General features: G+C 42.4%; 8 protein-coding genes and 1 long non-coding RNA gene across 12 annotated transcripts; 4 read left to right on the top strand and 5 right to left on the bottom strand.

Annotated features, from left to right (window-relative positions):
- The first annotated feature begins 20,081 nt into the window (after window positions 1-20,081).
- On the top strand, window positions 20,082-24,698 carry spp1 (secreted phosphoprotein 1). Of its 2 annotated transcripts, XM_062528252.1 has the most exons (8): window positions 20,082-20,170; window positions 21,610-21,674; window positions 21,777-21,818; window positions 22,116-22,181; window positions 22,399-22,449; window positions 22,794-22,883; window positions 23,434-23,745; window positions 23,857-24,698. In XM_062528252.1, the coding sequence occupies exons 2-8, from the start codon at window positions 21,621-21,623 to the stop codon at window positions 24,352-24,354; spliced, it is 1,113 nt and encodes a 370-aa protein (XP_062384236.1). In that variant the 5' UTR covers window positions 20,082-20,170; window positions 21,610-21,620; the 3' UTR covers window positions 24,355-24,698. The 2 variants fall into 2 exon arrangements, with proteins under 2 accessions (XP_062384236.1, XP_062384235.1); XM_062528251.1 differs by having other exon boundaries at window positions 23,434-24,698.
- Window positions 24,699-27,131: 2,433 nt separating this feature from the next.
- Window positions 27,132-28,503, bottom strand: LOC134071507 (uncharacterized). Its single transcript, XR_009937079.1, has 3 exons — window positions 28,433-28,503; window positions 28,178-28,262; window positions 27,132-27,992 (listed from the first exon to the last, which is right to left on the bottom strand). It is a non-coding gene; the product is annotated as an uncharacterized LOC134071507 (long non-coding RNA).
- Window positions 28,504-40,296: 11,793 nt separating this feature from the next.
- On the top strand, window positions 40,297-42,082 carry LOC134071512 (shematrin-like protein 1). Its single transcript, XM_062528258.1, has 4 exons — window positions 40,297-40,340; window positions 40,709-40,776; window positions 41,216-41,257; window positions 41,545-42,082. The coding sequence occupies exons 2-4, from the start codon at window positions 40,720-40,722 to the stop codon at window positions 41,941-41,943; spliced, it is 498 nt and encodes a 165-aa protein (XP_062384242.1). The 5' UTR covers window positions 40,297-40,340; window positions 40,709-40,719; the 3' UTR covers window positions 41,944-42,082.
- Window positions 42,083-43,740: 1,658 nt separating this feature from the next.
- cldn23.1 (claudin 23.1) lies at window positions 43,741-45,317 on the top strand. The gene has a single exon (XM_062528336.1). It carries the CDS (start codon window positions 43,846-43,848, stop codon window positions 44,641-44,643), a length of 798 nt encoding a protein of 265 aa, XP_062384320.1. The 5' UTR covers window positions 43,741-43,845; the 3' UTR covers window positions 44,644-45,317.
- A 7,307-nt stretch (window positions 45,318-52,624) lies between these two features.
- On the bottom strand, window positions 52,625-93,368 carry LOC134071307 (low-density lipoprotein receptor-related protein 2-like). 2 transcript variants are annotated; one of them, XM_062527984.1, is made up of 52 exons: window positions 93,281-93,368; window positions 92,152-92,271; window positions 91,708-91,938; window positions 91,278-91,391; window positions 90,828-90,947; window positions 90,415-90,537; window positions 90,088-90,291; window positions 88,628-88,796; window positions 88,153-88,321; window positions 87,504-87,726; window positions 87,124-87,246; window positions 86,749-86,967; window positions 86,001-86,327; window positions 85,596-85,814; window positions 85,178-85,342; window positions 84,512-84,775; window positions 83,744-83,959; window positions 83,092-83,244; window positions 82,533-82,799; window positions 81,831-82,046; window positions 81,275-81,436; window positions 80,862-81,128; window positions 80,010-80,222; window positions 79,116-79,286; window positions 78,703-78,969; window positions 78,291-78,503; window positions 77,137-77,307; window positions 76,766-77,032; window positions 76,338-76,574; window positions 75,646-75,816; window positions 75,202-75,468; window positions 74,379-74,594; window positions 72,592-72,753; window positions 72,096-72,311; window positions 71,358-71,525; window positions 70,786-71,001; window positions 70,148-70,377; window positions 68,225-68,354; window positions 67,492-67,682; window positions 67,032-67,218; window positions 63,230-63,442; window positions 62,937-63,120; window positions 62,010-62,211; window positions 61,345-61,509; window positions 60,804-61,010; window positions 59,964-60,522; window positions 59,627-59,752; window positions 58,721-58,828; window positions 57,616-57,849; window positions 56,329-56,641; window positions 55,507-55,612; window positions 52,625-52,717 (listed from the first exon to the last, which is right to left on the bottom strand). In XM_062527984.1, the coding sequence occupies exons 1-52, from the start codon at window positions 93,336-93,338 to the stop codon at window positions 52,682-52,684; spliced, it is 10,275 nt and encodes a 3,424-aa protein (XP_062383968.1). In that variant the 5' UTR covers window positions 93,339-93,368; the 3' UTR covers window positions 52,625-52,681. The 2 variants fall into 2 exon arrangements, with proteins under 2 accessions (XP_062383968.1, XP_062383967.1); XM_062527983.1 differs by having other exon boundaries at window positions 79,116-79,289.
- Window positions 93,369-96,364: 2,996 nt separating this feature from the next.
- prodha (proline dehydrogenase (oxidase) 1a) lies at window positions 96,365-108,800 on the bottom strand. 2 transcript variants are annotated; one of them, XM_062527615.1, is made up of 15 exons: window positions 108,345-108,800; window positions 107,899-108,107; window positions 104,036-104,070; window positions 103,858-103,899; window positions 103,006-103,155; window positions 102,635-102,699; window positions 102,038-102,154; window positions 101,568-101,647; window positions 101,313-101,394; window positions 101,073-101,165; window positions 99,617-99,763; window positions 98,813-98,988; window positions 98,416-98,514; window positions 98,156-98,244; window positions 96,365-97,624 (listed from the first exon to the last, which is right to left on the bottom strand). In XM_062527615.1, exons 1-15 carry the CDS (start codon window positions 108,687-108,689, stop codon window positions 97,428-97,430), a joined length of 1,926 nt encoding a protein of 641 aa, XP_062383599.1. In that variant the 5' UTR covers window positions 108,690-108,800; the 3' UTR covers window positions 96,365-97,427. The 2 variants fall into 2 exon arrangements, with proteins under 2 accessions (XP_062383599.1, XP_062383600.1); XM_062527616.1 differs by lacking the exon at window positions 103,858-103,899.
- Window positions 108,801-113,457: 4,657 nt separating this feature from the next.
- On the bottom strand, window positions 113,458-114,224 carry LOC134071082 (cytochrome b-c1 complex subunit 9). Its single transcript, XM_062527663.1, has 2 exons — window positions 114,075-114,224; window positions 113,458-113,823 (listed from the first exon to the last, which is right to left on the bottom strand). The coding sequence occupies exons 1-2, from the start codon at window positions 114,213-114,215 to the stop codon at window positions 113,773-113,775; spliced, it is 192 nt and encodes a 63-aa protein (XP_062383647.1). The 5' UTR covers window positions 114,216-114,224; the 3' UTR covers window positions 113,458-113,772.
- Window positions 114,225-114,497: 273 nt separating this feature from the next.
- Window positions 114,498-119,405, top strand: zmat5 (zinc finger, matrin-type 5). The gene is made up of 5 exons (XM_062528337.1): window positions 114,498-114,833; window positions 115,010-115,072; window positions 116,567-116,647; window positions 116,970-117,087; window positions 118,623-119,405. Exons 1-5 carry the CDS (start codon window positions 114,707-114,709, stop codon window positions 118,762-118,764), a joined length of 531 nt encoding a protein of 176 aa, XP_062384321.1. The 5' UTR covers window positions 114,498-114,706; the 3' UTR covers window positions 118,765-119,405.
- Window positions 119,406-126,241: 6,836 nt separating this feature from the next.
- On the bottom strand, window positions 126,242-133,710 carry cabp7b (calcium binding protein 7b). Its single transcript, XM_062528332.1, has 5 exons — window positions 133,602-133,710; window positions 128,421-128,564; window positions 127,931-128,043; window positions 126,803-126,950; window positions 126,242-126,369 (listed from the first exon to the last, which is right to left on the bottom strand). The coding sequence occupies exons 1-5, from the start codon at window positions 133,708-133,710 to the stop codon at window positions 126,242-126,244; spliced, it is 642 nt and encodes a 213-aa protein (XP_062384316.1).
- Window positions 133,711-144,179: the final 10,469 nt, after the last annotated feature.

Below are 144,179 nucleotides of genomic sequence, written 5' to 3' on the forward strand. Positions count from 1 at the left end.
AAACAAATTTTCTAGTGTCTCACTTCTGGAACATAACTCTGACAGCAGTGGGGGACGGGAAGCCTAATTAATGTGGTAGAACTTCCCCCTTCTCACCAGTTTATGTCATGTAAGCATTTTCCTGCATTAGAGGTTTGCAACACATAAAGTTGTGCAGTTGCCTTATTTTAAGCCACAGACGCCAAATTATAGTCAATTTGTCACAAACCTGCAAGAATTTGAGACTACAAACCCAAATGGTCTTTGTGAACTTTCAGCTTCTTTGACGTTGGCTACAGTAGCACATCATTAAACAGCACGTTGTGCCCGGGCAACTGTTGACAGCAGGCTTCAGCACGTTGCCGTCTTGGCTTAAGCAACGCCCAGCAGAATGGACACCCTAAATGTGTGTCGCTACGATTGAGAGCATTGGCAAACACTGCTCTCTACTGGTTTAGCCTATTTATGATGTGCCTATATAAAGACTCAATGAGCAATGACCATTTCATAATTTGGAACGCGTTTTTAGAATTGATATGGAAGCATTTTTGTGGGTGAAACCCTATCTATTTGTAAGACATAATTTTGTAGACATAATGTTTGGTTATGTCACTGACTGAATATCTCTCAGAAACATTGATTTGGCCAAAGAGAGATTGTAGAATGAGACTGTTGTCTCCCAGGGAGAGGGATAAAATCACATCAAGAGATATTTTACTACACTGTGTCAGGCGATTCCATTATACTTTGATTCCATTTTGGGGTAAGTTTGTATGGATGAGAAAATGGGAATAGACCACTTTCCAGTGCCTGAAATTCGTTTAACTTTTACTGGAATCGTTCTGGACAGAAGCCATTTTCCTGTTTGAGTGTGGGGGTTGTTTAATCAGAACACATCAAACAAAGACTCTGAAGAACTCTGAGAAAATGGCAGTGGTTTAATTGGACCTCAGAACTGAAGAGGCACATACTCAGTACATATCCATTAAATCAATTAGCTATGAAGGTCCCAACAAATGTCTCACGTACTTAATGTAATTGAAAAAAGGATCGTAAATGACGTGAAACAAATAAACCAACTGAGATGCCTCAGCTTTGTTCATCACATTTACCGTCTTCTCCTCCCATGCTTGCTCTTGTAAAGTCTCTGAAGCAGTTTATGAGACTCAACTTTGCCTACAAATAGAGGGCATTTACATCCAGTAGTTTGCCACTCAAAATAGGTTCTACAGTAGATACGACAACTGTTGCACCATATAAAAAAAATATATGTTCTGTAAAATCCTGTTGTAAGGACTTAATTTGTCTGATGTATCATAGAAGTAAAGCCAGATATATACAGTCACAAACAGATTTATGGACTCCAAACAAATAAAAATGTTGCCCAACAGGATAGTGTAACATGTTGCCAATATTAGACATGTCTGTAACTCATTCAAATGTTATACATGTAGGCCTACTGTAGGTGGAGAGGAAACTGGCCTGTTTCTAACGTCTAGCTTATCTCAAATCTATCATCAAAGAGAGATAGGCATAGCCATCTGAAATCTACCATTAGAGAGAGATATTGCATCATCCAGCACTACATGGGTCCATGAAATCAATAATAACCAAACAAAACATTTTCTTCTCAAGCTGGACAACAAGACATATATGAAAAGAAAACACGTGTCTTAAGAACAGGTCACACTTACACACGGCCTGCAGGCTTGTGGTGAACTGTAGAGTTGTATGCAGTGTGAGCAGTGTGGGTTTCCTGCTTCTATAGGTGTGTAGCTCACAGCGTCTGTTCCATCACTGCTATTAAATTCATCACCTGTACAAGCAGTCTGACTTGCCACCAAAAGCACTGAGAGCTTTTGCTGCAAGAACACTGTTCATTGTTTCCGTAATGTGTGTGGTTAACACACCACCTCCCTATGACGGCCTTACCTGAGATTCTGGTGTGGCGCACACACATACCGTTATTTCACAGGACAGATGAGAATACTTCCAATTACTGACCAGCAGATGGCGACCTTTTCCCCAGTCCAGGCCTTAGGCACTTGATGCTCCTCAACATCAGCTCATTTTGCACAGGCATCTCTGCAGACTCATCCCTATTCTACATACACCAGTTTTGGGCCCTTCAACATTTGTTATCTGCATAAGTCAGTAGAAAGTATTGAGAAGTACAGAGGCCTGAAATGTTGTCAAATAGTGTCACAATGTGGATTTATTTTGATACATATCCTCATTATAATCTGTATATGAGGTTAGAGATCTTCCACAGATGATGTATCATAAACCTATTAGTACCACAAACATCACCATTACATCTTTCGATGCTATCTTATCCATGGAAGTGACAATGAACATCATTTATAACACAATCCATGTCTGCAGTGAATAATTGAACTCCCAGAGGGAGCTTATTTTTCTCATTATGTTGAATTCGTGTGACCTAAGTCTGGGCGTGGCCTAGGCGACGTGTGCTAGAGGACGTTTGTCATGGAGGTATTTACTCCAAAGTGGCAGAAACTCAAAACATGCACTCGAGGGAGGAAAGGAAAGGAACATGGTGAAGCTCTGTGAGTTGATTATTGTTTTCGTAGAGCACACTTGCTTTTCCAGGTTCTAGAATAGAATTTGGATGAAATTCTCTGGTCTGCTCTGGACAGGTCAGGACCAACACACAAGACATGTGTGCCTCTGTGCCGCCTGCCCATATAAGGTTCTTCCTGCCTGTTCTGTCCTGTCTTACCCAGAAGAGGAGCCTGTAATTATCCAAGAGGAGGCCCAGTCACAGAGCGTTGGCGGCAACAAAACCAATGCCACATGGAGCTCCCAGGCACTTCCTTTAGCATTTCTACCCTTGTGTCCTTAAACATTATGCTGTAGGAAGTGTATGACCCACCTTTTAAGGTCACAGTGGGAATGCTTGTGAATGGAGACATTGTCCTTCAGGACCTCTCATTGGGTAACGCTGCTATTGCGATCAAATCAAATGTTCTTCATGACAATACTTGCAGATACAATAGCTGTGCAGTGATATGATGAGATGGACAAGGTCTATATCCATAAAAAGACAGTAGTGTAGCCTACCATGCATGTCCTGTATATCATAGCAATTGTGTAGGCCTACATATTTCACAATTGAGTCTACGGTTGTTTATTACAAACTTCATACATAAATAACGTGTGTTTGAAGCCGTAACCAGCTAGTACGTACTGTATGCAGTATATATACTGTATATTACAATGGTAAACTTCACTCCAGACGCCTTAAAGTGTAACTGCGCCCTAAAATATGCTTTTAGAGTTGTTGATTGATTGAAATTACTCATAAGTGGTGAACTACACTATTACCAGGGTTAATATTGACAAAAATTGTGTTTCCCGAGAAAATTTCATATGATTTTGTATTTTGCCCTCTACAGGTTGAAACATGCCATGGCATTTTGGTCCAAAATGCTATTCGAATGCTGACGTAGTCCTGCACTTCTCTGGTGAGTCTACGTCACCGGGTCGTTACAAATTAGGAATGAAACGCACCAACACCTGCTGCCCTGATTAGTCTACCTGTGATAAGCCACTTCTGCAGCACTCGTTCCCAGATTGACACGAAATCACCATGGTTGATTGGCTGCAGCAGTGCTGCACGCCCTTCCAAATTTCAGAACGTCTCGCCCATTTTGAAAGCCTTTTTCAGAAATGTGAAGTGGGTGGAGTTATGGGGTGAAGTTACACTTTAAGAGACGTGCTAATAAATAATGCTCGTACCCTGGGGTTTTAGCTCAATTGCTAGCACGCTCGACTCCCAACGCAAGGTGCCGTAGGTTGCTGGTTCGAGTCCGGGCGAATGCAGTTCTCAGCAGTGCGGTCAACATAGTGCAGATTCCAGACTCCTGTCCACTTAAACATCCTCTTTACACTTACCAAAGTCACGATTAAACATTTCCACATCCCGTCCATTTAAACGTCCACTTTCTGTCCACACATATTTACTTTGTTGTTCAGTGGAGTCCGTTTCTCATCGACTGTGGACGACGTCGGATTGCTCAATCAGAGCTGCTGTAAAAATAGGTGCATTTTAGGTTTAAGGGTTCATTTCAAAGTAAACAGTGATTTTTCATTGTCTGTTTGTTTTTAAGGAAATCTTATTTCAGAATCGCAGAAGTTCCCCGCCCGGCTCACTTTGCATGTTTATGTTCAGCATCCTACAACAAACCCTCATCAGACTCCACATCGAAAACAGAGATCGGGGAAAACCAAAACAGAGACGCCCAATAGTCTTTGACAAAACAAGTCTCTGCGTACCTCTAGGGTTTTCTCTACAGAAACAAGCGGAAGACCCCATATTTCTGAGAGCTGTCTGGCAGGAGAGACTAAGCAAAACCTCTGTTTTCTGATACAAAATCAACATGTTTTGACACTCTACTAGATGTAACTGGACTGGCTGCGACCATGTCACACATTTTAAATTGTAGAGAGTGCAGTGCTTCAGCAGAGTCAGTGCGTGCACACACACACACACACACACACACACACACAGACACACACACACACACACATCACAGGTGTTTATTTTCAAAACTTCCTCCTGTAGCGACACCTCAAGTGTCTCGGTTGAATTTCAACCGGAAGCAGAGCAGACAGTTTTGAGCAACAGCGTGCATGAACGAAAACTTGAGGCCTGGCCTGTGGCGTAACAACAGATCGATTTGGACACATGGGTGTGGACTTAATTGACGAAGTCGAGTGATTACATGTTGGTCAAGTCCTCTGCCAACCCTGATGTGGTCAAGTCCTTTCACAACGTACACAGACGCGTTCCGTTAGTTTACTTTACTCACAGGGGGCATTATAGGCTGTGTGTCTGTCTGGGTTTGAAATTGGGCATGAACCATGTTGCGTGTAACTCCCGAAGGTAAAGCTGTAACATGCGTAGTGAATATACACTTCAGACTAAACCGCAAATATTCTTTTGAGGAGTTGTAATCTTCTATAATCTCTGTTTCACTGCAGGCATTTACACAGGCTCACACCCACACAGAGACATACACACACACACACATAGACACAGACACAGACATACACACACACACACACACACACACACATACAATACAAAAGTTGTCACAAACAGTGAGCATGTCCTCACACATACACGGTTACAAACACCAACCCACGTGACAATACAAGTAAACCAAGACTATGTCTGCTCTTACCATATATCTTATACACACTGAAATAAGCACAGAATAAATGTGAGTGTTTGGATACAGTTATAAACATGCTTTCCATAATTTGCACTCTCTCTCTCACACAGACACACACATACACAAATACACAAGGCTGAGCATGTCACACACGTGCACACACAAACACACACACACATACAAAGCCCCCCCACCCCCCCCCCCCCCCCCTCCACCACCACCACCATAAAAATGCCTGGAGCCTTAGGGTGCGAGGAGCTGCTGGTGTTGTCTGTGTAGAGTGGGCTTCCAGCAGCATGGTGTGGTTAGGTTTTACTGCAGCCCGCGACAGACTTCCCCTGCCCTGCCACCCGCCTCCCACACACTGAGCCCTGGCTACACAGTCTAACAACTGCCCACGGCCTCCACCGCAAACTATTTTTGACGACAGACACCCTAATAACTCTCACACATACACACACACACACACACACACACACACACACAGTGTTTTCAACACACACACACACACACACACACACACACACACACACACTGAAACACACACGGAAACATGTCAATGGGTGCATGTTGAGACGAAAGGGCACATATGCACTGTCACATACATTATGTGGAAATATGCACGAGACATGCTCCAAACACATATTGCACACACACACACACACACACATGTACTGTATGATGTGTGTGCAATATACAGTATACAGCCGCTTATGTTCGATGACGTTATGGTATCGTATAATACAAACCGACATATTCAACCTCATACTCACAGGCTCCTTTTCACACACTCACACACACAGACACAGACACAGACACACACACACACACACACACACACACACACACACACAAAAATACACACACACACACACACACACACACACACACACACACACACACACAGAAAGACGCACGCATACACACACACACACACACACAGACTCAGTCAAAACAGCAGTAAGGGTGGGATACAACTCCTTGTTTTAGCAGCAGCAGAGGTCAGACGGACAACTCTGCTTTGTTTTTGTAGCTGATCACCCGTCTGCCAGTACAGTATTTAGCAATACAGGCGAGCAGGTCCCCACACCCTCACCTGGGGTTGATCACAGGCTCCCCAACCACACGGGTCATTTGATGACAAGTCTGGCCCACACACAAAGCCGTACGCAGTACGTTTCTCTCAGACGGGAGAGTGGCATTGCTTCAAATGCTGGGCTTTTCCATCCAATGTTATAGCTGTGATGTAAGAATAGACTCAAAATAGAAAACATCCAGCTATATGGCAGACATATAGGCAGGGCACAAACTAGGCGATGAGTCATAGTGTGCTCAGGATAAACCGCTGAAAATGCGTGTGTTAAAAATCAGCGGCTGTGTCTATTGTGTCGCTTGTTTTGATGGGGCAGGAATGCTACCTAATGCAGACTTAAGTCTTGGTCCACGTCCAACAATTCATTGGATCAGGAGCGTAACAGGAGCCTGCTAAGACGGTTGTGCAATTTTCAAATCCTTGGCCACGGCATTCTGACCTGTAACAGGTGGCAGTTCAGTTTTCATTCACTGAACTACGTTTGCAGGAACGTCATGTTTATCAGACTTAGATTAGAGCAGTTGTAAGGCTCTGGTGTTTGTTGTGGTGCACCTTGTTTAGTCCCCCTAGAGCACTCAAAGGCTAACGCGGCCGTCTCCACTCGCTTGTTTTCATGCCTGCTGCTCCCACGCCTTGCGTGTTTTCTAAGTGGAATGATCTCTGTCCTGTCCTCTCTGTTATGGCCTACATGCAACATGCACGACATCTGTGCATGGCTAAAACAGGCATGAGGTTCACCCTGGGACATGGCTATACTCGTGATTGTAGCCATAAAATACATGCGGTGAGAGCACTGAGGAGCTTGTTGACATCTGTTCCTGGATGCCTGAAAAAGATGATTGTCCCTGTCTGTTTTATCCTTTTTTTTCCCCCTCATGTGTTTCGCATCAGACTGCAAGCCAATAACAGAAATAATATTTTTAAGAGACGAAAATGGATAAAAACAATATTTACAGCGAAGAAGATCATACAAAGCATATCGCTACGAATGACACTGTATCATACAGTGAAAGTGTGTTCCTTTTGTCACACAGACGGATTCTCTTCATGTGCTGCAGGGGGGGGGGGGGCACAGGAAACGCTTGTGGTTTGGCTGTTAAAAATGTTTTAATGTGCAACATGGAAAGAATAAGTGAGCTGACTGGTCAGACATCACATGGGTGACCTTTTGGGAGACATGGCATGGCATGCAAACCCACTTGCGCACTCCAGTAACAGAAGCAGGGCTTCTTTGAAGCCATCTTTGAAGCGCTTCTGACAAAACATCTCATCTATTTTAAGCAATGGCAGGAAACTAAAGACTGAAGAGGGCACCAGTGCAATGACGGAAACACAGAACTCAGAATGACAGAACAATATTTAGTGACAAACAATGTTTAGATAATTGTTCAAAGGTGTTTCTGATTAATTACTTATCTGACATGTAATGAAAAAAGACTCAAATCACCCATGCCCTGTGTGACTAAAAGGCGTCTAGCTAAAGGCCTTTTCACTCGTGGAGACGCTACAGCAGGCTAATAATAGCAGAGTGAGACTCATTTTAATGACACACCGAGAAGTGTAGGTGGAGGAGAAGTTGGGAAAACATGAAGAGTGAAGCTGATGAAATGATTAGACCTTTAGACGTGCCTGATTTATAGACCTTATTCACCTCAAAGGGCCCTTAAAAAGAAGCCCGTAAAATTTATCGCAAGTGGAGACAGTACCCTTGCAAGAAGAAGAAGAAAAAATAATAGGAATTTATCGATGAGTTGAGTTGTTTGGTGTGAAGGGATGGCGTACTACCATGTTGTGACTCGAGATGCTGTTCCCTGACAGGGAGGCTACACCAGGAGCAACTGAAACGTTTTATTCTCCATTCTCCATAGTGTCTGCTGCAACAATTAGCTTTCACTCACTGTAATCAATGGAACTGGCTACACCAGACATGACAAAAAAAAAAAAAAAATGAGACCAGTCTTCTAATACTATATTTAAGATATACAGACGGAGCGCTATAGTTGTGGACCCGGTGTAGTCAGGGCCTAAAGGTACCACTACTGTATGTGTGCCTCATACCGATCATGAAGCCTATCCTCAGATACGGCGAAAAAGAGGAATGGCAAAGGCATTGTGCTTCTGATACTTCCCCTGTTTTCATTTCAGATGAAGTTATGACGGCTTGGGTCACTGAGTCTGTCACCATATTGTTCAGCTGCTTTCATATTTGTGTATGCTGTGTCTGCTGTATGTCTGGCCCTTGAGCCTCCAGAGAGAATGTGGTCTGTGTCTGTGCCTTACATGGACACTGATATAAATGGCACTCATCTGTAGGCTTACAGTTTGTGAAGGCCTTAAGGGCCGTACACGGCAAGAATGATAACTATAACGATAACTATAAACAAATATCGCTCTCATTAATATGAATGACAACGTTCACACATAAACTACTGTATAATGATAAAGACATGAAGAATGATATCGTTGGGGATCACTTTCAGAGTGATTTTGAGAACGATAAAAAGTTAACAGTCTATCCGAATCCACTTTAGCCATCACATTTATTAACACAAGGAGAGACTTTTTTTTGTCATTGGTCAGTGTGAACGCTTTTATCGTCATGGTTATAGTTATCGTTATAGTTATTGTTCTTGGTGTGAACGGCCCTTTAGAGGAAGGGTTTTCTTTAGCTGATCCTTTTTCAACAAGTTAAAAAAAAACATTTTAATAAAATGCTTAATATCATAATGTAGTTTCCATCTACAATATTATTTGTATTGGACTCATGCCGCCAAGACACACTGTAACGTTGTGGATTTATCATTCCTTCCACTGGCACAGAAACATATGTAGCCTAACCCTTGTCCAGTAATGGGGAATTCTGTGTTGGTTTCTGTCCTCATCCGGTGGGCATCACATTATTCTGGGTTTCCATCCACCATCCTGTTCTACTTTTTACAATCGCCCTAATTAAGATTTGTATGCCTTTTGCAGCCCTGATATGAGCCACATTCATCATAATGACTTTTGTTCACTCATTTTATGAAGGGGACCCTTGTCGAATTTAAATATGTATAACACATATTGTGGTAATCTTTATTTCGTGAACACAAATTTTAATTGGCGTGTTAAAATGACAACATGGATTTTCCTCTTTTTACATTTTTATGTTCCAATGCATGGGCCTGCTGTGGTCTTATTATAAATGAATCCCTCCACTGCTACAGTAGGGCATGTTAACACAAACTGCCAAAGAGGCAGAAAACTCGGTCAGCATTCGCACATCATTCCTGGTATACACCCCCTGATGCTTTTCCTTGCCATTCCCAGAATCGGCAAGAAGCTGATAGCACCACAAGGATGGAATTTCCCTGGAGTGGTAACCAAAGCCTCACATCCGGCAGATTTTTACAGCAGTAGTTGGTAGGTTATTGGTAGAAAACACACATTAAAAAGTGCATGATTAAGTAAAGACCATGTTAAAAACTCTGGATACTTCCAACAACATCTTGAATTGAAACTAGTGACTTGGCCTTGGCTCTTTATGGGGTATACAAGAGTTTGTAGTGTGGTCAGTGTGCATCTTGAATTTCCCCTTGGGGATCAATAAAGTATCTATCTATCTATCTATCTACTGTATCTATCTATCTATCTACTGTATCTATCTATCTATTGGAACAAGTTACTCTCCTATAGCATTACTCGTGCCCATTTACACTGAGATGATCAGTCTATTTACCATGTTCCCTCATGCATAACAACCACAACATTACAGTATTTAACTAAGCTGGAAAGTGTTAGTGTTTAATCTTTTCTTGCACCATACAAATATCTGCATATGATTTGTGTACAACAGCACAACCTTGTCTTGTCTTGTCTTGTCTTGTCCGCAGCTTCTCTCTCTTTCTCTCTCTCTCTCTTTCTCTGTCTCTCCCTCTCTCTCTCCTCCTTTTCTGCCTCTCAGCCTTGATCTCCTTTGAGTCTGTCTGTTGGTCTGTCCTTTTTGTCTTTCTCTGTGCCCGTCTAACTGCTCAGGCAGTCTTATGGGTGAACTGCGTTGGGTTTGGGAGGCTCGTTTGTAATCATAACACATTTTACAGTTTATTGTCTGGATGGAAAGAAGCAAATGGAGCGACACACACACACATACAGCAGCTCCGATGTCTAGACTTCATAAAGTAAACATCACGTGATCAGGGTTTACGCACCCGACATGCAGAAGAAGGCACAGCTGAACGTTAGGTTCATGTTATAATCAGCAGGCTAGCTCACGTCTTCGCCGTGGTTGTGCTCCACAAACCGAGGTGGGTTTGTATGGGCATAAATCTCAAACGTGTCCTAGGGATTTTTGTGTCTACACTGTCTCATTTCAATTCATAAATTGTCGTTCTATCAAAGCAATGATCTGTTGTTATTTTATGTCTACACGTACAATTTATTTCCTTCTTACTCATGGAAATGGAAAGTCTAGATTAATAGCCCTAAATGATGGGTCTTCACTTTGCACTTAAGGGCTATTTGATCTGAAGTGTGAAGTCAATGAGTTGTTGTCATATTTGACTCTGTGGGTTTTGATGATCTAGCCACATCAATAAAAATCTAATCGCACACCTGTGTTGAACGGTGTTGAACCCATGCAGCAATCAATATTGTGTTTTTATTCTTTTCTTTCAGTGTATTGGGGTCAAAATATTAGCTCCTGCATACACAACACTGCAAAAAAACAGCATTACATAAGAACCCCAATGTATTTGTCCCACTGTCAAACCCTGTATTTTTTTTAGTGCAACCATAAACTTGGTGAGTCTCTTCCCTGCTTAAAAATGGTCAAAGTTAGTTTATAGGCGCATTTAACAGCAAGCTTGTTAAAATAATATTGAAATGCCCTTGGATATATCACACCCATTTACTCCGTAGCCAGAGCAGAGCGAGTTTCCCCACTTTAGGACGGAAAACAAGGAGCCCTGATGGGAAATTTCCAAGGGTCTCGTTTTGGACTTTAGCGAGGCTTTATTATGGACCTAAGCGCCCATACACTGAGCTGTCCTACAGAAGAATGAGTGCTTTGTGTCTGACACTAATGCATTTTCATATACAGTAACCTCTGGTGCATCAGATGACCCAAATACGGTGCGGTCAGATGACTTGATCTCGCTCTAGTGGCTCCTCACTCTTGTTATTCTTCATTTTTTTTGTGTGGCGGCCCAGTTAATTAGTTTGTTTTTAATGATAGTTGTTGACTTAATGTTGGCATTCGTTCTGCCCACATGCATTGGCACAACACTTGAAGACTGGCCAGATTTGAGTCTACCCCCTAATTTTAACACTCTAGACTATATAGCACCCTGTCGAGAGATTTTGTTAGCACTTTATAACTGACACCGTTTCAAATGAAATCATCTGTGAGACTGCGAATGCAATACCAATGTCTCATCACTTGAAGAAAGTCAAACTGTCTGGACTATGGTGCATTAATGTCATGGTGTGGTGCATGTGTCATTGACAAATATGGAGCATGGGAACATCATACACCTATAGTCTCTGTCAGAGTCTATAGTCTCTGTCAGAGTCTATAGACTTTATGATGTGAGGAAGACCGGTCGTATTTCAGCTAACCTTTCTAGCAGTGTGTCAGGAGAGTGACGCAGATCCACCAATGTCTTGCTTGGGAGGTTGAGCAGGCATATCCTAGGCCCACCACTAATCACACGGTTGGCCACATCACTAGAGCACAGATGGCAGAGATGGCTTGCTCAGTGGTGTATCTCTCGCAGGAGGTCCCCAGTACAGAAACTTTATATATGATCATGTTATATTTTTATTTACTGTAATGACACTACAATTATAAGAAGCAACAGTTTGAGGCCTTGAATAAACAGAGTTCACGTTTAACACACAGCTGGTTGTTTCTAGGCCAGAAGCCTGACACGTATTGAGTGTAATACGGCTGCCGCTGATCGCAACACCAGTTAAAAGAAAAAGGGCATCTCCAAGAAGCTTCTGCTTTGAACAATTCACAATCCCAAATAACCTCATTTATAACTATACCCGTAATTTCCTGACTATTAGTCGCGGCTTATACAGTACATTGATTTTGTAAAATGTCTTCAGCTATGAGGTGGTTAATACACGGGGCAGTTAATATGGTATTAATCATAGACTGTAAAAAATAGGTATTAATACGGTTTTGTTTAATTTAAGTTGCATAAAACATGGTCCTGTGGCTTATACACAATGCGGCTAATGCACAGGAAATTACTGTATATCAATTTTAAGACAAATACTTCTGTTTCATTTATTTATTGAAACTCTAACCCAACGTTCTCAGAACCATCAACAATTCCTTAGTGCTCACCTTAATTTCTCAAAAGGTTTCAAAAAGCTTCAAAGTATTCAATCTTCGCTCCCAGATAGGGCTTGCATGGCGCCAATGTTCCTGTTTGACCCTTGGTGTCATGGCCACCTCTGTATACTTATGGCAGGAGAAGATGGCTGGTTAACCTCTTTATCTTTCCAGCTCTGAGTCTGTAATCATTTTGGGTGCCATTCATTCAATGTGAACTGTGCTGCCGCTGTACGGTTTGTGTTGTGGTGTGTTGTGGTGGTGAGAATGTGCCTTTGGGTTGCGTTTTTTTGTTTGTCAGGTTACAGTAAGACGGATGATTGCGCATGAGTAGGCGGGAGGGGAAGAAATGCTGGCTCATCACCACATGGGTCTGATTGGGACATTTCATACAGTACATCCATACTGCCTGCCTTCTGAGATACAGTGAGTCTTGGACTCGGAGCTCCACTTCCTCTTTTGTGTGTTGCTTATTGTTACCAACAAACAAACAAACAAACAAACAAACAAACATTATTGTGACCTGTGATTAATGAAAATAGCCGTATCTTTTTTCAGACTGAATCATGATTCATAGATGCCCATAATTAGTCCCTAATTAGTGGATCTGTCCTCTCCCTTATGTGTAATGATGTGTTTTGGTGTGTGTTTGTGTGTGTGTGTGTGTGTGTGTGTGTGTGTGTGTGTGTGTGTGTCTGTGTGTCTGTGTGTCTGTGTGTGTGCGTGCGCGTGCGCGTGCGCGTGCGCGTGCGCGTGTCTGTCTGTCTCTCTGTCTGTCTTGCATGATGAATAAAAGATGTGGTGTTTGTCCATTTACTGAAGAGTTCGTGTTTATTAGTGTATTTGTGTTTCTCTCACCCGTGTCCTGAACTCATTATATGGGCTTTTCTGTTGCATTGCTTTATAGAGGCTCTATTTACAGAGCTAATTACTGTCCCTTTAACTGTTAAATGACCCTCATTACTTAAGTTCCAGTAAATCCTAACCCATTTCGACCTGGCCCAGGCCACTGACTCAGAGGAGAGGAGACCTGAACGGCAGGAGTGGACGGTGGAGGTCTAGTCTGAGGGACAGGAAGCCTGTCGTGCCAGTCATGGTGGAAACTGTGGAGGTGGGAACCAAGAATACATACAGCACAGACATGACCACTCACTCACTCCCTCACCCACCCCCCCCCCCCCACTAACCGTTACAATCCCTACTACCCCCCCCCCCCCCCGCCTCACCACAATGCACAGCGTAATGCATGAGACCAGAGAAAAACAGAAGTTGTTGGAGACGTTTTGTCATACAATGTCTCAACGCCGTGTAGTCCTCCAACACGCTTAGGTCATTAAGTGGGGACTAAAAAGACGGGTAGGTTAAAATGTGAAAAATGGAAAGCCGCATGAAATGACCTAAACTCATTGGAGGACTGGCATGTAATGAAGATTACAAAGACTGGTAGTTTAACATTTAAAAAAATGGAAAACCGCATGAAGTCATAAGCCATATTTGACTTTACTTTACCACTCTATTATCCCAGTGAATGCAGAATTTGACAAGAATATGACATGTTCGCCTCACCGTACATTATTTGTACATGGCCCATGAACTCAAATTATGACTTATGAATATATATATAATATATAATCACTGTACAGGCATGGGCCCAAGAGTACATAGCCATGCCCATGTCTAGCCAGTGAGGACTCAGATGACTGTAGCCATCAAAATACGCATTATAACTTAAGAATGTTGGGGCTCACTGTGATACGACTGGCAACAAAACCCGTACCACGTTCTGGTCCAAATGCCCATGGGGACCCAAGTTCGAGTCTGGCACAGGTCATTTCCCAACCCACCCCATCTCTCTCTCCCACCCCCTTCCTGTCAGTCTCTTTACTGTCCTATTACAATGAAGGCAATAACAAAAAACAAACAAGCAAAAACAATTAATAATGGAAGCCACTCTTTCTGGCAGGGATGCAGCTATTGAGTTGTAAATTGTATTGATGGCTGTTGATCCGGGCTTGTAAGTGGCTTATTGTTGATTCAGTACTAGAGGGATATTGCATTTCCTCACTAAATGAGGGACAGATTTGGAACAGTTTTGCACAGGGTTCCACAATTTTTGTTTTTATACACTGCCATTCTGTTTTATGTCTGGTGACACATTCATTTGGCATTTTATATGCATCGGCAGCATTCATATTTACACTCATCAAAACTGTTGTTGCAGATGGTGTTTTGAAATAACAAATAATAATAGGGAAATCCATGGTTTCCAGTCCTCTTGAAACCAGTTGTTTCTGAACAGTGGGCCAATCCCTTGGTTTTAAGAGGTGTCAAAAAGATTAGTTTTATAATTTGTATCGGGCCACTATTTGTATTCGAACAATAAAATTGTTGTTGTAAAATTGTACAATTGTTCCCCGCTCTGTATCTGAAGCAGGAACCCAGTAAAATTCAACAAAATATTTTTCCACTTTTGCTTAAAAACACAATAGTCTTACATTGCTTTAATTAGGTTCAAAACATTCCCAAGGCACAGACAGACTTGCAATTCCAGTTTGATGCATTCTGTAATGTGAAATCCAATAACCATTCTAGGGGACGACATTACAAGAGACTCTTCTCAGAGTTTACTTCAGGTCACATTAAACCCGACATGAAGTTTGATTAGCGTTGCTGAGAGTCAGGGACATGGAACAACCTCCTGTCAAATCTTGTCTTCTGGAGTTTGCTGATAAAATTACATCCTGGCATGGATCCAGCCCTGATTATGGTTTCAGTGGATAGGGAATTCAGCTCACGGGTAGCTTTGATCACTAATGATTAGTATATGCCATTTAAATTCAAATGTATTGATTTGTTTAAATTGTTTATTTATTTATTATTTCTTTACACTAAGTGACAGTAATATCAGGTTCAATTAATATCAATTCAATTAATATCAGTTCAATTGCATTTATATACACCATGATGGTATTCCTTTATGTTACAGCCAAATAGGCCGGCACATGATATACTGTAGATATTGTGTGTGACACTAGTGGGAAAGGGCAGCTGCAAGCAAAGTGCTTCTGCATGCAAGTGGATCAGATGGGAAAAATGCTCCCCTGATTTCTCAGTTCAGCAAGACCAGATGCATGATTGTACGATGACTGCCATTTCCCAACAAACTGTTTGCCAGAGACATATAAGAAACCACAGTCACTGCTGTCTGCAAGACTTAATGGAATGTTTACCAGCCTGATGTCTTAGGCCCAATTCACACCTAAGATCCGCGACGAGACGAAACCGTTGCAGTGGTGTGAATTAAATGTTGCACTACGTTGCCAGCTGTTGCAAGCCGTCGCAAAGCATTCACCACGTCTAGTCACAGTTGCAAGGTTTCAGAACTTTGCAGCTCATCTTGTCGCGAAACTTTAGTTTGAACTCCCCACCTCCCCTTTAATCACCTGAAAGGTGTAGAATGAGTATATCTGCTGCAGAAGTTGATGTGTGAATCACCTGTCATTTTGACATATGTATTACTGTTTTGTACGATGCATGTACTTAGTGGTTGAGCTGTGATAACCATCTTTTGGGTTTTCCCCTGTGGTTCCTCTCTACACCCCCCCCCCCCCCCCTCCTCCCCTCCTCATTCAGCCTCTTCAGTTTCTTTCTCTAATTTCAAAACAAAAGAGTAAAAACCCAAAGGGGAAAATACCCTTAACTGTGTTTTTTATAGCACATATAGGCTTGTGCTGAGCGTTTGTATTAGCTGAACGCAATGGAAATGCCTCTGTTAAGGACCCACTCCCTAACTTGCGCTGTAAAAAATTGGCATAATCTTCAAAATACAATTTGTTTTACTATAACCTTCAAAAAGCTTTAACAGCTGGTAACTTCTCTCCTCCCTTTCCTTGGAATTCAGGGTCCATTAACATTGCTGAAACCTTTAATGTATGTTAGCAAAAATATCAATGGACAATGTAGAAAAAATGTGGAAACTACAGTCAAAGTGGTAATTGGCAAAATGCTGACAATGGATTCTCAGCATCAAGAACACTGGACAATAGTAAAGGGATTCTATACTGTCCTTGCAGTGCTTTGAGGGTTGTTAGCTGGGATTGTATAATAGTTAGTGTTACACCACACTTTATGACTCCTGGGTCTTAAACAACTCATTCACCCATCATAAAGTGTCCCAATAAATGCCACATCAGATCATTCCCATTGTGCTCCAGTGTTCGGTTCATATACATCTTCTATTGGATAAAAGCTCATGGCTCAGCTCAGCATTCCAAGGCGGAATTATGGATATGAATAGCAAATCCACGTACTGTAATGTGGAATTTATGGGTAATTTCCAAACAAAGATGGACCACAACGATGGCCTGGGCTCAGCTTAACCACAGTGGAGCTGTATTGTCCACGGGTTAAGCGTCTCAGGCAATGACATCAGCATCATAAACTAATGCTGTGTGGATCCCTCTCAATTGATGCCACATGTATTTTCTAGATCTTGCACACAGCCAAACCGCAGTACCAAACTGACCCGACGGTGATTAAGATATTTAACTCACTCTGTGGAAAAGGGCCATCCAGTGTTATCATTCAGATTGCCAGACAAGCAATTTGTCAGATAGTAAATAATGTCTATAAATAATATCATTAAGTAGGCTAGTGTGTATCTTTTGGTATTTCTAAATACTTTATTTAGGGCTTGCCTCTATGTCAAACTAACACAATAGTTTGTAGACCATCTTTTGCAGGCGTAAATCAAACTTCACTCAGGCCTCTCATCTGCATTTGTTGGCCAGAATTAGTATGACTAAAGATAACTTATTTTACACCAAATCTCATCCTTAAGGCGACCATTTGGGATACAATTCATCATTCTAATAATCTTAGAATATATCCCATAGGCTAATATGATTCAGATACTGTATCTCATCTTCCTGGTCATCATGGAACAATCCAACTGCTGACTAAAGCTGTTTCTTTTACAGTATCAATTAAATCAATCAGACCAGTTTTGACACATTGTAGACCCCAAAGGAAATGTTGTCTGTTCATAGAATTATACATTGGAAAATAGTAGGCTATCACTGCATTTAACGGTATTTTCAGACTATCAATATATCTGCTCATGTGATTAAGAACAAATAAAGAGACAGATGAATGTGAAGAGACACTTTGATCCGCAGACTTTGGTGGAGTTTATTTGGTGGCTTATTTCAGAGTGGTGTGGGGAAAATAGCAGTCATCCCGTGGCGGTCGCAGTGGTGGTGTCTTTTGTGTCGATCTTGCCCGCGGACCGCAGCCACGGCGCAAGACAGCGGAAAGCGAGACGCTCATTTGGACGTTCTTGAAAAACTTCCAGACATAGGCCGCTGAGGAAACACACAGTCGCGGTGACAGACACCCAAGATGGATCACTGTGGGGTAAAACACAACTTTTCTCCTCACAAACCTCTTTCTCTATAGTGACAAGTCTGACAACAAGTCCTGGCGCATTCAATGCAAACTTTTCAGACACGTCTGGAATTCATGCGCATTCTGAAACTTAATGTGGTGCTTCCCTCCCCTCGTGTCTACAACACTGTAAAGAGAGAAAAAAAACGGCTTCTATAGTCTCGAGTGGTGGTGACCGAGCATATACTGTAGGTATGGAGCTGAAGTGAGTAAAAGGGGGCAGGACGAGTACCTGTCAAATAAGTTCCTCTGATCCAGACTCGCTAATTGCAAGCCCGAGGTAGAGTCTGTAGCGAAGAAGCAAATCATCAGGGCGTTTGACGCTATAACTACCACTTAGGGTGGATTGTTGACTTTAAAGTGCGCCCAACTTTATAGCAAATAATCATATCGTAGCATTCAGGGAATGCACAGTTGTCTGGGTGTATCAGGGGGAATGGGATCATAAAACAGACAGTCTTTACACCCACACAGGAGTGATGGCCTGGCCCTCCCCTGGACTATGGGCCAAATCTGTATGCCTAAGCCTACTTCTAAAAGAAGATCACAACTTACCTTGGTGAAGAAAGGCTAATCCTTTACTTTATATAACTTCATTATGCAAGTCATTGCACCCCATCTGTCTCTGATGCCTTGGGTCTGTTCTTTGCTCTCCAAGGACCAATGCTGATTGGCAGATAGTCAGCATGCTTCCTTGCAAATGTGTGGTACTGTATGTACTGTAGGAGTGCATCCAAATACTTTTTTTTTTTGGAATAATAGCAGTATGGTACTTAGCATAGGATTGTATTGTGTAGTTTTTGCATCTTGTGTTGATCTGCACTGAGTTAATAGTTGAGAAATGAGAGCCTTAACAGAGAGAGGGTTTTAAGGTGTAAAGTTAGTTGCCTTGTTTCCATCCATACAAAAGGGTGGTCTCTCGGAGCTATCTTTATTCGAGGTCATGACCTTAGAGCTAGATAGTCTGCCTCAGTTCCATTGTGTTCGTGGTACCCCACAAGGAGAACTGGAATGCACTGGGAGGGTGAGACGACTCGACTCAATCACTCAATCACTCACTCAGTCACTCATTCATTTACATGTACATTTACACGTTTGTCCAAAGCGACTTAAGCAACAGAATGACATCTAAGCTGCAGAGCCACCGTTACAGCAATATAATCATATGTAAGCTGCATTCACTCAACTCACTCAGTCCTCTCTGGAGGGATCTCTATTGTTGCCCATGCAGCCATCATCTTCTCCATCACTTGGAACTTTGCAACAGCTGCCTGCCAGCTGAGTCTGCTCACACAAATGTAAGAGAGTTTATACACAGAGGTCACCACAATGTACATAAACAAAACCATAAACAAACATAAACAAAACCAAATAGTAATAGCAGATAAAAGCATAGAGCGGCAACAGTCAAACAATAGTTATATAAAAAAGTAAAGATCATGATAACAATGATTTTGGCATATGTTTAATCCAACTACTTTGTGAGATCATGATAGTTTATTCTACAACCTTATTTCTTATCATTAATCATTAATATTTGTAAATCAGTTATGTTCACATGAATCAAGAAAACACGTGGCAAATGCAAAACCTAAAAATTAAGCTGTTCATTTAGCTGATGCTTTGCTTGGTTGGATTGCCCGCAGAATATTTGAATGCATTCTCCATTCTTGGACACTGGGCGCTTGAGACTATTGGGTGCTTAAGAGATATGAAATAAAAGATAATGCCCTCACAATTTGTGTATAGAAATGTTCAAATCTGCCGTGGTCATGCAACGAGTCCACCTCCATGGTGTTTTTTGACTTTGGTAGGATTATTCACAAGAATAATACAAGATATGCGAGTTTTTGTTGTGCCCATTGGTGTATGTTTGCATTGGCCGACCGCAGGAACCACAGGAAGAGTGGGAGATGGGAGGTGGGACAGCCGTGGTAAACCTCATGACATCACAGGCTGCGCTGCCATTGGCTGACACTGGAGGCTGAAGGGTTTATAAGCCAACTAGCAGCATCCTCCAAAGCAGCATCAAAATCCTCAGTCACTTCACTGGCAACCAGGAGCATACTGAGCAACACTCTGAATCTAACCTGAAGTGAATCTTTCCATTTCCCGAAGAGACAACCACAGGTAAAAACAGCTTTCAATGTATTCTTGATATATTCAGTCTGTTTCATGTAAGACTTGCAACCATGTTAAAGATAGCCTCACATGTTGTATGAATGCAAAAGGCTGAAAACAACTTGTAGACTTGCAACTTTGCAAGTTTCTTGTCATTGTAGAAGAGTGCTGTGGTGTGATTATAGTCAGCCAAACCTCATGCACTTCAAGTTTTTAGAGCTTTTCTGTTTGAAATTGAAGACCTTTATTTACACTTCAGGCACTCAGTGCTCTACTGCTGTATGGATTAGAGACAGTGTGGTAACCGCTGATCAGGATGTGTTTCTCTCACTTCATGATGCACTTGAATTGAAACGACTGAGTGCAACAACTCTTTGATCCAGGCACTCCAAAACAAAGAGCTGTGTAAATTGAGAAATGCACACAGTCAGAAAGAGTAATTTTTAAAAAAAGATGAAATGAAACCACAATCCGCTTGTTGGGATCCGGAGCAATTAACACAAACATGACCAAGGGAAAGGGACGGAAGCTGTGGGCAGTCTGTATTCACCCCATCCTGGGTTTGTCACTGACTCACATGTTCCAGCGACAAAGCCACAATATCAAAGCCTCATTAGACAAACAGTAATAATAACAGGCACTGCAATTAAAGCGGATACGCAGACTTGTCTCAGCCCCTGGGCTGGGGCCTCAGCACCCCCCCCCCCCCCCCCCTTCCTATAGCGACCATGTTTCACGTGGCGTTAGCGTTATGTGCTCTGCACTTTTCCACCAGTGCCACAAATTTCAGGGCTCGCCTCGTTGTGATAGACGAGCTAATGAGAAACTGGCTCCAGCTTCCAAAATAAATCTTGAGGCGTTTCTCAGCACCCAACCTACCCCCCCCTCCACCCCCATCACCACCACCACCTCCCCTCCATCTTGTGGCTGTGGCTTTCACAGAGCCTCCGCATTTAACTCAGAGAATTATACACTTGTCGAGATCATTATAGGTGGAGTCAACGAGAGGGAGGTTTTTCAACGTATACTTTGCGCAAGGTTGCTGAAATGGAAAACATGGAGGATGTTTTGGGCCGGAAGTTAGTTGGCGGTACTAAGCAGCGAGGGCCTGGTTATCCGACAGGCTGTGGGCACGCGTTCTCCCTGCGGAACTCTCTCTCTCCTCCAGCCTTTGTTAAGCTGTGAGGTCTCACTTCAGATGGACCTGACAATAAAAGTGGCAGTCATTTCCCTTTAATTGTAGTGCACTTAGCCCTGGGACATGGTGAAGAACAATTCATAAAGCTTTCACTGGGATTTGGAGGCCTAAAAATGGAGTGCAGTGTATTTTAAGGCTCACTGTGCCAAAATTTGGCACACAATGATGAAAAGTGTTTAAAGTTTTACTGTGATGGAAAAGTTGGATGTAATGAATCACTGAAATGAGTTTTCTTTCTGTTCCTCTCCAGACATCAAGACCATGAAGGCCGTCATTGTTTTTGTTCTTCTTTTTGCTAGCGTCTTCTGCCACCCAGTAAGTCACATGCAAAACAGAAAACTGCCATGAATAAGTTCATTTCCGACTGAACTGTACCATAACGGACCATGTAACATAACTGAATTCTGCTTCTTATAGGTGAAACGCTCTGCAAGCAGTTCAGAGAGTTCAGAAGAAGTGGTAAGTTTCATTTTAAAAACACCCACAGGCTTTTTATCTGAACAACATTAATATTCTCAGAGAGGACTTTGAGTCATCTGCCTGTCCAAACATGTAGGCCTTCAAAACAGACCAAAACATTTAATGTGAATTTCAGATGTGTCATCAAGTACTAAAGCAGTTTATAGGGTCAAAATAATTTCACCTGTTAGAAGTCTCAATTTATAAGTATGTTTATTACAAGCTTCTTGTTTTTTTATTAGTCTCTCTGTGTGAAAAATGACCCGTTAATGGACCATGGAAATGTCATGTTCTTAGGTGAGGCCAGCTCCAGTGCTTCGGAAAGCTGCCGTAAGACTGACCATGAAGGCTGCAGAACCTACAGTAAGAACCGACTGTTCTGTTGAAAACTGTTATGTCTATGTGTTTAGATTAAACCCTGTCACACCAATGTTTAATACACACATATGCATACAAATGCACACACACATGCACACACAGACACAGACACACAGACACACACACACATGTAGGCATGGAGTAATTGCTACTTGCTTGACTAGTGGGAGTGTTTTCTCACCCTGGGCTGTTGTTGTTCCAGGCTGCTGCTGCTGATTCGGATGAGAGCACGGAGACATCAGAGGAAACTGAGGTATGTAGAGCGATCTGTTTGTAAACAAACCCTCGAGCATACCACATCTGCTACATTTTTAGATTTTCTCAGTGACTGCACACACACACACACACACACACACACACACACACACACACATACACACACACGCACACACACACACACACACACACACACACACACACACACATAAAGGGGACTTGTCCTCACACTTTCGGGAAAGTTAGTGGAAAGTTATCCATTAACATCAAATATACAGACACAGACTTGACTAATGCGATTTTGAGTCACTTCCATGAAAGTGGACTGGAATAACTAAGCGGCTGACTGACCGATGATGACCGATGTTCTTCTGCCCTCAGGAATCCAACACGGCGTCCGACGACAGCACAGACAGCGCCGACAGCGCAGACAGTGCGGACAGTGCCGACAGCGTGAACACAGAGGAGAGCGTGAGTCACTCCTTTTTCTGTCATCTCCAGACAAGACACGTCTGCTCGGCACTCTTTCACACATGCAGTGTGAATCATCAGGGCTATATGCAGTGATATGAGCATGCGGCCTTGCAGCAGGGAGGGGTGGGAAATACAACACAGTGCCAGAGAAGTCACCCATGTCACACCTCTTTTTGCTCTGGTTTTGCACGCAAACCAAAAATATGTGTGTTCTTGTGCCCCATTCAAATATGCAAAGACATTTAGGCCTACATGTAAATGAAACAGGACCTGCCAGTGTTGCTGTCTCTTGACTCCTCTATACTCCAGAATTGTCATTTTTTCAATGAATGTGTCTGACTCGGAAAGGGCCACTAGATGGTAGAGGTTTGCACCATGCACAGGAGTATGGTGAAAACAAGCACGAGCGAGTTTACTTTTAGAGCTAAGATATACATAGCCTAGCTATGGCTTATACTGTAGTCGAGGGTGCAGGGATTTATGGAGTATATGGGTATGGTAATGACAGAGGACCTCCAGACTAAAGGCGGTTGTATATGTTTTGCAGGAAACGGAGGAGAGCGTTAGCGAAAGCACGGAGTCTGGAGAGACACCCACTGCTGCCACGACTGCTTTCCCCATATCTGTGGTGGTGCCCACATTCCCTCCGTTCACTGACAGTGGCCGGGGAGACAGCATGGGCTACAGCGACTATAAGAAATCCATGTACATGGAGAGCAACGTAGTCGAGAAGGAGCCCTCGCCTTACAAGTCGTACGGCGACGACAAGATGGGACTGAACCTGGTGAGCAAGAAGTCCGGCGCGACCTTCGACGACAACGGCGCAAACAACGTCGAGAAGACCTTGAAGGTTTACAAGGTATACACCGTCCTGCGGCCTGTACACAACGCCCGCGTGCCCGCCTCGTCTGCACTGCCCGTAAGTAAGCACAGTCCAGCTAGTAAACCCACTGCTCTGTCTCGGCCCAAGGCCCTCCAGGTGCACGAGGAGATACTGGAGGAGGACACCAGCACCCCCGACGTGGAGAGCCAGAGCCTGGACTCCTCCAGCAGCACCCAGGACGAGGTCGTCATCCCCAAGCAGGCCGAGGCCGGCCTGGACAGCAGCGCGCCTGCCTCCGACGCTGCCGCCGAGGGTCCGGCGTCCTCCCAGAGCGAGAGCGACAGCCAGAGCCAGAGCCAGAGCGAGGAGGAGGCAGCGGCGGCCGCAGGGGCCGAGGGGGCCGAGGGCGCGAGTGCCAGCGCCGACAGCGACGGCACCAGCGAGAGCGAGAGCGCCAGCGCCAGCCAGGAGGAGGAGGAGTCCGAAAGCAGCCAGAGCAGCGAGGAGGGCGCCGCCACCGCCACGCCCGGCGCCGCCGACAGCGACGAGAGTGACGAGAGCGACGAGACCCAGTCCGATTCCTCGGAAGAGCTGAGGCCAGATCCCACCAGCGAAGTCCCCATCATCGTCATCACCGCCAAGTAAAACCAACCACTGGTTCAGTGTCCCCATGCACGGCTGGCTGCAGTGATGAGTTTGTGAGGAAACGTCTGTGGTGTGCACAGCTATGCACCGCGAGGCCTGAGAGAACTGATAAACTCAGCTAGAGGGCGTAGTAGGGAACATTCAGAGACATTGTGGCCCTTTGAAGGTCTGTACTTGCAGCATTTGTAAAGAGCAATAAAATGTCCACGGGTGTCTCCGAGAAGCACAGGCATTTTTGTTCATTGCACATTTACCATATATGTTTATGTTAATATATATTTTTACTACTATGTATAATGGTATAATGTATCTAAATGTATTAATAAAAATGCTCTTTTTCAGTACCTTTTAGCTTGTTGTCTTTCTTTGGGCTAATCATATGACCATCATAAAAAAAAAAACACCAAAAAAAACAAAGCATTGTAAGACATTTATATAATGGTAAAGGTCATTACAGCCCATTGTAGTTGCTAGCCATTGACTGCAATGCCTAATTTGGTTCAAAATAGTCACAATCAATTGTGAACCAATCGTCACAATCGACAAAAAAAAGTCATGCTCTGACAAGTGACAAAAAACTTGACATACTGTTTTCAGCTCGTTTCATCCAAGCCTTCTAATTGCAGAGTTCGCTGGTGTTAGGCCAGTGCAAGTCAACGGTATGTGCTAGCCTGCCACAAGCAAGGCAAATAAATTACAACGCCAGACTGTCAATGATAGAATAATGTTAGAAATAAAACTAGCCCATAGATATATATATTGTTAATATATACCTAGCTGACCTAGCCTAGCACCAGCAAACTCTGCAACTAGAAGGACTGGATGAAGTGTGCTGAAAATGGTCTCCACTGATAAATATCATTCTACCTAACTTGGAAATGAGGTCTTATGTCCAACATTCCAAACTACCCCTTTGAGGTGAAAGAATTACATTGTGTTAGCCTAGATATCTAGACGCCCCTAGCTGCCGGGGTAGTCTAGCAACTCTCTGACTTGGGAGCTGGGCTCAGGAACCACTGAACCAATCACATCGTGTAGGCTATAGAGTCGATGGGTGGGCTTAACAATGATGACATGCGACCAGAAGTTGCGACCATAGACCTCTGAAGTTCGCCTACAAAAAGGATCCAAAGCTGCCATCTTTGCCCATATAAGGAGATCCGGGAGTTAATTGAAGCTAACTGCCTATGGCAAGTTGCATGGTAAGTTAGCTCTGGGGTAGCAAAGATCAAAGTGTGCCGTCTTCACCTACCGAAGATCACAGTATCCACTAGACAGCAGTGGACAAAACTGTGTTGTGAAAAACGTCTGCATTTCCAATGTCATCATCCCCGCGAGAGTTTAACAGGTGCGATAATTGAAAATCCCCATGTTATTTTCCCATAGAAAAAATCTCAAGATAACAGATCTCCTTATTTGGGCAAAGATGGTGGCTTTTTTGTAGGCGAACTTCAGAGGTCTATTATGCATCCTGCTACTTGAAAACAAGATGATTCGTTTAGCACTATCCTATTGCGTGGAGAGGGAATTTGAAAGACAACTGTTTATCCCACCCTCCGATTGAGCCCTGCCTAAAGTCAGTTCCCAGACTCTACTTTGATGTGGGTCTGGCTGGTCAGGCTAACATTGTGTTGCTTTAACAGAGAGTTACAGTTTAAATTAAAGCATTCAAAAATACCTCAAAAATACAGGCTGACAGCTGAATGAGCTTATGCTAATGCATAGCTTGTCACTGATTTCATGAAAAGAAAAAGGAGGAGGGAAGTCCCGAGAGGAAAGTCCACATAAATGACAGCTAAAAACCTTACAAAAACTAAAGAGATGGCTGGTTTAATACAGCATGGCGATTTATGTGCTGTATTGGCTACTGTTGTACAGTTGCACAGTTGCGAACTTGCGACTGAGACTGCTCTCTCTGTGATAAGAGAAAAACACAGAAAGAAGGCTAGTTAGACAGTTAGACAAGATACCTAGAACATTCTTGAAAGACTGTAGACTGGGTCCTTAGACTATTCCTCAGAGTCAGCACAGTCACCCCGTCCCATTCAACTCTGAGGTCTTATTGTTCACTAAATCATGCATATCAGGAGGAAGACCTCAAGCTAAACCAGGATCCCTAATGTGCAGTGGAATGGCGAGGGCGGTAATTACTCTATGCCAGTGTGTGATACTTTGCTCCTGTTGGGTACATTATGAAGGTCCAAAGACTCACCAGTCCCATGAATAGATCAAAATCCATGTTACCCCCCATGTTGCCCCCCCCACGACAAGGGAGTTGAGATCACACCAGTACTATAAAAACCCAACAGACTGCTAATCATTTTGTGCAAAATGTAATACATTTGAGTCCAACCAACATTTACTTAATATTTTCAATGCTTTACCTGGCATTTTTTCAAGGTTGGTGCCTTACTGTGTGTTACTATTATGTTCGCAGTAGGTGGAAATACCTCAATACTGCCTCCTTCTGGTCAGTTCCTTAAAGGATTTGCAATCTTGCATGCATTGCAGTTGAATATTTCAGTGACATCCTACAGAAAGGATCCAGGACTAACAGCTTTCAAGGACATCACTCAAAATTCAAACTCTTTAGTATGTTTTTAAAAATAAATAGACTTTACATCCCTCCTCAGTTTTACTCTGTGATAGTGACTTTTTGCAGCTATAACCAGATCTTGACACACCTAGCTAAGTGAAGACTAGCAGTACTAGGTTAACCTCTCCAGGGTGGCACACGCCAAGGGAGGGGTAACAGAGAGTGCTTTACACAGACAAGCTCTATTTCATAAGATGGCTTTATTCATTGGAGTATAACTGCCTCTAAAGACAAATATATACTTATATCAAGTCAAGCAAACATGGAATGAATTTATCTAAAAGCGTGCAGAATAAACAACATGCAACATACAATTTACTGAGATCACAAACAGTAATCTTCAAATATATCCTCAAGTATGCCACAAAATGCAGTATAGAGTAGAATAATCTGTAATCAGTATTTTTTTTACTGTTATTACTTAATTGTCTCCTCTTTTTTTTGTTGTAATATCCAAAGTGACACAGCCTGTTGTTGGTGGCACAGAATCAGTGGTGGTTGGAGCTGTTTCTACGATTTCTGTGGTGGGAGGTGATCTTGTGGACGTCATTATTTCTGTGGTGGGAGGTGATCCTGTGGATGTCATTATTTCTGTGGTGGGGGGTGATCCTGTGGATGTCATTAATTCTGTGGTGGGGGGTGATCCTGTGGATGTCATTAATTCTGTGGTGGGCGGTGATCTTGTGGTCGTTATTATTTCTGTGGTGATTGGTGATCCTGTGGTCGTTATTATTTCTGTGGTGGGTGGTGATCTTGTGGATGTCATTATTTCTGTGGTGATTGGTGATCTTGTAGTCGTTATTATGATCTCCTCAGATGAATCCGAGTCAGAATCTGAATCTGATTCAGAATGAGAATCAGAATCTGAATCAGAATCCGAATTGGAATCTGAATCCGAGTTTGAAACTGAAAAAGACTCTGAACTGTACTCAAAACTAGAATCCATGCTGTCCTCAGAGGTGTCATATCTGGGGCCATATTGCTCACTGGGTGAATAAATGGCCTCTGTAGAGTCAACTGACTCAGAGGATTCTTGATCAAACTATAAGAAAAGATACACAGCTTGGTCAGTATTGTACCCATCACAACCCACCCCACAGTGTTCCAGATTTCATGATTATTTATGAGTGACAGCGGAAGGTCTTACTGCAATAATTCATTATACATGCTCTCATGCTCTTTACACATGCTCATGCTCTGTAGTCAAATAATGTAAGTAAGTCTTACTGGTCTTGACAATGCTGTTGTCACAAACATCACAAAGAGAGTGGTCCTCAAAATCGCCATTGTTCAGTTTCTAGTGCTGTGTTTCCTGAACCAAAAGAAAGAATGAACAAACTTGCGCTTAACACATGCCTGACATGCAGCAACAGACAGATCATTTCATTATAAGCAAGAATGCTGGTTAGATTTTAATGTAAACAACAGTGAAGTTGAGATCTTATATGTGAGTAGGTATTTGAAATTTAGATTTTGCATTACCTTTTCTGGGTCTTCGCTTCTGTCGTGGATGGACTAGTCTATTAAAATCCTTCAACAACTGAGGATCCTCTTGCATGTGGCTGGGTTAATATACAGCATTAAGAGGTGATGAGTAACGTCAGGGGTGGGTCTCTAAATGACCTTGGGAATTTTCCCACCTAATGCAAGTGGAGTCTCTCGCTAAATTACCATTGTTGTCTTTGGGAAACCACATCCTTTCATAACCCAAGTTGAGTCATGGGCTAACCTCTCCTTTTTTGGGAAAGGCGGTTCAACATCCATTAGCAACAATTAAAGACTTTCAGGGGAACAATAACTAAAAACATAGATTGCTACAGCAAACCATAACCATAGCCTTTTTTCATATATTTTTTGGCATTTTTATGAATTTCCTTTTGTGATTGTATCAAAAACCACAAGAAAAACAACAGTTTTCCTTCTGATCTGATAGGTCGTTTTCTTCACAAAGGTACCACAAAGGTATGGAAATAGCCAGAGATGGACATCCTGGGTTCAGAAAGTAAAAGTCTTGCCAAAAGTATTTGATCCAAGTAGATCAGATAATTTGTGATATCATCTGTGTTACTGTAAGTGCTGGGAATAGCCAGATGCATCATTTAGACTGTAATTATGACCGCCATGCTAGCGTGTAGGATCATTTTGACGCCCTCTGAAAGCATGTGCCAAGTTTCGTGGAATTCTGGGAGTCATATCAGCTACACTCACACAAACTTGCTTTTTGAACTGTGTGTGTCTATATGGCATTGGCAAGCTGTTTGAATGGGTAAGTTTGTGGCCGTTACACTGTAAATACGGTCAAGTCAAGTCAAGTCAAGTTTATTTATATAGCACATTTCATACACAGAGGTCATTCAATGTGCTTTACATAAACAAAAAAACAAACAGTAATTATACTGTCACTCTCTAAGCATTGGCAAATCCCTGATAGCAGAAGTGGTCACTCTAACAGAGTATTAGGCTGCGTTTAGACTGCCAGTTTGAAGTGACCCAAATCCGATTTTTTGCTCTCATGTGGCACGCATCCAATCTGTGCCACGACAGTGTAAACAGAAAAAAAACACATGAATTCCGATCTCCTCAGATCGGATACAGGCCCCTTTCGTATGTGGTTTTAAATCAGATATGGATCGGATTTGTGTGCATGTGTCTACAGTCTAAACAGACAAATCGGATATTCCAGTGCAATGCGTCCCACACGTCATTAATCTGTGACAATTTTGCGCCTGGTGACGTTAGGTTACAATTCCAAGTGGGCGCGCTGGCGGAGCGTCAAAGTTGCCTTATTGATACTTTGATAGACTATTACGTTTCCGTAGACCATGTATTGAGAATAAAACATTTGTAGCCTACCTAATTATCTACAATCGTAGGCCTATAGCCATCCAAATATGAATGGTCTACTGTAAATAGCCTACAACCAGAGATATTAAGCAAAAAAGTGCCAAATTCAAGCATCGCGATTTGTAGGCTAGCCTATTTTTAAAACTGCAACTGCAGTTCTGTTTGTTTAACTTTGCTTCGTGAAATTTGAATGTGTAGACTTCAATCACTTTCATTTATTCATTTCGTCAGTCCCTCGATCTGTTTCAAGTTAACATGAGTGCCATTTGATTTATAAATATAGTCACAGCAAATGCAATTAAATGAAAATAAAAAACATGACCTAGACCTGTGCGGGTTAGTTGCATAGACAGTAAAAGAGTTAGTTGTAACACCCGTCTCTGGCAAAATGAACTGATTTTATAGCGCATGCACGAGCAATTATGATTGCGAGTTATGGATTATTTTTATGTGCCGCGATCATACCCAAAGAAAGTTAACACAGCAACTTCAAATATCAGTGTTGGACCAATTGCTTCAGACATGTAAGAAATAAGCAGTTCATCAACTATATTAACAGGTTTTATCAAGTCGATATGACCAAAATAAGCCTATTTAAAGGTTATTGTGAGCTAGCATAATACCGTATGGTCTGCAATGGCTAATCACTCATACAACTAGCTTTAACAGTCATACATTTGGACCTTTTTTGTTGATTATATATGAAAACAGATGTTCATTGTTTACAACCATGACGCTATACTGTTACAACTGTAGCCTACCGCACTTTTTTATGGCTGCGTAGGTTGGAACAAAGGTAGCCTAAATGTCACTGTTAAGTTAAGTTATTAACAAACTGCAACATATTTGTTACATTCTGTTTCAACTTTCATGGAGTAGAGATGTATGACTCTGTTCTGGTCAAGTTTCACTGCTCTCAAGTCTATCGTCTTCAGTGATGCCAGTAACGCGTTACTTAGTTAGCCTACTGTATTTTGACCACTTTTTTCGGTAACGAGTAATCTAACGCGCTACTATTTCCAAACCAGTAATCAGATTAAAGTTACTTATCAAGTCAATGTGCGTTACTATTTTTGTCATTTTCATCTTGCTTTCTTCTTGTCGTGTATGCTCACGTTTTCAGCATGAGGACAACTCATGTGTGCTGCTAGGCTCCACGCAGCGACACAAACGTAAACAGATGCAGGGAGAAAAGAGTTGCGCGTTTTCTAGATGAAAATAGTCAGTAGACATATTTTGAGTTTGTGTCATCTACACATGACAACATTAAGGTACGTTGTACACTCTGTGTTGGCGACAAAGTGCTGTCTAGTAAGATATCCCGAGTTTGTATAGGCTAGGCTCCCTGACGGCCGCAATGGAGAGGGAGGGAGAGGGAGAGAGAGGTGGATTAAATGATTGCAAAAGACTTGTCGAGGTGAGTTTAACAAGTGTAATTTCATTGGCATATTCTAAAAGGCTGTAGAAGGATATACAGATATTTTATTACCAGTTCCTATCTATAGGCCTTCCTTATTTGGAATAGGCTATAGACATTAATTGAACAAACATATACTCATCTGATAGATAGATAGATAGGCTAGGCCTACTGTAGATAGATAGAAGGGGAAATTCAAGCCAAGGGGAAATTCAAGAATCTCAGTAGGTTAAATTATTTTTAGATACCTCCCTGAAATTACTTTTTGCAGGTTGTGATGTCTTAGCCTGTATATTGTAAACGTTACTGCAATAAAGTGAATATTGGCAAAACCGGTTGCCATTTTTATGTTGAGGCGGCGGGGGGCTTAGTTTAAAAAGTAACTAAGTAATCTAACTTAGTTACTTTTAAAATCAAGTAATCAGTAAAGTAACTAAGTTACTTTTTAGAGGAGTAATCAGTAGTCAGTAATAGGATTACTTTTTCAAAGTAACTGTGGCAACACTGATCGTCTTTGTGTAAAGCTAGTTTGAACTGAAAAAAAAAAAAAAAATTACGATTGTGCTGGTTCTCCCCTACAAGAAACTTTTAGCCCATGCGCATGCGGGCCATTTCAAGTGTCTGGCAAATGTAAACACACATGATCGGATTTGGGTCACTGGCAAAAGTAGATGTAAACATGCAATCAAAAAAATCGGATATGAGCACAAACTCGGAATTGAGCATATCCGATCTGCAGTCTAAACGCAGCCTTAGAGACCAACCTAACATCTGGGCAGTCCATGGAAGGCATCTCGGAGTACATTTGGCTGTGTTACCCCAAACAAAGCTCTGGTGAGTCTGTTCCAGTAGGCAACAAAAATTGACATGTTTTTTAGTTTTTCTGTTCATAGTACACATACTGTTATGCTCTAGGTGTGATGGTGGAACAGGGATGATCTGCTGCTCACTCAGAAGATCCACTGGGCTATTGCTGTTGCAACACCACTCTGCAGGCTATCCATGACATACTGTACAGTATGTGGCATTTACTCACTCAGCCAGGAAGGACATGGGACATGTGAGTATATTTTCTGAAGAATAGATGCATGATAGAATGACAGAAAACAGAAATAGACAATGTCATTTTTTATCCTTTATTTTACCAGGAAGGTCCCATTGAGATGATCTTCTTCCTGATGTTCAAGAGTACAGTTTGGAGTCTACTCCAGCACTCAAGTATACTATGTGAGACACATAACTGTTATAGGAGTATTTTCATTCAAAAGAAACTACTACCTTTGCAGTTACCTGGCTGTGTAACACAGTGACCGGTTTCTCAGGTACTTTTCAAAAGCATTTAGCTGACTCAGGTGGTATTATGACAGTCGTGGGTCAATTAGGTAGATGGGTCATCTATTGCCCCCACCTGGCCATGTCACAGAATCCAAATGGGGCTTGTTTATATGCTTATAGCTGATATGGTTTGTGGTCCCACCGTTCCACAGCCAAGACAATGAATGCAGAACGGTGTCTGTAGAAATGGGTGTGCTGATGATGTCAGGCATTCCAGTTGCGGCATGAGGTTTGGTTCAAGTCCCAAAACCCTACCCCTTTAATAAGAATTGTGGAAAATCACTTGTGTAATTATCTCATACTCAACAGTAATTATATGAATATGTCACATCTTGACCAAGTATTACATGGAAATTATTATTTTTATGGCATGACTTTTGTCTTTTTTGCAAAGCAAAAAACATAACAATGCATTCTAATCAAAAGGAAAAACATCATTGAAATTTGCAAAGGTTCATATAAAAAGTAAATAGTATGAATACATTTTTTTTTCACATTTCAAGATAAATGTCTGTGGGAATAGCATTGCCATCAAGAGTCAACAATATGAATCATACAGTAAGGCAGCTACTAATCATAGTGCAGGATTTCAGCCTGCAACAGCAACAAAAACATAGATTATGGAAGTTTTATATGGCCACTATTTCTTAAAGTCATCTGATGTATCATCAGTTTCAGATGAGACTTGTCAGTGAGGTGTCAACCATTTTGGAATCTTAATAGGTTTCATGACGATGGTGACTGATTACCAAACTCTCGATTGTACATCAGGATCTTAGTGCCTCAGAGGGAATGATCTCTGCCAAATCAGATAACTCTCAACATGCAATATTCAACATTTAACATTTACAGTCATTTAGTTATTCACAGTAGCTGACGCTTTTATCCAAACGACTTACCAAAGTCTACCAAAAAAGGGCCAAATCAAGGTGCAGTGCGATTAGAACATTAGAAATATTTCATAATTTGCTTTACTCATGACCCTAACCTTTTATCACACCAAACCTTGTCAACCAGCTACCCTTGTGACCTTTTGACATGACGAGAAGTAATCATTTGATGGTGAGTCCTCTCCTCTCCACACAATCAAGAGAGGGCGACGCCTTACAGTAAATGCAGGGAGAAGACGCATGCAGCACAGGAATGCTCAGTCGGCTGCCTCCTTAAGTAGTGCATCATACATGGCCTCCGAGCTCGTAGTTTTGACACCATCGTTAACTACTAAATGTCTTACCATGTTTTCACATGTTGTCTTTAAACCTGCCTCTGTCTGCTTGCGTTGAACTTTCTTACAACATTAGTGCAGCAATGGAAGAGGAGAATATGGGGATGGGGGTCATGGGAAGTGCTACAGCAGATTAATATTCAACGATCCTTCCCCTCGTGGACTCTCTTCTCTTTGCATCACTCATGCATGTCCCAGTTTCGCTGTGGTCACAACAGATGAATAATACAGTATTTTTCTGTGTATTAGCTGCATTGTGAGTAAGCCGCAGGACAGTGTTTTATGCAAGTTAAAAGAAACAAAACCATATGAATACCATTATTATTTTATATACCATTATTAATTATTATTTACATGTTAATGTATTAACCTCATGTGAGGAAATTTTGCAAAATCAATGTACAGTGGGGAGCACATGTATTTGATGGCATGCTAAAATAGGAATATAAAATCATCATTAGACAATTGATCTTAATGCCTTAATTAAAAAAATGTGTACAAATCAAACTGCCAAGGACACCAATTTTCTTTGTGATTGAAGAATGTGTCGTAAATAAATAAATGTTTTCCTATTTATTAATAAATGCTAAGGGAAGGAAGTATTTGACCCCCTATGTAACCCTATGGGAATTTACAGTAACACATAGGGTTAACATAGGGGCAGGCAGAGTTTTATTTTTTAAGGCCAGCTATTTCATGGATCCAGGATATTATGCATCCTGATAAAGTTCCCTTTGCCGTTGGAATTAAAATAGCCCCACATCATCACATACCCTTCACCAGAGCTAGAGATTGGCATGGTGCTGTTTCCAGTAGGCCTATTAGCCTGTTTGATGCTCATTGAGCTCAATGCAAATCACAAAGAAAATTGGTGTACTTAGCAGTTTTATTTTTACTAATTTTTTAAGACATTAAGATCAATTGTCAAATGATGATTTTATATCCCTCTTTTTAGGCAACTTTAGCATGGTATCAAATACATTTTCTCCCCACTGTATAAGCCACGGCAAATAGTTGAGTTGGGAAATTACGGTAATACACTGTGTTTCTGTGGCTTAATCCCAGACCTATGGGGAAGGATTATTTGTTCGAGTCCCACAGTTAGATTCTCTCTGTCCTCAGCCGTCCTGTTCCTTGAGGGCGAGTCGTTCCGGGTGCCGCTGGTTAGAACCTCACTACTCAGCCATCCTCAGTGCTGTCAGCACAGCTGCAGGTCTGGTATATTTAGGACGGTGGTCAGAGTCCTCTCTCTAATACAGGCCCAGTCGGTCGGAGACCACATGTTTGGACACGCTACATGTATTTTCTGCTTGGCATAGAGGCTGGAGGGCAGGGTTTGGTTTAAATGTCAATGTTGTGTGGTCTGTGTATGTGTTTCGGACTGTTTTCTGATTGGCTGATCTGAAATTTGAGTGTGTCGTCATGGAGTCTGGACACTCACGCTGTTGGTTCTGGGCATCCCCTACTAGCATTGTTTGGATAAAATCTGCTGGATACCTGAAAGGATCTTCCTGCTTCTATCCTGCTCATTCAATAAGTAGAGAAGCTTTAACTCTTGTAAGGTTTTCATATCTTTGTTACTCAGCCAATGTTCCCAGGTCTGCTGGATCCACCACTTTATTAGGAGTGTAAATCAATACAACCATAACAATCAGATGGGGTATTGTGCACAGTCATTGAACATAAGTATTGGAATGATGCATACCAGCAGCAATCCCAAGTGCAAGTGCAGGTCCACAGAATTCACAACTTGGTGTCCATCTTGTAGAGTGTGAAGGATCAGGAATTTAATCCAATTAAGTGACTCAGGTAGTTTAATTGGAAGGTAGAAGCCAGAACCAATAACACATTGTTTTGGTCAAGCTATTTGCTTCTTTTTTGAGCTGAAGATGCTTATGAGAGGGCGAACATCTCCCCAATCTCCCACTACTCCTACATTATTAAAGTGCCATGCTTTGTCTGAAGTGCTTTACCTGCATGTTTTGCCTGCATGCCCTACCAGCACATTTTGTGACCCCCCCCCCCCCCCCCGCAAGTGAACCTGCCTATGCTTCAGATGTGATTTACTTTGAAAGCAAAGATTACTTATTATCTTCTCACTTTGACAACAAGTGTTTTTGAAGCATGACATTACGGGAAATAGATACATGTGTACCGAAGGTTGGTAAAAATAACTCGCACATTAATACACTTAATTTCCCTAATTTCCTACTGCCACCTAGCCTGGCTAGCGCCTACCACTTCTCAAATGAGACGTGAGAGACATTGAGATCTGTGTCACTCAACTTAGCATTACTCAATAAACACAACACAGTATCACTGCCTTACTTCACTGCTTTGTGAATAATTATCTTGCAATAATGTTTTGTTACGTTTTCAAAAAGTTTCTTTAATGTTTGATTAAGTAAACAATTTAAACCAAAAAACTATACTGCTGAATATGCACCATATGTCTATTATACACCAAGAACACATGTCCCTTGCAATATCATAATTGAACTTAATCTTGTAAACAGCTAACAACACAAATCTATAAATAATAAGAATGTTACCTCTCAGAGTGCTACTACAAAATGACAATCTGATCACATGCCCTGTCTCAGATAAACAGTGTAAGGGGTCACATCTCTGTTCAGAGAAGGGTACTGGGTGTAGACGGGTGGTGTGTAGCCTAGTGGTAAGTAGACCCGGGGGGAGAAGGTCCGATAGAGGTTGAACACCGGAGTCATCGAGCCAGGCTGATATGTATAGTAGAAATTATCCAGCCTCGGGAACATTGGGTAGTCGTACGTGTGGGAGGTAACTCTTCTTCGAGACTGTGGCAACAAAGGTTGTCCAGACTGTAAATAGACCAAGCAAATATTTGATAAGGTTTGATACTTCAGGTTTTACAACAATGCTGAAATCACAACAACATGCACAACATGAGATACTCACTTGAGTCTGGATCTGTTCTGGTTCTCCTGGAGCTCTTAAATCCAGCTGAAACACACATGCTGCTGAAATATCTTATTCCGCTACATGTTAACACACAATGAAGGAAAATAATACTGAGCTCTGAGGAGAAGCTTGCTCATGTACTTACTGGAGCAGAGAGACTCAAACAGATGAGACTCATCATTCCGATCAAAGCCTTCATCATGGTGCTGTTGAGAAAACATCATCATCCTCAGAATCATCATCATCTCTGACTACAGAATGAAAACATACTGTATATGAAGTAAAGTATATAGTGATTAAAGACAACAAAAATGCATAATTAAAAATAGAATATATGATCAATGTAGGCTAATATAATATACATAATATACTTTATATGATATACTGTAGTTTATATATTAATATAATACATCATATAGCATTAATCATATAACAAAGAAACTTACAGCAAAAGGGAAAGTATATTCCGAGCCTAACAAGGTTTAAACTTGTCAGTGACAGGACTGTGGCGGAGAAAACTCTAGATATGTATATAAAGGATCAGTCTGTCTCTAGTCAACCAATCAGAAAAGATCTTTCTCATTTCTCTTGAAACCTATTTGGTAGGCCACAGATGAATGAAAGATTCATCATTGTTAATAAATATACACTGTACATCTCATGATAAGACTAAACGCTTTGATGTGGTAAGAGGATTTTAAAAATGATGCAAAATAGGATGTTGTAGAGCATGAATAACATTGATTTAAAATGGTTTGCTCTGAGGTTCCAAACTATGTGATGAGCACAGTGAAACTCGGCCACAATATCTCCCACTCCGGAAAATGCACCATTATTTTGGTGCATACATAAACAAAAGTAACAAGCAGAGAGCAAGTTCTTAGCCAACAGAACTGTTTTCTTCTGCAATAACCCCCCAAGTGAATTGTGAAGCCTCATCATGCCTGTGGTTCAGATATGGAGGCCAACACGCAGCAGGTGAACACAGACACACAGGTGAGGTTCTCTCCAGGCCACTGTCTAGACCTGACATGACAAAATGCTGATCCAATCTTTGTGGGCAATCAACATGAACCTTTTCAAAACCCCCAAAGACGTTGCAACAAATACCATTGGCTGTAATGCTATTTCAGTTAAGAAGTTAAGAGATCCAACAATTGTACATGTGATGTGATGGCTATCAGGTTTAATAATTAACACGTTTAATTATGTATGTTGTGAAGTGTTTAAATCATGGACTATATTTATATCTATCCACTATCTTCTCAATGATATTTATTAATAATTGTGTCAAATTTCTACAGAGCCCCTTTTTCATGCACACTACATCCTTTATTGTGTGCTCCAGAAACTTTTTTTTGGTCCATGCCCTCTTATGGCCTTGGGACCCTCAATTTTCCGTGATCTGTTGTGAACTATATTCTTTAGCGTTCAAGCCAACTGATATGGCCATCTACGTGGTAGGACAGGACACACAAAGTATCTGTAATTATTTGGAACATGCTGGCACATTTGCAAAGTCCTTAACTCCTGTTGCCTTTCAAAATACTCAAGAAGTTTGTCTACCGTAGGGCGCTTCTGCCGCTTCATTCCATGTGGCATTTCATTTCACAATCCATTTTTGGGTCTCGGCCCAAGAATTTTTGTCAACACCATTCTTGAATTTCCCCTTGGGGATCAATAAAGTATCTATCTATTCAACCATGAGATTAAAAGACATATAAACGAAATAAAGATTGGAAGATTGTATCAGTAAAAAAACAAGGAGTCAGATACACCTACTGCTCCCAAATATGGTTTACCACAGACATCTAGCAGTATCTAGTGTGTGGACTCTGGCTTACTGAATGACTGTTCTACACCAGTTTACTTACAGTACCTACAGTACGTGTGCATTTATCCTAATCAACTTGCAGATACCGATTGTAGGGACCAGTCTCTCTTGAGCAACTTGGGAGTTGACTGCCTTGTTCAGCCAAGGGCATAGCAGCCAGGAATCAAACACATGACGGTTTGTGAGTACTGCATGCTAGCCAAATTCCTTAGCCACACTATCACCACCCTATTGTGGGATGTGCATGCTCCTTGTTGACTTTAACATGGCCGGTTGTATATCAGTCAACAGATATACAGATAGTATATCTTAAATACATACCTGCATTTTTATTTATCATTGCATTATTGCAAAATGTTGTTTTTCCAGTGTTGCATCATGTTTTGTCCTATGTCTCAAGAAGAGATTAATGTTATGTAAACAGAGTTCAGATTCCAAAGCCACATACAAATATAAAAATGTCTTAGCTGACACTTAATCAGGTTGTGAAATGATTGACATGCAATAGCCCTAATTTAGAATTGTTGTGTAAAAAGATGGTAATGAAGGTAGACAAGACAAGACTTATTTATATTATAGCCTGTCATTTAGTTTAATCCTATAGATTTACTATACATAATATAATGTGTGGGGGGATATTGATTTTTCTATTGATTCAGCAGGGATCATAAGTGACACAGGGACACTGTCACAATGTAAATAACTTTAAGACAAGGTGATTTCCTATGCAGATATTGACATATTGGGGCGAAGCACCTGATATCACGCAACATCTAAAACCCCCCATTTCTTTTGACATACTCATGTGACTACTAGCTGGCTAATATTCCTACAATTGGCATAGTGAATGGCAATGAACATGGCATATTTTGTGATAAACGAAGAGATTGACTTCACAGACAATCAAGAAGCATATATACATATATATATATATATATATATATATATATATACATTGCAAATGTACTGTTACTGTGTCTCATTTGAAATTGTTATTTGTGCACATTGTAACTGTATATTCCTTTAATGCAACACATCTGAGGCCCCGAATATCATGCCCATCCAATAATGTTTTTTTCAGCCCTGTTTCCTGTTTACAAACGATTTCTATGGATTTGCTGAATAATTTAATTATATGATGTACTATAGATGATTAAACTCCCAAATTCTTTGCAATTTCACAATAAGGAGGGATGAATACATCCCAACTTTTTTTGGAAATTGGGTTGCATTGTGATTGTCCTTAATAATAATAATAATAATAATAATAATAATAATAATAATAATAATATAATATAATAGTATAATAATCATAATAGTAAAAAGATAAATGTCATATCAACAGCACATTGAAATTAACTTTATTTATTTTTTTTGTTTTGAGTTTTGCAATACCAACACGGTCTCTTGGGCAAAGCTTCTCACCTCCAATCATGCTCTTCACCAAAGTGAAATATGTCATATTGCAATATAGTAAACCACAGCTACTTGACTGTTGGGCTGTAATATTTACGGTAGGTGCATGCAAAATTGCTGTGGTATTTTTTAATTTTGTTTTGTATTTCAAGCCACAGTCATTTGAGGGGTAATGTTAACATCAGCTGGCTTGGCAAATTAACCCAAACAAAACATCTGCACCAAACTGTTCTTCAACCCACTACTAAATGGATGTCTGAGAGGGAAAAAAAATGATTGGGCAACAGACACCTTGCACACATATAAAAGGACCTGACAGATATATGGATAAACACAGTATAACAACTTTGGACAACATTTTGGACCAAGCAGGCTGAAGGTAAGGAGCAGTCATCTATCACCTGTGTATTCAATGCTGTGTGGAGTTCTTGTTTGTTTTCCCTCTGTGTTAAAGCTGTAAACCAAAATGTGAGGAACTGACAAATTTGGCTAAATAACAGATAGATTGTTTGATCTGTAGTATAGAACACACAAGTTAACATTCATTGGACTTTAATTAATTAATTGTTCTCTTATTGTGTTGAATGATCTAAATGTAAAGCACTTTGAGCATTCTGCACTGCATTCTGTGTATGAAAGGTGCTATACAAATAAAGCATAGTGTATTATTATCATTATTATTATCATTAATTAGTGTAAAAATGGAATAAATAATGAATTAATAAAGAATGTGTGTACTTTTGACAGCTTCTTTAAAAATGAAGAGGGCACTGATTATAGTGGCTTTTCTGCTGGCCACCTCCCAGGCCGTTCCTGTAAGTTATCAAATCCCGTTTCCATCTCAGCATAATATTTTGTACACATTCAACTCAAGTTCTGACTTAAGCTCAGTGCAACTGAAGCTTGAATATATGACACTTTCCCTATTATGAGTTTTCCTAAATAATAATAATAATAAAAAAATTGTGTAATTGTTGTATTTTGTTCATATCAATGATTTTTACATTTACAGTAGAACTTTGTCTCTGACCACTTTCAAGCCATGGCCTTTTGAATTTTTTATGTAAAAATCCATTGTTGTTTTTCTTTAAAACCTGGCGCCAAAAGGGTTAAACAGTTCATATGTGTAATTATTGGGGGGAGGCGGGGTGTGTATTGGCTGGTTTTGATTATTAAATCCCATATCCCATAAATCACATGATGAATGCCAGATGAAGGCAGATGCTTGAGAAGGATTTGATTTGCTTCCCTCAGGTGCAGACTGAGGAGAGGGCTCACCAACAAGCACCTCCAGAGGTAAACACCAAAGGCCCCTAAGCCAACAATTAGCGTCACAAAATATTTGTGATTATGATAGTGATTTATGACTTCAAAATATCCCATGACACTTTAAAAGTACCACCATAGCAATACATAGAGGTACTTACTGTACACTCCTTCAAATATGCGAGTGAGTGACTATATTTTGGTGGTAAAGTATGCGAGTGAGTGACTATATTTCGGTGGTAAAGTATGCGAGTGAGTGACTATATTTTGGTGGTAAAGTATGCGAGTGAGTGACGACATCTCTTCTAATGCACCAGCACCCACAGGCCCCTGAGCAGCTCCAGGCCCAGGCCCAGGGCCAGGGCCAGCCCGCAGACAGCATCTACTACCCTGTCCCCCCAGCAGATGCGCTTATGGGCCTCAACACCTTCCAGAACCTGAACAGCATAGGCCTGAACGGCATCACCAACCCATATGGCTATGGTCTGCCTTATGGTTACACTTCTGGCATTGGTAACCCTGGTTACATTTACCCATATGGTTATGGTAACAACCCCTATGGTTCCTATGGTAACCCCTATGGGTCCTATGGTTACCCCTATGGGTCCTATGGTTATGGTAACAATCCCTATATGAACCGACTCTATTCTGGCTACTCCTATCCACCTATCATCATCACCTTACCCAGGCAACAGGCCACCACCAGGGGTGCCTGACCACCTGGAACCCATGTAAATGCTGGGAAAATGTGTGTTAACAGACCACAGTAAACATTTATTGCATTTTATAAAAGGTGAGAAAAAGTATGTTCTTCAAAAAAAAAAAATAACAATAAATCTTACGTCTTGAATCTTAGCAGAGATTTGTGGAGACATGATTGTTTTCTAAGAGGGATTACTGAACTATGAGATGACATGGATTAAAATCTAAAGTAAACACACATACAGTATCTGTGTCAATCAGAAGGCGCTATTGTCAAATGCCATCTAGTGATGGAATAGTGCAACTGCAAGTAGGCTACCCCTTTGAATAAATAAGGTGTAGGACTGGTTAGTCCATCATGTGGGCTACAGTGTATGCACAAAATAAGAAAGAACACAGCTGAAGCTCTGCATGCTGCAAGTATTCATGGGTTTCATTAGGTACCTTTCTACAGGTGTGTCAAATCAAGCACCATGATTATCAATGCAGACTGCATGGTGCTTGATTAATAGCCTACACCTGTGGAAAGGGATCTGATGAAAACCATGAATAGAGGACACATCTTCATGCAAGTGCTACTTTCATTTCAAATTATGCAGGCCTAATACACTTATGTAACTACAAAACAACTGAGTTGGTTAGGCAGAAAAAAAACAATAAAGGCAATATGTTTAAACTGAAGTATCATAATAAAATGTGATTAGGCCTATCCACACAACACAGTCCTTCACATCTGACCAGTAGCCTAATTCACTCTCATTCCAAACACATACTCAATGGACGTAGCCTATTTTGAGCATTGATGTAGGCCTATGTGATGCTACTGAAATGCTATGATAACAAACTGTCATCAGCAAGCATAACATTAATGACATATAGGCTTAAGCCTTTTCTTAATTTAGCCCGCATCACGTGTATGTCTAACAAACGAATTGCCAGGAAAATCCCCAGAAACCCAACCGTTTAAGTGAAAGACTGTGAAGTGCCCAACACCTGGACGGAAGAGGGAGCTAGAGTATCGCTCATCAGTAGGCCTTTGGTGCATCATAGGAGCATTTCGGTTGTCATAGGATGCTGTGCAAAACGATGTCTCTGAAAAAGCACATCATTGTGCTAAACATGGCATTATAATGTAATTAAAGAAAAGTATATCACAAACAAGTAAAATATTTTCCGAAAAAGAGCTGCGTACTGGAAACAGAACATTCAAACATTGAAAACGATCCACAGTGTCGATGGATTTGGATCAAACTAATGGTCGACAGTCTTTCAAGAATGACTTGACAAATCGGTGTTCTCATGTGTTCTCCGACTGAAATCAGTGCATCCAGTCCATCTACATTCCCGTCATACCATCATAACAAACTGCACCCGTCATCTTGGGCGCACGATTGGGAAACATCTTATCAAGTTAAGCTATGGCTGTGTATGTGTAACTCCTGGAACGCACCATTCACTGTACACGTTCAAGCTTAATTTCGATTAATGAAGAAAATGTAGGCAACGGATAAAATAAACACTTGGTGACATGGATATCGAGCACAAGTGCAGCTCACTTTGAAACGGCCACGTAACAAGGCAGTTAGGCCTATACTGGATATAAATTAAGTCTGGATCATAGTTTACAAGCCATTTTCCTCTGGCACAACAATATTCTGGTAAAGACCATGAGTTTTGGATATGGTACCTGCCATGGAGGCACCTGCAGCATTTCACACTTCTGATTGGTTACTGCCGAAACTTGTGCAGGATGTTTCTGTGAGCAGGTGAAACTGTAAACCACACCCATCTATTTGGACCGACAATTCAGCTCCTTCAGGTTTCAGTCAGGCAAAGTTTATATGTGCGCTGTCAACAGGAGACGGTTAGTGTTCCAGGTGCTTCTCGACTGACAGCAGGCGACTATACAGTCCAAGATGCCTTCGACTTCGTTCATCCACTTTCGGACACCTGGCATCCTGATCTTCGGGATGGTGATGGCTCCGTGTGGGTGGATTCTCGATCTTACCGCCACGGTGGCGCCAAACTGGAGAACTGTTAATAACTTGCCGACTGAAGCCGCTGACATTTTCCTTCAACAGGGCATATGGGACATCTGCCGCGCATCTACCAGTAACAGAGAGCTCCAGTGTAACCAACAAGACGAAGCTTATTTCAATGAGCAGATCATTGAGATTGCCCAGGCCATGATGGTGGCATCTCTTATTGTCACCTTGATTGGCCTGGCGGTTGCAATTCCCGGTGTCCGGTGTTGGAGAGAAAGACCCAACTGGACTGTAGCTGGACTGGGTGGTTTGTTGATTTTCTGTTCTGGTGTCCTGACCATCATTCCCATTGCTTGGTACACCCACATTTTGACCAACATCACAGCTGCATCTACAGACATCCAGGTGGGCTACTGCATCGTGCTTGGGTACATTGGAGGCATCATGGAAATTCTTGGCGGATTCGTCATGTTCATTGGAATATGCCGTTGCTGTGGTGGAAAGAACCGCAGCGAGAGGGTTGTCAGGAACACCGGGAGGGCCGCCCGCAACACTACTGCCCCGACCAGGATCACGGTCCCGAGCATGACAAGCAGGTCGCCAAGCAGCGCCAGCAGCGTCCCATACTCGAAAGACTCTTTTGACCAGCCCGACTTTCGTCGACCTGCACCCCGGGCAAGCAGCAAAGCAAGCTCATATGGTGCTCAACCTTACGACGCGGATTTGTGAACAGCTCATAAAGGCTGACGAAGTCTGCAATGACACTATCCCGCTTTCTCTATGCGCACTACACTACCTGTAATAGATAGAGATGTCTCTGACAACCCACCTAGGGTCCGATATGCTAAAGGTTAGGCCTACGTGAAGATTGTAGGCTATTTGGATATTTGTGTGAAATAATGGGCCAAAGGTTAGATTTAGGCTAGTTAAGATTAACTGGCAAGAACATGTAAGATTAAATAGCCTAGACAAGAAGCATATTTAACACCTTGCCTTTTATTGATCCGCATGAAATGTTCACTAAATCCCCCCAAGGTATGAAGGTCTTGAAGGAAGAGAAGATGTGCAATATGTATATGATTTGGATATTGAGCTATACGTTATGGTGTAAATAACTGAAGTGTTGTGAATGTTGACAGAAAATAGATTTAGTGAGAACCAGCTGTTTCCAGCATATTTGAACTGTGCAGTTTTATGCACTGCAACTTTTACATCTTATTTAGTAAGGAATACAGTTGTGTACAGGGTCACATTTTACTTGTGTGGTGAAGGTGGTGTCAAAACTTAGCCTTAGGCTATTCAACTGTGATCTTTGAAGGTGGAGTGACTGCTAGTAAGCCTCTGAGTCGTTAAAACACTTCCTTGTACTTTCTTGTAAGAAACAAATAAATGTCTGAAGAGAACTGAAGAGTAACTTTTTTTTTATTGTTAAGCTTCTGAACAATGAAATGATGAATCCCAAACAAAAGACAAGGGAAGTCTTTCAAGAAGCTACATGACATATGGATGGTGACTGCCAGATCCTCTGTTTACTCAACATTTATGTTGCCTTCATCAAGTTTAGCAAACAAAAGTGTGTCCATCTCTGCTATGGGTGCAATATTCACACAAACACTGGTTTTATCAGAAGAGTTGCTGGACTAGATAAGATTATAACGTAAACATATAACTTTAATTATTAGATAATTAAATGTTAGCTGGCTGTAAAACTGTGGCTTACAATATACCTGTAATGTTGGGAGAAACTATTGCTGTTGAAAGTTATCAACTTTGATATGCAGTATAAACTTGTATTCCCTTTGATATGTTAAATTTGAACAACGGTTAATGATGAAAAATTAACACACAAGGACCAAAACTTTGAAAACAGTTGTTTTATTCACAAGTCGGATACAAAAGCTTGATAATCTACACATACAATATGTTGATATAAATTAACAATAGATGACAGGGCATAGAAAAAGCAGCAGCTTCATTTCTGGACTAATCCTTGATGACTTAAATCTGAAGGGCCTGTTCAACAGTGACGAAGAAAGTCAAATCTTCACAAGAAATTAGTATTTTATTTGCAAACGTTTCCACCAATTTCAAAAAACCAATGGAACTTGTTTATTTATTCATTTTTAGCAAATTGAAACGTATACATTCCACTGAACTGAAACGAAGGCACATTGCACATGACCACTACTCTTTTAAACAATACAAAGGAAGTGGTGCATCCAACTAGACCGGTCAGAGTGGCTGTGTGTGGGTGCGCAGGAAAAACAACGTTCTTGTCATTTTTTTCATGAAACCAAGTTACCTCGTCTTGCTTGCGAGTTACTCTAGATCTTAAGTGCAATCATTACTTTGAAGTTGAAATCAAATTATAATAGCTTCCTCAAAGGACTTTGTTCGTGAGCCATTTCAGTCATTTGTTTCTTGAACAGAGAGCAGTTACAGTACATACAAAATATGTCTGCAATTAAATAACAAATAGGTTAGCGAGAACAGCTATAATAACAAAGCTAAAGTAAGCCTAGGTTTAGGTAGCCTACAGAAACACCTAATTTCACGGTAAAAAAAGGTATTAATGAATGTAACAGTTACAAACACATGTCTAGACAGCATCCAAAAAAATATCTGAAGTTACAAATGTTCATTGCATAGAGTACATGACCCTTTTGGTATTATTGTCCTACGTGTCCATATAGTTTGTTCAAAGCCAATATGGCCTTTTGAAAGATGAAGTCTTAGGCCCACTCCCCCTCCAGCTTCATTCGCTCCCTCTCTGTGTCAGTGGCTTTCCTGCACAAAGGATGCATGCTGTCAGCCATATCAAATAAAGGCAGTTTAAACAGAGTAACCTGCCAGCTTAAATGTCCACACACACACACACACACACACACACACACACACACACACACACACACACACACGTAGTACAACACCTCTGGGTTGAAATAATTATTTTCCAAATCATTATTCTGAATGTGTTAGAAGCTGGGAAAACCAACAGTCAGCAACAATGATTTTGAGTCGTAACTTCTGACAATGAATTCGTCATCAAGACAGCTCTGGCATGTCTTGGACATTATACTGAATGCAATCCCAAGCTTATACGGTCTTACCACAGAAAACATGCTGAACAGGTTTAAGGAGGATAGTCTTCCTCCTGCAGTTGTTGTGAAACAGTATATGGCTTGTGCAAACTATGTTTTGCTTCGTGGATTTACATGAAATGACCAGCAGCCATCATGTTGAAGCCAAAATGTGCCAATTTCAGTTGGCTGCCAAACAGAAAGTCCTTCAGGTGGGGATGCTGTGGTGCAACTGGTTACAGTGCCCATGCCATATTTGAGTCCATGTGCCCATGCGGACCTGGGCTTGAGTCTGGCCATGGTCATTTCATTGATCCCACCCCATCTCTCTTTTCCACTTGCTTCCTGTCACTCTCTCCACTATCCTATCAGATTAAAAGGCATACCTCCGCACACTGTGGCGCAGCAGGCTACAGCGCTCATACCACATACGGATCCGAGTGCCCACGGGGACCCAGATTCGAGTCCGACCTGCGGTCATTTCCCAGTCCCACCCCATCTCTCTCTCCCACTTACTTCCTGTCTCAACCTTCACTGTCCTATACAAATAAAGGCAAAAAAGCCCCCAAAAATATACTTTAAAAAAAAAGGCATACCTCCCCCCACCCCACCTCTGACAACCCACTTGTTGTTAGGGGTGGGAATTGGCAAAAAAAATTAGATTCGATACTATTGCGATATTTGGGCCACAATTCGATAATATTGCGATTCTTCACATATTGCGATACACCAAGTATTGCAATTCGATTTTGCGATATATTGCTATTCATGTCTCTCATATTATTCTAAGTCATTACAAAAAATTAGGAAAATAACACTGTTCAACTCACTTTGCAATGGCATGGTGCATGTCAAGGTCCTTACTATTCACTTTTTGTTGAAAACCAAAATACACCCACCTTTTTCGAAGTGAAAGTAGTGTAGAGTGTCGTGTATAACAGGTTGTGATTGTGAAGCCATTTTCATTTATTATTGCTGTTGAATGCACAATGAAACACCACAACACGTGCCCCCCTTATAAGCATAATAAGCTCATTTAATGTGATCAGAGTAAACCCTGAGTAAACTCGACTCAAATAAAAGTAAAATGGATAATTAAATTATATAATTAAGTATTGCGATACTTTGAGCTACAAGTATCGATTTAATTGTGTGCACAAAATATCGCGATACTGAACAGAATCGATTTTTTCCCCCACCACTACTTGTTGTGCCTAAAGGAACACCAAACGTTGTTTATTCCACTGTCACACCTCAGACATGTTACCTGAGCTGTGCTTTCCTTTTCTGCCGGAGCTTGGCAAAGGCGAAGGCGAGGGCCAGGACCCCGAAGATGACCGCCAGGACCCCTAGCGTGAGCGATATCGAGATGGCCTCGTTCACAGTGTCCCGGCAGAACTGGCCCTTGTAGCCCAAGCGACAGTCGCAGCCATCGGCCCCATCCAGGGTCACGCACACCCCGTTTCCGTGGCACCTGAGGTTCTCGCAGGTCGGCAGCGTGACGTCCAGCCAGAACCGACCCTCTCTCTGGAGAGCGGTGGTGGTGAAGGTGGGCGGGGGCGTGGCCATGGTCAGGCAGAGACGGCGAAGAGATCTAGACAAACACAACAGGGCAAGACCAGACAGGCAGGAAGTCTGAAGTGGAGGTGATAGAGGGGGAAAATACCAGGACAAAGCAAGAGAACCAAATGAGAAGTCTCGTATAACCTAATGGCAACAGTATTAGCATTTCCTCAAACAGTAGTGAGGTTGACTGAAGTGAAATTCAAATAAGTTCTGCTTTTGTTAACACAGTACAGATTCAGCAGGTTCCACTAAGGAACAGATAAAATGAATATCTGAAAAAGTTGTCTTAGTGATTTATTCAACCAACTGTAGGCTAGAATCAATGTAGACATGCTTCCAAGTTCAAAAGGATAAAGGGAAATGGGCAGGCTACTGAATATACAACTATACAAAGCATATAGATTTCATTGTGAACAGGTAAAGATCCATTTAAAGATCCCCATTCATTTTCTGTATTATATGAGGAAGTGTGGATCATCAAAAGAGCAAACACGTCACTAAGCATAAACCCGCTTGCCGATAGAGCAAAGCAAATGCCATCAGTGAAAATCCCAAATGAAAAGCCTGAGCTTATTCCCACAGCGCAACACCTGACTGACACCAAGGCAGCCAATAACTACTACTTTGATAGCTGATAAATATGTGACCCATCTGGTTCTGCTAGAGGAGTCGCAGGTGGACAGGAATAGCCACAAAGGGCTGGTACGCAGTCAGATGGACAGGCATGTATCTCACAAATATGTACTTACGGGTAGTGGTATAGCGGCAGATCTCTCGAAAAGATATCCGACTGAGAGAGACTTCTTGGAATGGGAGAAGACAGCGCCCAGGTAAAGGGAATACGTGGTTGTCCCTTATGAAATGAGCACCAGAACAAAAGAATAAGGAGCAAGAATGGAGCGAGAGCCAAGCCTGAATAGCAGCAAACAGGAAGGATTAGTTTTTAACAGCCCCGCCTTGCCCCACACCTGAGCAGGGAGCCACCTCTAAAAACACTCTCTGCTTCCCTCCCCACACACACACACACACACTCACTCAAATCACTGGTTACAACCACAAAATCAAGACAGCCGGGCTCATTAACTCCCTATCTATTCATCTCAGTACAGATGCCCTCAGAGTGACCACTCTGACTCACACTACCATACTTTATGGACAATGCATAGGAATGCGCAGGAGGTATATAAAGCTATTCTAGTGCTGATTTCATACAGAGAGCACAAGATGCGTGTGAGGCCCGAAATGCCCTCACTGGTGGTAGCATGTTGACTCAAATAAGTAGTGGAGAATGTGAATAGAGTAAAACCACACCCGTTACTCAGTCGGTCCGCTCACCAACGCTCTCAGAGGACAAAGGAACCACAAAAGATCAAAGCAACACACAGCCTGTCTGAGACGTCTAGAGTATAACATGCATGATTACACACGAGGACAATACATAATCTCTATTCATTAACTCAGTGTTTTTCAACCACTGTGCCGTGGCACACTAGTGTGCCGTGACACATTGTTAGGTGTGCAGTGGGAAATTATCCAATTTCACCTAATTGGTCTAAAAAAAGAGTGAATAGAAATCATTTTCTGATTCCTATTCTAGACACTTTGACAAGAATGACTTGATATCGTTAATGAGGGCTACAAAGTTTTATCTAATTTAATTTTCAATAAAATTTCATTTATTTAACATTTTCGGCTGGTGGTGTGCCGCAGGATTTTTTCAATCAAAAAAGTGTGCCTTGGCTCAAAAAAGGTTGAAAAACACTGCATTAACTTATCACAGCCAAGACTGAGATATGCCAGAAGATGCTCCTCCTTAACGTCTAGTCCAAAACATAATAAAACTGAGCGAAGAGATTATACATTTATTTGTTGACTAACGTTAAATGCAACCATGTTTTAATGTTACTGTGGCCTTACAGCACCTGGGAAAATTTAGGTTTTTTTAAATTGGACCAGTTGCTATACTTTTTAGCACTTACAGGCCATTTATGTTTGTCCAACACAACACACGTCTTTAACATATCCTTAAGGGATTTCACAAACCTCTCAACCAGCATTCACACAGAAGATATATTTCCAAGTCGTCACCCATACCACTGTTACTCACTCGCCCACTAGGTCATACATGTGACGCGAGACCGTACAAGTTTCAGCCTGCAAACAGCATTTCTGTAAGGCAAAAAAAAGTCATGTGGATCACAAACAGAACCAAGTTAAATCATTTCAGTGTAGCTTTGAATGTTTACATTATTATGCTCAAGGCATCCTAAAGTTCCTCTTGCCCTATAAGGCCACCGGAGATGACATGGGAGAATGCAGACCCACGTAGACTGTCGCCACTTTAGAGGGGGGTGTGGTACTGTGGGAGTATGATGACTCACTGCATGATCAGACATGTCTGGTTTAGAGTGAAACAAGATGGCCACCATAGATAAACATACCAACAGAGCATGCCAGCAAAGCTTGACACTTCCTTGGAAGGAAAATATGCTGATAAAGATAAACACCACAAGAACTATTTGGTTAAGTTTCAGGTTTCTGGTTAATTACATGGAATCAGCAGAGTATCTAGTGAAAGGTCTTTCCTACACACTACTGCACATTTGATACAATGTCATCAACTGATTAGGACAGTGCTTCTTAAACTTTTTACAATGAGTACCACCTCAGAGAACAATTGACTCTCCAAGTACCACCATTATGACCAGCATTAAAATACGGTAGCGTAGTCCCGTTTAAATATATTTTTCATTGTACATACGATTTTGCATTGTTTTGTTTAGTTTTCAAGAAAGATAAAAACTAGTTTGAAAGTAATGTCATTATTTTTTTTATATAATTTGAAGAGTGCATTTCATCTTCATGAAAAAAGAGCCCATCTTGGAGACTCCCGGAGTACCACAACAGACCCGTAGCCTACCACAGTTTGAGAACCACTGGATTAGGACATGCCGGGAGCTTTTAAACATGGGTTGAATGGCTTGGTCATTTGTTGTTTATCAGCATAAAAAAAGAAAATGGCCAAGCTCACCCACAGTATCTGTGATAACAAATGGCTTACAGTCCCTCTGCTTGGAGTTTAACTTTAAACCTTTCCTCTTGTATATCAGCGCAAATCTAGAATAGTCTGTATGTTTAACATTTGTCTTACCTTTTGTAAAGTATGTTTTTGGGCGTTTTACATGTCATCACACTGAACAGTATAGAGTGACGGGAAGCAAGTGAGCAAGAGGGTGGGATTGGGAAATGACTGCAGGTCAGGTTCAAACCTGTACCCACCCACCACATACATGGCACTTTAAGATGTACACGTAAAAGAGAAGTCACAATTCATAGCCTATTTTAAACGAAGGCACAACAAAAAACAAAAATACCAATACAAATAAAAATCAATACTGTACTCTTGTGACCGACATCCGGTGTTACATATATTAATTCTCAATATATTTCATATATTTTTGCCCCTACCAGACATGCAGACATGCAGTCATGTTCTGGCTCATCACATCTCCCCTTATCTGCATAAATTTAATTCAGTTAACTACTGTAGTACCTAGGATGTACTACTGTAGTACTCCTGCACACTCACTCAAAGGTCTCCTCTGCAATGTAGCTTGAATGTTATTCCTCATTTTGTGAGTTGCATTTGGATAGATAAATAGGGTAATAAATAAATGTAATTCAGCCATAAAAAAATGGAGCCAGTTTGACCAGCCAGAGAAACTTCTCAAACGGCCACCTCACACCCTCCCTCAGCCCAGTGTTCAAAGTAGCTCAACAGGTTTAGTTCCCCTCAGACAGCAAACATTATATTTCCTGTTTCCTTACTGATGAAAAGGTACAAATACACTGTTGTTCCGAAAAGGTTCAATACAAATTTCAAGCTGGCCTCAGAAAGTGTATGGAACAACCCATTTAAAAGTTCAAAAGGTCTTTTTTGAAAAGAAAAAAACCACAACTAATGAATAAAAACCCTCTCAAGGCATAGACATGTCCAGTTCAATTTTAGTTATTTTAGACGTTACTTACATGGACAGCAGACATAAACGACAAGAAAAAGTATATTTCATGTTCCATTTTATTGTTATTCAGTCATTTTAGCCCATATATTATAAAACATATTACGAAGATGTTACATCTGCAGGTGTCACTTCTTCCTGTTAGAGTGAAGCAAACAAGAACCTGCATTAGTGACATTCAAATGCAAATCTCTTCCCTGCATACAGACATACAGTAACTAACACACAATATGAGACAACACCAGACAGAACCAAACTGCTCCTCATTTTCATGTACGTCACATGATTTCATTTGGCAGATACTTTCCCCCAAAGGGACTTAAAAAATGAGAAATAACATTCACGCTACAGTGCAGGGCAATGTTCCCTCTAAGCTGCGCGCGTGCGCGAATGCGCAGGCCAGTCGAAGTGGCCGCGCAATAGATTTTTCAGACCGCGCATATTTTTCAGACCGCACAAACTATTTTTTTTTTTTTCAGGGGTTAAAAATGTGACTATCAAACGCGATGTAGCCTAGTTAGCAAACATTTAAAATACTGACATGTCTGACAACCAAGTCGGATGTAGACAACGTTACAAACAAAGTATTCTAGGCTCTTGGCGGGTACCATGACGAAAAGAAAGGCTGAGCAGGTGCTCCAGAAAAAGGTCTGCCTAACATTTAAAAATTAGTGGCTAGATGAAATAGTCCAAACTGACACAAAAGATGGTCCAGGTAGGATAAAACTTTCAGAGATATTTACATATTTGCTCGGAGGCAAAAGCGAAAGGGGAGTTCGCTAGTGGGTATCCGCCGTTCATTCCGACATACCAGCACTCCGACATTGACGTCCAATTGTCGTAGTGGAGGCATGTCTCCTTATGGGAAAAAGTCCCACCACTACGACATTTTTTTTTTCCATGGTCGCAGTGGCGGTATTTCACTTTTTTTTCAAACAACGTGCCATTCCGACATGAGGTAATTAATAGGCTATTAATGTTACAGTTATTATTTTGCTGTCACTTCGTCCTTTTTATGGCCTAGAAGGTTGTATTTGGTATCTGTGGATAGCTCTAGCTCTCCTCTTTTATCTGACATGCAAGTCATATATTTTTGACCAGGCGTTTCACGAGTAAATCAAACGAAAGTAGCGAGCCGAAGCTATATGACATTCTTATTTCTTTGTCACTTCGCCTGTTTTTATAACACAAAAGGATCGATGTGTTTGGTATCAACGGAAAGCTCTGTTTCTCCTCTTTCATTTGATATGCTTGTCATGTCTGTGCGATGCCTGGTCCCGGAGTAATCCAAGCGAGAGCAGTGGCTGTGTGCGTGAACGCAGAGCAATATAGACTGTAAATATGATATACTTTGATTTAAATTCATGATTTTATTTTATACTTTATACTTGATCGTACAGACACGTGTCTAGTCTCGTTGGAAAGCCCCGGTTCTGCTCTTTCATGCAATATAGGTCTCATCTCGCTGTGACTAATAATCACGGAGCAATGTAACAGAGAAGAATGGGTGTGTTTTTTGACGCACTTTGCATCCGTCGGGCTCATAGGGTCCGTTAAATTGACTTGGAAAAAAATAGGATTTGTAAACTGTCGGAATGGGGGTACTAAAATGTGTCGGATTGGCAGCATGTCTAAATAGCAGCATGTCGAAATAGAGGCATGTCTAAATGGAAGCATGTCGTAGTGGTGGCATGTCTGAGTGGCAGCATGTAACCTCGCTAGTGGTAAAACTTTGTCCGAGTGGAAGCTTGATTACCTAAAGCAGGGGTGTTCTAACTACGGCCCGTCACGCACTTTCATGCAGCCCGCGGAGCATGCATTAGTTTATCATAGATTTTGCCCGATAGTTTATCATTGGCTGTTCGCTATTTTTCCAGGCAACAGCGTTGGTAAACGTTACAGCAAACTGCTTTACACTATTTTTAGAGAACGTTTGCAATGTCAATGTCAAAACAGCATGTTACATAGAGATTATACTCTAGTGTATAATAGTGCACAAAAGGGATCCCACCCAGTTCGTGTTTCCCCAATAGGTCTTTCTGCAGAAGCTCTAGTCGGCTACCGTAGCTGAAAACCGGAAAACGCAATTCAGTACTAAGAATACGTACGGTAACCTAGCCACAACGTAAGAACTGTAGTATAGTGGCGTAAAGGAAACCCGAATTGGGGGGAAACCAAATCGGGTACTTCACCGGCAAGAGTCTTAAAGTGACAGTGCACCATTATAAATGAATTAAACAGCATCATATTAACCGTCCTTAACAAAATTACTTTCTCATTATTGTCATGTAAATTATATATATATATATATATATATATATATATATATATATATATATGGGTGGGGGGGGGCATGGTCATTTTTGGCAGGTTGCGTGGTTGCGAATTGCTCACAGCGGTAAAACCTGCGCTCAGAAAAAAAAAATTTTGCTCAGTGCTGAAAAAAATTAGAGGGAACATTGGTGCAGGGGAGGCTTGATGGTCTTTTGGGCCCTCACTGTGGGCTTCAAGGCAGTGCTGCCATACCTAACCCTAACCCTAACCTTTGCCCAACCCTACAGTAGTTCTTAACCCCCTCTCCTCGGTCCTCGTTCCCACTAATCTATAAAGAACCCTGGATAGACTATCCCATTGTTGCCGCTCCGTCATTGTTTATATATCAGTGGGAACGAGCCGGAGGACCGAGGGGAGAGTGTTGAGAAGAGCCCCATATATCGCAGAAGAGACCTTAGTTTTGATTGATGCAGCAGTAATTCTTATTCATCACAAGAGAAACAACATACAGACGTTATAAATACTTGTCAAAGTGCAGTAGGAGAAAAAAGTGGTAGAAGGAGGAGGTAGAGGAGGGAAGTGCGTGGCGAGTTTCCTGAATTAACAGAAACTCCACATCTCTGTAGCATATGAACTACCAGACACTACTGTACCTCGTCTGCATTGTAGAGATCGTTGGCGAAGCCTTCCATGTGTACGCTGCGGCCCTCCATGTTGGTCATGAGTGTGGCCTTCTCTGGCATCCTCGCATCTTGACGCCTGTGGTGAGTAAGAACAGAGATGGACATTGGACTTTGCCGTTTTGTACCATACCACTATACGGTCATCACAATCCAGTATGCACATGGCAACAGTATTTTTATTTTTTTATTTTTTAAACATATACTGTAGATATAGCCCCTCCCCTTTCTTGCTATTCTTCATTTCTATTTGACCTTTGCTCTATTTTTGTTGTTGCTTGTTATTTCATTGTTGTTGTTCTGAATAACAGTTGCTGTTGATGACAGTCACTGTGGTCTATGACTTCAGCGAACCCGGTCAGAACACCACTTGTATTGAGCAACACAACAGGCTCTTTGAGATGGTGGTTATGTGATCCTGAACACATATTTAACTGTAGACATGCACCATCACCCTTCTCAAGGACAGCACAGAGAATGCAAGAAAGTATTGTTCCAAAGGATCCAAAAACCACTGTGCCAGATACCATTTTGTTTATTGGTGATATTTTATTGTTAAGAGGATAACCCCTTGAGATGAAGCGTCTCGTTTTCAAGGGGGTCCTATGTTGTGCATGCATACTAAACCATGGACATGTTTCACAGCGCCATTACCTCTTTCTTACAACAAAGGTGACGAAGGCTGCAGCACAGGGCATACAATGGAGTATTAAAAGAGTCCAAAAATCACTGTACCAGACACCATTTTGTTGTGCATGCATACTACAACATGGACACCTTTCACAGCGTCGTTACCTCTTTCTGACGACAAAGACGCCGATGACGATGCAGCCGACGACCAGCAGCAGAGCCAGGACGAGCCCGACGTGACTGGACCCCGCGTCCTGACACGAGTCGCCGCTGTAGCCCGCCGAGCACTCGCACGCCGCCTCCCCGTCCCTACTCACGCACGCGCCGTGCCCGCTGCAGCGCTCCTCCGCACAGGTGCCCACCTCCAGGTGCTGGTCACCCGCTCCCATCGCCACCGGGTGGGCATAGCCGTACGGACGAGGCCTCCGGGGCTTCTCGATGCCCACTTTCGGCTGGAATGCCAGCTTGTCAGAAGGGCCTGGAACACATTTGAAAGTGATGGGCACATTAACCAAATGGGCTACATGTTTGTTATGGGTTAAAACAGGAACACAGATAGGATCAGTAGAATGTAGCGCTGCAGTTATCTTTACTGCTCTGCCCCAGGCACACTGAGGGCACCCTGACCTACATAAAGCACACGGCAACCAAAATACAGGTGCTGCAGCTTGAAGCTATATTAAAATGTACGTCTAAAAGTAGTGCTATACTGTATGTCCACTTTAAACAGACCACTCCAATTTGAAAATAGACGTGTTGTACTACAGCTGTGTGGCTGTGTGTGTGTGTGTGTGTGTGTGTGTGTGTGTGTGTGTGTGTGTGTGTGTGTGTGTGTGTGTGTGTGTGTGTGTGTGTGTGTGTGTGTGTGTGTGTGTGTGGTGCCATACATGTCAGTTTTGAACGGACCACTTCCGATTTTCATTTTGTACTCTGGGACAGCCCTGGACTGGTATGTTTTTATTCTTCCCTCGGTGATCAGAGACAAACACAGAGATGGCATTCTGCCTTTGCACGACAGCTATGATCAGTATGTTGATCTCATCAGACTAGAAGCTGAAGGTGACAAGGGAATGAAAGCGCTGCTCGAAACCCACACCGCAGTGGGCCGAAACCCACACAGCCCCGTGGGAAAGATGGGTGAAACCGATAAAAAAAATAACTAGAAATGAAATGCCTGATGTAATCAATGAGATGAGGGCAGACAGAAGTGGTCAGGCAGGATCACTAGAACCGATATAATAAAGGAATGGTGTCTCTGGTCCCGTTTACTCTCTTTTTGTTTTGTTGATATGTGAGATTAGAAGAGGGCAAGGCAGAGTGTTGGGGGGGGGGGGGGGGTTATTGTCAGGGAGAAGTGTGTATGTGTGAGTGTGTGTGTGCGCGAGAGAGAGTGTGAGAGAGAGAGTGTGTGTGAGAGTGGCTGAAATGGCATACTGTCGAAAGCACACTTACAGTTTTTCTCATCAGAGCCATCTGGACAGTCCAGCGCCCGGTCACAGAACTTAGCACTGGGCAGGCAGGTTCCGTCCCAGCATGCCTTGCTGCCCACCGTGCACTGCTGCTGCGGCACGCACTCGGAGCCGTTGGTGGTCAAGTGGTCCTGAGAGCACCTACAGGTGCGCCCACCTGGGCGCGCCAGGCACAGGTGAACACAGCCGCCGTTCTTCACAGAACACGCATTCCCTCCTGTGATGGGGGACAGGGACAGGGAGAGAGAGACACACACACACACACACACACACACACACACACACACACACACGTTATGTGCTTCAGGCACAAAATTACCATTCCTAAGTAAACCACACCTCTGCGCTCACTTGTTTGCATAAAGACAACAAGTGTGTGTGTGTGTTTAAAATACTGAAACAAGTCAGTGAGTTGTGGTACCAGTTTTTTTTTTTTACATGAGGAATTTGTTAAAGACACAAAGAGGTGAGTAGGGACACGGGGAGAGAGCATGCATGAGACAGGCCGTTTTACTAAACGAGACGTGTGAGCCTAGCAGGGGTAGGGTGATTGAGCAAGAGTGAAAAAGGAATCGGGGAGGGCCTGCGTTCAGAGAGAGAGAGAGAAAAAGAAGGGACCACATGGGGATTGGTGAAAGGCTGTTTGAAAGAGGATCTCTGAAAGAATGACTGTTCTGTTCACAATGTGGCCCGATCACTCACTGACAAGAGTCCTACTCACCTGCTTACACGTACTTTGAGTAGCGATTGTGCTGGAAAATGCACTGACATTTACCTTAACTTTCCCATACTCAGACAGAGGCAAAAGTAGATGTTTGTATGTTTATAGTTATCATTCTGTTAAATTATATTATAGCATAATGCTATTGCTATTTTACTATAAACTATTCATTTTAAAATGTTATAAAATGGTTACTGAGGTCACTGTGATTCATTTTGGACAATAGCATTGGCTAAATAGCACGCATGCAGACACACAGATGCACAGACGCAAGTAGCGGAAGTGGAAAATAACTTGTGAATAAGATGGAAGGTCCTATAGGGGGAGGGAAAGGGGAGGAGGGCTCACTACAAATTTGACCTCTGACCTTTTTGACTGGACCTGCTGTAAGCTTTCACTTCCACAACATTGGTCTTCACCTCAAACCACAGCTGCTTGGGCTGGAAACCATCGCTGTACCACATTTTGGTCACTTCTGTGGAGACCAAAAACGATCAACAAGGTCACAAGTGATGTCTTCAGAGGTCCAGTTCCACCACAGTATGGTTCAGAAAATGTTGCATTCAAGGTGTCTGATTAAATGACCATGGGCATTGATGAAGCAGAGACATTAAGTGCTAAATCAGGTAATGCTCTGAACAGCACACACAGTTGCACACCATAAAACAAAACCACACGCACACAATATATATCCACAAAGACACTACAAACACATTTTTTTGTGGCACAGGAATGACTGCCTAGTCACTGAGCAAACAAATAAGATACCAGAGAGAACAAAACAAACAGTCACTATTCAAAAACACCTGCCCAATGACTCAGCAGAGAGGACAGGATCACTGTTCAAAAATGCATCAGGAAGTTAAGACGCCGTCTCCAAGGCACGTTTTCCACTTAAGATGCTACACCTGTTTATCAGGGGCCTGTACTACCAAGCGGGGTTACTGGCTTTTCTGGGCAACGTCGAGAGTAAGTCGATCGCGTGTGCCGTAACTTCCCGATTAACCCGTACTAAGAAAGGTGGATAGGTATTAACCGAGGTATGCTGCCAAGCACTCTCTTATCCGCATTTCTTATTACCAACAGGTATGCAGGTATGAAGCATGAATTTAGATTTGAACTTCCGTATACAATACAACTAAACTAATTCTCCTCTAGCAAAACCAAACCTGTTTATGCTCATGTGCTAGCCAGACAGAAAAACGACCTGCTCTTTAAACAACAGACACATGTGACTCCAAACACCATAACAAATCAAGACAGACAGCAGTACCTTTGTCCAGGGTGACCCAGAGGAGGATATTGTCAGTGCATGTGAAGGACACGATGAGGTCTGGGCCCGTCTTGTATTCCCTGTACCTGGAGCCATCAATGCCTATGGACGCGATCACTCCTTTACCTGAGTGGCAGAGAAAAAAAGTGTCTGTTCTGTGTACTGTATGTGATCATATTGAAGTTTGCTTAGAACATTTCTGTATCTATTATATAAAATTCTGTTTTGGAATCAACAGCTCTTAATGTTTTAAAGTTTTGTCAATGACAAATCACATACAACATACAAATGTGACAAATGTGACAAATAGGAAAAACATGACAAACTGAAATCTCACCAATGTCTGCCCAGTAGAGCTGTGAGCCCTTGTTGGAGAAGGTCAGTGAGGTGGGAATGTCTGCGTCCGCCCACAGAAGCGTGCGGTTGGCCCCGTCCATGAAGGCACAGTCCACATGCAGAGGGGCCTTGCCTCTCCCTCCTGCCCTCCCTGTGGCGGTGAAGCACATGCGCCCGGTGGGGGGGTGGAGGGCGATGGAGATGGCGATGTCGTGTCCACTAGCCGCTAGGAGATCGGTGGTGTAGCGCCCGTCGGCGGACGTCACGTGCACGGCCGGACGTCCCCGCGAGCTCCAGTAGAGGTTCTGGGTGACCCAGTCGACGGCCAGCGCGGTCACCACGTCCCCGGGGAGCTGGAGCAGGTGGCGGGTCGGGGTCAGCGACGAGCCGCTCAGCTTCAGGGTGCTCACCGAGTCCAGGCCGGCGTCCGACAGGTACAGCAGGCGCTGCTGCGTCGCCATGTCCATAGCCACGGCCTCGTTGACCCTGGGCAGAAGCAGGGCCCGATGCTCCGGCCACTTCTTCAGGCCTTTGGCACCCCGCAGGCCACGCAGATAAATCTACACAAGATGACAGAGGGAGACAAAATTCGAGCCAAGGCAAGGCAAGTTTATTTATATAGCAAATTTCATACACAGGGGTAATTCAATGTGGAAAGAATAGCAGCAAATATAAAAATAAACACTAGGGAAATAGTACATCATAGCAATATCAGGCCTTGCTAAACCAGTTTTGGCTATGGCAGTTGCTGCAAGCAGCAGTGTAAATAAAGGGTTAATACACATCCATTTGCTTTGTTATTTGCCCTCAGCTGGGGAGTGGTTCACATTGAGACACCCACCTGAGTGACTGTGGTGGGAGACAGCATGAGAAGATAGGATGAAGAGGAATCAGTCAGGGGGGAGCAGGTGACTCCGTCCCCAGCTAGGAGCAGCCCTGCTGGGCAGCGGCACACGGCCTGGGGCCCTGGAGCCAGCAGGCACAGGTGAGAGCAGCGCAGGCTCTCACAAGGGTTAGAGGTCATGGACTGCAGAAGGGGGTGGACAACCTGGGCAGATGGGGGGGGGGGGGGGGTGATGTCAAAAAACAAATGAGATGGACAAGCAGGTCATTTTCATATCTACTGTAGATATATATCAATACCAAACCAGGTGTTTAAATGAGGCTTTATTCAACTTTATTTGAAGTTATTGTTCTTTTAACTAATAATGTACTGTAGTGTTTATATATTGTAAGTCACTTTGGACGAAAGGGTCTGCCAAATGTAATAAACACACAAATTAGAATGGACAATTCAACCATATGCCACCAGCATCATGTGCATACTTGATCAGATTACTTGCATGTCTTGATACCTCTGGGCCAAGTTTAAATCTCCTTACCTTAAGTCCAAAAGGCTGGCTGGGTCTCTTAAGGATGACACTGCGATTCTTGCCATTGACTTTGCTGGCTCCCTGAATGGTTCTTCTCTTGGTGTCGGACCAGTAGACCATGCCGTTAAACACAGCCACCGAGAAGGGACTGGGCGTCTCAGGAAGCTGAAGCAGCTGAGGAGAGGGATGGTGGCCATGAAGGACCAAAAGTCTGAACTGCAGTCAAGATGGTCTACAGTAGTTTGGGAATTATTTCATATGCATCCCATAATTCAAACAACCTTCATGCAAAACTCAAAAGTCCAGTGAGTTATTGTTGAAAAATACAGATTAACATGGTAGTTTTTGCAATAGAAATTATGAAGTGTGATGACCTTACCGATGGATAACTACACACTATTAAGCATTTTGTAAACTTACCAAATGCTTTGTTTCTAATTTGTGAAGCATTGTTCTTACATTAATTCTCATCAGTAAAGCATTTGTACATGGTCATAAATACTTTGTTCATAGTAAATAAGCCCCTATAATATCCTCTAAAATATGTTTATAATATATAAATCAGAATTGTTTATAATACTTGATAAACGATTGCGATACTGTTCTCCCCCGTCAGAGAACATTTTGGCAGGTTGCCTTGACTGATAAAAGGTCAAATGAAGGTGCCGCTGTACCATGATGTTCTCTCCCGTCAGTGAGGCAGAGCCGATGCATTTGAGCCGCTCGTCCGTCCAGTAGAGCCTCTCCTCCAACAGGTCTATGGTGACGCTGACCGGCCAGCTGAGGCTCTTGCTCACCACGACGCGTCTGTCAGAGCCGTCCATCCCGGACCGCTCGATCTGAGGCGCCGAGCCGATCTCTGACCAGAACATCAACCTGAGGAGGACACCACAAAAGCCTTGAGGCCTGTCTACAACTTAAAACTTATACTATACATTATATATTATATATTATGTATATATATATATATATATATATATATATATACACACTTATAACTGGTGCTGGTAAAAGAGATTTGTTAAAGTTAGAGTTGAATGGTATCCATCAGATGCTTTTTTCCACAGAGTCTCAGTGGTGGATTTGGGACGCATTGTGAGGCAGTGATGTTACTGCTGCTCCACTACACCTGCCATGTCACTGTGGGTTGAAAGGGTCTGCTAAATACCAGTCTACTCTTTTTATATAGAGTAAAATATATATATATATATTTTTTTTTGGGGGGGGGGGGGGGGGGGCTTTTATGCCTTTAATGATAGGATAGTGGAGAGAGACAGGAAGTGAGTGGGATAGAGTGTTGGGGTGGGATCCGGAAAGGACCACAGGGCGGGAATCGAACCTGGGTTGCCAGCGTGTGGTGTAGGTGCCCCAGCCAGTCGAGCCACTGCTGGGGCCATACCAGTCTACTCTAACTTTTCACTTTATATGACTCTAGACTGGCCCTAATGGACATTACAGCACAGGATCAAAGACTAAAACACAATCACAATGTTAGACGAACAAAGTGTTTAACTCCACTGATAAGAACACCTCTTGAGTGGAGTTGAGTATGAGCACAACCCCCCCCCCCCCCCCATCTCTCCTAAAAGTTAGCTTTTTACCCCTTCTGGGGCAGTAGAGCCAGGGAGCGGGGCTGCTCCAGATCTTCATCCAGGATCACGGTGTAGTTCTCTGGCTTGACCACCGTGGGGCCCAGTCTAACGGCCAGAATCTGCCCAGCCACACCATCCACCCAATACAGGTTCCTTCCCACCCAGTCCAGAGCGATGGAGTCAGACTTCACACCTGAGGGACAAACAAGTCAAGTGTACCCCTATTATACTTACATGTACAAAGACCTCAGCAATATTTTACAACTTTATGATCTATACACACGGTAAAAAAGTCCATTTACCTGTGACGAGAGTGCCCAAGTACTTTTGTTCGTGGGCTGCCCACTTGATGCTGGCCTCATCCAGACTGACCCAGTAGACACGCTGCTCCAGCCAATCATAGTCCACAGAGAAGATGGGCTTCTTGCCCGGCGCCATCAGAACCTTCTTGTCCCCGCTCCTGAGGCCCACCAGAACCAGCTCCGACTGCATAGAGGCCAGCAGGCTGGGCTCATCTGTATGGACACAGGCACCGTGTCAGATACTGAAGACGATCAAAAAGAGTTACTCTTTTACAGAAGCTGTGTGCACATCCCACCTTGCAGGTGCAGGACAATTGGAGAGAAGCTTCAATAAAAAGAATATAATGTCCGCAACACTGCACTGAAACGTTGCTTGTTTTTTTAAAACAGGAGCAAATAGTGTTGCGGACATTATATTCTTTTTTATTGAAGATACTGAAGACACCTTAAGTGCTTTACAGTGAAGGGGAACCTCACTAACCACCGCCAATGTACAGCAACCACCATTTCAAAGATGTAAGCAGACTACTGAGATCCATTTCGGTATCATATTACAGATTCATAGGTTACTAGTACGCTTCCTGGGGGACCAAAGCCATGGTTTTTATGTTCCTGTAGTTCAACTGGTAGTTGAAGGTCTGCGGGGCATTAAACACCAAAGTAACTTGACAAACAACGGCATATTGGGTGGACCAATTCTCCACCTCACATCAAGCTACACAATCGGATCCCTAAAGTTTTTTTTTTTTTTAATATATTTTTTTGCTTTTTTGCCTTTATTTGTATAGGACAGTGAAGGGTGAGACAGGAAGCAAGTGGGAGAGAGATATGGGGTGGGATTGGGAAATGACCGCAGGCCCGACTCGAACCTGGGTCCCCGTGGGCACTTGGACCCGCATGTGGTATGAGCGCTGTAGCCTGTTGCGCCACAGCGCCCCCCATCGGATCCCTAAAGTTAGCCAAAGGCCCACACATTACACTTGACCTAGTGCTGTACCAATGTGTGGTTACGCCTGCAGTGTGTGTTTTTTACACATCACACACTTGAATGGATGTGAATAGATAGATGAATACTTCCACACAATGCACTAAATGAGCGAAGAGCCAGGCTGGGCTCCTCTGCATGATCAGGCACTTTCTCGAGGATTAACCAGGCACGTGAAAGTGATGGATGATCATGTCATTGTGGGGCATACAGGTAAAACGCAGATCCATTTCTGCTTCTGATTCATACACGACTTAAATGGGACGACACATACTGAACCAAAGCCATGGTATTTGTTTTCCTTTCAATCAACCGGCAAAACAAGCTCTGAGGTTTAAAAAAACAAACATCACGTGACAACTGAACATGAGAAAACAATGGCACTTGAACAGTTCTCTACTTGACAACTTCAGTTCCTAAAGTTATCCGATGGCCCATATGTTAGCAGTCGTTGCCAGTATGTCACCAATCTGTGGCCACGGCTGCAGGCTTTCTGTGCCAGCTGTGGCACGCACCATTCAGCGTCATCTCACGCTATTCTGGATGTGAACAGATCTATTCATATTTCTAAATACTGAAGGCAGCCTTTGAAGATATGAATCTCTCAATCTCTGAAAATAACTTAGGCGTTGGGAGTTCATTACCATGTTGCTTTACTACTCTCAGCTTATTTGAAACGTGCTTCCGCTGTGTCGCTGAAAGATTCAAATCTCATCCATTCAAGTGGAAACGTTTTGTTTTGAAAAACTCAACTGTCATTTCTGCTATGTCGGTCTTTCACCTTTGGGACACCACACCTTGCATTCCATACGTGCAAGTGAGGGAGGTGACATCTTTAAAAAATTTCAACTCTGCAGTGACAAATGGATGAACAGGATGCACTATTCACAAGACAAACAGGCACGGTTTGTGTCACGGGGCAGCACTGAGATCATTGCACTGCTGCCACATCTACTCCTCTGTAAGGACAGTTACAAAAATCACACTCAAAAGGTTCCACATTTAAAAGTTTGCCATTCGAAAACAATACGCTTTTGATCAAATAAAATTCAGCATATTAGTCCTTGAGGTCAGTTTGTTGTTGTTGTTGACGTTATATGAACACTAGACGACAACAACCTGATGCCAAAAGGGACAGAAGAAAGCATATTGGCTCTGATCAGGACAAACAGTTCCAGACAATCAATATGGATCTAAAGAGTGCAGACAGAGCACAGGCATTTAACTGGCTGATGAGATCAAATATTAAACGTCTTGTCACCAGAATCATAGAATTAAGCAATAAGCCCCGAGAGGCCATTCTATATTGTGAATATAGCACAGCTGAGGGGTGTTAGACCCTCCTGTATAACAAGACAACCTTAAGGTGGGGATCACACTAGCCAGCGGCAAGCGGCAGGTTTCCTATTGTTCTCTATGGTTCGGCAGCGGAATGGTGACAACGCTGGCGTAACGCTAGCGTTGAGCAAACTGTGAGTTGAACTTGGTTCAACTTTGAAGCGCAACGCTCGGCTCGTCACAATCAGTTTTGGAATGTTTAGGTATTTTAACCAATCAGATTTGTCTAAGGACGTAGCAACAAGATTGAACTTAGCAACGAGATACTGTTTTGGATGTATTATTATGGTCTGAGCGTTGCGTTACGCTGCCGCTTGCCGCTGGCTAATGTGATCCCTGCCTAAAACCATGACCAGAATGAGTTCATTGCCTAAAGAACAGGCATGTCTGGAAAACCATCATTTGGTAGAGGAGTCAATGTGAACTTTCTTGGTTTCTTCTGAGGAGCTCCAATTAAATTCTAGACAATGTGTTGTTGTGCATCTACTCAATCTCAAGATTTATGCATCTTAAGTAAACTCCTTGACTGACGAACAACTTGGAAACAAGGTGCAGTCCTCAGGCAAGAAGAACTTTGACACACTTCAGTCAAAACGAATCGGATAGGAAATCTGTCTGACAAATAAGCACGTGCACTTTTCCATCATCTGTCCATGTGCAGGGCTTAAAGCCAAGAAAATGTCAAAGCCTGAAGTGATCTGCCATTTTTTGAAGATGTCATAAGCTCACAGGCATGTTGCCCATTGTCCGATCCTAAATCCAAGAAAATGTCAGTGCCTGAAGTGATCAGCCGTTTTTGAAGAGGTCATAAGCCTATATGCATGTTGTCTATTTTCTGATCTTAAACGCCCCAGCCCACACCGAAATTCAAGCACAGTGCCTGACCACTTTAAGCACAGCACTGGTCATTAGAGACAAGATATGCACTAATATTTTGCAACACAAAGCAAAGCCAAATACCAAAGTACATAATTATCTACAAGGGTCAGCAACTCTGGAACGAATTGTACAAATCTCTCTGTAAATGCACTGCTTTTCTGTAGACGCGTCTTAAAGAGTACAGATCATCAAGTACAAGACTGAAGCTATGGTCTAGCTATTGTCCATTATCAATGGTTTGATTTCTAGCTGACTGGCAATGACCATTGACGGCACCTCTCACCACCGCAGATATGGGGCATTTTGACTGATGTCTAGCAAACAAGCGCTTGAAGTCTACTTGATAAGGGCTACAGAGGACACTGAGTTTGCATGGAGATTCCCTGAGGCCAATGCAGAGACCTGTATCCTTGGATATGTAAATGTAACTGGTGTGCTATCCATCAGATTTGGTTACAGAACGTCAGAACTCAAAGATCAAAAACAGTATTCCAGCAGGGCTGAAATGTGACCTTCCACTAATACAGAACATAGATACAGAACAACATTTTGAATTTGGAGTGCACAAAGAATCTCAAACACATGCGCGCTCACACACACCTGGTGTTTTACAGGTTCTCCCGTCAGGCTCCAACAGGAAGCCAGGGTTGCACTGGCAGAGGAAGGATCCGCGGGAGTTGAGGCAGATGTGTGTGCACACGGGCGGGCCACTCTCCGCACACTCGTCCACGTCCTTACAGGTCAGCCCGTCCGCCTGCAGCCTGAAGCCTGCCTTACACGCGCACCTCTGCCCACAAACATGGAGAACAGCGCTCAGTGTAAGACCAACTGATATTTTGGCCTGTTAGAAGAACAGTACTTGCGAGAAAATTAAGAGAATGAATTTGTACATCCATTTGCATAACTACAAAATGAGAAACACAATTCTTGCACTGAATCATTTTTCACATCACATTTTTTTTTAAATGTCATATTTGTATGCATATCCAAATGAAGTCAATGTCGGACTTCTCAAATTACATGCCAAACTGTTTCCTGTTTATATAGACGTGCAGCCTACCAATCCGTGAGGAGTCTGGACGCATGTGTGGTCACAGCGGGGGCTGCCCGAAGAGGTGCAGTTGCTTTTGCACCCTGGGCCTTCGTCGGAGCCGTCCAGACAGTTAGTGGCCCCGTTACACACTAGTGCCGGGTCCACACACTCTCCACTTCTGCACTGGAACTTCCCAGTCGGGCACTTCACCCGGCCACCTACAGTATGTCACCACAAGACACACAAACAAACAATTATGCTTACAAATGCACTGCATGGAATCACTGGGCTGCACGATTTGGGGAGAATACTGTATATTTTTCTCACAGATACAGTGTTTGTGATTTTAATGTGATATCATTTGTTTTTTTAGGTCAAACTTCAGCTCAATATTCCAACTTTGTTTAAATAAGCCTACTTCGGCTTGGTTAGCATGGCTAGCACACTAGAAGCTCAGCACTCCAGTGAGACGACATGAATATAGCCATGACGACATTAACCACCAGGACAGATTAGTGAGCTACACAATTAATTGCAGCCTAATTGCATTAGTTCAAATTGAGATTTTGATAAAAGAAATTGAAAGTGATGTTTTAATTACTGTATGTCATTATACTCATCGTATGTCAATTCAGCGGAAGAGACCGGAGCAATCGGAGTACAATGGCACATTTAAAACTGCACCCAAACCGCTGGCCTAACCGGTTGATCAAGCTAAGATCAAAACACAGCCGCGCGTCAGGCATGCCACAGCACTCACATCCAGTCTCATCGCTGTTGTCGTGGCAGTCGTTTGTGCCATCGCACCTCCAGGACTGGGGGATACACTGGTCCTTAGAGGAGCACGCCCACTGCATCTCTCCACACTTCAGCAGTGAAGTCTTACAGTTCTAGAAGATTCCCCAGGGAGGAGTATGGCAAGGGTAAACACAATAATAAAAAGCATACCGTTACATATACATTTATCAGATGCTCTTATCCAAAGCAATTTACAAATCATTACAAACATTCAAGCTATATTAAAGAAAAAATGATAATACTACTGAAATAAAGACTGTTACTAGAGGATGAGGGTGCAGAGGTTTAAGTACTAGTCCAAGTGTAGTCATAGGAGATAAAAGTACCAGAGAGAGGAAGGAGGAAAGTGCATGGGAATATACAGTACAGTATGTGAATGTTCGGTGGTGAGTGAATATTCAGTGTGCTGTGTTAGAAGACCACTCTAACACTTAAATGCAACATTCCTGTCTATATTCCAAACCAATTCTCTGTACGTCAACACGATGGATACTTTATTGACCCCCAAGAGGAAATTCAAGGATGTGTGCTTCTTGTGTGGAGTGTAAGGCCGTGTTCAGACTGCAGACGAATCTGATTCAAATCTGATTCCTTCTCATATCCGATTTTTAGGGCTGACTGTTCACACTGCCTTTAGCAAGTGTCCAAATCGGATATGGCTCTGTTCAGACTGGGTCACATTAGCAACAGATCTGACAGGTTGCTGTAGCAACGAAAACAAACATTTCTGCCATCAGGAGGAAATACTTGCTAATTTGGTGTGATTAAACATAGAACAATACAACTAGGTGAGTGTTCATTGAATGCATGCATACGTGTGCGTATTTGCGCGACAGAAACCGAAACTAATCAGTGGCAAGCTCCGCTTCAAACTGTTGGAAGGGTGTTTAATTATTTAATAGAACAATGTGGATTCTTGCAACTTCCCTGAAACAGAGCAGAGACTGTATAATGCTATATTTAGCATTGAGTATTGATAAGTCACGTTTAATATAACATGGTCAAAAGACATAGCCGTAACGTTGCTCCACAACTCGAAATAGGTGGGCGGTCACGCACGTAAAGTCACGTCACGGACAGTCAAATCCGATCTGAGTGTTGGGAGCTGTTCAGACTGAGACGCATCTGTCCATATCCGATACGAATGCGATATGAAACTACCTCCCGGATGTGATTTTGGAAAATCGGATTTCATGTGACCCGTCACTGTTCAGACTACAAAAGTGACATTCGATTCAAATCGGAATGGGCTAAAAATCGGATTTTGGCTGGCAGTCTGAACGCAGCCTAAAGGTGAAATGCTACTACTGAATATGATTTCACATTCCTCATGGTTGTATTCGTGGTTAGAACTAAACAAAATAGCATAACGCCACAAAATCTCAGTTTACATAGTGTACATAACGAACTCTTCAGGCATCTGAAGAGATGTCTTACACATGGTATGACTCAAACACATCAAACAATTCCACTGGCTGTGCATACCTCGCTGAATCGTGATTCACCACTGCATGCCACAACCACCAGGCCACCTCCCCCCTGCTCACCTGAGCCTGAACTGCCACTGCAGTCCTTGTCCCAACCACCATGTGACATAGACCCAACCACCATGCTGCTGCCACCACCACGTGCTCGGTCTCACATCTAAGCGGTCGCTGCAGTCCACAGCCCAATTACGATGCCCCCTAGCCCCAACCACCATGCCCCCTAGCCCCAACCACCATGCCACCTCGACCCAACCACCATGCCACCTCAACCCAACCACCATTCCACCTAGACCCAACCACCATGCCACCTCCACCTGCCCTTGCTCACATCTGAGCGTTTACTGCAGTCCTCATCCCAACCATCATGCCACCCAGACCCAACCACCACCCTCTCTCACCCGCTCGTCGGAGCCGTCGCTGCAGTCCTCGTCGCCGTCGCAGAGCCACTCCTGCAGCAGGCACTCGTTGCTCCCTGGGCAGCGCAGCGGCGGGGGGCAGGTGGGCGGCTGGCTGCAGCCCTTCTCGTCCGAGTGGTCCCGGCAGTCGGCGTGGCCGTCGCAGCGCAGCGGCTGGTCCACGCACTGCCCGTTACCGCACAGGAACTGGTCAGTGCCGCACGCCTCCACCACTGCATGGAGGATAAGCACAGGAACAACCACCGAAATATATAAATATGATACACATTCTGGATGCTATGGCCAATATATTATATACATTTAGAGCCAGAGTGGGCGACATCTTTTTTGGGTATATAAATCTGGAGTTCAGCACCTCGTTAATAGTGTTTTGGTCTGCGTTACTCTGTTTCGTTTTATTCCTGTTCTTGTATAGATAAACACAACACACTACAGTATATGCATGGACAAGTATTGTGGAAGGCAAAAAGATGTGCTATGGAACTAAGAATATGTACACTTTCCCTATAGGAAATCCACATGACAAAATAAAGATATTAACAACAAGAGATGCTGCTCAGTGCAAGCACAACATGGAGGGCAGTGCCGGATCTGACATTTGCAAAGGTCCAGTGACTCACCACAATTAGCCTCGTCAGAACCATCTGAACAATCTTTTTCTCCATCGCACAAGAAGCCCTCAGGGATGCAGCGAGTCTTGTTGTCACAGCGATGGCTGCAGCTCTTGGTGGCCTTGAAGCAGTCCAGCTCATCTGAGCGGTCCTGACACTGAGGTGTTCCATCACACACCTGCGTCTGGTCGATACACATCCTGCCGTGGGCACACTGGAACTCACCTGTGGATGAAAAAGTGGACTACTGATGCAGAGGTACAGTACCATTTACACAACAATGACAATCTGACCAGCTATCTGCTGTTCTTGTAGAAAATACTGTACATGCCATGTGCTAAGATTCATCATAGAATCAGTGCTTTTAGATGTAGCAGAAACGAGAACATTCCATTCCAGCTTCCATTTTAAGATAAGAACGTAAATAGACAAAGTAGAGAAAATCAGTTAAGTGTCATCAGGTAACACTTCTATGCAAGCCACTGCCATTCTACAAAACCTTAACCTAGAGAATAACCTAGAAGAATAACAGCCATAAACCCCCACCATGCCTGTATGGAGGGGTTAAAACGCTTCCTTACCTGGTTTGCAGGCGAGGTCACACCCTTCCTCATCCGATCCATCTCTGCAGTCCTTCTCCCCATCACACACGTGGCTGTAGAGTACACACTCAGTCCCGTCCCGGCACGCTTTAGAGCCCAACCGACACCTCAGGGGGGCAGCCGTGGTCCAGCGGGATTTGTATCCAGCTGTGAGATGTGATCACAGGAGGAAATAAGTGCTGTTTGGCTGTCATTAGAACCCGCATACCATGTCTAGGTCAAGGTATGAAAATGGGAATCACTAGTCAGCAAAAATAACTTCATATTTCTCTTACATGACAGCCTGCTCATAATTCCACTTTCACATAACGTTATAGTCAGAGACCAAATAGACTTACAGTACCCAACAAATATACAAACCCATCTCCTTAGAGACAGAGTTGCAGGCATTCACTTTGAGTCCATTGTGTGGATACACAAAGTGTAAACTATGAACAATCAGAATTAGAAAAGCACTCAGGGTGCAAACCTCCACCAAGCGAACACATAACTCGCCTCCTGCATCCAGACGGTGATACGGATTACTCCCACTCCCAATTTAATCGTCTATTCCATGGGTCATTTCCGACCTTTCATCGAAATCCAATCCATAACTGAGTTATCTTGCGAACAAACAGACAGACCAACCAACAAACCAACAAACAAACCCCAATGAAAACATAACCTCCTTGGCCAGTTGGCGGAGGTAACCAGAGTGCTCCATAAAGGCGGACTCACGGCAGTTCCTCTCGTCCTGTCCGTCCTGGCAGTGGCGCGTCCCATCGCAGATCTGCGGCTGGCTCAGACACTTGGTGCCACCGTCACACGTGCGGTCACAGGACGAGGGCTGCTTTGGACACTTCTTCTCGTCCGAGCCGTCGGGACAGTGGGAGCGTCCGTCACACACCAGATTTCTCTCGATGCACTTGCGTCGGTCCTCACAGAGGAAGTGGGCTAGAGAAGCCAAATTGGGACAGATTAGTGTTATGTGACCACAGGGGGGAAAAAATATGACAGAGCATCCATACAAAACTTAATCTTTGAGCATGCAATATGCATGTCAGATTTCTCTATACTGACAATGCAGCTGAAGAGAACTGAATCTGGTTTGACTCTAGAGAGGGTTTGCGTGACTCGTGAATTAGTTGTGAGACAGTCTTTATTTGCAAGCAAATCTCTAAACATTCCCTATATTGCCACTTTCCCCATATAGCACAAATGTTTTGCTTTTTACCTGGATCTGAGCACGTATCCACACAGTCCCTCTCGTCTGCTCCATCAGGGCAGTCTCTCCTCCCATCACACAGCTGGCTCTGGGAGATGCACAGGGACGTGCCCTCACACAGCACTGAGGGGAACCTGCAGGGGGAGGGGGTTGGAGCAGGCGTCGTGAGACCTGTTGGTGACAGACAAGAGGCAAGACAAGACCGTTTTATTTGTATGACTCATTTCATACACAAGGCAACTCAATGTGCTTAACATCTTAGCATGGCAGATAAGAATAAATAAAAACATAAGGGACAAATAGAAAAAACAAATATTAAAAATGAAAATATAAAAAGATAAACATTTGTTAAAATAATATACATGAAGTACAACAAAAAAAGGTCATAACATGCATAAAAAGAGGGAAGTGGAAAACTTAATGAAATGGGTATACTGTACATGAGGGGAATGGCTCCCCTGAAGCTATTAAATGTGAGCGGAAATCTAATGGTTCCTGGACAGGAGTTTCTCCCTCCAATAAGACTGCTGTAATTAACTCTGCTCAGGAGTGGACACTGGTTCCAAATCGTTTTGTAAATTAATTTATCCAATATTCATCAGTCACCTGGCACTGATCCTGTTAGTCGGCTGCCAACTCCAACCCCTCCTTATGCCTAATCAGAATATCAAAGCCTCTCTTTACAGGAGAGTATGGGGAGCATGTTTCAACACCTGCATCATTTCTTCATCGTTGATGTCCAGACCATTTAATAGTCCATTCATACAGGTCACTATAGGCATTAATCTATAGGGATGCACCGATTGTGGCCAATATCCTAGGCTTAAAATAACAATTGTTGATCATTAATGCTAATAATGTATCTATATATATATTATCTGTTTGTTGTTTTGCTTTACTGTTGATTACCCTATAATGGCAGGGAAATGAAAATTGTTGCTATTTTTCGAATAATATATTTATATTTTATGTTCAAACATAACATTTAGCTAGTGCAGAATTGATTCAACATAACAGATGAATATTAGCCACTGCCAAAATGATTAACTTTTAAGATGATTCCAGTCAACCATGCAAGTATCAGTTGATACCAATGTTGGGCTGATATCAGTGCATCCCAGTATCAGTCAGTAAAGTTTTTTTTGTAATCCTTCTTGGTGCTGCAGTACCCCCTTTCAGATATGCGGATCCAATTTGATGTAAATAGGGCAAACAAGCTGAATCCTAATAATAGAAAGGCATTTCAAATCAGTGTACTGAACCTTTGTACATACCTGTGTACCTGTACAATGGCATCCATAAATGTATGTCAACCACCGACTAAACCTGGATGAGTCAGTCAAATCAAAGCTTAGCATGGCAAGGTGTGTGCTGCCGTTTACACGCAGGGACAGGGGGTGCGGAACGGTTCATAGAACATTTAGCCATTGCCGGTTCTCTTAATGGAACATTTAGGCATTGCTGGTTTTCTTTATGGAACATTTGGGTATTGGTTCTCTTTATGGAACATTTGGGTATTGGTTCTCTTTATGGAACATTTGGCTATTGTTGGTTCTGAGTTGCAAAACGTGGACATGTAAAGTAGTGCGGGCTAAAAATGGTGGGCCAAATATCATGTCCAAAGCACAAGGAATGAAGTTTTGGCACCCCCACATGGCCAAAGAAAACTACAGCAGTTCACCTCATCTGTACAATACAAAGTTCCTATCGCTTGAACAAGATGAGCTAGCTCTTCAAAGTCAAATGGCTGATAAGTGTACAAAGAAAATCCCTGAAATATGCTACTTTAAACTCACTGCAATTAGCTTCATCAGTGCCATCCAGACAATCTTCTTCTCCATCACACAAGAAGTTTTCAGGGACGCAGCGGGTCTTGTCATCACAGCGATGGCTGCAGCTCTTTGTGGCCTTGAAGCAGTCCAGCTCATCTGAGCGGTCCTGACACTGTGGCGTTCCATCACACACCTGCGTCTGGTCGATACACATCCTGCCGTGGGCACACTGGAACTGACCTGCAGATCAATTAAACGCAAACAAGTATGAAAAATGAATAGCATTCCATCAATAGTGACACGAATGGGTGGTTTCTCTATTGTGATTCCAGCTACTGCATGAGGGCATGAAGAGGGTATATTTGTTCAGTACAGGACTCTTAGAACTAATTCCTTTTTTTGAGTTCCTGCTTGATAACCCCGGTGGAATACTCAGGAAGGCTACTCTGTTGGTGATGTTTTCCCCCCTTTGGTTAGGCAATGATTCTCCTCTTTCCTTTGTCAGGCAGTCAGACTATTGCTAGTGCATTAGATAACATGGAGAGCCATTACAGATCCTGGGTATAATGTGTGGCACATTTGCAACTGCTGTTCACCAACTGTGTATTGTTGCACTTTGTGTCCTGTTCCTGTGTGATTTTAGATATACTTGGTTGTTGATTGGCCTCTATATCAGTACTTGGTACTGTGAAGGACTGCTTTTATGGATCCCGAGTACAAGCCAATTGTATCATTGGACCTTGAGTCATGCTTTGTAATGTGAATGGTTGTTGATCAGCCACTGTAGGAAATCCCCCATCTGTAGTACAATGACTTTAAAACATGTCATGTGCATGTCTGAAATCACCTGGTTTGCAGACAAGATCACACTCGTCCTCATCCGATCCGTCTCTGCAGTCCTTTTCTCCATCACACACATGACTATGGAGGACACACTCACTCCCGTCCCGACACGCTTTAGAGCCCAAACGACACTTCAGAGGGGTGGTCTTTAAGGTGTTGGTAGAAACGGTGGGACACCCAACCTCATCAGATCCATCAAAGCAGTGGGAGCGCCCGTCACAAACCAGACTCCTCTCGATACACTTCCGCTTGTCCTTGCAAAGGAAGTGTCCTGTGGAGGATGGAGAGGACGACAGATGAATCTCTAATCACGTACTAGCACATAACGCCGACATAGCACATTTCATTATAGCAACAATACATCTGGGGGAAACTTGACTGCCTTTAGACTGTATTGTGCATGCATGTGTGTATTATAGTTCACAATGCACAACTTCATGAAGCCTACCTGGATCTGAGCATGAATTAAGACAGTCCCTCTCATCTGCTCCATCAGGGCAGTCTCTCCTCCCATCACACAGCTGGCTCTGGGAGATGCACAGGGACGTGCCCTCACACAGCACTGAGGGGAACCTGCAGGGGGAGGTGGTGGTCGAAGCTAATGTAAGGACAGTTGCACCTGTTGGTGACAAAATAATTCAAATAAGTAGTAGCTAAGAACCCATATAGTACAGTACATTTACAGCAGTTCATAAAAAAATTTGGACCATTAATATTCCAGGTAAATATCTGACACTGGTTACCGGTCTACACAACTTTAGCTAAATTCATCAGTCACACATACAGTAGAAGCAGAAAAATAGTTGCAACACAGAGAGCATAAGGGAAGTGGACAAAGGAATGGCAAGTTTTCCACCACAGGTACCAACTGATAATATGGGATTAGAATGGAATTAAAAACATTCCACAGCCCATTTGCTCTCCAAAAATCTCCAGAAATGTTAACCAAGATATGAGGGACACTGTGACCACAGCATCCAACCACATTTAGGTTCGAAGTCCAGCCTGGGTCATTTTCTGACCGCATCCCATCTCTCCATCCCACTCGCTTCCAGTTACTCTTTACACCATCCTGTCTGATTCAAGGCATACAAACTCAAAGGATAAATGAAAAATAAAAAATAAAATAAAAAAATATACCTGGAGGCCCAGTGGACTCTCCACAATTAGCTTCGTCAGTGCCATCCAGGCAGTCTCTCTCCCCATCACACACAAAGGTTTGTGGTAAGCAGCGGGTCTTCTCATCACAGCGATGGCTGCAGCTCTGGGTGGCCTGGAAGCAGTCCAGCTCATCTGAGCGGTCCTGACACTGAGGCGTTCCATCACACACCTGCGTCTGGTCGATACACCTGCTCCCATGGAAGCACTGGAACTGGTCTGCAGGTGGCGCAATTGCAATACAAAAAAGTAAATAAATCATACTTTAAATAATACAAAACCAGTTGTGTCACAGCAAAAGCACCCATCACCTGACCACACTACTACAACCACATCGTAGCCTTTTGAACAAACAATGGCTGATTCATTACACACTGATAACAGCACGAGTTGTTTAGTATCAATCTCACCTGGTTTGCAGACGGGATCACACTCGTCTTCATCCGATCCGTCTCTACAGTCCTTCTCTCCATCACACACGTGGCTATGGAGGACACACTCCGTCCCGTCCCGACACGCTTTAGAGCCCAAACGACACTTCAGAGGGGTGGTCTTTAAGGTCTTGGTAGCAACGGTGGGACACCCAACCTCATCAGATCCATCAGAGCAGTGGGAGCGCCCGTCACAAACCAGATTCCTCTCGATACACTTCCGCCTGTCCTTGCACAGGAAGTGTCCTGTGGAGGATGGGAGAGTGTGACTTAGCTTTGATACAACACCACAAATGCATATGTGGCAGCATATTTATCATGTTCTCTGTGCACAATCACTGAAAGCCCACCTGAATCTGAGCAGGACTTAAGACAGCCCCTCTCATCTGCTCCATCAGGGCAGTCTCTCCTCCCATCACACAGCTGGTTCTGGGAGATGCACAGGGACGTGCCCTCACACAGCACTGAGGGGAACCTGCAGGGGGAGGGGGTTGGCATCGGCATCGCATCACCCTTCAGCTCTGTTGACAAAAAGACTTGATGTAAACATTCTTTCAGGACTTGACGTGAATGTTCTTTCAGAAGGCCAATGGTTTGAGACATGTTGAGTTTTTTTAAGTCTGATTTAGGTTTCAGAAAGGAAGAACTACCGCTAGCTACATCACCACCTCCTTAGGTGAAAGCAAGTTTACTCAGGTTATTTACAAAATACACAGATGCACTACTGTAGACCCTGTGATGTGGATTGAGGAACAAAGGCAAGTCAAGTGGAACACCACAGTTGATAAATACATGAGATATAGGACATTAGCATACGCAACATTACGCAACATACCCTCAACTCTGATGATATTGCTGATTGTCTAGACTCTAAAGAACAGACAGTGTTAAGCGTCATGATCTTACCCAGTCAAAAATGCTCCACAGAGCAATATGAAGTGTTCCGTGAGCTCTTCTCAACCCTCTCTCCTCGATCCTTGATCCTACGGCTCATTCGTTCCCACTGATCTATAAAGAATGATGAGGCGGCAACAATGGGATAGTCTATCCAGTGTTCTTTATAGATCAGTGGGAACGAGCCGGAGGACCGAGGATTGAGGACCGAGGAGAGAGGCTTGAGAGGAACCACAGGAGTGCACTGGCCATGTCAGATTGTCCTCCTTGTGTTATTGGTCAGAGTATCATCAAAATGAGCTTGAGGCCATTATATTAAAGGTTGTATCAGCGATGTCAGGAGACATCACTTCTGTTGGGTATTTGTTTGTTTGGGATCTCGCTTCAGAGCTACTGTAGCTCGCTCCTCCCTTCCATAGGTGCGTTCAAGTTCACGAATATTGTTTTTGTGCACAGAACTCGGCGCCTAGGTTACCACAGAGAGGAAAGACTAGATGAATGCAATCATTTATGTCTGGGCCTGCAATCGCCGATACAACCTTTAATGTAGAAGAAGAAGTGCATTGTGTTGCTTTAAGCAAGCGTTTGGTGCTCCCACAGGGTTACTCACGGCAGTTCGCCTCGTCACTTCCATCCTGACAGTCTCGCTGTCCATCACACAGGAAGTTCTCAGGGATGCAGCGGGTCTGGTCACAGCGATGGCTGCAGCTCTTAGAGGTCTTAAGGCAGTTCAATTCATCTGAGCGGTCCTGACACTGTGGCGTTCCATCACACACCTGCTTCTGGGCGATACACATGCTCCCATGGGCACACTGGAACTGGTCTGTCGAGGGGGACATTGAGGTAATTTAAGTAACGTAAGTTACTATGCTTCAGAGATTATTGAAGTTACAGTGAAGGCACTGGTCACCTGAATATGCAGACCGAGCCTTTACTAGAGTCCAACCTTGACAGACCCTACATTCTAAATGTACTGTGATCAAACAAACATGAACGCACACAACATATGAACACAAACTCACCTGGTGTGCAGATGAGAACACAACCCTCTTCATCCGATCCGTCGCTACAGTCCTTCTCTCCATCACACACGTGGCTGTGGAGCACACACTCAGTCCCGTCCCGACACGCTTTACTGCCCAAGCGGCACTTCAGAGGGGTGGTCTTTAAGGTCTTGGTAGCAACGGTGGGACACCCAACCTCATCAGATCCATCAGAGCAGTGGGAGCGCCCGTCGCAAACCAGACTCCTCTCGATACACTTCCGCTTGTCCTTGCACAGGAAGTGTGCTATGCAATTTGGAAAACAAGAAAATTAGCCAAATCTGAAAACTTAAACATCTTAAATGTACTTCTAACATACAGTAAGTGGACAATAAAATCAGACATCAGCACCATTTCAAGCCCAATACATATAATATAATAGCAATACATACCTCTATCGGAGCACGACTTAAGACAGCCCCTCTCATCTGCTCCATCAGGGCAGTCTCTCCTCCCATCACACAGCTGGCTCTGGGAGATGCACAGGGACGTGCCCTCACACAGCACTGAGGGGAACCTGCAGGGGGACGGGGCTGGCATCGGCATCGCATCACCCTTCAGCTCTGCTGACAAAAACACTTGACGTGAACATTCTTTCAGCCACTGGTTTGAGATCATGTTGAGTTTTTAAGTCTGATTTATGTTTCAGAAAGGAAGAGCTACAGCTAGCTACATTGGCACCACCTTAGGTGAAAGCAGGTTAGCGCAATATGAAGTGTTCTTTGGGCTCTTCTCAACCCTCTGTCCTCGATCCTCCGGCTCGTTCCCACCGATCTATAAAGAACACTGGATAAACTATCCCATTGTTGCGGCCCATCATTCTTTATAGAACAGTGGGAACGAGCCGGAGGATCGAGGACCGAGGAGAGAGGGTTGAGAAGAGCCACAGGAGTGCACTGGCCATGTCAGATTTTCCTCCTCGTGTTATTAGTCAGACTAACATCAAAATGAGCTTGAGGCCATTATATTGGGATCTCGCTTCAGAGCTAGCGTGCCCCTCCCTTCACAATCTTAATCACTTTTAAGCGTGATGCTAGCAGGCGAGATGCTAATAGTCCAAAACGATTCAATGATCTATGCTAGGCTGGAGCTAAAAGTTATATCGCCAGACTCACAGAACGGCTGGATGAATGGGGGAAAAAGGTAAATGTCAATCGTTTTGCTCGAGGGGAGGTGGAAAATGAGCTTAATTCCCCAAAAGGTGGAATATCCCTTTAAGGCAAAAGAAGTGCATTGTGTTGCTTTAGGCAAGCGTTTGATGCACCCACATATACAGGGTTACTCACGGCAGTTCGCCTCGTCACTTCCATCCTGACAGTCTCTCTGTCCATCACACAGGAAGTTCTCAGGGATGCAGCGGGTCTGGTCACAGCGATGGCTGCAGCTCTTAGAGGTCTTAAGGCAGTTCAATTCATCTGAGCGGTCCTGACACTGTGGCGTTCCATCACACACCTGCTTCTGGTCGATACACATGCTCCCGTGGGCACACTGGAACTGGCCTGTCGAGGGGGAAATGGAGGTAATTTACTGTAAGCAACTAAGTTACTATGCTTCAGAGATCATTGAAGTTACAGTGAAGACACCGTCACCGGAAAATGAAGACCGAGCCTTTACTACAGTCCAACCTCGACAGACCCTACAGTACATTCTAAATGTACTGTGAACACACACACACACACACACACACACACACACACACACACACACACACACACACACACACACACACACACACACACACACACACACACACACACACACACACACACACACACACACACACACACACACACACACACACACACACACACACACACACACACACACACACACACACACACACACACACACACACACACACACACACACACACACACACACACACACACACACACACACACACACACACACACACACACACACACACACACACACACACACACACACACACACACACACACACACACACACACACACACACACACACACACACACACACACACACACACACACACACACACACACACACACACACACACTTCACTACTAGTACTACTCTCGCGACCGAACACATCTCAACACTGTTAGTACAGGTACAACAATTACCACATTACAGGATTTATGGTTCACTTTCTCACCTGGTGTGCAGATGAGAACACAAGCCTCTTCATCCGATCCGTCTCTACAGTCCTTCTCTCCATCACACACATGATTGTGGAGCACACACTCACTCCCGTCCCGACACGCTTTGGATCCCAAATTACATTTTAGAGGGGTGGTCTTTGAGGTCTTGGTAGCAACGGTGGGACACCCAACCTCATCAGATCCATCAGAGCAGTGGGAGCGCCCGTCACAAACCAGATTCCTCTCGATACACTTCCGCTTGTCCTTGCACAGGAAGTGTGCTATGGAATTTGGTCAAATAAGTCAACATCCACAAAATTAGCCAAACATGAACACCTTTAACATCCCAAATGTACTTCTAACTTTTAGTGGACAATAAGATCGCACTTCAGCACCATTTCAAGCCCAATACATTGGCAATAAATACCTCTATCCGAGCACGACTTAAGACAGCCCCTCTCATCTGCTCCATCAGGGCAGTCTCTCCTCCCATCACACAGCTGGCTCTGGGAGATGCACAGGGACGTGCCCTCACACAGCACCGAGGGGAACCTGCAGGGGGACGGGGCTGGAGCAGGAGAGGGGAAACCTGTCGACGTAAAAGAGAGTGACTTGTTCAGCAGATGCTTATAAACATGATTATGCTTTATTATCATTTAATTTATGGAACATTTACTCTGGTTCTACAAACCCCAAAGCATGGCTTGTTTTATTCATTCCCCAACTCTTATGACAAAAGAATCTTTCTGCAATTTAATTCAGAGTATACCGGTACTATAAGTCAAGCTCTATGATCACAAATTACTCTTGGACAAGTCGACTATAAAAAGACCTGTGACAGAAAGGTGATTAGACGTGAAGCATGTATTGCTATGTATATCAGTGAGCCAAAGCATTCATAGCCCTTCCAGATAATATGACAGATCATTGGCAAAATGATCACCAATATTCCTGAAAATCTATAAATGAGCAGAAGTACTCACCACAATTAGCCTCGTCAGTACCATCTGAACAATCTTTTTCTCCATCACACAAGAAGCCCTCAGGGATGCAGCGAGTCTTGTTGTCACAGCGATGGCTGCAGCTCTTGGTGGCCTTGAAGCAGTCCAGCTCATCTGAGCGGTCCTGACACTGAGGTGTTCCATCACACACCTGCTTCTGGTCGATACACATCCTGCCGTGGGCACACTGGAACTGGTCTGCAGAAAACACAGAGCCATTAACCAAAAACGTATTTTATAATTAGCAGTCATTTCAAGACATACCAGCGCTGGAAATTCAGATCTTGTATCTTCTCAGACACGCAAAAGCTTCATAATCAAAAGGCTTTACTTGTTGCTACAGGTCAGCCATTTTAAAGTTAAAGTTAACGTTAAGAGTCGACTGATGTTTAGCAAACACTTTTATTCAAAGCGAATAAGCGATTCAGACTCGCAGGGGTGGGAATCAAGCCCAGGCAACTGATTGTCAGTCAGTCAGGCGTTACTGCTGCTTCACCAATTTTGTCCACAACTTGTTGACTGCAGCCTCTAGCACTGACTAGCGACTGTTATAGTCAACTATTCGGCTGGCTGATGAAACTCCTTATCTGCACACCATTTGAAACAAAAATGTTACAATAAAAATGAAAATAAATAAATAAGATACATACATATCAAATGTATTATAAATACATACACACTTACCTGGTTTGCAGCGGAGATCACACCACTCCTCATCCGATCCGTCTCTACAGTCCTTCTCCCCATCACACACATGACTATGGAGCACACACTCAGTCCCGTCCTGACATGCTTTAGAGCCCAAAGGACACTTCAGAGGGGTGGTCTTTAAGGTGTTGATAGCAACATTGGGACAACCAACCTCATCAGATCCATCAAAGCACTGGCTGCGTCCGTCACAAATAAGTCTCTTCTCAATACACTTCCGCCTGTCCTTGCACAGATACTGACCTAATGAGAAGAATTGCAGGGGTTATGCTTCTCTGTGAACAATGGACTTAATCTGTTATATAGTCCACACTTTGACCCACTGTGACTTATTTAATATATCAGGGTACCCTGAAGGTGTCCAACACAGCCACAACGTGTAGGACCTTGCCATGTTGAATTAAAGGCTTTTTTCAACTCTTCTAAACAGAGTGACTTTGTTACTTGACTTTTTTACTTTGTGCACACCCAGTACAAAAGAGCATCTGTTAGCACTTGTAGTGATTTTTTGCTTTTGTTTTCGCCCGTTTAATACCTCTTTTTGGACAGTAGCCGAGGCAGGGCTTTTCATCCCAGCCGTCGGGGCAGTCTTTCTTCCCATCACAGAGCTGACCAGGAGTGATGCAGAGGGACGTCCCCTCACACAGCACTGAGGGGCTATCACATCTCGGAGCCGGAGAGGGAATCGCTGCAACAGTCCAGAAGAGCACAAAAAAAGAAAGACAGAGCTTAACTTGTACATGCCCACACGTTTCAAGCACCTTTTTAAAATGGAATAAAAAGACTGAACATTTTTGAAGGCGAAAATCTAAAATGAGAAGAAAGTTAGAGCACAGAAATCATGGCGAGAGCTTGTATTGTATAGAGGCAACATGGCTAATTATGGCTCATCAATGGTTTATATTTATGTCTCAGTGACTTTGACAGTGACCTGATCAGCAGTTCTATATTTTTGCAGTTAACATGAGGCAAGAGGAAATCCTAAAATGGAGATCTTAGCAGATGACTTTGTTCCTGTGTAAAATGGAGACCTTGGCACATGAATTTGGTCCTGTGTGAAATGGAGATCTCGGCAGATGAATTTGGCCCTGTGTAAAATGGAGATCTCGGCAGATGAATTTGGCCCTGTGTAAAATGGAGATCTCGGCAGATGAATTTGGCCCCGTGTGAAATGGAGATTTGCTCACCACAGCCAGCCTCGTCCGAGGCGTCCCAGCAGTCCTGGACGCCGTTGCAGATGAACACCTGGGGTATGCAGCGGCTCTGGCCGTCGCAGCGCAGAGTGCAGCTCTTGGTGGGCACCCAGCAGTCCAGCTCGTCCGAGCGGTCCTGACACTGAGGCGTCCCGTCACACACCTGCTTCTGGTCGATACACTTCCTCCCATTAGCACACTGGAACTGGCCTAAGTAGGGAGCGGCATAGTAGTTTTATTAAAGGCTTTGGTAACATTTCATTTGAAGGGGTCAACATAAGGGTGACATGTAACAGTCATAAGAATAACATAACATGTCATGCACATTAATGAGACATTATTGATTTTTATGAATGAGTCATTCAGTTTTTTGAATGTTTGACGGTTCAATTTTTGACATTCCAAAAACTGAATTCCAAAAATAGAATTTGATCCGTTATTTCACCATTTGTCAATATTTCTAAACCAAAGACTACAGCAAGTGCCTTCCAATCCTCCAAGCTGAGGGAGTCTAATTAACTAAAAAGGAGTCGAAAATTAACTGCACTAGTGGAGTTTATAGTAAGGGCCATTTACGGGTCCGAGTGCCCATGGGGACCCAGGTTCGAATCCGGCCTGCGGTCATGTCCCAATCCCACCCCATCTCTCTCTCCCACTTGTTTCCTGTCTACCTCTTCACTGTCCTATATAATAAAGGCAAAAAGGCCAAAAAAAATATACTTAAAAAAAAAAAAAAAAAAAAAAGAGTAGAGTAGTATCCACCTTCCTGGCACTGCTCACACTCCTCCTCATCTGATCCGTCTCTGCAGTCCTTTTCTCCATCACACACGTGACTGAGGAGGACGCAGTCGCTCCCGTCCCGACACGCTTTAGAGCCCAAGCGGCACTTCAGAGGGGTGGTCTTTGAGGTCTTGGTAGCAACGGTGGGACACCCAACCTCATCAGATCCATCAGAGCAGTGGGAGCGCCCGTCACAAACCAGATTCCTCTTGATACACTTTCGCCTGTCCTTGCACAGGAAATCAGCTGAGGAGGTGAGACAGTACAGCAATCATTACTCAGTCAAAACCAACCTTTCATCTGATAGCATTGCATTCGCTGTTCATAGTTCATTTCATTCATTGTTCATTCATAGAGATCATTTCATCATTTCATAGAGATTTGTTATCATGTTTTATCTGTTTATATGTCAGGGCTCCCTTGCAAAAGAGACTAAAGGTCTCAATGGGACTTCACCTGGTTAAATAAAGGTCAAATAAATAAATAAAATAAAATTTCATAACTATGACATCTCCTAATCCCATACCCTCCATAACTCCTTGAACATTTGCTATAAGTCTTTATGATCTTTCAATGGCAAGAGACCCATAATAGATCTAGTAAAAATTTTTGTTTATTAGTCCAAGTCTGTTATCAAATGAATCATACCTGTATTAGAGCACGACTTAACACAGCCCTTCTCATCTGCTCCATCAGGGCAGTCTCTCCTCCCATCACACAGCTGGCTCTGGGAGATGCACAGGGACGTGCCCTCACACAGCACTGAGGGGGACTTGCAGCTCTGCTCTTGACTGGCCTTAGTTAAAGTTTGACCTATGAAATTTCAAAGGCCTTTATTTAAAAGACTAAACTAAAGCAAGTTTACTCAGATATACCAATTATATTAATCCATCCATCCATTCCCTTACAGACTTGATCACCACATTAGATCAATCTGGCCATTACAGATGGTTACTGAAAATGAAGCACTAACACATCATTTACAAGGTCAGTGCAATTGAATGATTTTCTGTCAGTTGGCAGAGGCTTGTAGAAGCAAATCCCCTGAGCGGTTTAAGTCACAAACCTGACATTAGCTCCAATTCTGCAACCACCACACCAACGAGGCCCTTCTCTACGCGGGTTTCAGTGACCCGTGCTCCATCTTTCCGTCCCCACAGCGTGATGGTGTTCTTGGCGGAGGACACTATGTATGGCTCCGAGACCGCCTCGATATCCCCCCGGACGCTCCAGCTCTGCCCCAGAGAATATTTATTCATCTTCATCAAACTCACAATCTGTAATCCTGTGAGAAAAACATGCCAGATTAGCTCCATTCATTATCTAATACATTAATGGCCTAGTAGAAAGATTGAGTTCACTTTTTCCAGACACACTCCTTACTCAAAGCTGAAAGATTTGTTTTTAAAAGAGCATCTAATCAACATTCTCTTTATAACTGGGACATACACATTGACCTACGCAGACTGACCTGACATGGAGTTCCACAGAAAAGCGTTGGACTTCCTGTCAAATGCCAGGTGTCCAGAGGATTGCCCCTCCATGCAGAAAACGTTCTGGGCATCCCCTTTAGAGAAACCAAGTGCCATACTGTGCACACAAGCCATCTCCAGCCAATAGAGACGACCCCTTTTCCAGTCCACATACAGGTCCTTGACCCCACGCCAGCTCTCGTACAAGGTTTTGGTGTAGCCGTGGTCAGGAAGGCTGAGGCTCACCGCAGTGACACCAATGGAGAAGCCGTCGCAGGACCGCCAGATCAGGTTGCCAGTCTGTTGGTCTACGCGCACCAAGCACACTGCAATCATGCACAAAGAGACAAAAGATTGATATCTAATACAAAGTGAAAGTAAAAGACACAAAATATTGATATTTATATGGTTATGGTTATTTAGCAGATGCCTTTGTCCAAAGCGACATACAAATAAATAACAATACAAATTAAATTAACAGTGAACAATTACAAAATAGGAAGAATAGCAATGTTATCAATAAAACAATAATTTTAAGCACTAACCTAATGAGAAATAAAACAAAGAAAATGAGAATAGCAATCAAATAAGATAGCACAAAGTACAAATATAGGAATTTGAATCACACTTCCAAATGGAAGACGTCAGAAAAAGTAGAGATTGGGGGTGGGGGGAGAGGGTGGGTACACAGTGCAGTGCAGTTGGCTTATGCGTGTCCACCAGCCCTCATCTTTTCATTCTGCTTACCAGGACCAGGGGTCGGGATATACACAGACTCTCCTCCACTCAGCCACTGGCCTCTCAGATGCCCGGTACCATTAATCCATATGATGGAGCCACTCCTCCAGCTGATATCAAAAGACTCGATGTCCTCTGTGGTAGTCAACAGCAACGTCTTCACAGGTGGCTTCTTCGCAAACTCCAGCATGTATATATTGGTTGGTGTGGCATACACAATCTTATAATCTGAGTGCAGATTAAAGAAAATGCATAGCATACACGGATTGATATTTACAAAACAAGATCAAATCAAGCCCAATGTGATCAATAATGGCTACATTTGAGAATAGTAGTAAGTGGTTGACAATGTGCAAATTGTGTAAACTTGTGTGGCAAACATACATGAGCATGATCCATCCGATACAGAGAGAAGTCCTTTGGGGCAAGCACATGTGTAGCCAACGGGCTCGACTTTGGATAGCAGACACAGTGGGCAACGTGAAGCAACACAGGAGGCTGGTGCATCTGTGGAATTCAACAACAGATGACCTACAGTACACCATCTACTGCCATGTACAGCATGTCCCATCTTTTTCAAATCATTTGAAAAACACACTGGCCTAAAATGTACTTCATCTAAAAAGTTTTCACCCTATAGGCAAGAGTTGCCATTTACAACAGAAAAAATATATATAAATTTTGCCAAGACTCAAGCTTGGGGCAAGAGCACCAGTGATTCTCTGAAAATAGTGATTATAAAAACGTATCCAGTGAGTACTTACCACGAGGCTGTTGAAGGCTGTGATACACAGCCATATGTGGCGAGGAGGCTTTGACCACAAAGTTGCTCTTTTCGGGTTCTTTCGGATCGATTTGCCAGAGGTACTTCTCGTCGGCCCAGTAGAACAACCCCTCAAACACCGCTAAAGCACGTGCAGTGCGGCCTTTGAAGACGTCCATGAATGTATATCGCCCACTGCCATCGCACTTCACCGTCTCTATCGACTGAACAACCGGAGGAAGATTTTTTTTTCAAAAACAAAAATCCAGCAGCAGAAAGGGTCAGAGAAGACATGAAATGCATACTAAATTTTGAAACTAAAGCCTGCCTTACACCGATAAGATTTGGGAAAGATTCTTGAAAGATTGTAGTCTTTTAACTAATGCCCCTCATTCAAGCTTTACTCAAGACTACAATCTTTCAAGAATCTTTCCCAAATCTTGTCAGTGTAAGATAGGCTTTAATTCTATTTTTTTAGTCACATATTACTGTATATGCCATCATGCCAGAGACTGAGACTTCACAGTGCATTGTTCTGAGAGCATCAATATTACATGGTCCCTCAAAACAAAATAAAAAAAACAACAAAAAAGTTATTTATTAGAATGCAACACAGAAATGACACAAATGTGAAAAGCGTAGAAATATACCATTTTGAAATCACTAATCCAGTAGAGGCGGCGAGCGGCTACATCTAGCGTGAGACCTCTTGGCAATTCTGCTGTGATTATGGCCAGGGTCGACCTTCTGTAGCCATCCATGCTTGCCTTCTCAATGCTCAACTCTCCATTCTGGCCTTTGTTTATCCAAAACATGTTTCTGCAATAATACAAAAAAAAGGAAAAAGGCGTGTAAGGATTTATTACAACAAAACTAAATTATGCATTTTCAGCACACAGATTTTGTGCATCTTTCATTAGCTTTTCTGGCTAAAGTTAAGTAAAAAAAAAACAACAACTGGGTCTTCATCAGGCAAATCGAAACGTTGCTTGTTTTTTTAAACATTAAATGAAAGCAAATAGCAGTGTTGTGGACACTACATTCTTTTTTACTAGAGTCAAGTCAGCCAACCTAAAGTGGCACATTCAGACGCAACAACAGAGCATGTTCTGTAGTGCTGGTCACCTCTCGGTGGGCAGTAGCACCAGGTCCAGTGGGGTCCCACCCTTGGCCATCACCACAGCCACACCTTTGCCGTCAGAGCTCCCCGCATACACAGTCTGAGTCTTGGCACTGGTCCAGTACACATGCCCATTCAGCCAATCACATGCAAGACTCCCAATCCCCATTTGACCTGTTAAAGAAAGAAAGTCATACTTCATATTTTTTTGTGCAATGGGTTACAATAGATACCATGCCTATGAAAGGTATGCACCCCCCTTGGATATTTCCTTTTAATTAAATTTGCTTTAATTAAATCGATGTCGATTGAAATGAGGTGATTTTTAGTTCAATTTATTTTATTTTTAGTTCAATCGACTTCAAAGTGAAAGAAAATGTCTACAAAGTCATACTAATTAATTAAAAACATAATTCAAATTGTGACCGACTTAGATCAACAGCAGTCTAGCCAAATGGTGCTAATAGTCGAACAAGTCGTGAAAAGGAGATTGCCCGAGTGCAGTGAATGTGTATAGTATAGTAATACAAAGACATATGTGCCTGGAAGGTCCAGTCACTGGTCTATCAGTATTCTTGTCAATAATTCTACCATGAAGACAAAAGAACACTTCAAACAACTCAAATGAAAATGTTGTTGAAAAGCATAAGTAAGGGGATTGATAAATAAAAATAAATTTCAAGTCACTGAACATGCCCAGAAGTTCAGTGAAATCAAATCATCAAAGAATGTAAGGAATATGACAAATGTGCAAATCAGCCTAGAGCAGACCGTCACCACAGAGTGACCTTTCAAGAAGAATAATGGTGGGGAAGGCCACCAAGACACCTATGACAGCTGCTGAACCCTTTCACTTTTACAGAGTCGAGTTGGGAGAAACTTTAACCCGAGCAACCTTTGCCCGAGTCCAAGGTCAAATGGAAGAAGGTTCCTCGGTCAGATGGTCAGACTAGATGCTATTTTTGGCAGACACCAAACACTGCACATCACCAAAAACGCACCATCCCTAACTTGAAGCCTGGTGAAGGTAGCATCATGCTGTGGGGATACTTGTCAACACCAGGCCCTGGAGGACTTGTAAAGTTAAAAAGGTACAAATGAATTCAGCAAAGTATATGGCAATCCTGGACAATCCGATTTAGTCTGCCACAGAACTTTGACTTCCAAGATTTACTTTCCAGCAAGACAATGAGCCGAAGCATACAGTGAAAACTACACAGAAATGGTTTTAAGACAACAAGGTGAATGTTCTGGAGAGGTCAAAATTTTATTTAATTTTAATAGGCATTGTAATTGAAATGAGATACTTTCCCCCTCGGATAATTCACATTCAAATGACGCCGAGTTGCATACATGTGTAGCCAACACTTATGACTTTCCAGTCACATAATAATCAGAAAAGGCTCGACTGTGTTGGTTTCGCTCCTGATCAGTTCAACTAGAACCACAACAGAGACAAACTCACCTTGAAAGAGGGTTCTAATCTTCTGGCCTTCACCCTTAAAGATGCGGCCCTGGTCATCAGCCCAGTAAACCGTGCCACGTGCCAGGTCATAGGTGATGGCTACTGGGTCCCGGTCAGTTATATACAGGTTCCCAATTTGTCTAGTTCTCAAGTTCAGCAATACAATGGCCCCCTTTCTGGTGGTCAAAAGCTTTGTTGCGTTACCTAATTAGAAAAACACCACAACAAGGACAGGTTTTTAACAATCTTTATAAACACTGACTGGGTTTTAAGGTTTTAACAATCTTTAGAGCATTGATGCAATATCCAATTACAGTGATATCATACCTTGTGCCAGACAGGTATTCATCTGCTCCTTAAAACCACCACGGCAATGACAGGCAAAAGAGCCTGGTGTGTTGAGACATAACTGCTGGCATGGTCCATAAGGTTGGGAGCATTCATTCAAATCTGCAATATCCAGAGGGAATACATCCAAAGTATTTAAATACCAGAGAAACAGAGAAAAAACATTCTTGCACTATGCTGTTCTGTTTTGTGGCATCACAATATTTACCACTTTATTCAGTGGAAAGACAACAGCCTGCTTATACATTCTTAATATCAGTGCAAAAACAAACACTCTCACACTGTGCTGTTCTGTTGTGTTACTTTTCAATATCTACCCACTTTAATCAGTGGAAAGACAACAGCCTGCTTATACAAACTGTCACCACACACACAGTCTCTAGGCCCCGTACCTTCACAGTTAACTCCGTTGGCAGAGAGAATCATGCCAGCAGGACAGTGGCACTCGGCGCCCCCTGGTCGATCCACACAACCATGACTGCAACCTCCATTCCTCTCTGAACATTTCTTACCTACAGTAAGCAAGGAATGCACACAAAATCCTGTGCTATAAAAAGGCAGTGTGCACATTGCATCTAGCTAAAGTAATTTACAGATGAATGGACATGATGAGAATGGACATTTGAAAAGAAAAATGAAACGTGTAATCAAATCAGCCTTGGATTCGTTTTCCCCAAAAAGAAAGCAAACAATGCCCTACTCAGATGCCCTTGCACAAACAGAGCATTCAACACACCACACAGTTTGAATCAAAACACTTTTTGTCCATTTTGAACTCAGCCCAGGATCATTGGGTACTCTTATCTCTAGTGTGGATCAGACGCCGGTCAGTTTTGACTCACCACATGAGGCAGGCTCATCTCTTGCATCAGAACACTGCGTGATTCCATCACATCTCTCTGAGGCCGTCAGACAAACTCCGTCAGGACAGCGGAGTCTGGGGTCCCCACATGGGCCTGAAACAGAACATTACAACATGTCAAAAGGTCAATAAAACCCCCGTCAGTTCTCCCTTCTGAGCCGAGTTAGAAGTTCCTATTCCTCACTTTGGCTTGCTGTAGGTTATGGTCAAACCTTGGTCTCTACAAATCACCTTCACACACAAGCCACTAGTCGTGTGTTATTGCTGTCACTAGTCCGAGACAGAGCTCTGGGCTAGGGTGTGGCTTATGGACTCTAGCGCCACCTAGCATGTTTCAAGTTGCCCTAAAAAATAAAAATAAATCTAAATGAATGACAGTTGAACACTAGTCTGGCCTCTAGCCTACTCACCACAAGCCTCCTCATCGGAGTCGTCGCCACAATCGTTGCGTCCATTACATCTTAGTTCTAATGGAATGCAGAGCTTGTTACGGCAAGTCCAGTCACCAGGCAAACACCCTGTGTTCTGGGTGCACATCCATTTGTCTGAACCGTCTGGGCATTGGGCCGGACCATCACACACCAAAGGCATCTTTACACAGCCAGAACCGTCCGCACATTCAGTCTCTCCTGGACCACACACTGAGAGAGAGAGAGATAAACAAGGCAACATTAAAGTGGTTTAGCCAAATATTAATCATGCAGAGAGAAACAACATTAGTTAGTCGATATTGAAATATGTCTGAGGCAATGTATAACATTAGGGAGATTAAAAGGCCAAACCAGGCTTAACGTTTGGTCAAGTAGGATGTCTAACAAAGGCAGTGGAGCGGATTTTAATACATTCCTACTCACAGCACTTCAATTCATCTGAGCCGTCAACACAGTCACTGCCACCATCGCATCGCCATGAACGACGAATACAAGTGCCATCATCGCACTGCCACTGCTCCTCTGTGCAATTAGGATTGGATCCTGCAAAGAGTTACATCAATGTCTAATGATCTTTCTGCAAAAGCGGAAGTGTTTTCTGTGGGCCCAAACCACCCATTCCTTACCTAGAGCCAGAGGTGGATCAAAAACTATTTTGTTACACACTACATAGGCTATACTGGCTCATGAAATGTAACAAAATAACACAATGAGAACAATGTATTTCATTAAAATACACGTAATTAATCATTAGTCTTTTTATTATTATCATTATTACTGAAAGGTCAAAAACACCAGAGGTTCTCCGGCTTAGAGCATCAGTGACAAATACTCCACAGAATAATAATGTTGGTAGACAGGTCTGCTGTAAAAGTCCACGAAGAGTTTTGACATTTTGAGATGCATAAAAACTAATTCAAACATATGTAGCCTATGTAGGCCTATGGCCTTTGTTGCCAGGACAGACTGAAAAGAAAAAAAAAGAAATCATATGACCCTACATTAGCTATTTGAATAGCTGCCTTTTTAAACAAATATAACGTGGTAGGCCTTTGATGCCTTCATGTCGTTTGCAGGAGGCATCGCTGAATAGGCCTACGCTTCTTCTCCTGTGTTCAAAGCTGATTCACTTCGAAGGAGCATGGTCTACTACAGGGTGCGTCACATGATGTTCGTGCTACACTGCCATAATCAGAACATTATGGTAAAATATTTTGTCGTAGTGATAAACATAGCCTATTGCCATAGTTAGATAGTATATTTAACTGACTTGACATGTTGGCTTAAATGGCAGTTTTCTTCAGTAGGCTACTTCATTATTTGACACTGTAGGCCTAAATACAACGAACCACTCAAAGTATTTTATTACAAACCATATTTTTTCCAATCCTGCAAAATACAAATACGCCAAAGTAATTAAATACGTAGGCATACATCGAATTAAAATACTGCCCATGTCTGCTCAGAGCTAGCGGGTTATTTTGTCAAAGCTGATCACTTTGCAGTCAGTAGCCTACCTTTCCAAATGTTTTCGTGTGAAACTTTTACATACCTGATATAATTGTCACACAGGAGAGTGCAACCATACACAAAAATGGCCGTAGCTCCATGGCCTACCTACAGGCTAGCCTCGTTTACGCCAAACAGACACAACTTCTAAGGAAGTCTCTTTATTGTTTCAGCTGAGCTCAATTAGAAGTCTGATTGACGTCAGTCAGCAGTGCGTGACTAGGTAGCAAGTAGCATGCCCAATCCTCAATATGTAGGCCTACTTCATCATAATAGTTTACCTACACCACAAACTGTTTAGTGCTGCTTCAGCAATTAGGGACAAATGGATGATATTGATTCTCTATCTGATCCTCGTTTAACACTTCTGTAATAGTAGTTTGGAACCTGCAGATGGAGTCGTTGCGCTGTTACTGTAAGGATGATTAGGACTATCTCATTCCAATGATGGAGTGAAATGTATGGTCTCATCTTGTGTATTGTTAAACAATAATATACGACTATAATGGACATGTTTCGTACATTCAAATGTATGCCTACTCTGCAATTGTCAACTCCCCTCCCCTTTTACAAAAGTCAATACAACCAAGAAGTAGGCCTACACATCCCTTCAGCAAAGCACATAGCTCACTCAAATGTGAACTTATTCAAAATTGTGTGATCTAACTTCTCAGTAATTTCATTATTTTTTAGTTGACAGGTAGGCCTACAATATCTCTCCCAATGAACACAACACTTGAGATATACATTATTGGATATATCTCAATATAAGAAAGTAGAAACAAATGTGAATACACCTGTAGTTAGAAAATCTGTGCTCAATATAATAATATATAATATGACCCCTAAACACTTGAACTTTTTCATTCACCATGTCTGTGGGTGGGCATGTCTGCATCATGGCTCCACATCGATAAGAATGTAAATATCTGATTGTGAAACTTTTCGAAAATGAAATAGGATTCAGAGGAAGATCAGTGATGACCAACTAAAACAATCATGGCAGCATTCACTAGGTACACTGAGACACATATCACTAACGTCAGCTACAGTGGCTGTCCTAAAATGACGCCATGGTCAGTGTGCTGCTTGCACAATGAAACTGAGTGGGCAGAAATGGTCAAACAAAAGTGGGAGGAGATTACCCAACACAATTGTGTAAAGCAAGACAAGGGCACCTGGAGGGATCTTTACGTGATCTTTTTCCCCCCCAAAAATGGACATTTAGCAATTATGTGTTAGCCATTGACAGACACAAAACAAAGATTGAAAGACCATGACACCTTGAGACCCATGAGTACCTTTCAGGCGTAGGATGGCAGGATGCAAATTCCTACAAACAAATTATTTTATCACCAACAAAGGACAGATGGGAAAATCAAGAAAGAATAAATAAAAATGAATAAAATGAATGTGAATGTGAAAAAGAGAAGGTGAATGCACATGCACTCTAAAACGATGGCATGGAGAACACACATGGAGCAACATGAAAAAAAAACATTTTTCTGGCAACTTTGGAGTTTTATCGACCACAGATTTCCCCCCAAAAAAATACCGTCTGAATAGATTGCATAGAAATCAATTTCTGGACATGCTTCAAAGTCAACAAACGCGTGACTCAAAGGCACCATGTGCACCCTTGAAATGCCATTGCATTCCCTACACTGGTGTGACCTCATTTATCACCCATGTGTACTGCCTGCCACAGCTCCAACTGATGGAGGAGCCCTCTGATTGGGTCAAAGCTGGGCATGTACAGTAACACGAGGCTACTCGTTCTGCAGTGTCCAAACAGTCTTCAGTGTCCCCTGTACATGCTGGCCCAGTACGCCACAAGATCTATCACTGCAGAGATGGAGTCAGTCTAACCAAACCACCGTGACTGTCCAGCACAGGCTAAACTGTCTGTGTTGGGACTGCACCTGTGTTGTCCAAAGGACCTGGTTTTTAGCCGAGCCATCATAGATGCAACATTATATTCCATGTCAGACTGTAACGTTGCACACATGTACACATATGTCTGCTAGAGGACATACTGTATGTGTGCCATTGCATATATATGTGCAGCATATTTGATAACTTCTTGCAAAGAACTCTCTAAGGTCTAATGCCCTATAGGTATCAGGCCATTTCAGAGTTGGAAATCCTCTGCTCCAGTCTGCCGTGAGAACTATCATCGGCAAGATTTTGGTCTTGACCAAACCATAGTGACTGTTCAACCCTGGCTAAACTGTCTGTGTCGGCAATACAACGGTCTATAAGAGGGACGTCAGTGCTAACAAGGCAGCCAACAGCTGTCAGTTGGACCATCGTTATGCAACGTGACAGGCCAAAGAGTAACATCTATCAATACCTGTGCAAGTGCCTGCATGTTTGCCAGAGGACATTTTGCTATGTTCAAAAGCAGTATGTGCAGATCATGTTTCTGGCAGAAATCCCTTTCATGTCAAATGTGCAGGAGCTGCCAGGGCCCCCTTCCTTTATGCGTTTGCCTGCCTCTGAAATGCAATGGGAGCAATTATTGTTCTCATATGGAATGTCTACTACTCATTGAGGACAGTGAAACTATAATTTTACTAGTAGCCTAACACATAACACTATAACAATATTCACAAAGGAATATTTTTTACTTAACTTGAAAATATACAACCAATTTCCCCTTGGGGAATCAATAAAGTATCTATCTAATGAACTGGAAAGCATTTTGGAATGTCACTCCACAAACAAGCCTCATTTGCAAGCTTCTACATGGTTTTTGAGATTGTTGTGGATGATACTGTCACACATCCATGTGTAGCAGGATTGACTTGCTCCTCTGACTTTCCCTGTTAACTGTTATGCACATCTTTCCTGTATATTTTGTGCGTTTTCCCACACCTCTGGGTAGCAGGGGTGCGTGGCTTGGGTGTGCCAGTGGCAAGAGTTGGTTCTCACGCTGACTGCCGTTACACATACTCCTGGAGCAACTTTGTTGGTGATGGAATCGAATTCTGTCAGACTTACACATAAGCCTACCTGTAGAATAGTGTTTTGTAGCCAATCATTATGTCATTCTAAATACAAAAATAATGTAAAACCATTTATATACGTATAGTGGACTAATGTACAGCAGACAGGACAAACAAACATTTTCAATATTTCTAATTTATTTGCATTCTGTACAATTGGCAAAACAACAACAAAATTATCTTTAGAACTGTTACACAGTGCACAGCCGTACCCTTACATTTCTTAGAACATTTAAAATGAAATGTAAATCAGGCAAATTGCTTTGATACTACACTGTCTATCAAAGGTCAATTACGATAGCCCTTTCACAACAAGTACAGAAAAAACACAAGCAGGGGAAATTAACATTAAGATGCCATATTCACAAGCAGAAACAGCAATCAGAAATTCCATGATTTATAAAATGGCTAAAGCCTATGGTACTACACAAACGTCGAAGTAAAGAATCCAGGAACAAGCTCAATGTTGTGCAGTTTACAGTTTTTATACAGTACTAGTGTGTGTTATGCTGTTTGCTCCATAATTCTTTATGGATCCATTCACACCCATGAAAGCAAAAATCATACCATAACACACATTCATGGTACCAGATTCACTGGCCTGTTAAACCAGCAAAGAAACAATGCTAAACTATTATTTAAATATTAAATACAATCGAAAATAATATCTATGTGCGATCAAGTATGACACACATTCTACACTGAAATGATCACAAGGTAATATGTACAAAAATGAATGCTTCAGTAGCAAAGTTTTTTTTTTTTATGTTTTATGTGGTTATGTTTAAGGAATGTTTGGGAGACTGTGTCAGGTCCATTCCCTTAGAAACCCACTAAAGCATAACACATGATCTAGTGCATACACATGAGGAAAAGTAGTTTACACTAGTAAGGTCACTTGTGGTTTTTCAAATCATTACAGTTCATAACAGCTGTCGCATGGACATAAAAGCATGTAAGTTCATGTCCAAACAACCTACCCTGTCTACTGTCTATACCTGTCTACCCGTCTATCACTGCAGTTATTTACACCTCCATTCCTCTACTCCTCTTCCCTCTGTTTTCTTGTGCGTCATCAACTTAATGTGTCACTCGTTCACTTTTTCCTGCATTCCATTGTCCCTCCTTCTCCACCTGTGCTTTGCGCCTTAAGTCCTTCTGAGCACCTCCAGTGTTTCCTCTTCAGCAGGCAGCGGTAGGCTGGTAGCGGATCTGACCGCTGACCAATCGGCGCTTGAGTTCTTTCCACAGCAGGTTGCGCTCGCGCTGGGAACCCTTCATGAAGCCGCGGTTCTCCAGGGCGCGGCGCGACAGGTAAGGGATGACCTCGTTCACCGGTCCGTAAGGCACATACTTGTACACGGGGAATCCAGCCTGACCTGTAATAGGAGCCAGACGAAAAAAGAAAAAAAAAATCAGACACATGTTCACTGACACAGACGTACACCACGTTAGGCATTTCATTTTGGCAAGGGCCACGGGATTGACAACGTCTGAATGTGATCTTGGACAGATTATTATTATAGCAAGTGGGCCATGATATCACCTGCCATCTACATCAACTTCAGTGACAGGAAGTTCCTGATATCATTTGATCTTATTTCATTTTTATGTATGTGTCTGAAACATCCATATATTAAGTATTTTTTTTGCAAAATTACGAATCCAAATGTACTGGTACATACTGTAAATATAATATAATACACACTCAGATTTATAGACCAACTTTAAAATATTTTTGTATAGTTAAATCTTTTACATTAATTAATTCAAGTCTACTTTTGTTCTGAAAAGAATGAAAAGTGAAAAGCCAGATTGGGCACAGGTAGCGCTTGTTGAATCACTAACAGTGAGCTGCATACGTAGCCCCAGCAATAACCAGTCCACCCCAGCCCACACCACGCACTCACCCAGGGGGAAGCTGACTTGGTCACACATCCCCAGCAGCTGTCCGAAGTACACTTTGTTTTCCTGTGGCGAGAGGCCCATCTTGTTCATCCTATGGGGGTGGCGGAACAGAAGAGCTTAGATTACAAAAGCTACAGAGTGCATAAGAGTGCACACAGCTACATGCAGCGACCACGCTGCGGGAGAGGACCACAGACAGTGGGAAAGTACAGTACAGACGAAAGGGGGTATGTGTTTCGTTTACGCAATAAGAGGTGCATACTTTTCGAGAGTAAACTTCACGGTGTCCTCGTTGTGTGACGCAACCATGACGTTGGCATTCCGGTAGAGATCAATCTCATCCAGAACGTACTCCAAGCACCTGACACAGGATGAGATAGAATCTGTTTAGTCCAGTTGTTTCAATGAATGTTTCACCAACTTACAGTATCACAAGCTATAAACCGTTACAAGCACATTCCCTACACCACTATTATTTTATATAATTTTACGGTTTAACCGTATTCCACATCAGTCTAAATATAACTAACGTCTGCTTTTTATGACTTTATGGCTGGATGTTGGCATCAAATTCAACTGTACACAGCTGCACAGTATGCTGGCTTATTACCACACAAGCCAAGTGCAGGTGGTGGGAACCACTCAGAGGAAACCCTTACTTGTGGTACATCCTATTGGTGGCTTCATAGTCTGGGTTAATGGGGTCCTCGTAGCCAATCTCAGCAGCTCTGGACCTCTCCTGGTACATGTAGGCTCCACGCACAAGCTTGGCCCCAAAGTACCAGCCCTCACGGCGAGACAGCTCCACATCCACCGATACGTTATCATAGGCCTCCTGTGTGAGGGGGGAAAAAGAGAACAACCTGTCAGCGAGTGATTTAGCCGTCGGAACTTTGCCAACCCCTGATAAGACACGATTTTACAAGGCTTATCACAAGACTATTTTTCCTGTTTTCCTTGTTTGCTTTACCACACCTGACCAAATCACCCCGTAATTGTCTAGACTCTAGTGCATATAACTGCATTATCTCATGGGATTACACAGTTGCCCAGTTGCAGAATAGCTCCCATTTCCTTCCACTGTTATGGAGTCAAGCAAGTTTATGTGGTGCTTTTATGTAATTATGTTTAGTTTATGTGGTACTTTTATGTACAATACAACCGAATGATAAAGTAAACCTTCCACTAGGTTTAAAGAGGGAGTCATTCATTCACTTTGGAAAGTTTCAAGTCATGCAACACATGACTTGAATACAATGGTGATTCTTTATCAAATTAAGTCAATGACCTCACAAAATCTGATGCAAAACAAGCATGACCATTTTGATAGGGCTCATTTTATTTTACACTCAGGTCAACTCGAAAACAAACTTGTCACATGAGCATGAAATAATGAAAGTTGGGATAACTGTAGGGCAAACAACCTCGTACAACCTGCTGTAAGAGCGGCAAACTGGACTCACCTTCAGGTAGCACTGATAGGTGTTGAAGATGATGGGCATCTCCCGGTTAAATTTCCTCTGCATCTCCAGGGTCAGTCGGCTGATGGCAGGCTGGAAATAGGTCTGCTCGGCGTCCACCATGAGTCTCACACCGTTTTCTACTGCATGCTGGGAAGGAAGACACACAGGAAGTGATATGAGTGTCTGCACATGCCTGATATGCTGTAATATTCATGATTGACATACTAATTATGGTACTCTTCACTGACAGAAACACATCATCTGTATACATTTTTATAGACTAATACAGTAACTGCACAAATATTTTTTCAAATAATTCCAGAGAATCCTTACATTAACAGTAAGATTTGTACTGTAAGGGGACTTGACTAAACGTGCAGAATTTAGATCCCAAACTGTTTTACCACAAAGCTCTGCCAACATCACACGTATAAAGTCTACTGATCTGACTCATTGCTAAACCAGAACACTGGATATTACCTGGAGGTAAGATTTCAACGAGTTTCTTCTTGTTCATTAAACAAAAACATTCAAAGCTGACTATGTTTTAGTTTTTGCATCATTACAAATTACAACTTCATTCCCACATACCAGTGGATTTCCAAAGATGTTGCACAACAGATGTTTATGTATTTCATTATCCCCCTTATCAACTAATTAATTAAAATACTGAAGCTGCCTGAGACATCTCACTCATTATTGTAGAAATACATGCTGCTGAGCACATTCTTCCGACTCTTTCCCTGACCTAGATTTCCACTAATTCCTGGACCAGAATGTTCCTGACCAGTAGATATTATGATGTTTGTCGGCCTAATAGCTGGAGGGGTTGCGGCACAGACCATACTGGATTGATGCCACCCTTCCAGATCACAAAGCAATCTGTTCCGAGAGGCACTCAATGTGCCCAATACCGCAGCACTGTTTGGTGTTGCCATGCAGTGCCCAGCTAAAAAGGCTTGCTTGAGAGATAAAAGGCTAACAAGCTCACTGATTCATGGCAAATGCGTTGCTACTAGTGACACCCGGACTCTCTGCTGATAATATTTGCTTGTTTACAGTTTGTGAAATAAAAAAACACATGCACACACTGCTGATCTCAGTTCTATTTTTGTTCAACTACTGTAACATTGACATGATAAATAAATATGATAAACATAAGTGATTAAAACACGGCAGCTAATGTTTAAGTCTGTGACGTGCAAGTATGTTTTTGGAGTCTGATAATAATGTGTGATGTGATGAACAGGCCAAACAAGCACAATGTTGCATCACATTACAAATGATAATGTAACTGATTGCTGTTTGGTTATATGTACAGTATGTCTTGTAAGTGGAAACTAGAAGAGCCTTGTTCTTGTATCGTCTTGTTTACTCGGGAACAGCCTCACCAAGCGAGAACCTGCCATGCAGGTCCCTGAGGGTGAATGAGTGGGTTTGTGGTCAAGTGGTTTACCTTGGCCAGCACGTCCATCCTCTGCAACATCCTCTTCATCTGTTTCTCCTCCTCCTCAGTGAACTTGTCCAGCAGGGGCTCCAGGTGACCGTTCTAGGACAACAAATATTCTTAATAATTCTCTTAAATCTCACACAAAAAAGTCAGCAACATTTGTTCATGTGTATGTATTGTATGTAGGAATCTTATGTGGATATGATATGTAGACGTTTTTTTTTTTACTTCAAAACTCAAACTTACCTCAACATTTGGAACCACAAGCAGATTTGAGATCTGGGTCCTGTCATTAATCAAACTGTTCCAATCAAGGAGGTCAATGGTTCTTTAGGAAAAAGAGAGAGAATAAGATGAGGATGGCGTCCTTTTTTCATGCACAGCAGTACACATCTGCATACATCTCTGACCAACAATAGCCTACAAAAATATTTCAAATATTTTATGCCAACTGAAGAATAGCTGGGTGTCTAAATGTTCAAGAAAGTTTAATAATAATACCCTGATGATCCAAGTCTTTCTCCAGTCAGCCAAGACTGAATGTCTGCCTTTGTCCCAACACCAAGCTTAGTCAGACTGTCCTGTGGGGAAAGTAATAATTGAAAAATTAAATATATTAAACAAATATTTATATATATATTAGTTACAGAGCTTGCCACCAATAATAAACATATCCTCCTTATTTAATCACTCTTTGGTTTCACAAGTTGTGTCCAAAGCTAACATTTGAGCTTGGCAAAAAGTCGTTCAGAAGACATTTGACTCTTGTACAAAGTACAGTTTGTACAGTAAGCAGTATTTTCACGTTCCGTAAGATCTAACACCCAGTAATCACAATGTCTGAGTAGACTTCACAGCATGGTGCCTCATTCTGGCCCTTAAAAGCCCTTTCTCTGCACGCACCAGGTTACATAACAAAGGGGCCCCCTGTGCAGACTATCCCCTCCGGCTGGCCTCTGAGGTCAGCATACCTGCAGTTGCTCCAGCTCGAGTTTCTGCTCCAAGGCTGCCATGCCGTCTTTCCCCTGCTGCGCAGCCAGGAAGTTGAAGAACTGCCGCCATTTCACCAGGACCTCGGAGAACTGGAGCTGATAGAGAAAGACAGCCACAGAGCACTTAATATTAATATTCCTAGCAAAGTTGCAGTTTCTAAAGGTGTACTATTGTATGGTTTATTTAGTCTTTTTTATTATTATTATTTAGGCCGTATGACTAATCACTATACCACCAACATTGTTGTGTGGCAATTAAAGTTCCTATTGTATTCTATTCTATTCTAGTCTATACTATAAACTATTAATTTCTATGTTAATGTAATGTTTATTGGTGTCAATGGTGTGACATTGGACAAAGGCGTCGAAACATAAACATAAACACAAAATCACAAATACAGTGTTGACAAATCAAACGGTCTCAGAGAACCAGACCCTGGTGCCTCTGTGTCTGGCACAGAGTGGTGTTAAAACAGTGCGCACACAGTCGGCACAGTAGTATTTTAATCATTAACAAAGTCCTTAATGGAACAGCTATCGTCTCTGAATGACGACAAGGAGGTGTGGCACACGCACCAGAAACTGTGGACGGCCGAGGGCGGTCATCTTGATCGCAGAGAATCCGTCCACTGCAGCGCCCCCTATAGAGACAGACAGGGGTTTAGTGAAACAGTTACATGGAGACGTCTGCTACAGAGGAAGAGGCCGCACAATAGACAATAAATTAACAGGAAACTGTCATTGTTCCAATGCAAATGATCATCTCAGTGTTACTACCTCAACCATTTTACCACTCATTAACCTCTAAGAAGAGGAAAACCCTCTGTTGGTTGGGTACGTTTAAAACTCTGTAAATATGACGCAATTATACAAAGCAATGTGTCGCCAACTATTGAGACTTGGACTGTGCTTTCTCTCAGCAGAAGTGCAGCAGCAGACAGACCCACCAGAGGCTCTGATGCATTTCAGGAAGGTCTCCATGTGCTGGTCACACTTGGCCTCATCAGCGTAGAAGTATGTGCGGGCGCTGATCACCCCTCCACGACGGTCCCCAAACTGGCGATGAGCTTTGTACTTCTTCTCCCTGTGATCCTTGCCTGAAAAATGGCACATCGCTTGGTTACAAATCATCAGACATAAACTGCCTGAAAAACAATAGCTGACCTTAAAACATATACCTCATATTGAAAATATCTTGGACATATAAATGTTTTACATATGAACAAATACGATAAGCCTGAAATATATTGGACCGAATGTTTTAGATAATAAGAAGTAAAATTACTCCTAGCAGTTCTTCTTCCTTGAGCATGTTTTAACTGGGGGACTAAATGGCTTAATATACTGTGCAATACATTTTATTTCCTTTCCACAAGCACATGGCCACAAAATGAGCATAAGAACTTCAAGAACACGTGAGTTAAAAGTTCAGATGGGAAACAAGGTTAATGGAGGTAAAAGTATCCAACAGCCAACTAGACGTCAGTGGAAAGAAGAAGGGTATGTGGAGCCCTCACACCATGGCACAAAACCTCAATCCAGATCTAACCAGATCTAACAGCCCCTCACCCCCATCCTTAAACCCCATCCCCCACACCCCTGACAAAGTGCAGAAACCTACATGCATCTATTTCAATCCCTGGATGGCTGCCTATACATCTCACGAATAAGCAGTTTAACCCAGCTACATTTACCACCTCCACCTGTAGCAACCATCCTGAATTGACTGACACAATGAGGTCACACAGACTTTTCCCTTCACCAAAAGTGTAGTAAAAGATTAATCAAAATTACAATACAGTCATCGTCGAGGGTCACTGTGTGAAGAGGGGATGCTGCTGCTACAAAGGAAATCATTAGAAGACTACATGTCAAAACTAAGTGGGTAAGGGAAGTTGTCAGGCTTAAATCTGGAAACAACTGTACTGTGGTGCTGTGCTGCTGGTAATAAGGCTGATGTTCTCGAATCAGACATACCTGGACTCTCCTTCTCTGCTGCAGACACACAGGCACTGAAATGACAAAAAAAATGACAATATTAAGATTTTTGTCTAAGAAAAATCAAAGAATAATGTCTTATAGAAGAAGAAATATGTTCAACCTTCAGGACAAGACCAAATGACAGAAAGTACTAAATCAATAAATTCAAGTCCTACTTGTTACTGAATAAAAATGTTTATGTTGAATTATTAAGTAAATCTTATCTTTAACACCCACATTTCCATTTAAATTGGTCATGAACACCACTGTGAATCACAATGTGATGAAATGCTGCGGTACGTGGTTAGGGTGAGCAAATTCCTGCCACGATGACCCCCAGTGACATAAATCAACCAAGTCACCCGAGATGCCTGGCAAGCATGCACGTTGCACAAACTCAATGTGCGCACACGGGCAGTCTGGTTGCGTCTGGTCATAGTGGCCTTCTCAGATTCACGTGGGGTTGACACATGCCTCATGGTAAGCGCGATGAAGACCAAGACCTGTGGTCGCGTGCTGCATGCTAAATTAAAGTTTAGGGTGTGATGGGAATCGCTGATACTCCTTAGAGCTTTTAGAGTTCAGAGTTTCGAGTTCAGTCCCAAGAGCTATGGTCTGCATTTTATTGTTTAATATCATTGAAGATTATTCAAACAATTATTTTCACAATTATTATACCATATCTCTGGATACTTCATTATTCTGCAATCTTGGCTTCACTGAAAATGAGGGCTACCCTCAATGACACTCCAAAAATAAATACAGGTTGAATGAATGAATGAATGAATGAATGAATGAATTAAATAAGATAAATAACCGTTCCCAATTTCTTATCTGCCGCTCAAGTAAAAGCAATCATATTTTTATTTATGTGTGTGACCACAGAACCTGAACCTTGTGTAGACATTATTTCTTTTTTGCATTAGTCATCTCATTTGTGCAAAGTGTGGACCCCTTATTTGGAGTTGATAAGCACACGGTGTAGAGGTGCGTGAGTTGGTACAGGGTTCTTGATGAACTCGACTTCGATTACTGGGACACTTCAGCGAATTGGAACGCACAGAAACCTGAGCATGGATGGGGAAGCTCCTCGAGGAACACAACTAACAGCTCAGCAATAACATTACATTACATTTGGCTGACACTTGTTAACATCACAGTCTGCTGCTTTCCGTACTAATAATAATTACCCTCAGCCTACTCCTTTTCTTCAAGCACACACTGCTCACTGCACAGCGGTAGTCACTACATAACCGACCACATGGTAATAGTCCAGAATGTCTGATGATTTTCTCCTCTTCACTATGCAAAGGTTTCACTTTACAACATGTGTCTTGAGTTGGCTTCTTATGCAACCATTGTTTTGGGTTCCTACACAGCTGGCTCATGGTAATGCTATCCCAGGATGGCGTGTAAGAGGGTCCCCATAACTCATACCATATGTTCTGCCATAACATCAAGGCCCAAGTCATAAGCTTGTTACAAACCCACCCCAATCCACACCCTTATGCCAGTATGTCACAAACTTCTACCATTCAATCAAACAAGTCATAAACTAAACTGTTTATGCCCAAACTTATACAAACTAGGATGAAACATTACACACCAACAGAATACTTAGAAAGGCTCAATTCACATTGAAAATCATCAAGACAAAGATAACCTCTGTCAGTTATATTGTCTTTAACACCAGATAAGCGTAATTATCGCAGCTCCGTGCTACCAGAGAGCATGAACTATCAGTTGCTAATGACCAAAGCCGGAGTCTTAAATACTTGGATATATCACTACTAGAGGCTGGCAGCAAATATGATAATCAAATGAACACATGCTTAAGAAAATAAACATCATGCCTACTTGGCTATTAACAAACAAAATATTTTCGCCTGTAAAATACTACATTGGACAGAAATTCCAAATAAAACTCTCAAAATAAAACTGGATCCATCCTGGAGCCATGTGAGAGGGGATGAGCTAGCTGTTAACAGAAACAACCGCCTGCAGTTAAGCAAGCTCGTTAAGAGAAATCTATCACGCTACAATGAAAAACACTATTTATAAGGCTGTTCATAGCGAACCCTCTGCAAAGATCACCCTGCGTGCTGCTTTGACTTGGGCCACTAAGGTCAGGATACATCAACGCAGTCACTTCAGCTTGAAAGAGCGTGGAGGAGGTAATTCAATCCCTAAACAAACATAGCAACTCTCCTTTTTCCCAAAACATCTTACGCAACACTCACACAGAAATGCGCGGTGTTACCCAACAGGCTGGCTCTTTCGCTCCAGCTCATGTGAGTACCAGGGGGCCGGCCAAGAAAGGGGGACAGTTATCCATCCACCAATCAAGACAAAGAAGGCCTTGGCCAAACTGACCAATCAGGAGCGAGCAAAGGCTGGGACTAAAAATAAAGCATGGTTTGGTATGGGCTGGGCATGCCAGGGGAAGGCAGACAGCGGACAGAATGCGTTGCTAGATTTCTCCTGGATGGAAGCCGGAGCATGTGTTTGTATAGAAGAGGGAAACCCCTCAACTCACATTTGCGGGTTTAACAAGCTGGTTTTAAATCACATTCATTACTATAGTAATTGTTACTATATATTATGTAAACATTTTACATAATAGTGCCCTGGAGGTATTTCCGACCAGACTACCATGACAACGTGACGTAAATAACAGGCAATTTAACAACACGTTTGATTTAAATTGTACTAAAGCTCAAATTGCAGCTCCCTCATTTCCAGTTTAACATTCACGTTAGTAAATGGGACCACACAACTGTCTGTTTGTCAGGTGTTAAGGACACATGACATCAACAGCAACCAAGGCTTGACCACCACATATGGCATGGCATCTCTAGAGCAGCACATGGTTTAAAGGGATGTTATTAAACAGGATACACACCCAACAGAATAACGACTGCTCAACGAAAAATGGAAACAGAGCTATTGGGGATACTGAGGGAAGACATTCTACCCGTTAAAAACAATAAGCAATCACATTGAAATCAGTCCACAGTTTTTGCCCTTAAGGCCTACAGTTTAACTCAAATGGATGTTCTGTTTTGACTGGAAGCTTTGGAAAGCTAAAATGTTTACATCTGAAGAGCAATAATGCCAAGTATCACTCACTCATTCATTCACTCACTCACTCACTTACTCACTCACTCACACACTCCCACACACGAACGTGGATACAAGTAGATATATATTAACTAAGGTTATAGCTTCTGTAGGCCACTGTATACAGCCATATTTAAGCAACAGTCCTGGGCATAGGCTTGTGCAATCTGTGGTTGTCAATTCCTAAACGCAGGACAATATTTCTGTGCTTCTGTTTCTGTCTGAGTATTATGCACTGTGTACAGTGTGAGTCTGGATCATATCCGTGTGCTACTGTATAGTTCGCTGAAGAGCTTTGAGTCCCCCCAAAGGGGGTGGGGCACTTACAAAACTTGAATAACCACTCTGTTGTAAAGGCTGCGCTGTCTACAAATCCTATGGATTGGTGTGCGTAACTCAACTGTTTGCATAACATTCGCTGGGACTGAGAAGAGCCACCCATCCTTTTGAATAAGTCAGAACAAAACTATGATCTGATGTTGGATATTTTCTTTCTTTTTTTTATCATTAGAGGAGCATTGATGACTTTTTGTGTGGTTGCATGATTTCATTTGTTTAAAAGGCATTACATTAAAATGGATTAGATCCTGACAATCTACCATCTTCTGGTCAGAATGTCTGGTGGAAACGAGATAGAGTAATGCTTTCCTGCTGTGGTTAGTCTACTCTTCTGAACTCATGTAGGCTATACATTAAATGAACCCATATGTTCACATGCTGTTCACATGGTGCCAACTTACTCCATTTCCTTTTTCACTGCCTCTTCCTGAGTGAGGTCCTCCTCCACACTGTAGTCAAGTACTGAGCCAACCCCAAAAGCCTGGTTCTTGCTGATCAGAGGCTTGATGGCATGGTGGTCTTCCCCCGCCACAAACTGGCCATAGAAAGTCATCTTCATCATCTTCTCAAACAGTCGTTGGCCAAGAACTTTCTTGCTGAGGTCCAGGAGCTGAGCAGAGTATCAATATCAGAATGGGTTCTTCCTGTCTACAAAATACATCAAACCATTTCCTCCTAACATTTCAAAATGTGGTTCTCGAAACCACATGACTAGGCCTACAAGAAATGTCAATGAACTGCCATCTTGTGCTGCTATGTATAGAAAGTACATTAAATTTAAAATGAGCCGCATTATAATTTAATTTAGCTTCATAATTTTACTTCAGCGCACCATAATGTCACTTACCTCCTTATTTTTGTCCACCAGGAAGTCAAATGTGCACAGCTTAAAGACTAGTAAACTTCTCATGAGTTCTAAAGTGTTTTTGCTCTTGTATGCTTCTTGAGTATTTTCAAAGTCAATTGAGATGTTTGCCTGGCGATTATCTGCATTTTTGGTCTGACTGATGAGGTCCATATCGGCTGGTCTCTCGACCACAGTGCATGCTTGTTCGACGGAATCCTCCGGTTTCAGTTCTTCGCGCTGAGATGATGCTACTGTTGATCGGAGCCTTTCTTGAGCAAACCTCATTCGCAATAACTTGTCGGAACTGGCTCTAGCAAAAGCCGGGGCAATCTTTGCGTAAGACATGGTTTTCGTTCTATGTGTAAATCTTTTGTTTAAAAGCACTAATTCAACCACGCGTCTCGACTCCTAACCAGACCTCTGAACGATAGCGGATAGATGGGCGCTGTATAAGAGCAAGCGCGCAACTTGGAAAATTCAATGCAAATATATTCACCATTCTGAGCACGGATTGGCTCCCGTCATCTGACGCCAATCCTATCTTTCGTCTCTGTATGGCGCTGGGATTATCCACATGTACTATGTAAATATAGCCGCATGTGATGTACACTGCCTGGATCACTTGTGATATATTTAAATGTCATCTTCTGTATTTCTTGAGTCATAGCCACCGGTCTGACAGAATGTAGCCTACAAGAATGAACTGATTGTTTGGTCTCTCTGACATGATCAGATAAACCTAATAGCTGGATCTTAAATGAGTTAATTTAGACTAAGTAGGCCTAAACTAAAATCAGCAATATAGCATCAAAGTCAGTCTTTGAGTGGACATGACCCTCATCCATCTCTTGGGCCATTGAGTGCATGTCTTGTCTAGGCCTACTGGATATGACCTTTACCCAGATGATATGAAGGCACAACGAAAATACCAACAGAAGCAGAAACAAAGCTCCTAAATCAATAATCACTAGGCTATGTGAGGGTTTTGCTCCTGGGTATTAGCCAACTAATAAATCTGATGTCTTTGCTCTATCTGTTCAGTTAGCTCATTGCCTTGTTTGATAAAAGCCAGTGCCTTCTGACAATAAGTGTTGTGTGTTTCTAATGAATTGTAGACCAATTGACCATTGAAGCCAATGGTTTCCTATTCTACACCAACACAACATTGTAGGCCTATGATTAAAACATATACTAGGGCCTACTAGGAAATATGTAAACTTCTGCTATAGGCTACTACTACTGATAACATGTTACATTTGATATGTCGAAACTGAAGCACCTTTATCTTATAAACCACTGTCACTACACCATACAGTTGAGTGATTTCTATGTAGTCTGATATTGCAGATGTTAGTTAATTTTGTGCTTAACCCACACAGGTGTCTTTTGCTGGAATACCCAAAGCACTTTATTGAAGTTGCGCATGAAAAGGTGTGTACGGCAACACACTGACACACAATATTTTATAGTACTAAACTATAACTAAGTTATTAACATGCAGTACATCCAAATGTATCTCTAATGGTCATAACACCATACTTTGTTTTCAACATGGCTTGAAAGATCTCTTCATAAAGTAAAGGAGACTATTTTCACTATCTTCAGTCACAGCCATTTTATCAGTAGTGCCTCTGTTAGCTGAGAGTGCAGGCAATGGCCTTGATACTGTTACCACTTAAGTAAGAGTCAAACCTGCAGGTGCACTATGTTTCATAGTACAGGGTGTTCTTATGTGATACACATGGAAAGCAAGCAAATGGAGAAACTTGACACTGAACTCAATTAGCAGTCAACAAAAGCTTACTGTATATTCTTCTCTTCCTTACTTTGTTAAATGGGTGAATGGGTGATAACTGTTGATAATATAGGATAATATCTACCAGATGTAACCATGTGGTTATATGAGATCATGTCAGTTTGCCTGATTCTGACAATGGAGGGCATTTCAGCTATTTGCCTGAATTATTCTGGACAGAGAGAGAGAGAGAGAGAGAGAGGGGGGGGGGGGTCTCTTCCCACTGTCTGTGAGCGTGAAAAAAAAAACAAAAAAATTATCATTTGGGTCTTTAAAAGTCTCTTCAAAGAGGCAAGGGTATTGAAAGCCAAAGCAGGTTAGACCTTCTGGAAAGAGGGGCCATTCTACAAAATCACTTTGACATTATCGCAAAGTCTGCACATATTTCTGCACTGAAAGGTTTTTGTCCTTTGCAGGTCTTTAAGTCTCTTAAAGGACCTGAAGGTAGAGCAAATAGATCAACAGCCACTGGGCTGCCATTAGGATAGGAGATAATGAAAAACAGTCATGGTGTTTCGTCCAACCTGTTTTCTGTGAGGAGTTAAACATACTATCAGCTCAAGAAAGAGTCAGGAGTTCAAGAAAGTTATAGGTTGCTGTTTATCATCAACTGTCAAATGCATCAGTTGTCACAGCATACTTGTTTTTGTCTCTATTATTCAACACGTTATTTTAAATTGTGTGCATATGAAATATTTTATGACTGCATTTTCCGTGTGTGTGTGTGTGTGTGTGTGTGTGTGTGTGTAGACCTCTAATAAAGATCTAATTGTACTGTATGTGAAAGCTGTTCAGTGTTTGGTCCACTTTATTGGAGAACATTCCCTAAATGTTCATCAATATTGTTAGAGAGCACATTGTCTGACATGCATTGAATACAACAGTGCAGATGAGAATGCAGTCATAAAATAGGTTATATGCACACAATTAGAAGCAAAAACAAGTCTATGACAAATTATGTATTTGACAGTTGATGGTAAACAACAACCTAGAACTTTCTCACTTGACTCCTGAACCGCCAGATGTTAGTGTCTTTTTATTGTAGAATAAAAAACACAGACCTACTGTATGAAATAACTGGGGTGCTTAAACAAAAACGTGTGAAGGTTAGAATAGTAAGATATTTTAGACTTTCAAAGCGGGCAACTTTTTTGCTGTGATGACAACATGTCCCACTCTCTCAGGCTCTTGGCTCTCTCAGTCACCTAAAGTTACACACTGGGATTTGTTTTAGTCCTGAACGGTTATATGAGTACTTCTTAGCCACTTTTCATTGACTAGTTTCAACCAAGCACCCCAGGTGACTATTTAATTTCTAATGAAGCTGGTTATGATGATGCACAAAGCACTCATGAAGGCCAATGGAGGTTATTTCGAAGAATCTAATACATTTATTTTTAATAGAAAGCCTTGAGAAGTGACTAGGCCTATAAGGTAAAATTATCCATGCATTAAATCTCTAAATTGACTCATTAGATCATGTTTACAGGTAAATCTTTTGTGATTTATATAGTGTAAAATTATACACTGACTGTTATAAAGGCCTAAATGTGATGAAGTAATTCAATGAAACAAATTAGAAAAGTCCCAAATTCTGCCCACAACTCAATGAGAATCAATGTCATGATTGTCTGTCTCCAGCTGTGTAACTGTGTTAACCCTAAGCGAGTCAATCATATTTTCATAATTGTATATGTAACATGCTTGTTTCTGAACACAAAAACATGCATACAGTATATGCATAACTGTCAAACCTGGTGCTTTGACCTTGATGTTCCCGCTAATTCACATAATCAAGGTACTGTAGTGACACCTTGTGGCCACTTCATGCAAAGAGGGACATGGACCAGCCTCTGCAGTAAAATTAAGATGCTGCTCAGTCATAGTGGCCTTTTATTAGAGAGAAGTAAATCAATAGGGCCTGTTCCCCATACATGGATAGCCCTACATGTTCTGTACTGTACTACAGTGACACCTTTTGGCCAATGTATGTTTGCAATGTAGGCTATCCATTAAATGCAGATGCCCTTTTAAAGGTAGCCTACACTATGCAAAAGTTTCTCCTTTACGAAGCAAATTTGATGGAAAATGAATTTGTAATAGGCGAATCATTCACCTAGCATACCTATACAGCCGAGTTGCTACCCAGAAAACCAGCCAGAACCAGAACCAGAACTTTGGCATAGTCCAAGGACAAACCCATAACATTTAGGAGCAGATCTGACTACAATGCTTTTGTTACTGTCGTGCCATATGGCATTTACTAGTTTACCCTCCGGTGTTCAAAACAAGGAAATGCATCTCTTTACAGACAAAGTCACCCAAAATAGTACCTTTGGGGTTCATGAAATTGTGTGTAGGCACTCATAACAGAATGGATTAATTAGTGCAACAATGAAGCATTTTCATCAAAATGATTGCCTAAAGTTGATGTACATCTGCTATTGTGTTTATGCTTACATATAAAAGCTCATTTCACAATGATTTCTTACGTTTTACTTGAACACACCAGAGATAATCCACAGTTCTGCCGTAAACAGTTCTTATCTTCAGTTGCCTGAACATTAATTAAGCTAAAACTGCTGTAGGTCCACCCCTCGAATTTCAGATTCGAGCGATGTCTATTACCAATGTAGGCTACAAAATAATTTTGATACACCACTTGCCATACATCGAGCAATTTAGGATGAGTATCATCCACAACAGTAAGGTATTATCAGTAAAATCTGAATATTATAACTCCTCTTGCTTGCCTTTCGTAATTTAAACTTAAATGTGCAAATAAAAATAATGTTTTAATATTATTGTTTCTAAACTCCACACTTGGTCCACCAAACAAATACTTTTGTCAACAACCTCTCTTCATAAAACTGAATCAAAAGTCCTAGTTGAACTATACTCTGCTGGTGTCCTTGATGGACCCTTCAAAGTCACAAGGCAAGATTTAAAGGTGGATTACACAAAACTAGGTATGATGACACTAAATATGCCGGATATATAGTGTATTTGCCTTAGAGAACAAGCCTATTCTAATGGATAGCAATGCCACTTCCCTATACTTGATCTAGGCACACAGGTGACAAGTCTGGTTTAAGAAGTAGTGCAAAGACCGAAGCTGCATATTTCTGCCAGTCAAGAGGGATGGTGCAATGATTTATTTATGAGTGCCACCTGAACTCTTCACTGAACCACTGCAGGCAGCAGTCAGTTGTGGAGAAGGCACAAAGCCTACAGCAGAGTCCATGAAAGGACACAGGATGGCTACCCGCTATCTTACCTCTCTCTGCAAAATGTCAGTAACACAACACAACACATGTCTAAGTGTAGGTAACTGTTAGATTTATTAACATAAAATTATCCATTTCCACACAAAGTAATAGACATGACGACGACATGGGAGGCTGCGTTAAAGTGTGACGAAGGAGGAAGAGGAGGTGACACCAGCAATCCAGGACTTTTGAATCCTTCAAAGTCTTTAACATGAACGTTATATTCCCACACTCTTGGGCTTCGTGCCAGATGACGGTGGTTGTGGCACATGAGGACACAGTCCATGGTGCTGGTGTTGTCAGGGTCAACTCTGGGAATGGGAACGCAGCCGGCCTCAGACCCAATGAACGATGTTTCTAGAAGTTATTCTTCATCTTTCTCCTCGTAGTTGTGTTTGATGTGTTTCCACAGTTTCTGTCAACACAATCAGCAAACAATACCATACATCAGATACTCAAATGTGTCACCATTGAATAAACATATCAATATTAACCTAGCTACAGAGCGTTTGCTAACCTAACCACTAGAACGCTACGGGGGGCTATCTGATGAGACTGTAAAGCAGCGATAGCTATTAGCTAGTATGCTAACGTCAGACGTCCTCTCTTACGGAAGGTCAGGCTGAAACCCCGGTCGTCTTATTTTAATATATATTCGATACTCACCCCGCGATTTATCTGCTCAAATATCGCGTCTCCACCTTGGTCAAACATTCGCTCGAAGACGATAGCTCCAACCATAATGGTTATGGCGAAGGTTGACGTCCTCCTGAAGAGCAAGTTGTACACACTCTTTGCCAGCGCCATGTTAGAAGAAAGAATGACGTTAAGGAAATCATCATCGATAAGCAGAAAAAAGGAAGCCGAAACCATTATTGTATTTCAAAATAAAAGTCAGACACTTCTGTATTTTTGACGTTTGGCTGTGGTTTGATTTCATTCTCATATCAATAGATACCGAAATCAAGATGCTCTGTTTTCTGAAAACAGATCAGGTTCTCCTACTAAACATAGTTGAAACATATTATTTCACAACTTTTAATTTGATGACATAGCTGTAGTCACCAGGAAGTGAGCTCACGTCGGGAAATGGTTTGTGTAACGCCATCGTCAAAAGAAGGAAAACAGGCGCTAGATTATTAGGAAATTGTGTTTAATGTTGTTTATTTAACTTGCCACATGAAGTAGAAGTATTTTGAACATTTGACGCAGATAACGTGTTGGTTGGGCCTAACCTCAGTGATTTTTTTGGTCAATAAAGTAAGTTTGCCTAGTTGATTAGCTCAAAAGAAGTAACCATGGGGAAGCGGTACTACTGTGATTACTGTGACCGAAGTTTTCAAGACAACATGCATAACAGGAAAAAACATTTAAACGGTGTTCAACATCACAGAGCAAAGAAGGCATGGTTTGATAATTTCCGAGGTAAGGATCTACCATTTTAATTTTTCTTTGTCCATAACCTTCTAACTTTCTTTATTCCTAGACATAAACACACGTGTCCACTTCAGCTTCAGAGACGATATTATCAGGCTATGGCGATATGTGTAAAAGCTTGACCCTGAACAGAAATGTGTGTGATTTGTTTTGCTTGTCTACAGACGCTGCAGCCATTCTAACAGATGAACAGACAAAGAAACCTTGTAGAAAATTCCTTCAGACTGGTGAGAGACCATACACCCACAGTAACATCAGAGACATCCCATTCTAAATCCGACATTAATGTGGAACTGGCCCCATTAGCCTACCGCTCCCACTACTATGGGAAGGCTTTCCACAAGGGTCTGTGGCATCATTGCTAGATCGTAAGGTCAGAAATTGTGGTCAGTAACTCCCATTCGATGACGGATCTGTTTGATTAGGCAACCCTTGTATTAGGTGACTGACAATTAGACTTGTTTACATGCTACATTTATATCTCGGCTAGGGGATTGACTGGACTGCTGTCCTTGTAGCTCGGCTAGAACAGTCTATTGACATTTGCAATTGCAATGCATAAAATAATATCACAGTAGGGTTGCATCTCTCAAAACAAAGAGAAATGCAGATTTTAGAGCTCAGTGGACAGTGGCCTACACAGAGATGTGGAAAAGCGAAAAGGTTGGATGAGTTATCCTTCACCAAACTCTGCAGGAAGTGGGCAAGTGCATGTATCTTACACCAAGAGCAGATGAAAGATGAGGGGTGGACACCCACATCCTCAAACACCATTTGTTGGGTGCCGAATCAAAGCAAGTGTAAATAAAAATAACACCCCCCACATACCGAAAAACTGGTCCCATCTGTTTGGATGTGATGTTTCAGACTGCTTTTGCTATGCCATTTTAATCACATGACATGACATACAATGCACCTTTCTTGATTTGTATAATTAAAGCTCATTCTAAGCTCAGACAAATATATACACTGAGTGATAACACAGTGTACAAGATTAGCCTATACATAGAAGTGGATAGTATGTTTTTTTTGCATGCATGCACTCTATCAGAATCTATCTATTACTGACAATGGAAAGAAATGTACGCCCACTACCAAGTAATCCAAAACATGTCACCTGTTCTATCTATGTACAGTTAACAGATCAAGGGCCTGACCTTGGGCTCAGTGAACACCTTTAAAAATGGTCCATTAACCTAGAAGAAATTATGTTTGAACACAGTGATGCACTGACACAGTAGGCACATCACAGATAAGTATCAAAAACCTCCTGGAGGCCTTGAGGAGCTAGAGTGCCTAACACTACTCTGAGTAGAGACACATTACCTGTCAATATGAGGAGGGAAGCAGTCACTTAGCAACATACCAGCAAAGACATTTTTATGTTGCTTGATCCTATTAGCAAAATTATATTGTGTATGGATTGTATGATGTAAGGAATATGCCTTTATAGTTTGCTGATTTAGATGGAACATGTTTTTTATTATTGTCACTAAGACAAGGGTGAGACCAAAGTCATGAAAATTTAATTTGAAATGATTTCATCAAGTAAATCAGTACTGAATGACATACATACATTTGTTTTGTGGTTTCAGCTGTTGTTCACCCGATTTTCAATCAACATGTATTTTACACAACATATATATCATTTACATTATTTTGGATGCTTCATGAGTATTGTCGATGCTTTGAATGTACTCATATCTTCTGTTTTGTTTCAGGCCAGTGTGTGTTTGGCCCAAACTGCCGTTTCTCTCACATGACTGAACGCGAGATTGAACATTTGAAGAGATTGGCAGCAGGTACATGACGGCTCAACACTGCCCTCAAGTGGTAGCCAGCTAATCATCTTAAACTCCCTCTATCTATACTCACAACATGGGCCTTTACCATTGAATATAATGCTGGTTAAATGGATTACGTTTACTGATCAAGTTTGCTGAGTTCAGATGGTTCAAGAATGATGCCATGTCCGATGTACAGATGCAGTTCTTCCGATTGCGCTTAGTTGAGTGCTCACTTTGAAATCGTTAGCGGATGAGTCACCCGTGCCCTGTTCCTTAATAGAGCTCCCGAGAGTAGCACTCAGAGTCATGATCGCAGATCTTTTCACTTTTGGCCCAGGTTCAGATGGAAGGGACCCCAAGGCTGCGTCTGGACGGAGAGGGGCCGCGTCTCAGCCTACAGCGGACGAATGGCTAGCCAGGAGGGAGAAGAGGAGGGCTGCTCAGGGCAGTGGAAGGTTGGTGTCAGACACTGACAGTGGTGTTATATTTAAAGGGAAAAATCCGGTGTAAAAACAACCGCGGGTCTATTTATGGATAATAATGAGTTTGAACTTTCGCTTGGGAGTGCTTTCACTATGACCCATTTTGTTGTGCATGCAGAAAACGGTCTAGCTCAACTCCTAAAACTTTTTGCTCCCAAATGAAACTTTGAACTCGTTATCATCCATAAATGTATCCTTGGGTATTTTTACTCTGGATTATCCTTGCAAAGAGCACTGCTCACTGTGACACTTTAATACCGAAGTGGTGTTTCTGTGTTTTCATCTAAAGCCTACCTTACACTGATAGACTTTGACAAGATTCTTGAAAGATTGTAGCCTTTTAACTAATGCCCCTCATTCAAGCTTTACTCAAAAGACTACATTCTTTCAAGAATCTTTCCCAAATCTTGTCAAAGTCTGTCAGTGTAAGCAGAGACGGTTGAAAAATGATCTTTGGTTGGTGAGCAGGACAATATGTCTCACGACTTTTTCCTTAGCATACCTTGTTCAAAGCAATGTAGTATTCGTATGCGGTTGAGCAATTTCTTTATAATTATGTACTTGTACCATCTTTGTTGTTACCACTGGTGTATTTCACTGTCCTCGCCGTGCTGTCTTGTGTGAAATCACGTTGGTTCCTGTGTTGTATGACCAGATTAGGTATTTTGCTGAAAAGTTTTGCAGGCACTTCTAATCAGCCTGTGGAGCAACATTAATATCCGTTGTCCTCCTCCTCCTTCATGGATTGGTGCACATAATTATGCAGTCGCCTAAACTCTGCCATCAAGTAGACAGCAAGGCAGAGGCTTGGCTTGTATGTGATAAAATGTAGGATTCATAGTAGAACAATGAAGGCAACATTTTTACATGTCATGACATGTCCAAAGGCAAACAAACAGAAAAATATTGCTCTGAATATGTCAATGGGATCAAAACCTGTTTATCACAAAACAATGATGTGTGCTTCAGGCAGTCAGAAAGTACATGTAGACAAAGAAGACACACTAATACTCGCAGGGATGTCTTGCCGTGGAACTAACTGTTGAACAGACACACTCACACACACACACACACACACACACACACACACACAAATGTTGACCTTTTAATGGCTCCAGGGACGTTTTGGCCAGTCGCCCTTCTTCAGCGACAGATGTGGAAATCATCAGTGCACTCTGATGAAGGCTGTCTGGCCTGAAACATCCCTGAGCACTGAGTACTGTTCGGTGCTGTCCTTGATTTCAAAACTTTATATTCTTTACCAGAAGGATTCAGCACCCAGTCTAACGGAGATTAAGGTGTTGAGTGTGGTGTTACAATTTTTCCAACATATTAGACACAAGACAGCTTGACAGAAGCTGGCCACAGCATAGCTGAATGAGTCATTACCTTGAAAAACCAGGGCTATGAGGGAATGCAGTGATGTTACCAACAGGATTGTGGTTTGTTTTAGAGATTTGTTTGTTTATTAGTCATATTCACCTGTCAACTTGGGGATCTTATCTTAGTGTCCTGAGTGACGAGGAAGATGAGAAGCCCCTGAGTCTGGACCTTCCGCATCACTTCCTCTCCATCCCAGACCTCCCTCCCTCTCTGATGCCTCCGCCCCCTAGTGGATGGACCACCGCACTGCAGTCCCAATGGGGATGAGCTCCACTCCACTTCAATCAACACATTCATGCCCTTAGGTGCTGGTATATGCAGAGTGTGGTCGGGGAGTTAGGATTGCCTGGACCACCGGCTTTTCCCCAAAGTGCACTCGTGAATGACTCAGAATGCCATTTCGTCTCCTCACTGGACAGAAAAGGATGATTGCTCACCAGTCTTCATGGCTCTTGAGGAAACGTCTGCACTCTGGCTATGTCAGTTGTCCTGCATTTAGACATTCAGAATGGGGTGTCATGGCATGGCAAACCTTTGAAAACCATCTGAAGCATGTCAGTTCTGCCTGATACCCAAGCAAATGTGAGCCGACAGAGGATTTGATCCCTGTGGTTCATTAAATGACTTGCTGCCGTCATCTGTATGGGTAGCGGTGGAGACGTATGGATTTCTGGAGTTTTTCCGTGGAACGGCCTTGGAGACACGACCGGCTGCGAGCGTTTCTTCAGATGCTTAACTTGTACATCTTGAAGATCTGTGTCACATTAGCATTTTGATTGCATAACATTTTATTGACTTGGTTACAGATATTTTGGCAGAAAAGAAGTTCTACTTTTGATGAATTATTCTGTTTTATAATTTTTGTATGTCTCCTCTGTAGATCATGATTAAATGACTGAGGAAATGAATGAGTTTGTGTGCCTTTGCAGTGGTGTGTTTCAGCAGTAGACAATCACTCAGCGCTGCTACATAATACATATTGCAATTGGGAGTGTAGCTAAATTGTTTTCCAATGATATCCAGATATAATCAATCCGTATTTACTTGACAGGTTGGTGTAGATGGAGCCCAAAATACTGTTGCGTAGGTGCTGTACCCTTCACATTGGAAAGGAGTCCTCCAAAAATAACCTGGGCATAGACAGCTCTACCCCTTGGCAGCTGGACTCTTTATTCTGACTCTGACTTGTTGGCTCTAGGGAAGGGCCGGCGTTTGCGCTTCGACACGCTCTCAGAAAGAAACCTCGCCGGGCCTTCTGATGCGTGCATGCGCGCGCACACTTCCGACCTGCACGGCGCCGTTTCCTCCGGGATGGCGGGGCGGAAGCAGTAGGTGTGAACTCGAGACAATCTGCCAGGCTCCCGCGTTGATTGATATGCCCCCCCGTGGGGAAAGCAGAATGCTCCTCCGATGATTGACAGCTCTGCCAGGGGGCGAGGGTCGGCTGCTTCCATATCTGTCTTGTACCATCACGTCAGAGTTCCCTCAGCTTCCCCATTCCCCCCTTAACACACACACAGACACACACACACACTACACACACACACACACACACACACACACATACACGTCTGACATATGATAATATCAGCCAGCCAGCCAGCAGTGGAGATGGACTCTATTGCCCACTCTCTGAGTTCAGTTAAGCAATCGAAAAGATCCACAGATAGAGGAAGACTATTTCCCCCCTGCTCACAGCTGGAGAGAAAATGTGGCCTCACAGCCCACTTCCTTCACCCAACAGGGAACAGGGGAGTATAAATTCGTTTTGGGTTTTTCTGGTTGCTCTGTTCCCTGCTTAGTGATGCAAAGACTGCCTTTATTAGTTTGGAGGGAAAGCTACAGGCTACAGCGATCCATCCCCGTTCTCTGTTTATTCCGAAAGCTCGTCTATCTGATTTAAAGTGATTTATTCAGTCAATGTGGAGCGCACGGTGCCTTTTTTTTATGTCTTCTATGGGCACCAACAACCAATTAGCATAAAGTCACGGCGGCAGGCTTCAGTCATTTCAATAAGATCGTGTCCTCACAGAGCCATTCTCCTCCCCTTTCTGCTCCATCCAGGAGGGCGTTCTGAATATTCAAGCTCCCTTAACGATGGCGCTCCGAAGTTTCAAAGAGATGTAAGGCCTCCCAGCGGGACCGTAATTCCCACTGAGAGTAAAAGGAACTGTTCAGAGAAAGGAACAACAGTTTGTTTCTGCCCTATGTCACTGATCTGAGGGGAAAAAAGCGTTTTTTAAGCGACTCTTGCACACATTTGAACAGCAACTCTTTCTATGTGTATGTTGTATTTATTTATTTCATTTGTGATGATGTTGTGTAAGATGGAGTGTTGAGTTAATTGTAGACTTGGCCTAAATCCTGCACTCAATGTCATACGGGTTTGTGAGTCTCTATCCACTTCATGGAGAGAGTAGCCAAGTCCCTAAGCTCTCTAGTCTAGGCAGCCTGACAGCCCAGAGAGTGTGAGAGAGAACTGGAAAGAGAGTGAGAGAGAGAACTAGAAAGAGAGAGAGAGAGAGAGAGAGAGAGAGAGAGAGACAGGGCTCTACGCCAGAGGCACCAAGAGGAGCCCTACGAGACTCTTATGTGTTCAGTATATTGATCTGGCAGATAAATGTAATCTGCTTTCAGGAAAAAAAAAGATTTTGTGATTACCACTGTTGAAATAAAGCCTCGCAATGAATAGCTTTTTACACACTCGAAGGCCCACTTGCTGCCCAAAAGAAAATAAGATACGATTCAAATTAACACAGACTGGTATAGCAATTAAATAAGCGGCATTTACCATCCAAATTAAGTTTCAGCGCCTGGAGGAAAACAGCGCATTACCCAGGGAACTTGTGATGAGCTTTTTAGGGATTCTTCTTTTCTCGGTGTTGACAATTATCCGTTGGCTGTGAATAATTTCTGAAGGCATCGCTAATGGGTGCTGAATTGCACTGCTGATAAATATTCCGTCCTTCACGGCATGCCATGAGACTGCACTTGCATTCCTCATGGCTTTGTGACTCATCAGCTTTCTTTCTCAATCTCTCTCTCACACACACACACACACACACACGCAGGGAAAAACACACCTTTGGAGACATGGAAAGATTTCTTCGACATTTCTCTGAATTTCATCATCTTGGGTCCATCAGCCAGCCAGACCCAAGCCTAGTCATTAACCACCTGTGATGTGACACTGTGTTGTTTTGTGGTATAATAAATAAATGACATTGTTGCAGCCACAAATTCATAAACAACATCAAAGAAGGGAAGCAGGATGGAGTTTCAAATGTAGTTATAGCATGTAGGATGTACAGAATCGAATCAGTTTAATTTATTTAGGAGAAATGACATAATATGTAGACTGATATACTGTTTGTTGCACACAGGAAGATTGCATTGAAAGCCCAGAGCATTTATAAAGGACAATGTTAATGTTCGCCATGGTGCTCAGGCCATTTTGACAGGGTAATTCCACGTATATAGTTTTATATTTTCACCAAGGTCTTGACCTTACGTATGTTTGGGCTGTAGGGCCAACTCCCAGACCATTAGACAAATCTGCTGCCCAAATTCAGTTTGAAATTCATTAGTATGCAGCGATCTTCGAAAGAGCCTGCCCTACATTTCACATTTCACCACATTTCTCCAGTCTGCACTGATATCCGTCAGACAGCTTGGAGCGCTGCCATACCCTCCAGCTCAGAGAAAGAGAGAGAGAGAGAGAGAGAGAGAGAGAGAGAGAGCCCAGTGAGAAGTGCAGCCGTGAGCGCCAGCACTGTCAGCCTCTGTGTGTGATAAACGGATGTAAACAAGAGATTTCTGCGGGCCCAATGTAGCAGATGCTTCGGTGTTTACTGTCTGCTTTTTTTGCGATGTGTTACAAACGCTGGGGATGCACCGTAATTATGCAGAGAGACACGACGGCTCGTAGGTTCAAGACAAGCAAACACAACCAGTCAGGACACACACCATGACGAATGCATCAACTACCTTTATAATTGTTTTTCAACACCAAAAACATCATTGAAAGGGTTACACAGTGATCTATATTTGCTTTTACACATAAATATATTCATATAGTCATTCACCATAACATTTCTCCAGGTACCAATACATATATGGTGAAAAAGCTGTGAAAAAGGCAGAGAATTTTCTGTATTGGTAAACATTAAAATGCATAATGTCTTTCTCATAATTTTCCCCCTGTTATTGCTGTTACGTCTTTGTATAGTCTTTATTTCAAAAGAAGACAAAAAAAACTGTACTTAGAAAACAATTTATAAATAAAAGGATGTCATTCAAATCAGAAAATACTCAAAATCAAATCAACTGAAAATATAAGTCACAATATTTATAACATTCTGACACTACCATTTAGAAAACTCCAACTAATAATCATCTATATTGTCTCTATAAGCCAATTGTTACATATTATGACTTTTCAGTGTTTGTTTGTAGCCCCAGATTTCAGATGCATGTGCAAGTCATCTTATATCTCAATAACAAAGTATGCTCAAAGTATGTTTGAGCAATGTATTATAATTTTAGGAATGCCCTCTATCTTGGATCAGAAATAGTGTTTTAATACAATGGTAAACCTTTTAAATCTGCATTGTATTAAAATATTGCATAATTAAAATGATGAGATGAGTATAAACTCACATTTCAATACATCACACTATCTGTTGATATACACACATGAGAAGTTGCTATAGACACTAGGAGTTCACAGCATGGAATTGTACTAACTGCTTTTAGATAGCCTAATGTAGCTTCCTATATGCCACGTTGCATTAATAGAATGACAGTGTGATGACATTATATATCAAATGATATTATAATTTGCATAACCTTTTGTCATGTATTCACTTACTGTATACAAATATTTTGGAACAATATATGACAGGGTTCATTGAAATGTAGGTTTGACATGAGCACAGAAACATGTTTTGTAACTATTTATACATATGCCCAGTATGACTATGTTGAATCCAATGTTACAACAAAAATGTATCAAATCAAAACAAAACAAAACAGACAAAAAATCCAAACAATGAAATAATCCCTCATTGTCGTCAATTCATTATCAAACTGACCACAATGATGGACTCACTAGCTATGATTGGTCCAAAGACTACATAACTAACATTTACCATTTAACATTCACATTAAGTTTCCCATGCAAGCTACAGAGAGCAGCACAGCACTAGTGAATTTAGGCACAGACATATTACAATTGTGACAGCAAAATACTTCATTCAAACGGAAGGGTCTCTAGATATTAGAAATTGATACAAGGACTTAATAATTCATCCTCAAACAATTAAAACCTTTAAATCTTAAATATTTCTGTCGACTTTGGGAAGTATCTGCGATCAGTGCCGCACTACATCTTATCACACGTCTGAATAAAAATCCTTAGTGTAGTTTGCTGTCTTATCTGGACTTCTAGAAAGTCATTATAGCAGTCCAGGGTCACCTTCTACAATTGGAGCTACATATTTTAGCTAATTCTTTTTTTTTTTTTTGTCCTGCAATGTGAACACAGCCAAAGTGTCACACAGTAAATATTTGGGTGACTTGACTAACAACAATAGACACCATGTACATTCAGGTGCATTACCAGTTGATACCCTATAGGACACTTTTATGACACCTTCTCAATCTCTTCAAAGCTGAGGTAGCTAACACTTTTAAAATGTGATTCTCTCTCTCTCTCTCTCTCTCTCTCTCTCTCTCTCTCTCTCTCTATATATATATATATATATATATATGTATATATATTTTTAGAGAAATTAAACTTTCATCTTCATGTCAGTGGGGAATACATTGTCATCAGGTCTAGATAGTTCATTAAGCACTTTATGGGGAATATGAGATGGCATGAAGGAACTTTTTAAAACAAACACTTTGGCAACAGCTGGGAACATCTGTGCATTTACCACTAAGTGATGCAATATTGCACTTTCCAAACAAGAAACGAGTGAAAATCTCTCAAAACTAGGGCATACAATTTAGATGCAAGCTAACTAACGCCCCTTTTGAAAATTGTATTGTGATCAGTTGCTATTGTGTTGGTGTGTTGGTGTGTGTGTGTGTGTGTGTGTGTGTGTGTGTGTGTGTGTGTGTGTGTGTGTGTGTGTGTGTGTGTGTGTGTGTGTGTGTGTGTGTGTGTGTGTGTGTGTGCGTGTGTGTGTGTGTGTGTGTGTGTGTGTGTGTGTGTGTGTGTGTGTGTGTGTGTGTGTGTGTGTGTGTGTGTGTGTGTGTGTGTGAGTGAGTGTTTGTGTGTCCGCCACAGTCCCTGGCTGAATGTTTTAAAAACTAAACTGATTTGCATTAAATGAAATGTAAATTGAGAGGGTTTAGTTGAGCTTTTTGAGAGGAGATTAGACGAGCACTGTTTTGGGTGATGGGATCATTGTAATTTATTTGACTTAATCCTACCTATTAATTTTTAAAGACTATAAAATGTAATATTCTCCTGTTTTGCTTTGCTTAGTTTAAGGAGTCATATCCTTCCACTTTGAAATACATGAAGAAGCCTTTCAACAGCTCATGAATACATTACCTAGCGGCAGCAGCAGCAGGAAGCCTTCCCAAGCCCTCTGAGCAGATGTAATGAAATTAGAGAATGGCAACGCGCACTCAACAAGGTCAAACAGACAATGATAAAACATAACATGGAAGACCAGACTGTGATCTGATTTGAGGACAACTTCTCCATTCCAGCTAAGAATAAATGATGATCTTCTCTGATAATCGTATAAGCACAGTGAATGGTCGATGTTGAAATGAGGGGGGGATTTTTTTCTATGTGCAGAGTTCCAATGCATGTGAATTAATTATAAAATGATGCTATCATAATGTGTGTGCACAATATATGTACAAATTGGGATTTCACATTCAACACTTTTTGCTTGTCAAGCTAGAATGCCTGGTAACACTGAATTTTCTGAGTGTTTTTCGGAAGACATGTACTGCATAAACTGCATTCCCCTGAATGCTCTTTTTTTTCAAAAAAATAGTTCTTCACTTGTCCCTGTAGATTAGGTTTGTTTTTGGAGCAGTTTGGTCCTAAGAGCCCAGTTACAGCCTCAGTAGTCCACACTTTACAACTGGCCAGGGTCACTCCTAGAGACAGACGGAGGGCTTTACATCCTTTGGAAATAGTGAGAAGAAACATGCCAATTCAGATTAATGTCTCAGTGACTCCAGAGCTCAAGGAATATGTTTATGTTTTCCATCTACCCACAAAATGTTCTGGGTGTTACAAAGATGGTTGGGATCAAGATTTATAAATACAGAGGATGTACTAAATGAGTTATATACACAATAAGTGTCCTAAAGTTTCACAACAGCTAACATTTTTTTGTCTTTTTCCTTATTGCCTCTGCATCCTAAAATACGTAATGTTTTCACTACTACCCTGTCTTCTTGCATCATGTTTCACAACATGTTTTTGAAAACCCACATAAATATAATTTACGTACATTTATTTTCTGATTAATACATGCAATTTATGCATTATTCATGACTGTTATCAGTGGACATCAATTTGAGGGCCTTCGCCTTCTCTGAATGGTGAGTCATTATCTGTGGACATGAGGGCAGTTGTGGGATGATAACCATTTTTGACTTTCACTTGGTGTCTGAGTCATTGGGCCAGGGTATCACAGGATAAAAGGAAGCATCCAATTTTCCAATCGAGTCGCATCAATCGATCTTCTTCCCTTTCTGAGAATGGTGCTTACTTCATCCCCCTGCGGAGCATCTGATTGGCTGCGATGAGCATGACACTGATGATGAACGCAATGGCGAAGGCACATATCAGGCTTTTCCGCACACACGTGTGTTTCATCTGATGTTTGGGGCTCGCTGTCAAAAGGAACATTAAGGAAATTACAGGTCAGTTACGGAGTTACCCAGGAGACGCAAGCACAATGACAATAAACGTCATCTTTATGGCCACTTTGGACATAAAAAATACTTCACACGCAGATCTTCAAAGGGTTCTACAAACGTTTCCCATCATTAGAAGTCCCTCCTTTAATGAACGTTTCTACATGACAGGTTTTTGAAGGGTAAAGGAAATCAAAACATGCCAAAAACCATTTTAATGAGGCAGTCAGAAGATATCATATCAACACTGAGAAAATCATCCCCAGTACTGGTCCTCCACAACAGCAGTCATATCAAACACGGTGCACCACTACCGCCTTCGCCATCTCAACCACATCTCAAGACTTTTTCAAAGCTCCGTCCACGCCCAGTAAACTTTTGACGGTTTTATAAAACGATGATCTCTTACTGTTAATATCCACTTGACACTCTGGGCTGTCCAGGTGGCTTTCCTCGGTCATAATGATGTTCTCGATGTCTTTCATGGTCAGGTGATCGCAGAAGGTGTCATAAAGAAGCCTCTTGAGTTCGTCCACTGTCAGCTTCTGCATGTCGCACTGGGAATAGAACAAGACAAGATGGACTCTCAATGAAGTGGCAGACAGTTAATAGTCAAGTGCTATCTCTCAAGGGGTCAAAGAGGTGCCATTACAGGCCATACATAATTCCACACCTCGGGCTGCTTTAAAGTCAGTGCTCGACTTGTCCCACAATTTAGCACAAGTGTGGGCTTGTTCTCCACTTTGGCGAGGCTGATGAGAAAGAGCTGCAGCCTGCACGGCCATTTGTTCTTGTTATGCCGTAGCAGCTCCCTATGCCCGTTCTGCCAGTGAACATGTCAGCCATGATTTCGTCCCTGACCCTCCAGTGGTAGTCGGGGGGAGATGAGGCAAGGGAATGGCAGTCTCACAACACAAGCTTTTTTTTTTTTTTTAATTCATATCGATGTTGATGTTGACAGGTGCTAACGTTGTTATTTACAACTGAATCTATTAGAGACTCCCGGGAAGATGGGCTGATATGTTCACTCTTCTGGTCATATCCTTGACCTGCCCCTATTAATGTGTGCTGGAGATGGTAATGCATTCAAGCAATAGCGTGAAAGCCACACTGCCTGACATTTGACATACAGTATCTTTATTTGTGACGTTTTTGTACTGCCAGGAGTTATTGGAAATAGGCTACAGCAACTTCGGTTAGTTTGGTCAACTGCAGTTTTACCCAATAAAATATACGGGCGTCATATCACATAGAACTGTGAAATAGAAGGGATGGGTCAAAGCAGTATTAAAACCAATTGATGGTGGCAGTATCAATGTGAGAGGACACATAAAATGTCTCTCTCATAAAATGTTTCTCTCTCTTAAAATGGGCAATTTTGAACCGAATGACAGGACATTCTCTTATGTTGTCTTGTAAAGGCTGTTCAATTTTTGTTTTCATCAGTCAATGGTCTTACTAGCCAATAGATTGGTTCAAAGACAGATTTGTGGACAGATAAATATCAAAACATAATTAAAGACATTTTAAAGTATACCTTCCAGAAGACAGAATCAAAGTCTGCTCCATGAAACTTGTCTGGCATAGTTGTCGCTGACAGCTTTGGCCCTAGCAATGTGACAAACTCCTCAAAGTCGACCTGACCATCGCCTGCAACCACAAAACAGAGAAAAATAACACAAATGCATTTGGCCAAAGACAAATCTGTCAGAACTGAAAATGCAAAACATTTCCCTCATCTTTTCACATAGGCCTTCTATTGGTTCAGGTGGTGTTACAAGTGAGAAAAGTAAGGCATCTGATATTTTAAAATGTAGAGTAATGTGATCCTAAATTATTTAAATTTTTACCATTTCATGATCTCAGTCTTAATCAATATGGATAATGTGGACAGTGAATAAAATATGAAGATAGCTATTGCATCAGGTAGTCTAGTCATCAAGGTAATTCAACAAATTAAATGTAACAAACCATGAATTATATATAAAAGCAGAGGCAGAGGTTTAAAGCAAATTGAGATGACTCACCGTCCATGTCCAGTCTCTGGATGATGACCTCCAGCTCCACCTCGTTGGGCATGTAACCAAGGGAGCGCATGGCCATGCCCAGCTCCTGCTTGGAGATGTAGCCGTTCCCATCACGGTCAAACACCTTGAAGGCCTCACGGATCTCTGCGTGGAATATTAGCATGGATTCAAATTATGCAAAATTCCAAAGCCAGCACACAGAACCTAATGGCAGATTGGCAAGCTAAGGTTGCACGTGGAGGGTTACTTATTTTAACCTTAACCTCTAATGTGATATGATTGACAACAACAATTATTGTGCTTGTACATTATAACTCTTGTTTGTATATGCTTATGGTAATTCTGTTTTGTCTACTAAGACACACACACACATACACACACACACACACACATACACACACACACACACACACACACACACACACACACACACACACACACACACACACACACACACACACACACACACACACACACACACACACACACACACACACACACACACACATATTATATATAAACTGTTTATTTGAATGTTAAGGTAATGCTTATTGATAACACGTATCCTTGTATGTTGCTCTGGACAAAAGCATCTGATAAGAATCATAAACATAAACCTATATTGAGCCCATTGTGATCCATAAGGAATTTCTATGGACTTTGAGAGAGGTATTTAGTCATATACTGCAGGTAAAACTTTTCCAGGGAGGTCTTTTCAAGAGAAGCTATTGCAATCTAATCACGCAGAGGCAAGACACTGCAGAGAGGGGCGTTCTCCAGGAGAGGTTGCATATAATGAGATTAAGAAGGAAGATGAGAAAGAATTAAACAAGCAATAAATTGGCCTTTTCAAGTCAACTTAATTAGGCCTGGTCATAATTGCTTGCTAGCTTTAATAAGCATTTGAAGTAATTCGATTAAAATGGATGTTTATGCCTCTCAGTTGTATCACTACCATATCGGCGTAGTGTCATAGGTTCATAAATAAACAACACGTTTCGGTTATCCAAGATGACGTGCATGTTTTGTTATTAAAATGTATTTGTTTACTAGAATAAAAATGACACTGGCAAAGCATAATGCATGACACTTTCTAATTGACACAGATGCAGACACACACGTACACAGACACATGCACACACACGTCATTCCCTTTGATCCATTTCATGTCAAAACCCATGTCATCACCAAAGGGTACTGGGGAAAAAAAAAACAAAAAAAACATTCTCAGATCATTAAAACATCTTATGTGTCAAAACAGCCAGACTTGTGTCCCCAACATATCACTGGGATAAGATTGAATGGTTTGATGTTCCATCAGACTAGAGCCCCTACTCGCCAGTGGATCAATACATCAAACCAGCGCTGATGTGAGATGCCATGTCACATTAATGGCTCACTCAGTCTCAAGACTTATGGCTCTTCTTTTGTAACAAAGACATGAGAAATTCAACGTGATTTGTGTAAGACTACAGTACAGTACATCTTCTGTTTGGGTCTGATTAGAGGTTTTACATGCGTGACAATTAAAATCACCATGGAACACTCGTATGGATTAAGACAGCGGAAACTGTGTTCTGGCAATGCAGCGGGGCATGTAAGCCCCAAAACTCAACCTGCCAAAATGTGTTGACTCATGAAAATGCTTTCCTACAACACCAACAGAGACTAGTGATAGTGATAGACTACAAGCACAGGCTTGCATCAACCTGGTACCTGGAGTTTGCTGTACAGATGATAAATGTCCGAGTTCATTTCTCACTGAAATTACTTTTGTTATGTGTTTGTTATTCAAATCACATATGCAACTACTGTAAGTATCAACATCTCAAGTATGAAAAGAGTTCTCTTTGTGTTAATATACTGGCAGTATTGTATTGAAAAGATACACATGGTGCATGCATACACCACAAGTCTACAGCCGTGGGTGTTAGACTGATGAATGATAAAGAAGTTTTTCAGCTTAATGGTTCATGTTAGGCCTACTAATAAATTGATTAAACAATCTCTTTTAAATCTACATTTTGTAATTAAGGTTAATTGTTTTCTGTATCATCTATCATCTTGCTGAGGACTCTCCAGGGCTCTGGTATGTTTAACACAACACTTTGCAATCTATGGATTCATGTCTTAGCGCTAATAATGGACTGGACTCATAAATCAACTGGAGCGCTAGTTCACTTTCTCCTTTGTCCAAAGCAATTTATTTTCCTAACATTGTTGTGCTGTGTTTGTTCCTGGTGAGTGAAGGTCAGTTATAAGCTTAGGGGCCGTTGGAGAAAACACCAATGCTTTCTTGACATATTTTTGCATATTTGATTGATAGAGATCCCCCAGACATGGTCTCTGCAACAATGTCCCAACGTTGCTAATCACAGACCCACTTAAATTCATAATTACCAAAAGCTTGGCCCATAAACTATTAGCATTTCTGCATCTGTTAATTACATGAGTGGCCAGAGAGCTGAATAATTAAGTAAGATGATTACCATAAACATGCAGGAAAATGACTTTCATTGACTGGCACTGTGGTGACACTGAAATAAATCCAATGGAGTTTCAGAGATTCATGTCTCTGTAAACAAGTTTCGGTTCATAAGGGCCTAAACAACTGTTTTCCCAAGAGAATTCTGTTAAATCTCAAGAACCTGAGTTGGACTTCAAAGCTGTGTACTGTATGTGCTTGAGAAGATTAACTGAGAGTGAGTATTTCATGTGTGTTAGGCGTGACTAAACGTGGCAAAATTCTTAGACAAAAAAAAAAATCATGTTATGAAGACAGAGAGAAAAAGGCTGCGTCAAACCTTATCTGCTACCCATGCTCAGTTCCATTCAGATTTAGTACTTGAGAGCTGTAGTGTTTCCCAGTGATAAAATGTCTAACAAATCAATTTTTGGAACGGTACATCTTCTGTGGATAAGGGCAGTGTCATCTCAGCAGAACTTAATCCTGCTATGATCAAGAATGCCTGTTACACTGTACGGGATGAGGGAGATCGCTTAAAATCATTAGAATGCGATTGTCATTGACCTTGGCTTCCGAGGAGATGAGTGCTCTATGGGGACTATGGACTATTAGGAAGCACAGCAGATAGAGGAAGTGTGTGTCTGTGTGTGTGCATGTGTGTGTGTGTGTGTGTGTGTGTGTGTGTGTGTGTGTGTGTGTGTGTGTGTGTGTGTGTGTGTGTGTGTGTGTGTGTGTGTGTGTGTGTGTGTGTGTGTGTGTGTGTGTTTGTTTGGGTGTGTGAGTGTGTGTGTGTGTGTGTGTGTGTGTGTCTGTCCATTTCTCTCTGTCTCTCTCTCTGTATATGTGTGTGTGTGTGTGTGTGTGTGTGTGTGTGTGTGTGTGTGTGTGTGTGTGTGTGTGTGTGTGTGTGTGTGTGGTGTGTGTGTGTGTGTGTGTGTGTTTAGGGGCAGGGGGTAAATGATTGATCACTTTGTTCAGTTGAAGCAAATACAACAAAGACAAAGCAAACTCACATTTAAAAGAACAACTAAAAGTAACACAATGATCAATAATGGCCTCCGGCTCATTATGGCAGTTGGGACGTGGAGAGCACTAAAACAGGACATTTCTCTCAAATAAACTTCACTGATTTCAGTTTGACTGAAGCCATTGCCTCTGCATAGAAAAGTAATACTGAGACATTTGCATAAAGTAGTGTGTATATTCGCTGCAAGCAAACACTATTAGCCATCTGCTCTGGGGAACACCTTAAGCTGTGCTGGTCCACAGCTCTTATGCACACTCTGCATGCCTTTCCATGGAGTGAAACGTAGACTGGAATCAGAGAGAAAAAAGATTGACCCAAAATAAACTTTGCATACTCACACCTGCACACTCCCACCCCTGTGTAAGTTCAGCTTAGTGTTCTACATGTATGTTCAATATTCAGTGAAATGTCCTTAAATAAACATGCTAAAAATATTCCGTGTTCTAGAATTCTGGCTGCTGGATCAGGAGGCCAACTGGCCAACCAGCAACTCAAGAACCTTCAACGCAGTCCATGGCTTGATGTCCAAGTGTCCTTGAGTCCTTGACCGAACTCCTGTCTGATTCCAGTGAGTAAGTTTGATACCCTGCATGGTTGCCTTCGCCCTTGGCAGGAGAGTGAGAGGCATTACCTGTGAAGTGCCTGTGAATGCTCTTCGGGGTGGAAACTGCTATTAATGCAGTCCATTCCCTATTTCACCTGAGCCCGCACAAACCAAATGTGCTTCATCAAAATCAAGAAGAAACCACTTTTTGAAGACAGGCAATCTTCAAATGTCATTCGTCCACCACCACCATATAGCACAGGCTCTCATATCAGAACAACTAATCACTATTATAGCTCAAAGCAAATCAATAGAAATGAATGGCATGTTGCAAGGTGCCGTATAGCCGCAAGGTGTAAAAACATGGTATTTTTTCCCAAGGACCATTCTATCCATCGCTGTCACAATGATTCAACCGCTTGCTATACACTAGACTTTGCTTTCATCGTTTAATCTTAAACAGACTTGACTGGAGTCCTGCTCTGGATTGCATGTAAATGTGCTTCAAAAGAGCTTTTATTTCTTCAACACCAAGGGAATATTTCTGCTGAGACCAAAGGTGTTCTATTGTAAATTACATCACATGATTTGGTATTCTAGTAAGGCCCTATCAATTCATTTCAACAACCATATTAAATTTGGTTGTTATGTTATATGGCTTTACGAAACCATTTTAGTTCATTTAGACTGATTGACCAATCTGGTATGCACAAGACTTGTTTCCACTAAGTTATGATTAGTGTAGATTTTCCTTTTATATTAAACAAGAAACAAATGGATGCTAAAAAGCAATTACTGGCAGCCGTGCAATTCAGTGACTTTGCAATTTACTCTCAAAGAAACTTCACTAATGATTTATCAGCAATATACCTCTTTATATAATTAATTTCTTGCCATTGATATTCAAACAGCTTTGAAATGTCAATTAAGTAGGCTTACATACATTTTATTCAAAATGCACCTTAGCCAGCAAGTGGTTGAAGTACGGCACCAAAAAACAGCGCATGAGAGCTCTCCAAGGTGCTGAAGTTTCAACTGAGAGAAACGCAAAATAGCTTCCTAACCAAATAATCGATGGCAGCTGCCAGTCAGACACACACGTTAAGGTGCATTTTATCAAAACATGTTGTGTCTTTGACTTACCTTCAACCTCATCGTCCGGCAGCTTGATGGGAGGCCGATAGGACAAGATATCGGGGATAGTGCAGAGTCCGCGGTACATGAACCTGGAGGTCACGGCACGCACTGGCATTTCTGCGCGGGAAACCCAACACCTGGCTGGTGATCTTCATATAGCACGCTGATGGTGAACCAGCACTTTTTCGCTGTACTCCTCTTGGAAGCTCAAGTCAGTAAACATCGAGTATTCTCCAGCCTGTGGCTATATGCTGTATATCTGCTCTAGTAAATGGAGCAGTGTGCTCTTGGTGAGACGCCGACACACCAGCTAGAGTTAAGTGGATTGTCTTTGGTTATAGAAGGGAGTGCAATCAAACAGAAGAAGTGACAAGAGATGCTTCCGGAATACAAATATTGCAACGCCCAAAGACTAGAATTTCAGCTTTAAGAATGCCGAAAAATCAATTGCATGTCCCCTGGTGACACACAAACCACTTTCTCTTAAAATAGAAAAATTAAAGCAACATTTTATCTGTGGTGTTCAGATTGCTCAGTGAATTACACAGGATCAACACTAACACTCAGAACATTAGACAGAATTGATCTTACACTTCGTATTCCCTGAAACCCGCCAAGAGGATACACAGCTCTTGAAGATTTTTTGTAAATCAAGCTTAATATTTCGATGATCCGTTTTCTGTCACACGAATGCCAGTCTTGTTTAGATCCCGGCGACGCCGCCTAGACAATACTGTTTTGGATGTTTGCCTTTGATGTATATCCTTTTCAAATGTTTTGTTTTCATGCCCCCTTTGTTGTTTCAAGTCAAACAAATTTCCACTACAAGTATCCTAAGCCTTTAGTTTTTCATTAAAAAAAACTCGACTAATTATAGACTCATACGAAAGCAAAAAAAAAAAAACAATTACAAACGACTGTAATGATGTAAACCAGCTGACTTTGTTTCCCAAAGTATAGTATTAACCCCAATCGGCTTTTCTCCGGTAGGCTAGTAGGCTACTCCCACCTGTCTCGTACGTGCACCAGTTTCTGTCGCTTCTCAGCACGCGTCTGTCTCGTTGCTGCTCCTCTCACGAAACCCTCACCGCCACTTGTAACCAGCTGCCTAGCGCACTTCGAGCGAGAAAGTGAGTGAGAGAGAGAGAAAGAAAGAAAGAGAGAGAGAGAGAGAGAGAGAGTGTGTGTGTGTGTGTGTGTGTGTGTGTGTGTGTGTCGTCACATCCAACATGTGTTAATTCCATGAATTTGACATTTTTGTCTAAGGTAAAAGCAACAGCAGATTATACGAACCACGAAACGTACAATATTGCAATTGTATAGTCGAGACACGTAATATTCATTTAACGTGGGCTCCACATGGTTGCTCTATCATCAATCGTTTTGGAGAGGTATACAAGACGCTGCTGTTGATTGAAAACGAAGCCTGGAAAGATGGTGGCGGCGCTTGTTTCAAAGTAGGATAATATCTACATTCATTTAAAATGCACCCAGATGGATGAATGCATAATTTATTCAGATTTACAGACTCCCTCAAGGACAACCGTCCACACCTCAAATTAACACACAGTTTATCTATTGCAGATGCACACTCGAGCTCTTGACAACCAGCCTAAATAAGTTTTTCTAAACCCAAACATTTCCAAGCTCAAAACAACACATTATTTCTCTCAAGTTAGGGTATAGGCAAACACTGGAACTAGACAACTTTATCTATCTCTTCATTTGTACATCCAATCTATCTAGATATGCAACAACTGTGCCTTCTAATTCTTTGATGTGGCATCAAATTATAGTGTAGAATACATTTCATGGGGACTTTCACCAGCTTTCCACTTATGATATGATTTGATTAACATACTGTATCTTAACTAAGTTATATTCTGATAAACTTTACTGAGGCAGGATTCTATCTGGGTACAGAAGCCTCTGGAAATATATGCTGATGCTGACCGGTTGAAATGATGATGATGAAGTTCATTATCTGTTACGGGGAACAGAAGCTTCGAAAGCCCTGATTTGGACGTCCTGGCCGACTGTGCAGCTGGACCAGTTAGACTACCTCCAGCGCCGGCCAAAGATGTTTGATCCGAGTGACCCGCCGGTGTTGGCAGCCCTGCCACTTAATCTGCTCACTTTCACTGTCAATTCTCAAATGGCCCCAGCTGTTCTCCTTCTCCTCGCCACCACACCAAGTCTCATCATCGCTTCGCCGATTCACCTCACGGAGGCAGGGTGGTGGTGGTGGTGGTGGGAGGGGAGGGGGATGGGGGTTAGGATTCGCGAGCAGCTGCTCCTCGGAAGGCACCCCCAGCATGTGAAACTCACCTGCCGAGTCACCCCGCCGCTGTCTGGTCCCTCGTGCGTAGCCCCCCCCTCGCCGTGACATCTTACAGGGTGTGTGTGTGTGTGTGTGTGTGTGTGTGCTTGCATGCATGCGTGTGTTTGTGTGTGTGTGTATACTGTATATATATATACATTTGACTTACTTTACTACTTACTTTCCGTGTCCTCCTGTCTTTTGCCATGATGTTAAACCTGGTCATTTCCTGCCATTCAATGCACTCTACAGTAATCTGGAGTTGAGTCAGATTCTATGGTTCTACGTGAATGGACTGGATTGGAATGTAGTGAATGGACTAGACAGGAATTTGAGCGTGGGAAGTTTTGTTTTTCATCTGCAAGGGCATCTGCATGGCTTAGAGAGTAGACACTGGCACAGGAGAAATACTGACAGACTTTCTGGTCTGCTCTGTTCTGTTCTGTTGCCGAGTTCAGAAGCTCCCTCATTCTGTGCTTTGCTTATCAGCACGCTCTGAGTGCTTCATCCTGTGTTGGCAACGGTTGCATGGAAACAGTCCCAGGATCCCCATTTCGAGCCCCTTTCTGATGGTATTATTAGCTCATAACTCTAGCGGGGGATATTTTTTGGATTTGTGGCTCTCTGTGTCTGACTTCCTCGGCTGTCGCTGTGTCTACGTACATGATTACCCACTGCGGTTTAGTTTTTTTCTCTTGTTTGGAGTGTCATTTTGAGGCACTGTTTCCGTTCTAAAGTCGGCAATGCAGGAGCACAGATTCATACACATCATTAGATTTGGTGGGATTTACCAAGGCAAGTTTTCTGGGTATATTATTTTCTTCCTGTGAAAACATATCTGTGAACAAAGCCTGCAGTGCATCACGCTGACTGAGGGGTTATCATCGCTGACCAAAGAGTGACTGGTCCACAAAGGATGGGTTGCTTACAGGGCTGAGTGATAAAATGATTTCCTGGGGGAGGCAACAATGGAATCCTGGACAAAACAGCATTCAAGGGCTGTTGGATATTATCCTCTCCTCGTCTCAAAGCCCATGAAGCATGAACTAAAATGCCAGAGGAATGTATTCTCACCTTCTGACAGAATGGCTTAAGCTGTATTTGGAGCACATTATGCTATTATTATTTTAGATTTCAACACTGCACTAGGCACAGTAGGTAAAACTACTTACGGTATTGCATAGTGAGAACACTGGCCCAGTTGTCCGAAATCAACGACTGTATGGACCTCTTCAGAAACTTTCCACTTTAAGTCTGGAAAAGTACTCTAATCAATTTTTCATGTTTCCTTATGTTCTCACTCTCTTTTTTTCTCAGACCCTGAGACATATGCCCCTCACTAAGCTCACTACTTAGGCGATGCCAAGAGCCCCCCTCGAATTCATGTTTTTTTCCTCGAGTGCAGCCGCTCTTTAATCCAATTAAAAAACTGACCAGCTAAATGTCAGGCCCTGGTCGTAGCATCCCTGATTTTCTCATTAACGCCTCCTGCTGCCTGCCACAACATCTCTCTGGTGAAGGGGCTCCTCAGACCAGCAGGGTATAGCCCTCCGGCTCCCAGACGAGTGTCCACCCCTGCAGCAGTGTGTCCCTGTCACCTTTGTCATTCCGCGTGCATTCTGGTGCAGGAGTCTCCACTAGTCTGGGGGGCTCCGCTGTGACAGTCTGGCTGGCCGCTAAATCTCCTTGGCAGATGGTCTTGCTCTGCTCGCGTCTCCTCAAAGAGGGAGGGTGTCATTTCCTGAAAGGGAACAGATGAAGGAGGTTAATAATTGGCTAAATTGTTTTTACTGATGTTGTAATGAACACTTGTCATCACCCCTTTCTCCTCTTTAACATGGCTGATTTTTGTATTTAGTCTCCCATAGATACCGTAGAATCTATTAATAATTTGGTATGATAACACACCCTCTAGTATATATTTTTCATCTATAAAGTTATGTAACAATTGTTTGGTTTCTCGCTGCCTACTGCTCTAGGCAGTTCATCTGATGATGCAGTTCATATTTGTGCTCCATGTTCTTTGAAGACAAAATGATCAGTGCATCTTAACCCACTCTGTATTCCTTATAGTCTTCATGCTATTTTTTTATTCATTTTTTTTTTGATGGCAAACAACCAGCTAGCGGGCAGATTGAAATGTGTGACTTGACTGAGAGAAGGCAGATTATCAGTCAACTTTTTCAATGTTTATTCCATGGCTTAAGACCTGTGCATGTTGTATATAGCCCGGTGCAAATAGGAATCCCAAACTATTATGGTGTCTTGCATTCCTCTCTTCAGTGTGCGCAAATCCCACCTGATACGGTTCCCTCCATGAGCTGACTTTGGCTGCAAGGAACCTTTAATAGAACTCAGGGAAGGCTGTTTAGGGGCTGATACACTTTAATGTGGAAAACATGGCTGCCCTGTTTTTCTCCCATATTTTCAATACTCAGTCCAATGATTTGGAAATGGTGGCCAAACTTGAGTTCATTTACAAGCTTTTAGCGCCATAATCTGCTACTAATGAATCCAATCTCATGCTTGTTACGAGACATGGCAGTGTGCCACATGGCAACGACATGAGCACAGAAAGACCTGTCTGACGAGTATGAGCTTGGGGCGCGCGCGCGCGATAGTGTATCGGATGCACCCGTCGCTTGCGTTTACATCCGTCACAGAGGCGCCCGTGTCTCTCCCTGTGTGTGTGTGTGTGTGTGTCTTGTTGGTTCATATGTTTGGATGTGTGTGTGTGTGTGTGTGTGTGTGTGTGTGCCGTGCTCGCAGGTAAGTGGCGGTGTGAATGAAAGGCGCTTCGCCACATGCTGCCGGGGCGGCTGGGCTGCTGCCTGCTCTGTCCTGTGTTTACCGCTGTAATGGAAGTGTAATGGAAAATCCCACCTGTCAGAGATGGGGGGGTTCATTGAAATTCCGGACCAGCCTCGAACTGACATCAATCCCAAATCCGAGGGGAGCCTCTCCTGCCGGTGTTGCCCTGCTGGTTGGGGGAGCAGTGATGGCTTAGCTCACCCACAGGTATTATATAAGGGAGTAGGCTCTCACAAATGTCCTTGTGAGAAATCTTCCATTTTACATATGTATGAGATGGCAGAACCTAATCAGAAAAAATGCTGTGAAATATATAATATCCATATATGAAATATCGCCTCTACGTGGGTATAGCTTATGTTTTATTCCATGTGATTTATGCAAAGTCTTAAGAGAATTATCAGCTCGAATCGTTGACGCCAGAGAGGAGGCAGATCGCCCAAGGAAAGTAAACACAGTGGCTATATAGAACTGTGGAAGTTTGTCAGAAGCTTGGATGAAATATGTTGAGAATAGTGCAGCTCCTGTGAGACCTGTGATGCTCAGACACTTTACTGTACACAATACTGTTCAGCAGGGCCCATTCATTGTGAATGTCTCCTACAGTATTAGGGGCCATCAATATACCAAATATAATTCATCAAGCTGGTTTCCCTTTGCAAAACAATCTAATGCAATTAGCATTGCTAAACCATTTTTATCTTGTGTAATTGTATCACCTCGCCTCGATACTTATTGCAGGTAAACATATTTGAGTATTCAGGTTGCACAACTACATCACATGATGTCCACAAATGGTGGCACAGTAGGCATCAGGAGTACACAGTGTACAATATCACTTAAATGTCAAATGACTCAAAATCGCATAAAGTCTTACCTTATAGTAGATGCATTACTTCTATGGTAAACAGTAAGTTAAAATTTTATTTGCTATGTTACAAATAAAGTAGGAACTCAATGCCATGCAGATTTTTTTTTTCGACTCAATGACCCAATTTCTTATTTACACAATTATTCAAAAATGGCTTACCTGCGCTGAATTCTGTTTTAAGATTCACTGTCAGTGATTTATTGTGTGATACTATATACTACTGCTCTGTATCATGGGGGAAGATAAAAACAGGTATTTTGTTGCAAAGTAAACATCCTCCCCCCTCCACAGAAGAGTAAATAAAAAGTCGCAAAAGATACTGATTGACTGTATATCAAAATGGAAAACAAAAGGTTTTGCCCTTCAGCAACACCTTTCAAAAACTAATCTCTACTCTTGTTGTGAATAGCAATTCCCACAACACCTTCTAAAGAAAAATGCAATCAAGGCTAAAATCAATATATCTGGCAACCTACTTTAACAGCCCCATTTTTAGAAAGACATATCAATACAAATATAGACTCTGGGGAACCACTATCCAAATTATTGATACCTGTTTTTTTCTCAAGAACCCACTCGTCACTTTTTCAGTATTAAATCAGTTTGGTGCCTCTTTGTTAACACACATCCTGATTTTCAGAGATAACTATACAAAGATAATATATATCAAGACATGGCTAAAAATGTTGGCTCACCACCAAGTCCATAATAAGACTATCTATTTCACAATGGGAGAGAAACGTCCTACGTTGTGAACAGGAATTCTGAAAATGGGTCTTTTGGACACAGACATATGAGCAGCAGTCATAACTGATAACCTCCATGCCATCTGCTTCCACCCACCAGTCCGTCGGATTTGGCACAAAATCACAAAAACTTGCCGCTCTCTCAGGAGACAGTACCCTGTACCACCCCCTGCGCTCACACAGACATTTATCAGTGGCAGGCAGATCATGCAAACACACTCACACTCACACGCACATGCACACGCACACACACACACACACACACACACACACACACACACACACACGCACATGCACACACACACACACATGCACACAAACACCACGCTACAAGAGAGAACCAGAAGGCTTCCCACTTACTTATTCCACGTGCGTACAAATAGATTCCATATATATTGAAAGGGCTCAAGAACCAACCATATGATCCATCTGAGGTCTCATTTCTGAAGAACACCCAAACTTAGAAAGTAATTGAATGTTGATTAACTCCCAAATCTGCCCGTATTGATCCCATACTCTTTGTTCATCTAAGCACACTGCAACCCAGAAGCCATTGTTTTTCTACACAGCCTGACTTGGCACAGTACTCCAAGTCTGTCCTCCAGGCCTTTTTAACAACAAGGTCACAGTGGACACAAAGGCCTTGCAAAGTTTGAGGAGACCTAATTTACTCCGGCCTGGCCACTTTTATGACGCCGTAGCCAGAATGACTAAACAGATAGCAAGTGCTGTCTGTGTGACAACATACTGTATGTGCAGAGTACATCTCATGTATCATCTTTTTTGTTATGAAAAATGATCAACGAGTATCCGTTACAGTAATGTAAACACAAAGTAGTCTGATATGAGCACAATCCAAACCATAATATCACCAGGTAAATGTTTACAGTCAGCAGGTCATTGTATCTTATTTATTAAATTAATTGATTGAATGTGAAATAATTAATTAAAGTTGTGAAATTGTAACATGTTGTTAGGCTAGGTGAAATTTCGCCTGGCAGCTCAGGCTGGATACCAGAAGATCTATTTTCGCTGTTTAGTGCCAGAATCTTTGGCTCCAATCAGAAACGGCCATACTCTAGTCCTGGCACACTATTGGCCGGTGACGTGCCGAAAACGAAACTTAAGCGACGCGAAGTGCAGTAGAAACAAAGCGCAGCCTCGCCAGACTAATGTTCAATCTTAAGAGATTGAGTTTAGTATGGTGAAAACCAGACTAACATGTTGTCTCATCTTGCACTTAACATGTGTTGTAGTCTGTGATTCTAATCCATACATTTTGTCAAATTCAGCAAATTGCTCCTCAGGGTACTCCAGCTGCCAATTCAAAAGAGTCCACACGGTCCTGGTTCTAGTTCAGTACACAATCCTGGTTCTGTACATGGGGATGGACACAAAGGTTCAGACTGGGCCATAAATGATCTCAGACAATCCGCATTTTGCCACTGGAGCACAGAGGGCGTTGGTGTAATTTGATTGGCTGTCGAGATCAAATGTCAGCATCTGTTTGCTTAATAGCAAAGACTGAATCGCAGGCAGCATCTTCAAGTAGGCTATATAATCTGTTTGCTATTTAGCTATGACTTAAAGCCATGGAAATAAAAATGTCTAAGAAACCATTTGAAATACGATACTGTTGGACGGAGGGGAGTGGGGGGGTTTGTGAACGAAAAACTCATAATTGTATTGTGAGGCACAAACATTGCTTTCAGCTGAATAATTAACATATTTCATTTGGATGTTTGGTCTTTTTAGGAGGAGGCAGAAGACTGAGACATTCATAAATGCCTCTACCAGGCACCAAAATGATCAACAAATCTGTCCGGCTGTTAATTTCACCGTAAGTAACTCTATTTGTATGCGCCGCACACACTCCAGCTGTTCCCAGCCTTTGTGCAGCGAGAGAAAAGGGAACTGTGCTTATTGTCCACTACTGGCAGCTTCTGTGTGCGTTATCAGACTCATATCCCAAGGTCACACCGGTGGCGCAATCCCGATCCGCGCGCCGTGTTTTTTCCAACAGGGCGGACCCCATACCCCCCACCCCCCCCCCCCCCCCCCCGTCCCTGGAATACGCTTGTCTCGTCTGTTTGGACCGTGACCTTGGGGACGAATCCGAAGCCCTTGGGACGTTCGTCCGCCACTAAAGTCAATTACGCCCCAGTAATGCATTACGTAGAGTCACATTCGGCCGGCAATCAGTCACTGTCCACGCCAGGCCACGTCACACCCCCGAGCCTGGCCCCACTCATCTCCTATGCCATTATGCCGTATGCATCCCTTCCCCGACTGACCATCAGGGGCTTCCTACAAGGTGACCCTCCAGAGACACCTCATGGTTTATTTACTGCATGCCTCCTGCTCGATGCTACTCACATGGACAACAGGATGTTACTACCAATAAGTCTCGGTCTATCTTTGAGCTCTCCCCGAATGCATAATGTAAATGTTTATAATGTTTTGGGATTTCATCTGGATCTTTCCCTAAAGATATATCTTTACATCTCTACATTTGATATACAGAAAAAGGGGAAAGAGGGTGGGGGAGACACACATACACACACACACACACACACACCCACCCACCCACACACCCACACACCCACACACACACACACACACACACACACACACACAAGCCATTTCAGTTTCAACTTCTGTAGTCCAATAGCAACTAAATAAATTGGATTGCTGTTTTAGAGGAACTCAAGTGTAGGCCAAGAGGGAGCACCAAGCCAATTACTAGATAGTATCCAGAGATGGCCAGATGTGCTTTATGCTCCATACCATCTCATCATTTGCAGGCACTACATCTTATTTCATAATTCATAATCCAATGAATTCATAATTCATAATCCATTATTCAAAACATTTAATGTGCATAGTATATTCTACTGATAGAACTCTCTATAGTAGGCCAGGCCTGCATTGCTTTTTTTTGTATTTGAGTATTAAAAAGACAAGGCACATGTGTGACCAGTGGTTGAGATGAGTGAATCAGACCAAAATAGTTCCCTTCTCGCAAGTTAAACACTTCCATTAGCGAGCCAAACACGCTTCTCTTTCCCCTACTTCATTTCAGCCTCCGGCGGCACACAAGACCTGGAGTGCATCCCAGCAGGACTGCACCATGATGAGAGACATTAGCAAGATGGGATATTTCATAAACCCTCTCAAGAGCCACTGCCCATAAGGGCTGCTTGAACTCCCCACCACCCCTCTCCCGGCCCCACCACTCTGGGGCCGGGATGACAAAAATTAGGAATGATGAGTGGAGCTCCGTCTCTCTTTCTCTCTCTCCGAAACGTCCCAGATCTCGAAGCCCGGAGCCCGAGCCAACCCCGGCGGAGTGGGGAGCTTTTTGAGATCGCTTGCAGGTAAAACATTTAAATTATTTATCTGTGTTTGTACATGTCTCCCCGAGGTCTCGGCGTTAGTGCCCACACACACACCCCCACCCCTCCCTCAGTGGCTCCATTAGATTGTTTTGTTGTGTGAAATGTGCGCTATGAAATTACACCTCCCCGGGGGGCTGCCCCGTCTCCTAATTATTCCGCTAGTGGAGCGGGGCCCTCGGAGAGGACGGGGGAGAGCCGCTGGACGATGTGTGTGTGTCGCCTCAATGACGAGTCCTCTGGAGGTAAACAAAAGCACCGCAGATGAATAATGGCAGATGACACCCCATCTCTTGAGTCAACAATTGCCAGCGAGTGGGAGCAACTGTGAATACAGATTGTTATGGGGTGGATAGTAAACGTGATTAGATGATTTGTTTGGGGACGGGTAAACGTTGGGGGATGACTGTTCAGCCTGACATGGGGTGTGTGTATGTTTAC

This window comes from Sardina pilchardus, chromosome 23 (assembly GCF_963854185.1).
Source record: "Sardina pilchardus chromosome 23, fSarPil1.1, whole genome shotgun sequence".
Lineage (NCBI taxonomy): Eukaryota > Metazoa > Chordata > Actinopteri > Clupeiformes > Clupeidae > Sardina > Sardina pilchardus.

Excerpts from the sequence above, each read along its gene's own strand:
- spp1 (XM_062528251.1), top strand. The coding sequence starts at position 21,621 with ATGAAGGCCGTCATTGTTTTTGTTCTTCTTTTTGCTAGCGTCTTCTGC. Across the intron at positions 22,182-22,398 it reads TGAAGGCTGCAGAACCTACA|GCTGCTGCTGCTGATTCGGA; the intron begins GTAAGAACCGAC and ends TTGTTGTTCCAG. Across the intron at positions 22,450-22,793 it reads AGACATCAGAGGAAACTGAG|GAATCCAACACGGCGTCCGA; the intron begins GTATGTAGAGCG and ends TTCTGCCCTCAG.
- LOC134071512 (XM_062528258.1), top strand. The coding sequence starts at position 40,720 with ATGAAGAGGGCACTGATTATAGTGGCTTTTCTGCTGGCCACCTCCCAG. Across the intron at positions 40,777-41,215 it reads CCACCTCCCAGGCCGTTCCT|GTGCAGACTGAGGAGAGGGC; the intron begins GTAAGTTATCAA and ends TGCTTCCCTCAG. Across the intron at positions 41,258-41,544 it reads ACCAACAAGCACCTCCAGAG|CACCCACAGGCCCCTGAGCA; the intron begins GTAAACACCAAA and ends CTAATGCACCAG.
- cldn23.1 (XM_062528336.1), top strand. The coding sequence starts at position 43,846 with ATGCCTTCGACTTCGTTCATCCACTTTCGGACACCTGGCATCCTGATC.
- LOC134071307 (XM_062527983.1), bottom strand. The coding sequence starts at position 93,338 with ATGGAGCTACGGCCATTTTTGTGTATGGTTGCACTCTCCTGTGTGACA. Across the intron at positions 75,469-75,645 it reads TAATTCATGCTCAGATCCAG|GACACTTCCTTTGCAAGGAC; the intron begins GTAGGCTTCATG and ends CATCCTCCACAG. Across the intron at positions 63,443-67,031 it reads GAGAACCTGTAAAACACCAG|ATGAGCCCAGCCTGCTGGCC; the intron begins GTGTGTGTGAGC and ends GTGTCCATACAG.
- prodha (XM_062527615.1), bottom strand. The coding sequence starts at position 108,689 with ATGTCTTACGCAAAGATTGCCCCGGCTTTTGCTAGAGCCAGTTCCGAC. Across the intron at positions 104,071-107,898 it reads GCAGTGAAAAAGGAAATGGA|TGCCTGTGTGTCTGCAGCAG; the intron begins GTAAGTTGGCAC and ends TTGTCATTTCAG. Across the intron at positions 102,700-103,005 it reads GAAATGCATCAGAGCCTCTG|GGGGCGCTGCAGTGGACGGA; the intron begins GTGGGTCTGTCT and ends CTGTCTCTATAG.
- LOC134071082 (XM_062527663.1), bottom strand. The coding sequence starts at position 114,215 with ATGGCGCTGGCAAAGAGTGTGTACAACTTGCTCTTCAGGAGGACGTCA. Across the intron at positions 113,824-114,074 it reads TTGAGCAGATAAATCGCGGG|AAACTGTGGAAACACATCAA; the intron begins GTGAGTATCGAA and ends TTGTGTTGACAG.
- zmat5 (XM_062528337.1), top strand. The coding sequence starts at position 114,707 with ATGGGGAAGCGGTACTACTGTGATTACTGTGACCGAAGTTTTCAAGAC. Across the intron at positions 114,834-115,009 it reads ATGGTTTGATAATTTCCGAG|ACGCTGCAGCCATTCTAACA; the intron begins GTAAGGATCTAC and ends GCTTGTCTACAG. Across the intron at positions 115,073-116,566 it reads TAGAAAATTCCTTCAGACTG|GCCAGTGTGTGTTTGGCCCA; the intron begins GTGAGAGACCAT and ends GTTTTGTTTCAG.
- cabp7b (XM_062528332.1), bottom strand. The coding sequence starts at position 133,710 with ATGCCAGTGCGTGCCGTGACCTCCAGGTTCATGTACCGCGGACTCTGC. Across the intron at positions 126,951-127,930 it reads TTGATTCTGTCTTCTGGAAG|TGCGACATGCAGAAGCTGAC; the intron begins GTATACTTTAAA and ends TTCTATTCCCAG. Across the intron at positions 126,370-126,802 it reads GTGTCAAGTGGATATTAACA|CGAGCCCCAAACATCAGATG; the intron begins GTAAGAGATCAT and ends TCCTTTTGACAG.